We start from the raw sequence: 112893 nt of genomic DNA on the forward strand, positions 1-112893 counted from the left end.
AGGTTCTAAGTAAGGCACCGATTGGTAAAAATGGGAAATTAAAATTCAAAGATGAAAATGGGACCGAGCAGTCCAGCAAAAGTACATGTACGACAAATTCAGAGAAACAATTATAGCCTGGGTTAGAGTAAAAAAAATGTTTTATGTTCATGAACTGTAAAGCTAGGGTAATAGGTGTAAGGGAACTTGCACATAATTTATATATGATAATTAGGGGCCCATAACTATGAAGGATCTTTGTAAGTGAATCAGAATGGACAGAGGAAAGATGAATTAGGAAAAATAAGTTTTCTGAAGAAGGGGAAACTAAGAAGAGAAGGAGAAGAACGGAAAGAAAGCGAATTGGAAAGCTTATGTAATGGAAAGAGAAATCACAGAAATAATGGGAAGCTTCAAAAAAGACTAGTCTTGAAACTAAAGAACAGCAAGCTGCAGCTAAAGTCATGACCATGCCTTCTAAAAAGAAAAAGTCTCCACAGAAACTAGAAAGCGGTCCGGAGCCAAAGCCTTTTCACTTGTTCGTGAAATGCCAATGTGCACTTTAACAGGTCCAGAAGGAACTCCAGCATATGTACATTGACATTGGTCTCCTAGTGAATTATTTGCATTAGTTAAGTCTTTTCCTAAATTGCCTGATGACCGTAAAGAATTTCGAAGAAAGGCAAGCCTTGTTCTTGATTGTCTTAAGCCTAATTACAGTGACATAACCTTGTTGCTAGATTATATTGTTCCTAAAGGTTTACAACGTCCTCTAAAAAGGAGGAGGCAGATTGGCGGATATGTAACCCAAATGATGAAGAAGTATCCATCTAAATTAAACCACACGGACATGGAGAGGAAAAGTTAGGCGGCCGCTTCTAAAAAGAGGTAAGGACTCCTCTTTTCTAAAAAGTCCCTTGTCCTCTCCATGTTGCTGTGGTGCTGAAGCAAGTACAACAGAAAAATGAGTTAATGGTGTATGTGTTTTTAGATGCCTGTTTTGTGAAGGTGGGGTAGAAAAAAAGGGATTGCTGAAGGAATAGCGTCTCGCCCTGCCCGTGCGAAACAATCCAGGTGTTGCATCCTGGTACACGACTGCAGTATGGCTGAAGGTAGTAACTAGAACTGTACTCACAGAAGAGCCGAAAATGGTAACTCGATTCAACTGTGTGTTTAAAGCCAGGATTTGGAACCTGGTCCGTGTTCCTGAATTGTGATAGTTCGTCAGTTTGTCTCGACTGGGGGGTTCCGCGGGGCGCGTGGGAGAAGTGAAAATGGTTTGGTGTGAAGAAAAAAAAAAGTTTGATTAATCCAAAGTGAAACAAAGAAATATGTCGGACGGAATTTAGGCTGAACAGGAATGTAGAAAAGTGTATGAACATTTGGATAAAAATAAACAATATTTAGAGGAATATTTGAGAATTCAACAGAATATCATAGATGAGACACAAAAATCTCTGATGGAAAAGCTAAAAGCAATGGCTGAACGAAACAAAGTTATATATGCAGAAAAAGAAACAGCAAAAGAAGAAATAGAACGCCTTAAGAGAGAATCTAGGAGAAGGGTGGGAATTAGTGTGGAGATTTTTGAAAGAGCATTACCCACCGAAAACTGATTAGACAGCATGTCAGCAGAAGTAAGTGAGGATGTTTCAGATTTTACAGAAAGGTTTATAGCTTTATGGATATTATACTCGGGGTTAGCCGATGAGAAGGAAGTGAATGAAGATACTTCCACAGTAATAAAACAAATTTACTTGAGTGGGTTGATGTTGCTGATGATAAAACCTGATGTTGCCAAGAATGTACAACTATGCTTTCCTGATATTACGGACAGCGGAGACAGATTTGATTTAATAACTCGTGAAGCATGCATGCAGAAGTGCGAGCGCTGCAAATGGGGTAAAAAGACTCCCAAGGAGGAGAAAAGGGAGCCGCCAGTTTGTTGAAATTATTGTGCGACTTTAATGTTATACCGAGATATAAAACCCCAAAGACAAAACTACTAATAAGCTGGTGTACAGTTACTAAAAAAAAGGTGTTTTTTGGAGAAATTGTAAGAAAGAGGCTTGATTTCACAATTAAAGAACATGTCAGAAGCTGAAACGAGAGCCGTGCGTGAACTAACAGTTTTAATCTAGTAAACCCCTCTGTAGCCTTCCTAAATTTATCTCAGGATTTAAATAAAAGTGAAATAATCTTACAGTGTGCAGTAACTGGGGGACACAGGAGCACAGCTGTCCTGGTTTTAGACTAAAACAGCATAAAAATGTGATATAAAGTTTTCTAACGGGTAACAGGAGGCTACAGGAGAAGGGGTGCAAGGGTTGTGTTTAAAGCAAATATAAGCTGTCACAGTCTGCTTGGGAAAAGATGTACATTTTCAACTACTGATGTGGGTGGGGGACACCCCAGACCTATTTTAGGCCCAGACCGCAGCATTTTATAAGGAATTACTGCATGAAATAGCATTTATGTAAACTAACTCAATAGAGTTATGTGATATTGTGATTGTTTTACCTAATTACGGAATCCATAAGGCCGGGCTACTCCAAGTATTGGATCTAAAGAGGAAAAAAAGGAGTATAAAACCAACTACATGATAAAGCCAGGGTGAATGCCTTCTCAGAACGAGCTTGTCCAGTGACGTATTGGTTTAAGGGGGGTAGTGCAGTCTAAAGACAAAATTGCCTTGACCCCTGCAGCACAAACTGTTTTTGATGTTTTGAAACAAGCTTTCTTGCAGACACTGGCCCTGGACTGTATTCCCTCAGACTGATCATCTGCATGTAATCTGTCTGTAAGTGAAAGAAATGGGTTGTGAGCCGTTGTGCTGGTGCAGGAGCATGGAGATAGGCATCGTCTGGTGGGTTATTATTATTCAGGACCCCTTGATGCGGTGGCCAAGGGGCCGTGTTTATGTGTTGTGCAGGCTACCTGCCTGGCTGTATAAACTGTGAATAATCTGGTGTAGAACTAGCAGACCGAATGAAAATATTTAATTGAAACTTGTAAATATGCTAAATGGAAAATTGTAGCAATTTATATAGACTGTATATATACATTTGGTGTATGCCACAATTTTGGATGGCAGTGAAGGAATAGGGATTTCCCCAACATGGCAGGGACTCCAGTTAAGAATGCTGGGTTTGTCTCTGAACTGTTAGAAGCTTTGCAGCTACTGACTGAAGTAGCTGTGGTAAAGTATAAATCACATAATGAAGAAATGTTTCCAGTAACTCGAGGGAACAACTTTGCAGATGTAGCTGTCAGGTGCACAGTCCTGGTAGAACAGGAGTCTGAGACCCCTGTGAGACCTCTGTTGGTGAAAAGGGGACAGCTACAGGATATTCAGGCTGAGGCCTCTAAAGCAGAGAAAAGGACATGGTTAGAAAAGAGTGTGGTGCTGCCAGCACACTGGACGCTCTGCATGCCCTCACAGCCTAATGCCCTTTATAGCTCGACAAATGCACTCTGTCGGACACCTGGGTGGGGACCGTGTTTGACGCAGTAGCCACTTATGTGGTATCTCAATGTGATGCTTATCAAAGGAACTCAACTACAGTTCAGGTGCAGGTGCTACAGCTCATACGGCCTGCTCCTGAGAAACCTTTCATGCAGTAGCAAATATTTACAATTTACATTTGTAAAGGGAAACCTTGGCTCTTATAATCTGTTTTCCCAGTGGGTTGCTGTCACTGCCTCTGTGTCTACCAAACACTTGATGATGGAGATAAGCCCTCGGTGGGCACTGACCTACCGCTTGTATTATGATCAAGGGACAGGCTGTGGCTGGATTATTCGGGGTGAGATGGACTGAGATCACCCTCAGTCTGCTGGAACAGTGGAATGAAGGAACAGAACTCTAAAAGATCGACTAGACATCAGACTGAAGGAGCGCCATGGGATGCGGGCTGGATCAAACAGAACTGTGTAATAGAGCCTGTTTGATATCATCACAGGCCAATCAACGAAACTTCCTAGAGGGATGAATTTGGCTAATGGATTGTTGAATTTGCTAATTCTCTATTGCAGTATTGTAGGTTGTTAATTGAAGTGGTGCATGGGGCTGGTGAACAGGTGCTGGACACTTGGAGACCTCCAGTAGAGGGAAGACACGACCTGATACCTGGCGAGTGGGTGTGGTGAGGAAGATATACCCTGCCAGATGTTGCAACCCTGCTGGGAAGGACCATATCAAGTGCAACTGACTACCGACTCTGCCATCTGAGTGACAGGATGAGATCGCTGGATCTACGCATTGCGCCGACACCGAACCACTGCACCAGAGACTGAGTGAACATTAATTATTATATTGTCACTGTTTCTGTGTTTGTTGAGCTTCCTGAGGGGGGGCGACAGTGTACCTGTTAAGTGTAAGGAGCTTTACTTTACATAAAATGGGGATATGGAATCAATACTTTATCAGTCAGCCACAAATAATAACCAGAGCTCATGTTGGGATTGTATTGCTATAAAAGATGCTCATGGGAGTAATCCCTTTTGATAGAGGTGATTATTTAGGTTTATTGGCATGGGTAAATAGCCCTGCTTTCAGTCTGAGTGTAACTCAGATGTATTAGAATGGAAATAACTGTATGCTCCTCGCTATAATCACAGTTTTAGGCCATTCTCTATTAGGGTGATAGACAGCTGTTTAGGTGACCCAGCTGTTGACCAATCTTGTAAAAAAAAAACCCTAAGAAAAATGCTGGGCTCCAGCCCACAGGGATTTACCTGTGCTGTAGGAACTAATGCATGAATAAGGAGACTGGATTCTGGTGAAAGACAGGAAAAAGAGGTGGTGTTCGCTCAGGTGGAGGGGGCCGTGCCAGGTGTCCTGAATTCATGCTTCCCACTGTAAAAAGGTCACAAACGAACTGAGCAAATAGCAGGAGTGATGTCTCCACAGGGATAGATGGGGATCACATGCTTGGGACTGATGTGCACAGCCTTTTTCCTTTTTATGTGGAAGCCTGTCACCCAGAAGCCCAGAAAGACGAGGAATCTAAATGCAAAGCCTCTTTGTATACAAACTGGCCGAATGAAACTGATAATGAGGGGGATATGAGTAATTTGTGGTACAAATTTATAAATCATACTGTAAAGTTAAAGAAATTTAATGCATCTTGTTATGTATGTGCTTTAATGCCTCATTCTACAGCCTCACCCATTTCTCTCCTGGTTAGAATCACTGTTTGGGCCAGGGGGAATGTTTTTCTTTAAGTTAGTAACACCGACTATAGGGGCTGTGATACTTGTCTTTCTGTTTTTGTGTTGCTGTACAAAATATATTATTCCAATGCTTTGAAATATGGTAATGAATATGTTTGCGCATCAGTATGTTCTGATAAGAACGCAAGAATCCGAAGTATGGGAGCCTCCTGGGAGTCCATATGAAGAATCTAACTTTTAATCATTTTCAAGAATAAAAAGAAGGGAATTGAAGTGGAAATCTAATAAGTAAATTGATTCTTAAAAATGTAGAGAGCTTTGAAAAAATATATTGGTGCTTTTAGATAATGTATTTCAAGGATGTAAATGCTGTGCTACAGTGCGTGCAGAATTTTAGAAAACAGTTCGTCAACAAAGTACACTGTTTAGGTTAGTTTAGAAGACAATGTACCAAAACAATATATGCTGTCTGGGTCATTAGAATTAGCTGAAAGTAACTGATTAGCTTTGAATAACAAATCTAGTTTTTCTTCTCTCGCTCTATGATGTAATCTGTTTTCTCTTAGAGAAAGGGGAAGTTTTAGAAGGGCTCCCAATATTGCAATATTGAAATAAAGACCTTACTCAGGTGAGAACTCTCTTTTGTGGCTTCCTTGATAGTTATATTTCCATGACAGAACACACAGCTTCATTACCGAATACATATGCAGGACAACTAGAGAAGACGTTTTACAGAGGAAGGATTTTTAGAAACATCCCATCAGTGACATCACTGAAGTCAACTCCTAGGTACTGTAACTGTCGTGTGGATAGTTTCACAAGAATCAGACAAAGGTTTAAGCATCGCTTGTTCTAGATAAAACTGCAAAAAAAAACAACAACCCATAATGTACTTCTTTGCGGCTCTGTTTGCCCAAATCATATATTCACAACGTGAAATTTAGAAAATCATATTACGTAACCAAAATCCGCAATATGGAAACAGAACCTGTGTAATTGTTGATAGATGATGTACTCGTAACATTGTTACAAGACGAACTACAACATTTAAAAAATGACTTGTATGTACTTGATATCTCTAATCAATCCACGGCGACATTGTTAAAGCAGAGTCCCAGTAAAAATAAACTAAAACGCCCTGGGCATACCGTTTCGCACTTCTTATTAGTTGCTCAAAAGTAATTTGACCGTATGAAATGCATAATATAAACCTAGAAACATATACGTGAGCAGTATTTACATACTGTAGTATCGGTGTTAAGACATACCTCTCAAATACTGTAAATCAAGTTAAAAATATCTCAAGACCGATTCTGGTCATAATGAAACCAATGTTTCGTGTATGTTTTCTTTAAAGTACCGAGACCAGCCATATACTGTATGTTTATGTTCCAAAATTAATATCGTTTATGCCCTTCACACGCGTTGCAGTATGCTCCTATTCTTTTTATGCTCAGCTACTAAGATTTCCCTTCAGTGGTAAAATTAGATATGAATATTCAATACTTAAACGGGCACAGTTAAGACATTAAATATACATATACATACTGTATACAGTACAGTTTTCATACAGTAATATGTTTATGTTCCTAAATCAATCTCTTTTATGAGCATGTGAAAGGCATGGTGAATCGATTCTCAAAAATTACTGTACTTTGCATGATTGGAAACAAATGCGTGATTGCAAAATGCTGTGGTGTTACTTTTACAAAGACGGTCAATGAAAAAAAGAATGTTGACCAGGGCAATACTTTGAGTTTACACTTACAGCTTGTCCAAGGTCATTCATTATTAATACTTTTAGTAATATCTTCGTTTTTTAAATAACTGAGTTTATTAGCTCCACCTTGCCGAAATTCCGGATACTATTATTTTGCTTGTCATATTATAGGAGAATTTACGGTAACTAGCGGTATTTACCAGTAACTCGCGGTATTTAATGGTAACTTGCGGTAGACTGCGTACAGCGTACCGGAAAATAATGCGGTATCGCCCACGCATTTTGAATGGCTGCATCTGTATGTCCCCCAGCTCTGAGCCCATTGGGCCTGCTGGTGTGACCAGAGCTGCAGCGTCGCCATGCTGGTGGGGGTCAGTTCGGCTTTTCTGTTGGAATGAACAGGGGGGTTACATGATGGTGCTGTCTGTGGTCTGGCTGTCCTGCTGGTCTGGATGAGGGGTGCGTAGTGTGGTGAGGTTCTTGTCCCATCCTGCTCTTGATCCAGGTTGGAGGGTTGCACCGATTCTGAGTCTTGTTAGCTGGTATGGATGGGTTTGGGGGTGTTGATACCAGAGTGGTCCGGGGGGGGGGGTGCAGGTGTCTCGGGGGCATTCTTGTTTTTCTGTGAGTTCAGGTTGATTCTGTTGGTTTTGCCACGAATCTCCCTCACGCAGGCAAGCGCTCCCGCATTCCTACGAGCTCTCCCCGTACCAAACGTGCACGTGTCAATCAGTCCTCTGCTTAAACCCTCATCTGCCCCCCGGTCATTGCTCACGATTGAGATTCTCTCCCGGAGTTTACGTACTAACTACACCTTTGCCTTACTACGACTTCTCCCCTGGACCTTAACCCCGCTTTTCTGACTACCGCTTTAGCCACTCGATTTTGTACCTTCGCCTGTTTTACGCTTTCTCGGATCCTGACCCCAGCCTGTCTCTTCGTTTACGCCTCTGCCTTCTGAATCCACACCGACGCAACTTCTACACCTTCCCTGACTCCAAACCCCTGCCAGTCCCTCAACTACACTTTCGCCTGTCGATTCTGTGCCTACGCCTGTGCTACATGTGGAAGACTGAGTCAAAAGGTCAGGACAGTGACTACGCGTGGGAAAGGTTTTCTGTTCGCACCTAAGACCACTGTCTTAGGTGCAAACTAAAGCCTGTGATTCCTCACACCCATTCAACCAGAGAAAATTGAAACAGATTGTAGGATGTCAAATGGCACCCCCCTGTCCTGTTTGTTTGACTTCTGACACTGCCCCTTTCCCTGTATGTTCCTTTGATATGTTAAAGTATTGCCTACTTTTAATGTATAAAAAAGGAAAGTATAACTTCAGTATAAAGTATGAAGTCCAGTGAGCATGTCTTGAGTGCTAGGGGAAACCCTTTCTCTGTGATATGCTCCCCTTCAGCTGATTGTATTAAAGATCTCTGTTGACAATCTCCCAACCTGAGTGAAGACTGAGTTTTCTTCGACATACGACTTCCCGGACTCGGACCCCTGCCTGTTTACTCGGACTACGCCTGCGTCTCGCACCAACCATACCAAGGGCACCGCATTGGATCTCTATTCTCAGCAGTCAGCCCCTGCGTGACAGGTTCTGAGTGTCTTGGTTACATCCGTTTGTGTGTATAGATGAAAAAGCTATTGAAGAGCACCCCAACACCCCCCACCCATCTCGGTGGAAGTTGCCATGTTCAAAAAATCCTAAAAAGATAATTAAAGTTTCACACAACAAAGCATGACTTTGAAAAGTCAGGAGGCCTGGCCAAATTTCCCCATTGGCCCTTACCAATCATGGCCTCCTAGTAATCCCCCTCTTTGAATTGGCTACATTTCTCTTCTCTCCTCCTCACTGATAGTGGTGAGTGTTCTGGCGCACTATGACTGCCGTCGCATCATCCAGGTGGATGCTGCACATTGGTGGTGGTGGAGGGGAGTCCCCATTACCTGTAAAGCGCTTTGAGTGGAGTGTCCAGAAAAGCGCTATATAAGTGTAAGCAATTATTATTATTATTATTATTATTATTATTATTATTAATGAGCACAACACTTGATTACAGTAAAAAAATCATTAAAAAATAAAGAAATGTTCCACAACTCAAAGCAAGGTTGTATAAGGTTAGGGGACCTGTCTGATGTGTAAAACACCTGGTTGCAGCACTGTGGCTGTTGTGCTTGAAGAGCTATTGACTCGTGAATAGCACCCTCCTATCACCATGTACCGCCTGTCTAATGGTGCCATATTGAAAACATCATACAAAAATAAAGAAAAGGGACACAGCCACAGCAAGATTGTATAAGGTTAGGGGGCCTGTCTGGTGTGTAAAACACATGGTTGCAGCACTGTGGCTGTTGTGCTTGAAGAGCTATTGACTCGTGAATACCACCCCCCTATCCCCATGTACCGGCTGTCTAATGGTGCCATAATGAAAAAATCATTACAAAATAAATAAAGGGGCCACAGCCACAGCAAGGTTGTATAAGGTTAGGGGGCCTGTCTGGTGTGTAAAACATATGGTTTAAGCAGTGTGGCTGTTGTATTTGAATTGCTATTGTAGCGGCAATGCTTGTTAATAAGACAGAATTAAGCGTTGGTATGCTGTCCTAAAGGAGGCCCCATCTCACCTTCCATCTCTGTGGTGCAGCCACAGAGAAAGTATTCATGCAGGCTGATTTAAGATGTTTTCTTTTGATAAGGAACAAGCTCCCAGACGGGGATGCACTTAGCTAAGCCTGGCTATCATGATCAATGGTCATCCATTGGCGCCTATCAGTCTAGAGAGTGCCGAATGGACATCTGGACTGCATTCCTAAGTGTCAAGAGTAAGTGAATATCTCATCTTGATCAACCAATCAGGGACTGGCAGGGCGTGGTAATACCATGTGGGTCTCCAATGCCCGCCAAACTCTCAACCAATCAGCACACATCTGGGTCTTGGTCAAAAAGGGAGCGCAAGCTCAGATCGGGGCCTCCCTTGGCCATTTTCGTGCATCCTCAGAGACAATCACGTGACAACTGCTGTTGTCTGCAAAAGGACTTGGACTTTGTTCTAAGCGCAAGGCCGAGGATCCCGTACGTACTCAGAATTCTACCAACGTGAATGCTCTGCTTGATCAACTGCAGCCTACAGTTGGACTCTCGTTGACAACCTGAATAGCTTATTCAGAAGCAGCGCTGGACCGGGAACAAACCAGCTTCTTCCCAGGCAAAAGAGTGACTTGTGAGGACTTGCGGTCACACTCTGTGCATAGAGACTTTCTACTAGCCAGCCGGACTGCTGGTAGATCCCCTCGGAGCAACGACTGCCCTGTGCGCCGCAGTCAGATTTCTCCGCCCGTCCTACTCCGAGCTGCACCTTGACTGGTTGGCCGGTAGCCAGAGAACGCCGACACAACGCCCATTGGACAACCGCTGCAACAGAGGCTGCAACAGAGCCTGTCAGCTGGTTTGGTGTTCGTGCCGGGAGATTCCAAATCCATACACAGTGGATAAGTAAACCCCATGTTCTACATTGCGTCTCGAGAATTCAATTGTACCTCAACACAAGTTGTTATCAATTTAATTCATGAGTAATGTATTTACTTCCGAGTTTAGAGTAACAGTGGGTAATAACACTGATTAGCGATTTGATAACCGAACGATATATATTGACATATATTCTCTGTTGTGTATCTCTTTGTGTTTGCATCTCTTCGAGATTATATACCTTGTATATTGATAACCCTCACAGTAAGGTCTGCCGCTCGTATCCAGGCAGACTAGTATATCTTTGGTGCACAATTTATATTAATAAATGTATCTCGTGTATTGAACCCGTGTGTGTGCGTTGTTAGTTGTTCTGACGATTGATTTTCTAAAAGCCCCAACGAACAACCTCGTGATTACTGCTACAATTAATAATTGTCTCAGGAAACCCATCAAACCACTACATTTAATGGCGTCCCTGGGTGGGCGGAGTTTAGAATGAAATGAGAATCAATGGCACAGAATAACTGATATTGCTGTGAGTTCAAGTTCAGCACAGCACCGCGGCTTCTATACGCGAATACCGGGTGTGCTGATAACTGCGCAAAGAAATCCCCCTGTTTTCTAGCGTTTAGTGTAACGTGTGCTGATTGGAAATCCATCTGCTCGGGTGTTTAAATTCCATACTGTATTTTAGTAAAAGGAGAAAAAAAAGTAATACTCTTAACGTTTCTCTGACGTAATGACAATGGCTGCTAAAATGTCTGAAGTGGAGTCGCTTATAAGTACTATTTCTAGCGACGACAATCCTGGTTACTGGAGCGGTATCGAAAAGTTGAACTTTGATGATATTGAGAAGCTGCAAGTAGATTTAGTAGCCAAGGTAGCGAACCAGCTTAACACAGGAGGGTCCGTGAACGCAGTTCAGGTCCTATCGAGTTTCGCCTTAAATCTAGCTAAACAGCTGGAACTGTCTTTGTCCGAGCTGACAAAGTTTCAAAAGCTTCAGGGAAAGCTAGAAAGATATAAGGCGGAGCGAGTTGAGTTGCTGGATATAATCAGAGAAAAGAGAGTGAAAAATGAGGAAAGTGAAGACAGACTCAGGGAAGTTTTAGGTAAATTAGATGACCTGTCTGCTAGAGAAACTGCGGCTGAGGTAGCTAGGAGAGACCTGGAAGCGAGCTTGAAAGAAAAAGAAAAAGAAATTGAGAGTTTAAATGAACTCAGCCAGGAAAGGCAAAAGGAGTTAGATGCTTTCGTACTGGAAGCAAAACAGGCTAGATCCCACTTGCGTGCCAGCCCACCTAGCAGCCCGGAGCGCTCACCCAGCGCGCCGGGAGGAGGTTTCTCCCGGCCAGGGTCTGTGGTTGGATCGGCATGGGGGAGATCGCCGAGTCCTGCGCGAGACGCAAGGGCGATGCAATTCAGGCAGAGACCCCCTGCTCCTGATCACGGCCGTCCCCCTGCCCGCGGAGAAACCGTAAAAATTAATCTCCACTCCCTGAGGCAGTTAGCCAAAGATGTAGAAAGGTTTGACCCGTCAGTGTCAGGGAATAATGTGGAAACCTACATCGATGAGCTGAGACATACTTTGCAGTTTATGCCCGGAGCGTCCGAACAGGAAAAGGCTATGTTAGTAAGGAAAACTACTAGCCGAGCGGTACATGAGTGGATGTCCAGACAAGGACCGGAGGTCTGTAATAGCTTTGAGGAGCTGTGTCAGGCAATGATCGGAGAATTTTCGGCTTTTATCGATCCCATAGCTGCCGTGGCCGCTGCGCACCATATTAAGCACGAAAAAGCTGAAGCCCCTCGCGACTACTATGAGAGGCTTAGGCGCACTTTTTGCAGGGCGGAATGAAGAGGGTTGCGAAGAGAACGTGAATTTCAAAGGTTTATTCATTGCTAATCTGCATCCCTCAGTCAGAAAAATGATTGTGATGCACACACTCAAAAAGCCTGGGGAGCTGAAGTCTCTGCTTCCTCAGAGCGAAAACCTGCTAAAACGGCCGTGTTCACCACTAAAGCCAGCAGGGTTGACGACTCGCCTCAGCTTGAGGGAGCTGAGGTTCCTGAGCCCGCTAAGCCCCGGCGCAAAATAGGCAGGCAGGACCGCACTAAGCGTCAGAGCCGCCGTGAGCGCTACGGGGAAGGCAAGGGCTCAGGCAGAGCCTATCATAAGGCTGGACGAAGGGAGTCGACTGCAGCCCGCTTGGCCCGGCTTGAACAAGCCCTGTGTCATGATATTAGTCCCCCCTCCTTAAGGGTGCTCCAGCCCTTTCACTTAAGACTTTATTCTCTGCACCTGTTTCCCATTCCCAGCCCACCTTAAAAGCCAGGCGCTGACGCTCATCCGGTCTCTGCATCTGATTTCCATATCGTGCGAGTCCGGGACCTGGAAGCGCCTGGTCCCGTTAAGGTTTTAACCTCCGTTCCCTTTCCCGTTCCTGTTCCAGTTCCCCGTCCGCCGGTTCCGACCCGGCCTTCGTGGCTTTTAATTCCTTCTTCTGATGGATCTTCTGGTTTTGGACTTACCCTTGTGTTTTGGATATTCCCAAAGGACTACTCTCTCGGATTGTTCGCCTCGGCCACACCTTCCCCGTGCACCAGCGCACCTTGGACACGCCCCCCTGTCTTCAGCCCCGTATTCCTGCATGATGTTTCCCTAGTGTTTCCCCACTCCGTCGGACTGTGTCGTCCGCATAGGGTCCGGAAAGAACTGTTCGTTACACCCTGCTTGAGAGATCAGGACAGGGTAAACCTTCCGCACCGAATGCCGGAAGCGTGAATAAGCTGAGGGGGGCCACGCCCCTTCTCACTGGAGGAGGCGGGGATCCACCCAAACCCCTCCCTCAGTCTATCTGATTGGGTGGGAGGGTTCCTGCCTGGAAGAAGGCTGTGACTCTGAGTTGGGCGCTGACCCCGCCCCTGAAGTCAAAGAAAAGACAGGCTTCCAACAATTCTTAGGGAATCTCAGCCAGAAAGGCAAAGCAAGGCGTATTTATATCAAGGTTTCTCTTGAAAACATCTTAGATAGAGAAGCACTGATTGACACTGGGGCTGAAATTAGTTTGATGTCAGCCGATCTACTCAGCGAGCTCAAACGAGTAGCGAAAGGAAAAGGCATCAGACTTAAGGTAGAACCGTGTAAGATAGATATTTCCAGCTATACCCAGGATCATGCCAGGATCACACACCGAGTGTGGGTGGCACTTAGGTTCGGGCCAATGAACGTGGTGCATCCTGTTTATATCTCTAGGTTTAAAACAGAGCCACTACTCATTGGCCAAGACCTGCTTGACAGGCTGGAGCCTCTGGTGGACTGCCAGCGTGGAAAATTGTGGGCTCAGGTCAAAAACCCTAAGCCTGTCGCAAAGCAAAAAGGGGGGTTCAGTGGTTATGCTGTGATCACACAGTGCCCACTGAACACTATAGCTGAGTTGGAGGTTCCTCCTGGTTCCTCTGGACGAGAAATAAATGTCTCTTCTTGCTTTCCAAAACTACAGGGAAGTCGTGCCCTGGCCAAGGTCCCAACAGCCTCCATGCCACAGGAGCGGTGCTCCGAGCAGCCGCCTGATCCACCAGGTAAAGCAAACCCCTTTCACATCCCTAAAAAGGAGCGGATCTCCCCACTTGGTGATGAAAAGGAGCTTTCCCTGTGCACCCTGGCACCCAAGAGGGGTCAGGACCACCACCCCACAGGGGTGGAAAGGATCCAGATGGCAAGAGAGCAGGTTGGTGAAGTAGCCCTCACCCTTAGCTCTGAGAGGTCCTCTATTAGTGAGGATCTGCTTGAGCAGCTGTCACAGGGCCACCGCCAGGTGCCCCTGGTGCAACATTCACAGGTTAGACAGGAAGGAGGTCCAGCTGGACACTGGGACTACTGCGCTGTGGACACATCTGATTCCAGATGCCGATTCCCTCTGCTGTGATCCAGGGAACCTGCAGTCAGGTAACATTATTTCTCACAACTACCAGGTAGTGAGAGAGACCGACCTGATTGTTCCTGCCTCAACGGCAGGGTTTCCAACACACCCAGTCCCCAAGAAGGGACAGGGAATGAAAGCCGAGCCGGTTTTCTTACAGCCACCAGCTCAGTCTGTCAGTCTGAGTCTGACCAACAGTGGTTCAGCCATACTGGAGCTGGATGCTCAAGCCACCCGCCTGCCAGCGCAGGACATCGCAAAGAGGGGTGTCAGAATCCCCGCCTGCACTGACATGGGCCTGGTGGGTGATAGCGAGTTCAAAGACAGTGAACTAGCTATCCCAGTGCTGGGGCAGCTCCCTGAACCCCTAGCGAGGGAAGGGGGGAGCGAGCAGGTGTCCTACACCCACACCCAGTGAACGATTGTAAACATGCCGATAGAGGGATTCCTCAATCAGGAGGGGTGCAGGGTGGACCTGAACAGTGAGAATGGGGTAACAATCCCAGATCACTCAGGTGCTCCAGATGACCACTCAGCCGAGGGTCAGGCATGCTCCACCGCTGCACCGCCCCCTGCAGGGTTCCTAGAGCACAGGCATGAACAAATCAAAAAAGCAGATGCCCTGGAAATGGAGGAGCAGCATCAGCAGCTGCGTCAGATCTCCCCAGATTTCCAGGATGTTGGTGCCCAGGATGCCACATGGCATACTGAGAAAGACACCATGTACACGCTGCGCCAGCTTAGAAAGGCGACAGTCACTCAGAAGGAGATGACTGGGATCAGCCACCCTTAAAAACTTTTGGGAGGACTGATTGCTGCCGCCACTGTTGTGCATTTGCTCTTTTTGGTAGGTTTGTTTGTTACCGGCACTCTCACCCTGACTGCCCCAAGAAGGCAGGTGTCAGAAATGCCAGAGGGTAGTGAAAGACTGTATCAACAGAAGCAGCGGCTGGAAAGCCTAGTGAAAACCTTACAGGGCACAATATTAGCAGTAAACCTTCATGCAGCAGTGTTAAATAACACCCTCCACACCGTGGGCAGGATTGTCGACGTGTTACAGTAGGATTATGCTTACGTGCAACAGGTCAGAATGCTGATGCAGGATTTGCTTAGGGAGCTTAGTGCCACGGTAACTAGCCTAGCCATGGGACAGATTCCAACCTACTTGGTTCCACTGTCCTTGGTAGAAGAAGTACTGAGGACCACCACTTCTGAGATGGTGCAGCCAGTGCAAGTACATCTTGCATACAGTCTAGGCAGTGCCATTCCCATACATGTCAACCCCGAAGCCAAGGAAATAGGTTTCCTGTTGAACCTTCCCATCGTGAGTAGCAAGGATATCTATAGACTCAAGTCTATATCGAACGTTGGCTTCTGGAGGGGGGACATGCATGTGAAGTTGACCACCCCACCGCTCGTAGCTTACCAGGAGGATGATCCAAATTTGTACCTTGTTCCAAACCTGGAACTGTGTATGTCAACCAAGGATATCCACTGGGTATGCCCAAGTAAGCCATTCCTTAGGGACACAACTCAGAGGTTGTGTGGTATCAGAAAGGGGGCTGCCACTGAAAAGTGTAAAGCCACAGTGACGAGCAAAAGTGAGGTTAACGAACCCCAGGTTGAGCAGGTGGGAAAGATATGGCTGGTCAGCACACCACAGTTAACTGTTACAAGAACCTATGACAGACATGACACAGCTACCGAAGTGCAGCTACCCAACCAAACAGTTTTTCTACAAGTTTCTGAAGGAGCTATAGTGCATCTCAACGATTTAGCACAATATCATCTGGAGTCAGAACTGTATGAAACGGAACTCGAGATTGTGGACGCTTTCAGAGGACACAGCATTGACTTGGATGAGAGAATCCAAGAGACAGTAAGCCTTGAGGGTGTACAGTTACTCGAATTTGTTCTCAACGACACAAACTTAAAAACTACGCTGGTAGGTCCCAAGCACAGTCGTTGTGGATCCCCTGGGGCGCTGGGAACAGTAAACGTGGTCATCTTGACACTGCTGCTGGGTAGCTGGATCATGGCTGGGGTAATGTGTTGGATGCTGTTCTCTTGTATCAAAGCCTTGCGGGGTAGTTTGAATGAGACAAAAGGAGCAATGGTGTATCACCGAAATCAGGTAACCACTCCCAAACGTCTGCCTGCTGCAGAGCTATCCGATACTGATAGCGAACTGCCGGAAGTTTAAGGTCTAGGGCTAATGATGATGCCCGATGCCTCATTTCTATGTACCTTATAACTGAGAGCAGGTATACGCAATGTTCTTTCCAACACTATTTCCTGTACAAATTCTCGAGAGGTAATGTGAATATTGGGTGGTAGAATCCACCGTGGTACAACAGACATCACTTAACTCTGTTTTTGTTTTGAAGGCAACAACGCCTCAGGACCTCGTGACCTTCAAAAAGGGGGGATATGTAGCAGCAATGCTTGTTAATAAGACAGCATTAAGCGTTGGTATGCTGTCCTAAAGGAGGCCCCATCTCACCCTCCATCTCTGTGGTGCTGCCACAGAGAAAGTATTTATGCAGGCTGATTTAAGATGTTTTCTTTTGATAAGGAACAAGTTCCCAGACGGGGATGCACTTAGCTAAGCCTGGCTATCATGATCAATGGTCATTCATTGGCGCCTATCAGTCTAGGGAGTGCCGAATGGACATCTGGACTGCATTCCTAAGTGTCAAGAGTAAGTGACTTATATCTCATCTTGACCAACCAATCAGGGACTGGCAGGGCGTGGTAATACCACGTGGGTCTCCAATGCCCGCCAAACTCTCAACCAATCAGCACACATCTGGGTCTTGGTCAAAAAGGGAGCGCAAGCTCAGATCGGGGCTCTCCTTGGCCATTTTCGCGCATCCTCAGAGACAATCACGTGACAACTGCTGTTGTCTGCAAAAGGACTTGGACTTTGTTCTAAGCGCGAGGCCGAGGATCCCGTACGTACTCAGAATTCTACCAACGTGAATGCTCCGCTTGATCAACGCCAGCCTACAGTTGGACCCTCGTCGACAACCTGAATAGCTTATTCAGAAGCAGCGCTGGACCGGGAACAAACCAGCTTCTTCCCAGGCAAAGGGGTGACTTGTGAGGACTCGCGGTCACACTCTGTGCATAGAGACTTTCTACTAGCCAGCAGGACTCCTGGTAGATCCCCTAGGAGCAATGACTTTCCTGTGCGCCGCAGACAGATTCCTCCGCCCGTCCTACTCCGAGCTGCACCTTGACTGGTTGGCCGGTAGCCAGAGGACGCCGACACAACGCCCATTGGACAACCGCTGCAACAGAGGCTGCAACAGAGCCTGTCAGCTGGTTTGGTGTTCGTGCCGGGAGATTCCAAATCCATACACAGTGGATAAGTAAACCCCATGTTCTACATTGCGTCTCGAGAATTCAATTGTACCTCAACACAAGTTGTTATCAATTTAATTCATGAGTAATGTATTTACTTCCGAGTTTAGAGTAACAGTGGGTAATAACACTGATTAGCGATTTGATAACCGAACGATATATATTGACATATATTCTCTGTTGTGTATCTCTTTGTGTTTGCATCTCTTCGAGATTATATACCTTGTATATTGATAACCCTCACAGTAAGGTCTGCCGCTCGTATCCAGGCAGACTAGTATATCTTTGGTGCACAATTTATATTAATAAATGTATCTCGTGTATTGAACCCGTGTGTGTGCGTTGTTAGTTGTTCTGACGATTGATTTTCTAAAAGCTACAACGAACAACCTCGTGATTACTGTTACAATTAATAATTGTCTCAGTAAACCCATCAAACCACTACACTATTGAGCCATGAAGAAGACCCACCTGTCCCAGTGTATTATTACCTGTTGTGTTACTTTCAGAAAATCATAAAAAAATAAAGAAAGAGGCCACAGCCACAGCAATGTTGTATGAGGTTAGGGGCCCTGTCTGGTGTGTAAAACATATGGTTTCAGCAGTGTGGCTGTTGTATTTGAATTACTATTGAGCCATGAAAAAGACCCTTCTATCCCAGTGTATACCTGTAGTGTTATCTTCAGAAATTCATAAAAAATAAAGGTTCCACAACCCAAAACAAAGCTGGGAAAAGTCAGAAGACCTGCTTAGTGTGCAAAACACTTACTTGCAGCATTGTGGGTGCTGTGATTTAAATGCTATTGGTTTGTGAACAGAATACCCCTATCCCAGTGCATTGTGCCATATTAAATAAAAGCATGAGAAAAACAGATTCAGAACGCAAAGCTGTGTCAGTGTTCTGTGTAAAAAATCGGTTTGAACATCATGGGAGCTGTTTTTAATGAGCTGCTGAGTAAAGAATATTTTAATCTTCCTGCTGTCAGTAGTATTGTCAATATAGTTGACCCTTACCTGAATGAAAACAGGGCGTAAAGGAAGGGTTTCAGAAATCAAACAAAGCTTTATTCCTGTGCTTACAGTCTGGGTAATTGGAGACTGCGCTGTTCTGCTTCCTATGGTCATATACGGGTTATTCGCACAAAGCCGTATTGAACAGTATTTCTCGCGTTGTGAACGTCTGTACACAGCGGTCCTCCGGGTTCCAGTAAGTGCGTAATTACGCATTGATGAAAAACCGGAGGTTTAAAAAAAGATAATTAGCCCACTGATAGTTTGATGTAGAGGCTGTGGAAATATCCACAAGTCTCGGTCTTTAAAATGCATTTGGTTTGACGGCGTTCTGTGCTTCCATTGTGAAGATATGGACAAAAGAATATTCGTGCTCGGTCAAAAAAATGTCATAAAAACGAAAAAGTAAAGGCTGAGAAAGCATTCACAATGTATTTTATACACAAAGGAAGTATTCTCGCTACTCTAAGAGGTTTCGTGGTTTATATTTTTTTTAATTGTTGAATCATATTTAAATGTTAAACAACTGAAGAGCCGATCGCTATAGACCAGGATGGCCGAGTGGTTAAGGCGTTGGACTTAAGATCCAATGGACAAATGTCCACGTGGGTTCAATCCCCACTCCTGGTAGTGTTGTAATAAGTTTTAAGTGACAGAACACTTTGATGATTTACACTCTATTTAAATATGAATTTACTAAATTTCAGTTCAGTTCTCTTCACTCCCACTCCCTGGCATAACTGAGCTCTCACTATCGCATACTGAAGGCTTTACATGCATTAGCTGTGATACAGCTCCCAATAAAGACGGAATCAAACAGTTTGTTCTGTCTCTCATGGTGATCCTCTTCTCGATCCAAATGAAATGTTTAATATGATGCCTCGAGAAAAAAAAGGAGTGAATTTCCGCCTGTAATTATTGATGCCCCATCAAATATTTTGTAACATCCCCGGAAGATTATACAGTAGAATCCTGGTATGTGGCTTAAATTCAAGGTAAACAAGACTAAAGAAACGAGTTGGAAACTTGATGTCGAACTGGAATTTAAGTACCCGGAATATTTCACTACATTGGGCAATATGTGCCAGAGAGGACCACTTGAAATCCCTTCGATAGCTCAGTTGGTAGCGCGGTTGACTGTATTAGAAACAGTTAGGAATCCTTAAGTCGCTGTTTTGACTACAGCTCGAAGAAAGGTGCTTTTGTGAACTTTAATTAAATAGTTAAAATAGCGAATCTTTTTCACTCAGACGTTGATCAAAAGCTCAATAAACGATGAAGCAGAGGCTCTTGTTCCGAATTCAGCTTTGAATTAAGGGACTACGCTGTCCGATTTGTAATTCAAAAGTAGATACAAATGTCACTGTTTTCAAAGGATATGTACTTAATTGGCTTTATGATTTGGTATTGATTTTGTATCATTATATTATTACGTTTGTGCTTTCTGTGTTTTTTATCGTATTGTGAACTTATTTTTTAAACAAATGCTTACAAAGGCAAACACAGCACACATCTGTTTATACCAGCGGTTAATTGTACATTTTTATTTAGTACAATCTACTGTATTTTTAGAAATAAATGGCATACTGTGCACGATATGTTGCAGAAACACAACCTGATATTTTCATAATTATTATTTTAATCATTTGACAAGTATGAGGTCCCGGATCCAAATCTTCAGTTCTGATTTTTTTTAAAGTGATATCTTCTCTTCCTCTCGTGGAAATCACAAGATGTGAGCAAATGTTTTTTGTTCTTTTTTTTTTCACGTTGCGATCCAAAGAGCCTCAGACGCACAGTCTGATAGTAACCAAACCAGAATGGATTCTGCTGGGAGCCGGACTGAGCTCATTCTCACTCCCTGTGCTGAAAACAGAATTATCTCTTCCCCGAACATCGTCTACAGCTGCTAGATATTGCTCTCTGTCCTACTGCTCCAGCAATTCCTTTGACCAAAGACAGATCACTTGTGCGCTTTTAAACTTCTTATCACTACAGGCTCTTTGATGGCTCATGCTGATCGTCCTGTGGATCCAAAAGAAAATATTAAAGCTGATACTGATATTTTTGATTGTAATTTGCATCTAGCTACAACGTCCCTGGAAAAGATAATTTATTAGTTGCGTGCAATCGGAATCTTTTACTTTACGTATGGTAGTGGAAATAGTTTTAAAAATGTTTTCTAAAGAAGATTGTATTGCCAGGACCTGCCTTTAGCGCTCAGTAGCGATGACGCTGTTGATATAGATGGAGAAGAAATGTAAGATGAATTGATGATCTAAGCTAAAATAGCCCTAACACGCCTGCTGTAACAGTGTTTGTATTCATAGCAAGTAATATTCTTTTTCAAACCCAAACGTTGCTTTTGCATTAAGTGTTATGTAACCATTAGCGGTTTCTGTAGCTTCTGAAGAGCGCACTTTTCCAAACTGAAGCCTATAAGAACATTATTCAAGATGCACCATGGCCCAGAATCGTGCATCGGGACAAGGATTAACATCAATTGAAAGTACTCCCAAATAAAAGATTTGACCGAAAAATTAAAAGAGTAGGCAAGTATTAAAACAAAACCATAACTTCTTGACTTCCAATCTCTTTCCATGTAAAATGACATATTCAGTGGACTCATGCCGAGGTTGTGAGTTTAAGCCTCACCTGCAGCAGCCTGGTTTTCTGTCTTGACAGGTAAACAGAGTTTTGTGTTATTTGCTAAATGGAGAGAGGATTCTGTGTTAATTGTGCTCCTCCTGGGAGAGGTCAAGATGTGACGTTCACGAGGCTGGTGGTAAATATCCTGTCCAGGAATATACGGGGCTGTAGGGGGTCAGATCTATAGATGTAGTAAACACATTAGTGGAGACGGTGTGTCTGCTCTCCGTGAGAGAGCCGGGCGGAAAGAATAATCTGTGGTCTGGGGAGAAGAGGCCCTCGTTGGAAGAGCGGCGCTCCTCACAGGAGAGAATGAAAACAATCTTTTTCAGGGACGCTGATTTTTCTCTTTGGGTGAATTAAAAGCACTTGTCCCAAGTGACCTCGTGGCGCAACGGTAGCGCGTCTGACTCCAGATCAGAAGGTTGCGTGTTCAAATCACGTCGAGGTCAGCTGATGAGTTTGCAGGTGCTGCTGGTGCCGAACCCGGAATTTACACCATGCAGTCGGATTTTAGCTGTACACCACCTAGGTAATCCGAACGAAGTAACAGAACAGTACAGAACACCCAGTCAGGAGTTTATGCAGCATTTAATCTTGAACACGACAAGAGAAAAGGCACACTGCACATCCGCATAACATCGCGTCCTACTTTAGAGACAGTGACATCAGAGAATGGAAGTTTCAAACCCCTTTTCTGTTACAGGTTCAAGCAAACCTGAAAGTTAGGGAGTGTTTGGTCATTTTTGTATGAAAAAGTGTCTGAAGCCTGTAATTATAATTTGCCCTTCTTTTAATTGTGGTTGAAATCCACTCCCATGTACCAGGACCTTACAGTATATTCATGTTTTCTTAAATGACTAACTATTGGACTATTGGACATTAGTTGGTGTTTTTTTTTTTTGTAACGATTTGCTATTTCATGCAGGAAAGAAAGGAACCCAGACCCAACGTTTGCTTTCAGGTGGGGTTCATTTACATAACAGACATCTATTTCTGAGGAGCCTGATTTGAATCACACAACCCCGGTAGAAGTCGGATCGACAATCTTATAAACCGAAATCAGACGCGTTATCCATTAAACCACTAGCCCGTCACATAAATTAATTGCACCATGGTGAGTTCAGTGCCGCTACTAGTAATACCCCACCCCCATCTTAAATTTCTAAGTGAGAAACGTGTTTTCTACATTTTTTTTTAGTTTTAAAAAATCATCACTTTTAAGCAGACAAAGCCTTTATGTGTCGCTCTGAATTTCTAATTGATTTAGAATTCCAAGACAAAAGCGTTTCGTTCCACAACGGCGTGAAATGATCACGTCTTTCACTCTACTTCTCTCTAGTAGTGTACGAAGTAAATTACTTTCGCAGTAATTAATTTATTTATTATATTTATTAATAAAAAAATTAAAATAAATTTACTTCGTACACTATGCAGAGTGCCGTATACTCCTAGTTGCGGCACACACGATATATGCAGTAAAAAGCCTCAGGCACTGTGTTAGATGTGTTTTCGACGTTATATATGCGTTTATTAATGTCGTCGATTTTACGGTTGCAATTCGACATTGATTATACGTCGTATAGCCGTATTTTCGCCGTGAATATACGTATATTCGACGAATCACTGCCCACTGCAAAGGAACAAGTGATACTGTAGGTTTATTCCATGCTGAAAAGAGAAGAGAAGAGAAGAGAGAAAACATAACGTTTCAGCTGTGAAACCTTCTTCAGGTTTGTTTTCTCTCTTCTCTTTTCAGCATGCAATAAACCTACAGTATCACTTGTTCCTTTGCAGATACGAATGCTGACGTAGCTACATACCTGAATATATTAACCCCTGCCTTTACACTGTTTCAGTCCTGTTGTGCTCGCTGACAATCACAGTACGAGGGAAACGGAGAAATTGCTTAGCAAAAACATAACGGACAGAAAAAAGCTTCGAAAACACGTGAATGTGATTAGCAGCAGTAAGGTGTGCTTCAAATGTTTAAGGCTAATTTATAAAAGCAGCAGAAGAAAGGTGCAGCCTTTGTGAGAATTCGCGGGTTTTTATGCTGCTTGGACTTCTTTCAAGCCTATGAAGTGACCCCCGTTTTATTTTCATTTTCAAACTTCAGAACCGAATAACAAAAAGGTTTAATGTGTGACAGCATTCCGTTGCAAATACCGGTTCTATGATGTATTCAGCGACGGGAATGAAATATTTTAGCGCTGGCTCAAATGTGAGGAATTTCAGAAAAACCTGGAAAAGCAATGCTTGCTGTAAATGACAAATTTAAAGCGTGTAGTCAGCATGAACAGAACAACACAATGCTCTGTAAAATATGATCTGAATCCGCAATTACTCTTTTATCTCAGGCAGTTAATTCCGATACGATGTTTCCGCAGAATAAATGAAATGCCGAACTCCAAACATGTTGTTGCCATTATTGTTGTCACGACTATAGTCCCCCCCCTCCTTAAGGGTGCTCCAGCCCTTTCACTAAAGACTTCATTCCATGCACCTGCGCCCTATTCCCTGCCCACCTTAAAAGCCAGGCGCTGACGCTCTTCCGGTCTCTGCTCTGATTTCCATATCGTGCGAGTCCGGGACCAGGAAGCGCCTGGTCCCGTTAAGGTTTTAACCTCCGTTCCCGTTCCTGTTCCCCGTCCGCCGGTTCCGACCCGGCCTTCGTGGTTTTTTAAGTCCGAGTTCTGATGGATCTCCTGGTTTTGGACTTACCTTCGTGTTTTGGATACTCTATGGATTACTCTTTGGGATTGTTCGCCTCGGCCACACCTCCCCCGTGCACCAGCGCACCTTGGACACGCCCCCCTGTCTTCAGCCCCGTTTTCCTGCATGACGTTTCCCCAGTGTTCCCCCACTCCGTCGGACTGTGTCGTCCGCATAGGGTCCGGAAAGAACTGTTCGTTACAATTGTTACTCCTGCTGCTGTAGTTTTAAGCTTTGATCAGTGGGTATGTAATGTTGTAAACGGGCTGGACTACTTTGTTCAGTCCAAATTCCATTATGTGAATTTATGCTTTTTTAATATAAGCATTAACAATACAATGCGTGCTCAAAAACCGTTACTTAAGAAGCGGCAGTGTTTTGACAAAGTGTGGTATTCGAACAGAAAATGCTTAAGTGTTTAATACTTGCTTGTGAGCAGATCTCCCTCGATTTAGACAAATTCTTGTTCGGCCGATGATTTCAGATCAAAATCTGAATCAAGTGGAAAGAAAGCTGAATTACGCTGGGTACTGGGTATCACTGTTACGCCATCAGGTCATGCTAGGAGGATTGGGGGATCAAATTGACACAGAGGGACCCAATGTGGGGGCTGAACCCACAGTTCTGAGATTAAGAGATTCTTGCTCTATGGACTGTGCCTATACAGTATAACTCTTGTGCTACAGCAGTAATGTTTCTGGGTGTGGATGAACATGACATAATAGACTGACAGCAGGAACACGTGGCCCACAGGCAGTGACAGTATCGCTATATTTGGCTGCAGTATATTGTGTTGAGAGCAGCAATAACTTTCCTGCAGAGATGGGAGTGCCTTTAGTACAGCTCTTTCAATCAGACAGAGTAACAGGAACTGACCTAAAGTTTCGGCTGTGGATCCATCTCCACATAGGGGAAGGAGACAGTAAAATAGAGATGAAGAAACAAAAAGATTTGTGCTCGCTGCAAAGTAGCAAAGAGGTGGTCAGACACATAAAATAGCTTGGTGATAATTTGCAGCGACAGTTTTATGTTATTTAGTACACAGATTTCTCTTCATGTTCCTTAAGATGTGTAATTTGTATGTTGGTTGTAAGATTTTTTTTTTTGAGGGTACAGAAAATTGTATTGTACGGCCAAATGTAAGGTTACGTTAAGAAAGCATTATTGTTACCTTTTGCAACGTTATTTATTTAAGACGGTTCTTCAGAATAGTGTCCCTTACGTATCTGTGACTGTGGTCCAACAATAACGGTGCTGAAATAGCCGGAATGTGTGGGAAGAAGATGGAGATGGAACAGGAGGCTTATTCAGTCGATAGAAAGGTTGTGTAGGACTGAACACACTACGGTTATGGTACTGGGTTTAAGAGCATTACGATCCTACAGTCTCCTGATCCGTAATCAGATGCGTTATCCAATGCACCACTGGCCCTTGTACCGCATTCCTCAAGTGCACCACTGTCAGCTTGCGCCGCTACAATAATAAATCGCCCCAGTCCAAATTTTCTCAATTAGGTGTACGTTTTCTATGTGTATTTAGTTAAACAGTCTTTCATTTTGTCTGTTTTAAAAATTGCATCTCTTTAAAACAGACAAACGAGTTTATGTGTCGCGCTGAAATTGACACATGAGGGAATTCAAACGAAAGAAATCACAGAAAAGATATCGCGCTTAAAAAGAAATCCAGAGTGGAGATGCTGGTGATAGAAAACGATGCATGAGATGCTTTACCTCTGAACTAAACTCGGCTCTTTAATTGTGTTAGGAAGAGTGAATAGCCAACAGTGTACATTTTAAAAATCAAAGCAAGACAATGAGACACAAAGAGAATTCGGAACACGAGCCTCTCCTTCATTGTTTAATGAGCTTTTAATGAACGCCTAAGTGAAAGACAAATTCACTATTTTCACTTTGTGATTAAAAAACACTTTTATCACGTTAAGCACTCCTGATGGTGTCGAATAGTTCTCTTTTCTACCTTCATCATTTGAGGATCCCCAGCTAAAATATCTTTTTAAACTACAACAAAATTGCAATATTTTGAATACTATTTAAGTTTACATAGTCACATTCCCGTGCTATTGACTTGGGCGCTCAACTATTAACTTCTTGTAGTTTGACTTGTGCCAAAAGTTTGAAATCTCTGCAACTATCAGGATGCTTAAGGACATCCAAAGAAACCCCATCACATTTAGGGGAGACGGTGTTGAGGTCGGATTAATTTGAAATGCGTCTCTGGGGACTTTTGATTTACCAACGTTATGTTTAACTGAAGGATACGCTGACTGACTGTGCCATAGAAACTAACGCACATCACCTTTTTCTACATTCACAGGTTTTTGGCTAAAGACAAAAAAATCTTTTTCGTTTCCTTGCCAGCTGGCAGTAATTCCTCTGCACTGACAAAACAGATGAGTATTTTATCTTTTGCAATTTGTATGGATTTTTTTAAAAACAAGTTGCTCCAAAAATTAAATGAACACTTCCATTAAATTTACTGTAGAAGCATGTTGCTGTCCATAATGATAAACTGTGTGGCAAGACAGGCACCACTGGGACTCAACCCCAGGATCTCCTGTTTACTAGGCAGGTGCTTTAACCAACTAAGCCACAGCATTCTCGCGTCCTAGTGTTAATCCTGCATCAGCAGGGTCAGCTTGTCAGCACGCCCGTCTCCATTTGGTGGTTTGAGCTGACGTTGCCATGACGTTGCCATTAAATGCGACCGAGAATAATCCAAACAGAGAACTAAGCCATGGCATTGGCATCAGATATCCCTTTTACAGCCACTTGGACACATCTCAATTGCTCTGAGACACCTGCATTCAGTGTGCGCTGAGCCTGCTCGCTGAGCAAGTGACAAGAAATGGCTTATGTCAAAGGAGTTCAATATGCTTTTTATGTTCAATGGGCTGTCCACTACAGCTAACACTGAAGCGCAGCACAGGCTCTGTGGTTTGACATCTCACAAGGTAAATGTTGAAATTGTAGGTGGAAGAGGAAAATTACCCTTGAGTATGGGGAAAGAGGCCAACTCATGTCCGGAGGGGGATAAAGCGTGTATGGCGGTGGCCTAGTGGTTAAAGCACTCTCCTCTTAGTACATGATACTCTGCACAAGTAGGTTCGAACCCCATCCTCCTCGAGGAAGGGCTTTGACACATTTTGACCTTTTTAAACTTGGTGTGCTTTCGTTTCGTTTCTTCGCTCCTGTACTACAGCAATAATATTTCTATAGGTGTATGATCATGGTAGCCTGACAGCAGGAACATGTGGCCCACAAACAGTGACAATATCAGAGGTGTCTGCAGTGTGTTGGTTTGTGAGCAATGATAAAATAACTTGACATGGAAGCAGGTGTGCCTGCATTAATACAGCTCCATTGAGAGGAAAAAGTAACACAAGAACCAACTTAAATTCAACAGCACGTTTCTGCAGCTGAAAACGGAACCTACTCCACGTGATGATTGAGCTCACAACCTTGGTATGACTCCACTACAAAAGCACCACAACCTGACCAATTGCGCTACTGGAGCAGCACAGCACAGTAGCACATTTTCCTCAGTGCACTCAAACAGTGCTTCTTCCCTAGCCTACCAGCTTCAAGACTTTTTTAAATCGATCAAAGATTCATTGGAAAAGGTTTGTAGATGGGTCAGGTGGGAATCACACCCAGATTCACTGCTTGCAAGGCAGCTATGTTCATCATTATACCCAGGACTGGCGCCAGGGGAATGATCTGTAGGGGGGGGTCTGAAATCCTGAGGGGGGCAGTGATATTTTGGTTTAAACGGAGCCGTTGCAACCATCCAAGTGAATTCTCGTAAGCAAGCCACTGATTAGTATTTCATGTTAGAAGATAACGACAAGCAATCTGGTATTTAGTGATAAAGAACAGTTCCATGTTCATCAGAACTCACGTGATTATTTTTGCCTGGAGCATCAACCATATGTGTTCATTTTTTCAACAACATCAACAGTAACGAGGATCTGAATCATTAAGAAATCATTGTAAAACTAACAGAAAGTACAAACTTCTATAACTACAGTCCTAGTTATATAACGATTGTAAGTATAAGGATAAACTACTGCAAGCCATTGGTCCACCTGAGCAAATAAGGTCATAATAATGTTGACACCCCAAAACATAGACACTATGTAACGTGCTGTTCCTGGATGGATAGCCCCCTGCACATCAAACAGTCTGATGTAGTAACTGTGAATTCGGGGTTAGTATAGTTATCTGACCATTGACAAAGTACAACTATTTTTTACGGCTCAAGTTAAGTAAGTGAAAGTGTTCAAAAACTTTTTATCCAAACCTTTTATCCAAAACTGAGGGGGGTGGAACTGTTCAGTTGAGGGGGCGATTTTGACATGCCAGTAATATTTTCACAAAATGTCCAAGAGTTACGAAAACACTTACTTTGTGTATAAAGTACATTGTGTACACACTGTAAGTTCACAACGCGAGAAATACTGCTCAATATGGGATCCTGTCCAGGAATATCAGGGCTGTAAGGGGGTCAGATCTATAGATGTAGTAAACACATTAGTGGAGACAGTGTGTCTGTTCTCTGTATGAGAGCCGGACAGGAAGAATAATCTGTGGTCTGGGAAGGAGAGACCCTCGTTGGAAGAGCGACGCTTCTCACAGGAGAGAATGAAAAAAAATCTTTGGGGGAATTAAAAGCACTTATGGGGAGTGACCTTGTGGTGCAACGGTAGTGCATCTGATACCACATCAGAAGGCTGTGTGTTCAAATCATGTCGAGATTGGCTGATGTATGTTCAGGTTCAGCTGGTGCCGAACCCGGAAATTATACCATGCAGTTTGGTTTTATCTGTACACCACATAGATAATCTAAATGAAATAACAGAGCAGTACAGAACACGCATTCAGGAAATTACACAGCAAGTCATTTTGAACATGACAAGAGAAAAGGCACACTGCACATCCGTGAAACATCACGTCCGACTTTAGAGACAGTTACATCACAGAATGGAAGTTTCAGGCCCCTTTTTCATTACAGGTTCAAACTAACCTGAAAGTTACAGAGTTTTAGGTAACTTTTGTATTAAAAAGTGTCTGAAGCCTGTAAATATAATTTGCCCTTTTTTAAATTGTGGATGAAATCCAATCCCATGTACCAAGACCTTACAGTATATTCATGTGAATTAAAATGACTAACGCTATTGGACATTAGCTGGTGCTTTTTGTAACGATTTGCTATTTCATGCTGGAAAGAAGGAAACCCGACCAACGTTTGCTTTCAGGTGTGGTTCATTCACATAATGGACATCTATTTCTGAGTAGCCTGATTTAAAAACACACGAACCCGGTAGAAGTCGAACCTACAATCTCATGATGCAAAATCAGACGCGTTATCCATTAAACCACTGGCCAATCATGTAACTGAATTGCACCATGGTAAGTTCAGCGCTGCAACTAGTAATACACCATCCCATCTAAAATTTCTAAGTGAGAAACGTGTTTTCTACATTTTTATCAGTTTTAAAATATCATCTCTTTAATACAGACAAAGGGTTTGTGTGTCACTTTGAAATTCTGATTGATTTAGAATTCAAAGAAAAAGATGTTTTCTTGAACAACGCAGTGAAATTATGACATCTTTCACTCTACTTCTCTCTTGTAGTAAAGCAGACCTTGCAGTGTGAGCATTTACTCCAGTAAATTAGGTCATGTATCATGTTAAATCACTTCTTCAAAACAAAACATTTCCTGGTGCACGTTTTCTCCATGAAAAAAAATACATTTTTCCCTTACATGATTTCTCGTTTTTTTTTTTCCATCAGAGTACAGAAAGAAGAAAAAAGGGAAAAGCAGTGTCGCAAAAAAACTCCATCGCCCTTGGGAGATGTCAAGCTCATCGGATATGAAAAGTGCCCAATAAAAGCAATTTCTCTTCATTTATCTTAGCTTCAGGGCTGCTTTTGTGTGTAGAGGAGGCAACTTGCTCAGCCAGCAGACTCAGCGCTTACTGAATACAGGTATGTTTTGAGTGTCATGCTGATCGTCTTATAAATGCAAAAGAAACTTTTAAAGCTGATAAAGTAATTTGCATGTGGCTACAACATCCCTGGAAGAGAGATTTTATCAGTTGCACATAATCGATATTTTTTACTTTTTGTTCAGCACTGGAAATCTATTTTTTTAAGTTTTCTTAAGAAGATCTCATGAAGTATTGCCAGGACCTACCTTTAGCACTCAATAGCGATATTAATGGAGTAGAAATGTAAGATAAATTGATGATCTGAGCTAAAATAGTCCTTACGCGCCTCCTGTAACAGTGTTCGTATTCATAGCAAGTAATATTCTTTTTCAACCCCAAACGTTGCTATTGCATTAAGCTTTGTGCGACCATTGGAGGTTTCGGTAGCTTCTGGAGAGCGCCCTTTTCCAAACTGAAACCTATAAGAACATTATTCAAGGTACACCATGTCCCAGAATCGTTCATCGGGACTAGGATTAATATCAATGGAAAGTACTTCAAGATTTAACTGAAATATTAAAAGAGTAGGAAAGCATTTAAAATAGAAAAAATCAGTTCAGATGATATTTAATTTTTGAGAAATGGGCACATACTGTACATCAGCTCAGTGAGCAGTGCGAGGTGCTCTCCTGGAGATGATGTTAAATTAGTTAAAATCATGTGATAGTTGAAAAAGCTTAATACTTAGTGAAACAGCCAGCACAAATGGTTGCGTTTGTGATTATGTCACTTCTCTACTATAGCAGCGTTGATAAAAGACCCTCTGAAAGCAGTAAAGCACTGCACAACTGAATTCGTTGCTATTTGGAGAAATCCACAAACTCGTGTTTTTCATGTGCTTTAAAAGACAGCCATACTCACCGACAAAATAACGACACTGCAGCTGATTTTTTCCGAAGCACAGTTGACCTTTCTGAGCCAAATGATGAAGCTCACCCAGTGAATACTATAGCAGAAGGTGGAGGAAAGTGCAACTTTGTAACTACTGCAACCACAGGGACAACTGCAATAAGCAGAATCAACTTCCCATCGAATGGTGTTGTTGTCTGAGGTACGCGATGTGAACGTGTGCAGAGAATCCCACAATCTCTTCAAAACTTGGACAAAGTATTTCTGATGGAGTGCTGTGCGCAAAGATTGAATAAGCTTTGCTCCTGCCGATGATTCTGCATGAAAAAGCACAGCATTCAAGTTTCACAGAAAAATGCACCTTGCCTACAAAACCAATTTAAAAAACAATTGCGGCACACTACGATTCACACTGACTCAAAAGTGATCACGGCAGATGTTGTTCCCTGCATAATGCTGAAGGGACCAAAGAGCATTGCTGTTGGGAATACAAAATGAGGCTTTTTTATGCCTTGATGTTAAGCTGACAAAGACTATCTTGAAACACCTAGTTCAGTCTCTCGACAGACTGTCAAGCAAAGCTTTTACCCATTGAAGTCGCAATAGAAGGAAGGTCTTAACCCACCAACACTTAGCAGCGGCAAGATTCAAACCTAACCCAGCGAAGAAAATGGAGCACAAACCCAGCACTTAGACCACCCAGCCACACTCCCAACACCTTACTCTTTTGGAGAACGTCGGGTGGGTTCAGCTCTTGTTGTGCGATGCTTGGAAATGACTGCACCTTCGTTTTCCGAGATGTTTCCTATCACTTCTTTGTCAGCTCTGAATATAGTGCTTCTTTGGAGCAGGCTTCAGACCTTTTATTTTATTTATAAAGGAGGGCGCATTCAGAAACGTGTAATTCCTGTTTTAGAAATACTTTGGGCAATGTGTTTTATATAACGCACAAACAGTATTCTGATTGTATACTGTAGACCTGTGTAGCAATCATACTGGACGTGACTGGGATTCTGAAATGTTTCTTGAAAAGGTATTCAGGGCTGCTTGAATCTATAATAAAAAAGTGACCCGAAACTTCCTACCTTCCAATCACTGATGTAGCTCTCCCTAAACCTGTACGTGATGTTTTGCAGATGTGCAATGTGCCTTTACTCCTGTATTAAAACTGACCTCTGTTGTTGGGCGGAGTTGAAGGAGAACTAACTGCACAGAAAAAGTACGTAACAATAAAATGTTTCTACACTTCAAAATGTCCCTTTAAATCCCTGCTCACACACGTCGGTGTGGGGAGCGGGCAGGTAGAGAGCTTTTACAGATGCTCATGATGTTTCTCATGAGGTGTTACCTGCAGTAGCATCTCTCTCCACGCCTTTGGAAAGAAAAGAGTGGCTCCAGTGCAAGGTATGGTCAGAACAGCTGGTCTGATTGTCTTAGAAAACAAGAAATTAAAATCAACAGGGAAATTGAACAATACAGAAATCAGTGCAGTATACAATAGGAAGCAATCAAACAAAATGCTCAGCAAAAATCGTAGTTGAGTAAATTGGTGGAAAAAAATATTTGTAAGCAAAGGAGAGCCCGCGCTGCGCGTGAAACACATCAATCGTTCAGCATTTCAGAAACATTTCATTGAATTGACAAAGAAGAGCCTTTAATGAACTATTCTTTACCCCTCTGTTCCTACTGTATTTAATACCACCATCTATTGTCTCCTCTAACTGTGTATTCTCATCCTGCTTATCTTGTGTATTTTTTTAACTTTATTGGTTTCATTCTGTAAAGCGCTTTGGAAAGCCACCTTTAAAGGCACTATATAATGTAAAGATTATTATTATTATGATTAATAATAATGAACAGTGCATTTAACACTGAGCACATGCGGTCCTTCTTTGCAAAGGATTGCAAAGGTTGGGAATTAGCCTTTCACTCGTGTTGTTGAAGACCGTATCCTGGCTTTGTTGCAGGAAATGTCTGGATGCCATCACCGGATCAAGGAGAGGATCAGGGTTTTGGGAAGTCTTTTTGATGCCTGACACTGTGTGTTGTAACGGGTGTCATTCTGGACCTAAACAACAGAGAACACTGTTGAAATCGCTGAACTGCCTAGCGGACACTTTGTCGCCTTCTTCTGACCTGTATTTAATGCGATTCTCTGAAAACTTGGCACGTTATATCTGCTACCTTTATGGAGGGCACACTCATAAGAATCATAGATTCGATCACAAGCATCTAAAAATGAGCATGAGAAAATGACATCACGCTATAAGCCTGAATGGCACAAATTCTCCTGTTACTTCTGCAGCAAATGTGTGTTTTTTGCTTCTTAACACTGAGATAGTTGGAGATATTTGGCAGCAGTGGGATTCCAACTCACACCCCCAAAGAGACTAGAGCTTTAATCCAGCTCTAAATTAAAAACTGGGTGACTTGTAAGGGCTGGTAGGAGAGGAAAGGTATAAATGCTTCTTTTTTTGGACAAAGTCTTTATCTTTACTAAAAGAAGGAAAGAAATATTTGATTATTATTTTTTCACCAGTTGTTCTGATCAAATTATTGTAACGCAGTGCCATATTAAGGTATAATATGTACATGAACGTCATGTCTGAGTCGATGATGGCAGCTGAGTATCACTGGAGGACAGTTCATCATGAGTGGGTAAGCCTGCATAATGAGGGAGAAGAGATCGGCCTCTCTGACGCAGTGTCCAGTGACACTAACCTTCTGTCCTACTGTTCTCTACTTATGTAGAGGGTGAATGTTTATGTAGGTGAATGTTAGGTTTCATTCTTGTAAAATATTTCCGAGCACTTTTTTTGTTGCTGAAAATTAAACTTGTGCATTAGAATTAATTCCGATATTGTCACCTAATTCTATACATTGTTTCATCAGACTAGAACATTTAGAGGAGCTCAATTGCATTTATGAATTGCATAGTGATATTATTTCTTTCCATTTAAATACTTCAGTCAAAAATGTAGAGAAGGTGCTCCTGTTTTCACCATTATAAGAACTGTGATGCACCAGTAATATTTACTCTCACAAAAGTATTGTAATTGTATTGTTCTGTTCTGTAACAATCTTGAGTGACACAAACCTTCTGTTTTACTGCACTACACTTCTCCAGAGGCCAGTTCAGCACACAAGGATCCTCAGTCAAACAAACACTGCAATCGCTTGATAAACGCCATTTCTCATCCTTTCTCTTAGTGTCGGTGCTACTATTGTATGCAAAGGAGGCGACTTGACAATTAAATCTTAAAGAGAGTCTTCATGGAGGTGTGCGTCGGCAAGCTGGGCAATTGACTGGGCTTGTGAAGAAACCAATCTCATTCAACAACCATACAAATTGCACAGCTTAAGGCACATGAAGCGAAATCTGTGAGCTGATTGACACAAAACAATGTCACTTCACATTATTTGCAAAGTTGTTTTGCTTGTCTGACCACCTCTTCCTACTTCACAGTGAGCACATATATTTCAGTTTCTTTCCCCCATGTGGAGATGTATCCACTGCCAAAACTGCTGTCTGATTATTTAAATTATCTGTAAAACTGTTACATGACTTCATCTAATTGTAAATTTATAAGACGGTCTATGAGACATTTGTTAGAGTAGCTGAATCCCAGGGCTCGTATGGAATCACACACAGACGGGTCTTCTGTGTGATCTGAGTCCCACTGCCCAGAGCTACAGACTGGTCAAATGGTCACTATTGTAGACACGACCATCGGACCATCGGCTACAAATAATCAATATACTGATCATAGTGTCACTACTGGTGTTTATTACATAAATACTATATATAAATAATAAGATAATTCCACACTCATATGTGTTATAAAACATTTATAAACATTTTGGGAGGCTGACATACAGTAAAGAAAGTAATACTGAAGGGCTGGAAGTCCTGGAAAGCGTTAATAGAACCTTCTTGCTTTCAACCTGGAACAGAGCCCACAACTGCCAGATCAGTGACCCCTGAGCCCAGTTCACAGAGAGGAGAACCAGGAGCTCTTTTATGTCTCTAAGAGGGCTGGGAGGAAGGAAAAAAGGGGGAAATGTGACATGAGTCCAGGCTGTTCTGTCTGATATTGTTCATGTAGCAGCACTGATTGTCTGAATATCTTCTAGTTCTGGATTGTGAGGATAGAGAGCAGTACAGAGTTGAGCTTCTGTCTGAGTGTGAGTCTGAGCTGTGAATCTGACTAAGAGAATAATGATTTTTTATTCTGCCTGAGAATTTTTCCTGATAATTTTTCTTCTTTTCCAAGTGGTGTTACATCCCCTTCAGATACTCTACACAGACTGCCAGAGAGAAGAGGAGAGAGAGATGGACAGATAAGAGCACATACAGCAAGAGACACATACGTCACATACACATACGTTACTTTGAAGCAAGTGTTCATTTCTTTTCTGGAACAAGTTGTTTCTGAACTTCAAGAAATTCATACAACTTCTGAAAGATAAAATACAAATCTTGCTTCTCAGGACAGAAGAAATGCTGCAAAAAAATGCCAGTGATTTGTGAAAAGCAATGGGAATGTGTCCCTGTGCAGCTGTTAAACAAAGGGCTGCTGGGTCAAACGCACTCAGGGACGTGCTTCAGATTGTGATGATGTAAACATAATCTCCGCTAAAAATTGAAGGGATTTGTTCGCAAACCCTCTTGAATGTTGCAGGAAATCTTCGTGTTTTACTCGTGTGCAACTACAACAAGTAAACAATTAAGTACCTAAGTCAATGTCCAAGAAACCATCCTCACGTGTGGAATTTTTCTTTAACTGGCTGTTGGGAGAATTCATTTATACACCCGTTGTATCCTTAGCAAAAATATTTTAAAATTAGAACACAGATTTGTTGGAGAACTTGACAATCCTTGACAATCATTATTAAATGAGCATTATACAAATGTGCGTTGATATTTTTAATATGTACCTTAATTGTAATGTATATATATAATTGCTTTGATATGGATGTTCATTTGAAGGAATTGAGGAAACTATGAAGGATCGCAGAACAACCAAAGATACATTTGGGCATCTGCTATTGGTAAAGATTAACGAATACAGTAAGTGTGAAGCTTGCACACACACGAGAGAAAAAAATCAGTTTAAATTCACTTCATTATACTGACGGTGTGTATAGCAGAGGATGGTTTCGATCCATCGACCTCTGGGTTATGGGCCCAGCACACTTCCGCTGCGCCACTCTGCTGACAGCTGTCATAGGGTGATTCAACACAACTGCTCTATCTTTGCTTTCTAAAAGTGCGCCCGAGATGAAAAGTCTAAACGGTAAACGCAGACGTCATTTTGAGCACTTGGTCTTTTATAGTACAAATATCACACGCTGCACTACATGGGCGTGTCTTCAAGATCGTTGAGAACCAAACCTTCTGCTTTCCCAAGCAACTGATTTTTCCTCCTTAATTCACAAATCTTCAATGAGAATCAGTGAAACGAAAACCAAACACATGTCCACACTCGCGTCCTAGTGTGAAAGAAAAATGATGGAAGCATTTGAGAAATAAGAAGAGTAGTCTGAACAGCTCCAGTCTATCAACTGCTCTACAAAGTGATCGCTACTTCCACACCCAGTTTATAACACTGACAATGATTCAGGAAGCACAGCAAAGTTCTAAAAGCAGTGGTTGAAAAGCGTCTAGATACATAAAATGACAGTTTCTCAAAAGTAAAATCTTCAGCTTTTAAATATTGTCATCCACATATTTTCGTTTTTCTCTTTTTTACATAACACGCTTTCGAGAAATAGACTGTCTTGTAATGAAGGCTGCATTAGAAAATGTGTATCTAAATTAAAATCAGGTTTATGACTTCTGCGTTTTTCAGCTTTCTTAGCGCTTGGGTCTTGATTCAGATATTGCAATGAAAGCAACAGGGGAGTAAGTTTTCCTTTTCTAAATCAAAGGTGATCTGCTCACAAGGAAGTATAAAAACTTCAGCGTTTACTTTTTGAAGACCGCAAATTGTCGAAACACTATTGCTTCATAAGCTAATAAGTAACGTTTCTGAGCACGCATTGTATTACTAATGAACAAGTAATAGGTTTATTCCATGCTGAAAAAAAAAAGAAGAAAGAGAACACAACGTTTCGGCCGTGGAGCCTTCTTCAGGTGTGAGAGAGACAGGGCAGTAGGCAAAGGTAAAGTAGCGGGAGAACAAAGGTTGGGAGTGAGAGGCGGGAGCAGGGGACAGAAAGAGAGGCCAATCAAGAGGTGTGAAGTCAGAATGGGTGCAGAGAGGTGTGAAATGAAACTTCCAATGAATGGAGAAAATTTAAAAGAACAGTAATCTGTCGTTAAGGGAAGGGAGAATGTGTGATCCTAACTGCAGAATAATTTTAGTTTCGGTGGTCTTTCTGATGTATGAGTTCGGAAAACCGTCTTTGAGAACACAGACGGAGAGATTAGTGTGGTCGTGGCCGTCAGAGGTGAAATGAGAAACAATGGGCTTGGAGAGATCTTTAATCTTCACAACCCTGACGTGTTCTCTGAAGCGGTCTCCGAGTCTCCTTCCTGTTTCTCCAATGTAGATGGCTGGGCATTTACTGCAAGAGATACAGTAAATAAGGTTGCTGGAGGTACAAGATGCTGTCTGGGTGATCCGGAATTGTCCTGAGGGGCCTTGAATGAGTGTGGTGGTGGCTGTTTACTTGCAGGTGATACAGCGAGCTCTGTTGCAAGGGAAAGTGCCTGGTGTGGATGGTTGTTGAGGGCGGTCAAGGGAGCTGTGAACAAGGAGGTTACGCAGATTAGGTGGTCGGCGATATGAGATGATAGGGCGATCAGAAAAGAGGGCCCCAACGGAGGGATCATCCTGTAGGATGGAAAAGTTCTGGTTAATGGTCCTGGGGATAGGAAGTGTGTTAGGGTGGTAAGGAAGCACCAAGGGAATGCGGTTGTTACGGCGGGAGTTCCTGATCGGGTTGATGGTCCGGGGGGTGTTTTTGGCTCGGGCAAGGGCCCTGTCAATCACACTGCTGGGATATCCTCTGTTGATAAAAAATGAGTACATTTCGAGGGCTTGGTTCTCGAAGTCGATGTCGTCGCTGCATAGTCGTCGTAACCTAAGGAACTGTGAAAAAGGAAGAGAGTTTTTAGTGTGGTTGGGGTGAAATGAGCTGTACAGGAGGTAGCTGTGTGAATCCGTGGGTTTGTAATAAACTGAAGTGGACAGTCGGGGGTAGTTGATGGAAGATGGAAGAAGGTGGAAGAAGCTACCCACTTGTATTACTAATGCTGTTATTAATAAAAAAAAGCTTAAATTCACATAATGGAATTTGGACGGCTCAAAGTAGTCTATTCCTTGTACAACTAACTTGCCCGCTGAGTAGAGTTTTAAGCAACGGCAGCAGATATAGCAGTAATAGCAACAGCGTAGAGTGTCACAACACTCTATGAGAGAATTGCGGCTTCAGATCGTTTTGTTCTGTTGAAGCTGCCTACAGGCTCTGAATTGTTGACATTGGCTGTGATCTTCTTTTTTCAGGTTTCATGAAATTCTTCACATATTTGAAATATTTCATTCGGGTTCGCCCAATACACGGTGCAAACCGTACCTGCAGCAGAATGCTGTGGCACATGAAGCCCTATTGTTTGCCGGTTGTAAGGATTGAGGTGCGTACTACAAATCGAGCAAGCGAAAAGAAAATTAAACAGGAGTCACTTTTTGGATTGCTAATTCATTGTGCTCTGCTCGTCTAGGTTCAAATCCCATCCTTGTCATGGTTAAGGCCTGAGACGTGTATGTTTTTTCTAAACGGTGTTTGCATTTGTTTCCTCTTTTACTCCTGTAAACTCAGGATTTTATTTCCTTGGTGGCAACAATACGCTTCTGTACAGTAAATGGTAGATTCTGCTTTCAAATTAGCTGCACCAGGCATTCGGGTACAGAAAAACACAGGGATTTAAAATTCAGGAATATGAATGGCCAATTGCTTACAGCTAGGGTTTTTACGTTTTCTTATTTAGCGATTTGTGTATCAATCTTTTAACAATTCATTAAAATGCTAACAATATGTAAAATCAAAACAACAGCACCGTTAAATGCTGGGGAGACAGGTAGTTGTTTTTTTCAATCAGATGCCAATCTCTAATGCTGTGTGTGAGAGCTTATGTATCTTTCCTTTTCTCACATTTTCTGACAACTATTCCAAAGGGGCACCCTGTCAGCTCCTAATACTTTTTAAAAGTCTGCCTGCATGTTTGATTATTGTCGTTTTATTTAGAAAAAGTTCAATATTGATCAAAACTAAAGAAAATTAGGATCACGAATTAAAACAGGGCTGAAGATACGAGTCGCTCTTGAATCAGAGCTGGGCGACATGGGCTTCTGTTCTGATATGATTGTACGAGAAGCAGGAGGAATCTCTTCTCTCCTATGGAGCATGAGCTGAATCAGGAGTGAGACATTTCGTATGCTCGTGCATATGTTAACGCATGCATATGTTAACGCATGACCTACATCGTAAAACTAAATTAAAAAATAACATTAAGTTGTCAAAGACATTCATTTATATACAAACAAGAGACAGACATAGTAATGATTCTACATTAACTTGTCCTGCACTGATCAGACTAATTGAAATGTATGAAAGCCCGTTTCCGCCAGGGAGTTACAAAAAAACGCGCTATGGTATCGCAGAATTCCGACTAAGTAACTCAGAATTGCGACTTAGTAACTCACAACTCCGACTTTATATCTCACATTTGCAACTTCGAAATAGCCCATATTTCATTGTCTGTCCTTTTGTTATTGTAACGGATTATATATCCGGGTCTCTGTGTGTAATTGATTACGTTGATTGAGCGGCAGTATGACCAGGTGTGCGGTAGCAGGTCCTGCCAGTATAAAAACCTAGTCACAGCGTTCACACTTTATGCTTTCTTGCTTCAACACAGTTTGGTGGTTTACTTATTTTACTCCTGTAGCAATTGAGCGGGACGTTAATTTGGCGATGCGCTCGTTTCTCTTTGTGCTGTGCCTGTGCGCAGGGGCCGGGCTCCCCACACTGATCTCCGCCGGGCCGGCTGGCTGGGACTCTCGGGAATTGGCGCTCCAGGCCGACCTCCCGGCTCCTGAAGACGCAGCCCAGTTGGAGGACTTGAACCTGGCAGATGCGCCCTCCGAAGACCTGTCTGCAAGCGAGAACGACTCGCAGTCCTTGGCTCCCGACTTTCGCCGCCTTCCCGTGTCCAGAGACGCGTACTCGCCCTACTTCGACAAGGAGAAGATGAAGCCCGAAGCCGGCAGCCGCCCCTTACCCGCCTACATCAAGAGCGTCCTGTTTCCTCCCCAGGGAGGGCGGCAGCCGGCTCGCCCGGCCATCGGGGGCACCCGAGGAGTGGCCGTGTGGTGCGACTCCAGCAGGATGTACGTGAGGGTCAGTCGGCTCCTGTTCGGCTTCAGCTGTCGGCCATCGGAGGTGACCTTGGGTAACTGCAGCGTCAGCCGAACCACACGCCGTTACTTCTACTTCATCTACGGGCTTCACGAGTGCGGCACGGAGCGATCGGTAAGCGGGTCTTCATCTACAGGCAGTGTATCGATGTGAGCTGTAGGGCCAGTGTCAGGGTTGCCTTTCCTGGGAATATCCCTTCCTCTGTGACCCTGCAGGTTGTCCAGGGCCGCCTGGTGTACTCCAACACTCTCCGCTATGCGCCGCCCTCCTCCAGTGCGCCTGTGCATCGCTTCATTCCCTTCTCTGTGCCGGTCAAGTGCTCCTACAACAGGTAGGCAGGGCTCTGCTGCTGCTGAGAAGCTGCTGGGAAAGTTTCCAGAAGCCCCTCATCCCCTCTGTCCTGCAGGTTCCACTAGTCCTACAAGGTTGGCTATGTCCCCACATGGGCCAGGAGAAGGACCTTCTTCAAGGACCTGATGAACAAGCACAGCTTTGTCCTGCTCACCACCAACTGTAAGCTCCTTGAGCGAGTGGCTCCTCCTGCCTGCAGGGGGCGCTGTGTGCAGGTGTTATGCTGCCTCTCTCTCTCTCTCCAGCCCACTGGGTCCGGCTCTCTCCTAAGGATGAGTACTTCCTGGGTCAGCCCATGTACTTCCAGGCCACTGCCTACTTTGCCACAGCAGAGCAGAGGCTGTACATTCACTCGTGTTACGTAACGGAGAAACCAGACCAGCATTCCCAGCCCCATTTCCCCGTGATCGACAACTTGGGGTACGGCCTCTTCTGGGAGGAGAGGTGGGCAGGAGCCCCGAAAGCCTGCAGGGGTTCATCCTTGTCCTTGTCCCCAGGTGCATGGTGGACAGCAAGGCAGATGGCTGCCTGTCCAGGTTTGTCCCCTCCAAGCAGAAGGATGTGCTCCGCTTCACAATTGATGCCTTCCTCTTCCAGAAGAAGCTGTCCAGGAAGGTACTACTCTCAAAGGCTGCTCAGCCTTCCTGCTCTACTGATCCATTGTCTGCTTTTCCATCCATGATCTAGATGTGAACCAGACTGTGGCAGCTGTAGTGCCTAGAGCTGCCAGCTTGCCTTCACTGATGGCAGAAGGTCCTTCTCTGTCCCTCTATTGGCCTTGATCCCTTAATGCTGTGACTTTCCCTCTTGCAGCATGAAGTGACTGAGCTGTACATGCACTGTGTCATGGCTGTGGCTCCTTCTAAAGCAACACCAGGGACCAAGTCCTGCAACTACAACAGGGAGGCTAAGAGGTACTTCTGCAAGGAGCTCTGGGACATGCCAGGTGGAGGCCTCACCTGTCCTCCTCTCCTCCAGGTGGGAGGAGCTGTATGGTGACCATGAGGTCTGTGCCTGCTGTGAGTCCAGGTGTGCTGGCAGTCGGAATGAAGGTGGGTCTGGTTCTCTATCCCTTGTGGATGCATCTCTGCTCAAGAGACAACCATGCTTGGACAACTGAGGAATGATCCCATGCTGGACAAAGGGACTGTTTAGATGAGTAGCATCACTGTGGGTCTCTGGGTATAGCAGATCCCTCACTCCTGGGTGCTGCTTGTCCACAGGTACCAGGAGCCTGGTGACCAGCAGTCGGGTGGCTGTGGCACCAGTAGAAGCTCCTCTGGATGTGGGAGCTGACTGGACTGAGGATGAGGAGGGAGACCCTCAGAGCTCTAGTGAAGATGCTGAGAGCACCAGTGAGGATGTGGAGGGAGCAGAGGACTTTGGAGATGTTGGCCAGTGGACAGGTAGGGTCTGGCAGGAGGAGCTCCTGTAGGGGTGGGTGTCCTGCAGTTCAGCTGGATTGTTCTTCTTCCTCCCCAGGTGCCTGAAAGAAGGCTCCAGCCTCGCCCTTGTGACTCTCCTGCCTCCACTCGCCTTGTAATGGCAACATTTCAATAAAGCTGTGAAAGACCCTTCTGCCTGCCCTTGTTTCTTTATGGTTTATAGGTTTGAATGGGGTGGAGGAATTCAAGGGAAGTGAGACCCATTAATCAATGGAAGTACTGTATTTGTGGGGGTTCCCCTTTCAAGAATGCTTCCCGTATTGCTGCCAATGAGGACTGAAAATGGCTGGAGTAATAAAGCATCGTACTGGGGGAAGATGGCCACACTATTCCTTGGGCAGGTCATTGTGACTTTTTTTTTTACTGGGGTAGAGACGGAGGTGTTCAATATACTGGAAATCCTCCTGTTTCCGAGAGGGGTAGTGCTTATGGAGTGTGAGTTGCTACTGTAGTGCCCAGTAAGAGTGAGATCTGGTGTCCTATTCTAGGCTGCACAAACTGACTAAAAGAAACACAAGGAAGGAATTGTCAACAGGGGCTTGGTGTAAAGTAGGACTTCCCTTCCTTAGCAGAGGAACAATACTGGTGCGCAAACATCAGTGAATAATGGTACAGTTAAAATCTCGGAGGTCTTGTCTTATGGGTGTTGGTTTCGTGGTAGTGGACAGTCATGAGAAGTATTAGGCTTGAGACTGGAGATCCCAGTGCTTGACTGGGAAGACAGGTGTTCACAACCATCTCTACCAGCAGCACAGACTGTGTAGATTGAGACTGAATGCTTACTACACAAAGCCTCTCCACTGTTTCAGTGTCCCATGTCATGGATTTCAAGTGAATCCTAGTCTCCCTTTGTGACTACCTATAATTTGCACAAATCATGATGGCCCACTAAGGCTGTCAATTTTTAGCCCTACTGCAGTGCCCTATTAAAGTTTCAAGGATTTAGAATAAACTATTTTATATAATGGTTCCGAAGGTGGCTTCTCAAAGCACTTGACAGAATTACAATAAGAATACACAGGATAAAACAATTTCAACAGATTGAGGAGAAAAGTAGAAGCAGAGGGGTAAAGAATGGAACCAGTTCAGTAAAGGCTCTTCTACAGAACAAGGTGTTGAGTCTGAATTTGAAGGAGTTTAGGGGAGGTGACTCTGGTATCCTTGGGGAGAGAGTTCCAGAGCTTGGGGGCATAACAGCAGAAGGCCCTGCCACCCATACAGTGTAGACGGGCGTGGGGGACAGTTAGGAGACCAGAATTAGAAGAGTGAAGGTTATGAAGTGGGGAGTAGGGTGATAATAGATCAAACTGCTACTGAGAAGCAACTGAAATGTGATGGCATGTTCTACAATTTATGCAAGACAAGTAATGTTAGGATTTTATGGAACAGTGGTAATGGCAGCACTTTTGAGGATTGTTGGTACAACGGCAATGCTCAAGGATTCATTTCTAATATTGAGGACAATGGGTTATATACCCATCGTTCTTACCAAAGGATCAGAGACCTTTTGCTATATAAAAAGACTCCTTTCCACCACTAATTTATACAGGTTTGGTTCATTTGGGTTTTATCAGTTAAACATTTAATATTGTATTTGTCAGTTTGTTGATGCCTGTATATCACAGTGATCTGCACACACATCTTTGACTGAATATGGGCTGCCAAACCTCTCCACCAAACTTATGTATCACGGTAGGTACACAAGAAGTTTCTTTGTAATAACAGGGTTGGTGCCAGTAGTCAGATTGGGTCAATTGCAAGGTAAGAACAGCATCGCATTAACTGGAGATGATCCAGAGATTAGCATGCAGCTCTGTACGCCAGATAACTACCGATTTGCAACGCGCTCGTCTGCTGACTTTAGTCCCCTGCTCAGTAATCACAATGTTCCCAATTGCACTGAGCCCAAGGAAACAGCTGCTGCCCTCTAGAGGACACTACAGGACAGGAGTAAGTACAATTCCTGCAATAGACTAAGCAGTTTAGTGCCAAACTAATGGAACAGTGATTCCTATGGGACAGTTCCGAATGTAGTAACAGCTTAATACTGAAATAATATAAACACCTCGTGATCTTAAGAATCTGTCGCTGTTAAAAAGTATTGTAATAATAAGCTAAAACTGTACTGCAGCCACAACACAGTAGACCTGATCATACAGAAAGATGTCACCACTATGTAGTATGCTCTCTGAAGGCACCAGTTCTGTAGGGTTTGGGCATTTACTGGGACAATTATTAATTGTAGCAGTAAATCACAAAATGATTCTTTTAATGGCTTTAGAATCCAGCCATGTGATATAACTCAAACAATGCACACACACAGGTACTAATACACGAGGATACATTTATTAATACATAGAATATGCATATAAACCTAACAGATCTTATCGAGAGGGTTATCGGAATACAAAGGGTATATATTCAGTTACCAAGAGTTACATATATCAAGAGGACATACGTTCAGTATATCATTCATTTAGACCATTGTAATTGAACTTGGTTACAACTTCTACATTAGATACTCAAAACAAGTACATAACTCTTAGGAATTAAATTGATATCAACTGGTTGGGATAACAATTGAATTCTCGAGCTGTAATGCATTGAAGTTGAATACTCATCCAATCTCTGGGGATTCAGATCTCCTGCGGGCACAAAGAAACAGTTGCAGGCTGTTGCTGTCCAATCCGCGCTCTCTGGCTCGGTGCCAGGCTGTGCTGTGCGGCTTGCGACGGTGCGCTGCTGATGCTCACTGACCGGCTAGTTAGTGTTGGCTTTAACTAGCAAAGTTTGTGCACAGGAGAAAAGATGACTGTGGGTCCCAGCAAGTCAGGAAGAGGACCGGTTCGTTCCTAATGAAGAGCTAGTTCTGAATAGTGATTCAGCTGTCCACAGTTCTGACCTGTTCACGAGGCTTGCTGCTGGGCTAACCTCGGGTGGATCCTCTGGTTACTCTCTGGCAACCTCCGCTCTAGACTCTTAGAACAAAGGAAAGTTCTGGCACTCGGACACACTGACCGTTCCGTGGTTATCCGGGCTGAGTCTCAGGATGGTCAGGAGGCGCGCTGCGAAAATGTCCTGCCCTTGGGAGCCTTCTGCTCCTGGGCCGTCCTGCCCTGGAATTCTCCTTTGAATTCCCTTTAGAAAAGTCCACAGAATTCTTCTCAGGCTCTCTGTGTTGCCTGTTTTTACCTGGAGAAACTTTAGCTCGTTGATTGGCTGAAAGTTCCATGGGCATCAGAGTCCCGCGTGGGTTACTCGGCCCTACCAGTCCCTGATTGGTTGATCAAGGTGATATATGAGTCACTTACTCCTGACACTTATCTGGCACTCCCTAGACAGATAGGCGCCAATGGATGACCATTGATCATGATAGCCAGGCTTAGCTAAGTGCATCTCCCTTTGGGAGCTGTCCCTTATCAAAAGAAAACATCTTTAAATCAGCCTGCATGAATAGTTGCTGCACCACAGAGATGAAGGGAGAGATGAGGCCTCAGTTGGGAAAGCACAGCAACACTTAATTCTGTCTTATTAACAAGCATTGCCGCTACACCCCCAATATACTGCCCTGACTCTCCTCATCACCCCTGCAGTCTGTCACGCCCCACACTCTCCCTCGCAAACGACGTTACATTCCCGGAACCTCTGCTTCCCAATCTCATCCCTGATTGAACCCAGCACATTCTCACATGCATCAGATTCCTCAAATTCTCACTCCCTAACCAATCATCCAATCACACCCCTTTCCTTTCAGTATTTAAACCCCCTTCGCACACCTTCCCACGCTCACTATTGAGAAGCCTTTCTTAGTATTCTCCAGTGCGCGTTTCCAAACCTTTTGACTGATCTCCCGTTACGAATCTTCTGCTTCCGCCTCTTGACCTCGCCTTCTGGATTTTGCCTTTGAATTGTTTTGGATTTCTCTCGTTACCGGACCCTCTGCCTCCCTTAGCGACCCAGCCTTTGGATTTCGTCTTTTGGTTTGTCCCTTTGCTACTCTGTGCCCTGTGGGATTCCGGTCACGCATAAGGATCCTTCTATTCCACGTATCGGTTTCGTGACACAGTCTGTGTCCATTGGAGACAACAGGATCAGAGTGTCCGTCTCCTGTCTCCTCAGTCACCTGGACACCAGGGACCTGAGGACAGACTCCATTCTGACTACCAGTTTCTGGTTGATCTGCTGGAGGACTGATCGCTGAGCTGCTGTCATTCGGGGCATCATCTCTCCTTGTCAGTTCATAGGTCCCGTCATTCCTGATCGTCGTCCTTGATCTCCTCATCCCGACCCATACTCCCAGGATTGCCAGGATGACTCCAGCAACACCAACACCAGTGACACCAGCAATCACTCCGACAGACCTGTGACGAAGAGGGTCTGATGTAGGAAACACAGAGGAGACAAAACACAGCTCGTCACACCTTCAAGAAGACATGAGGAGTCTCTTCCGATAGAGATACTGACCAGCAGACCTCTGATCTCTCTCCACAGGATCAAGAACTGGAGAAACTCTTTACACTCGAGAATGTCCTGCGGTTAAAAACCTCAAACTGAGAACAAGAAGTTAAGGGTTACAAGATTTGAGGAGTTCTCCTGCACCTCAGTCTAGTCTTACCCTCCACAGTAAGAGAGACAGTGCTGACGGCCTTCTGGATGTGTGAGAGCAAAACTGTATAGATCCCCTCATCAGACGCCCTCAGGTCCTGCAGTCTCAACTCCTGATTCTCCACCGACACTCTGTCTCTGTACTGGGGGACACAGCTGGCTGTGCTGTTCTGGACAGAGCACACTGAGGTCCAGTTTCCACCTCCTACAGGATCAAACAGCACCTCCACTGGCTCTCCAGTGAGCAGAGGGACAGACAGAGAGGCTCCAGGCTGCAGGGTGACAGTGACTCTGTGAGCTGAAAGACAATCAGGATAAAGGATGATATAAGAACACACTCTATCAAGAATATAGAGCCCTCTAGTGACCCTACTGTAGATCTGCTCACCTCCCACAGTGACTGTCACAGTGCTGATGGTGTTTCCCTGAAGGTCCCTCACTGTGTAGCTCCCCTGATCAGCTGGAGTGAGGGAGCGCAGTGTCAGAGAGCTGTTCTGCACTGACACTCTGTGTTCATACCCGGGGTCAGGGGGCCCTGAGCTGCTCAGTAAGACTCTGGAAGACTGGGTAGATCCTGCAGGATCAAACAGCACCTCCACTGGACCAGTAGTATGGAGAGGGAGAGACAGAGAGGCTCCAGACTGATGGGTGACATTTTCTTCATGAGCTGAAAGTAGAGAGATGAACATCAGAATGTCAGCTGGGTTTGGATTATTTTAGTTTGCAGACTTTGAAAAGAACATTGAAAACAGCCTTGGAGTCTAATAAAGATGGACAGTGTAAGAACTGGGGACAAGATTATCCAGATGTGAACATTATCAGACACCTCCCACAGTGGGCTCAGCTGGACGCTGTTAAAACCGAGACTCGTGAGCTGTTACCTGTGACAGTGAGATAAGTGTCCTCCAGGAACTGCAGGTGGTCTCGCTCGGCTTCCCGATAGCACTCATACAGGCCCGTGTCGGAGAACGTCACAGCAGCGATGGTCAGGGAGTAATTTCCCAGTCTGGCCTTGTCTCCGGACATCTGGGCTCTGTGCTCGAACCCGGGTCCAGAATGAGGTCTTCCACCTTCGACATACAGCACAGGTCTTCCTGTAGACAACACCCATTTTACAGCAGGCTGGTCCACAGGGGCTGGATCCTTGGAGATGCAGGGCAGTGTAGCCGAGTCCAAAAATCTCACAGTGACAGGGCCAGCACAGGACTCTGGGAAACAACAGACGTGGTTTCAGACAGGCCTGGGGATCACCAAGGGGAGACATGCTACCCCCCTCCTCCCCCCCACCTGCTGTCAGCTCCAAGAAGTTACACACGCACACTGAAACCCTCCGCGTTTACGGTGAGTTACACTAACGGATGGTGTAATTTCAGTGTCTTCCGGTGAGGATATTATCAATTAGCCATCTCATTTGAATACCGGTATTTCTGGGCTTTTATTGTGACCAGTCAAAATAATTGTCTCCTTATTCACAGTGTAACCACAAGAGCTGCCAATGGAACCACAACTGCACTGTTAAAATAGCATTAATTGGCAGGTCCGAACTTGGTAGCTGTGAGTTGTCTTTTTTTTTTTAAGAAAACTGAAATAAAGTTTCAAATAGTTCAAATAAAGAGACAAGGGAGTCTCTCATTCTCATTTTGAATAAGCAGTTCGAGAATGTTTAAAAACATCAAACCAGCCTTCGAGCCACGTATTTATAAAGAATAAAGAATAAGAAACTGCTTCGCATTAAAAAACAAACTACTATTTTAAAAGCAAATGGAATAAACATGGAAAGTACACAGAGAACTGGATTCAACAGGATGTTTTGCTTTGATAACCATGTACTAAGCTGCCCTAAGTGGTTTAATAACATATCAACAAAACACTGGACACTCACCCATCCAGCCCCCACCTGGATGATGCAATGGCAGGCATAGTGCACCAGTCCTCTCCCCACAAACCAGCTCTCAGTGGGGAGGAGAGCAGAGTGGTGAAGCCAGTTCAGAGATGGGGTTTATTAGGAGGCCATGATGGGTAAAGACCAGGGGGGGAATTTGGCCAGGACGCCAGGGTTACACCCCTACTCTTTCCGAGAAATGCCCTGGGATTGTTAATGGCCACAGAGAGTCAGACCTCGGTTTTACATCTCATCCAAAGGACAGCACTTTTTTACAGTCCAGTGTCCCAGTCATTATACCAGGGCATCAGGACCCACACAGACCGCAGGGTGAGCGCCCCCTGCTGGCCCCACTAACACCTCTTCCAGCAGCAGCCTCAGCTTTCCCAGGAGTCTCCCCTCCAGGTACTGGCCAGGCTCACACTATCTGAGTTTCAGTGGGGGGTGGGGGGGGGCTGCCAGCTGGGAGCTGCAGGGTGATACACCTGCCGGCTAAATGTAAGAACTGTTCCGGCGCCTCCGGGATCGTGTCGCGACGGTGGAGGAAACTGAACTCCAGCTGGAATCTGAAGGGAACTTGAATCGAAAGCCCGGAGCGTCACCCACCCGTGGTCCAGAGCACCAGTAAAAAGGCAGCAGGGATTGTCGGGAGCGCCATCCTGCCAGGAGGATCCCAGACGAGAGTCGACTCTCCCAATCTGCAGCTGAAGCGACACTGAACGGTCGCTGCAAAGACCGCGCTGGTCTGTAAGGGGAGATAAGAGATGTTTCAGCAAGAAAATTGGCATTGCCCCCTCCTGCCATAAGTGAATATAAACTGGGTAGAGAATACAAATGGAAAGACAGATTAACAGCTTGGATTCCCCCCCAAGGCAAAAACAAAAATCGTGACTGGGCAGAAGGTAACATCTCAGATAAACAATGAAACACTACAACGCTGGTTCCACCCGCTCAGAAGACAAAAACAAATCAGTTGAGTTTGTGTCTTTTGCAGGAGGCTATGCCACAGAGCCATGGGTCTCCTGAAAAAAAGGAAAGCGACCTGAAACTGCTCGGGAGCAACTTGCAACGGCACGAACCGGCACACACGCAGAGCCGACGAGCGCGGTGGGTTTCACCGTGTGTAGGACGGGGGGCGACTTCACGGATTTCAACCTGTTCTCAGCAGCAACCGAGTGTTTCCGGGGATCCGGGGCCTGGTGGCCCACAAACACACGCCTGGTGGTTTTGGGGTCCAGTCGAGCGCTCGGCTACATGGACGTCATAAGGAGAGGGGACGGGTAAAGGTTTATTCCGCGCTGAAAAAAAAAGAAAAGAGACAACACTTCGGCCTCGACTGCTGGAAGGGGAAACAAAATCTCACACGTGTATCTTTAAAACGGAGATTTAAAACGGAGTTACGTCGACAGAAAAAGACTATCGGAGGTGAAGGGCTCCGTTATGCTTGATAGAGTTCACGAGCCCTCTTCATCAACCTATTTTAACACCCTCCTGTCAGAACAAGGAAGAACAAAACCCTTTTATTTGTGCCGAGGTACAGTAGGTCATCCGCAGATCCGCAAAACACGAAAACTCCGGCATTTCTACTCCACTTGAAGCACTTTCCCTTTACAAAACCCGACGCGTTTTAAACTTTTAACCAAAGAGAGACGCGTATTTAAACAGAAAAGGACTAGTCCAAAAAGATTCTAAGCGAATGACGAGACGGCTAAAAAAAACAACCACGCACTTTCTAGTCGCCAAATACATGTGTGCATTTTCTATCTAAAACTAGCAGGGGGACTGAGCATTTGGTTAACAGCAATCGAAAAAAGGAGAGCTGCTCGCCTCCTTTCTAAATCCACTCCCTTCTGTCTGGAATGATGCAGCTCGCAGCGGTTAAAATCGAGCTCTTCCCACCTGAGGATCAGTCGCACCTCCGCGCTGAGGAAGGTGCCGGGATCAGCACACAGCTCTGTCCTGCAGCAACACGCTCGCCAAGAGAGATTTCAGACTCATCCCGGCTGATATGCTATTTGCCCCCCCAGCAGTGATGTCTGAGGTCCTCGCACACTCACCTGCGCGTCCAGTCCGCCGGCTCTGTACTGCGTATCAGCTATTCTGCCATCCCGGCTTGTCTGCCGAGTTTCCGACAGTTTATATGCACATTACAGCGATACCAGTACCGCCTACTACGTGAGAATAAGATCAGAACAGCGAGGCTTTAGCTTCTACCCATAACTCCGCCCATTGCCACACCGATATCCGCGGGGATACCTGCGAAACTCTTTTAAATAGCAGACCCGTGACGAATTATACATATGGCAAATCCGTTGGCTTTGGGCCTAATCAGAAACCTGATTTGCACGGGTCAGGGTGGCGAATGTGCCGTCGCCTCAGAGTGTCTCCGTGACTTTTCTTAGAACGAGCGACTACAGGATAGTTTAAGGCCATGCTTTAAAAATAATCAGATCCCGTCAATGAATGAGTGAAATAAACTGGCAGAATCCTGTTAGGTAATCTGCAGAAAAATGAAATACCCCCACGCGGGATACGACGAACACACGAGTCTCCCCCCCTGTCAGTTGCTAAGAAGTTGCGTTTTGGCCTGCAGTTCTGCGCTAAACTTGAGTTGAAGTTCCTACGTTACTGCCCAGGGGTCTCTCCCACCTGTGAGCTTAATAAACCACGAGCAGACCCTGCTGCAGGAATCCGGTAAAACCGCTCGTCTACCGAGCTGGAAACTGAACAGGGGTTCGGAATCTCTGAATTATCCTGACCGGTTCACTGATATGCGGGCCACTATCGATGTGCATTAATTAATCTGTCCAATGCACGTGATAATGTTGGGTTTTTGAGACAACTGCGTGTGGGCGCTGTATTTTTCCTTGATCAAACCACACTTAAATCATACGGAGATACTTCAGACGCGTTAAGTGAATACATCGGTAATTTATTCATTTTGTTTTTTTAAAGACAGGCTGCATTTATGTGCACGAGCTAAATAAATACACGTAAATGTAAGCCTGATGCACCTGCATGAGCTAAGTGCGTTAGTTCTTTTGGGCGGGTTTTCTCATTTCAACGGCTAATGTTTTAGCGTTCTCTAGAAGATATAAACTTGGGGTTTCTTCGCAAGTTCAGAACAATTTTTAGTGCGGAGTTGGGAGACAACTTTCTGCAGGCAAGTTCATTGCAGTGCTTATGAACCTCTGGTACATTATTAACCAGCTACTAGTCCGTTATTTCTCCTAATTGCAATGGCACATTTAGGACACAAACAACCTACCCAGTAACACAAAAAGCAAAAGTCAGCGAAGGGACTGAAAGTCTCGTTTAGTAGCAGTGTCGAAGTCATTCTCGTGTCACGCCGTCGCCTCTGACCTGCGACGTGGGTTTAACGCGAGTGGGCACACGGGGTATCGCGTTGTCCGGTCGGGCGCACATTCTGTCATTTTTTAAAATACTGCCCCATCCTCGAGTCTGACTGGTCTCTCCGGTCCGCTCTTGGAAAAAAGAAACGAGAGGCAAAACAGCGACCCCAAGCTCAAGCGCCGGCAGAGAACACTTCTTGAACCTCGTACGAAGGGGGAGGGGGGGAGAACGACATTAAATGTCTTCGACAGTCCGAAGAAACTGGGTATGATTCATGTTGTGTAAAAATGCTGCCCCGCTTTGTTTCAATACGTTCAACCGCGTTTGAAACGAAAGAACAACAACAGAAAAACAGAAACTCCCCCAAAGCAGAGTCCTTTGAACTAAGAATAGCGGGGGGAAATGTGTCACCGCCCCCACGAGGGCTAAAAACTAAAAATAGCAACATTGCAAATCCTGGAGATTTCAGGGCGGCGCCGAGAACGAACAGAAACTCTCTCCCGAGACGCCTTCCAGCGATCCGGCAGCAGAGTGGGCGTCTCCGTCATCTGCTCTGTCAGGCCGAGGGAACACGCAGACAACTGCAGCCGAGGGACAAGTTCGAGTTTTCTCGGGGCGAGCTGGAGGTGAACGAAGCGAGTATCGGAGAACAACTTAAGCCGAGGGTCGTTGCGGGTCCGGACCGGCCGGCTTCAAAGCGGGTGAAACTCTTCTTCTGCCGTCATCGCCATCGTCATCATCAGCAGCAGCAGCAGAAGGGGGTGAGTGACGAGCTCCGAGACAGAAGGGTTTTACAGATTCGGGGTCGATTTCTGGAGCTGAGAAAAGTGGGGGGATAGCGGGTGAGAACTGAGGCGTTAAAGAGTGGCCCGCGGAAGGGGGTCAAACCGGCAGTTTGCTGATGTGCGAAACGCCGGCAGGAAAACACAACACAGCAAAACAGAAACGCCGAGTTGTATCGTGACGCACCTGTCACCTGTCCCGCAGCAGGTTGCAACCTGTTGGACAGCGGTATCGCCGAGACCTGTTGGAAGCCGCAGAAGATGGCTCATCTCCAACCCGACACGAGCAAAAACCGAGCGATCAGCCGGAGATAACCCAATCCCAAATGAGATGCGTCAAGGTAATGAACAACACTCATAGAACTCGCATTTTTAAAATGACTGGCGTTATATAATAATATTAGTAATAACACTGTATTTTATATAGCGCCTTTAAAGGCGGCCTCTCAAAGCGCTTTACAGAATAACAACAGCAACAATAATAGGCTTATTAGTAAATCTGTATACATAGTATGTACGAAACATGATTTTAATTGAGATTTTAATAATAAAAAATGCATTGTACATAGCGACTGTAAAAACGGCACAACTGATGCGGGAGTGTAGATCATTTCCTTCGGGACGAAGCATTTGTAGGACATTTTGGTGACACGACCTAGCAGAAAAAAAAGATGTCGGACGAAAGGGGCAACTAATTGTAACAGTCAACTAAAATTGCGAACGAACCACAACACCACGGATCCCGTGTTCTAATGAGAGAGAAAGGTGACGTCAGAACCACACCTACAGGTGCTCATTAACGCCGGGGCTGTAGTCCTGCGATGGTGATGTCTGAGATCGACTATTGAGAGAAATATCCCAGGGAGGATAGCGAGCTGAAGTCTAGGCACAGATCACTCGCGCTATCGCTGCCAAATCCAGTTCTCACTCGTTAAAACCCCAATGAAGAGCCCAGAGAATCATGCCGAACCCATCTCCAGTCCAGTGACGACCTGGCCCGCCGAGACCCACACGGAACCGGTCTCTCCAGACAGCCTCTCCCGAACCAGAGCCCCCCCCCCCAAATTGGACAGCACCGGAGCTCAGGCCCAGCTGAGCCGGGCCGATCCGAACTGAACCGAACCGGCCCACCTCACACGCCTGCAGGCCCCGGGACAGTAGCACAGCTCCGGTAATCCGGTCATTGTATCAATTCATTAGTTTACTTAATAAATCGGGGCAGTTTTATTGCTAACGAACATCACCGCAGTCCGGCGGGTCTCAGACGTCACGCAGCGGCGAGCGGAACCCGACCGGGAGAATAACGGCGCTGCCAGCCCCCGCCACCAGACGGCGCTGTCCCTGAAACCCAGCCCTCAGTTAGTTAACAGCAGCCCTGCAACTCACAACAGGCAACCCACTGAAGCTAAGGGGGTGTGAGCCTGGTCAGTACCTGGATGAGAGACCTCCTGGGAAAAACTAAAGTTGCTGCTGGAAGAGGTGTTAGTGAGGCCAGCAGGGGGTGCTCACCCTGCAGTCCGTGTGGGTCCTAATGCCCCAGTATAGTGACGGGGACACTGGACTGTAAACAGGTGCCGTCCTTCGGATGAGATGTAAAACCGAGGTCCTGACTCTCTGTGGTCATTAAAAATCCCAGGGCGCTTCTCGAAAAAGAGTAGGGGTGTAACCCCGGCGTCCTGGCCAAATTTCCCATTGGCCCTTACCAATCATGACCTCCTAATCACCCCCCTCTCTGAACTGGCTTCATCACTCTGCTCTCCTCCCCACTGAGAGCTGATGTCTGGTGAGCGTTCTGGCGCACTATGGCTGCAGTCGCATCATCCAGGTGGATGCTGCACATTGGTGGTGGTGGAGGGGAGTCCCCATGACCTGTAAAGCGCTTTGAGTGGAGTGTCCAGAAAAGCGCTATATAAGTGTAAGCAATTATTATTATTATTATTATTATTATTATTATTATTAACAGTATTGATACCGCACAGCCGAGCTTCGCCATCTCAAATCAAGAGCGGCCGAAACTCGGCGTGGGAAGCGTAAGTTCACCAAATTACCCACAAGAGGGCGCCAGAGCTACATGTTTGAAGACCACAATCATGCCAGATATCCATTTAGCACTTCGAATTGAGAAATAACGTCTTTGCAGTAAGAAAGACCATTTTCGTACTTACATTAAGTGTTTATTTATAAATTATAGAATAGACAGAGAAAAGTGACAATTAAAGGCACTTACAACACTACATATAACATGTTTACAACACAATTTAAGAGTACTTTGAAATTATTGTGCTCTAGAATACAAACTGCACTTAAACCACAAATAAATACATGCATGCATCCACCTAATAATAAACTTCCAGAAAAAGATTCCAAGTCAATTTTTTCATGATATCAGCATTTGTATTTTTTGTGCTCCAAGAACGCTTACAAATAAGGAATGTGGGCCGTTTGGCACTTCATACCAAATTCACTCAACAATCTCATTTTGAACCCAGATTCCAGTCCAGTTTTTGAAAAATCTTTGAATCTGTGGATAGAAGATCAAAGCAGCTCAATTTGTAGTACAAAATCAAGCTTATAAAGTCTGTCTACATTTTGAAAAACAGTTGCAGCTCTCAAAGCCACGCAGAGAGCTCTGTAAGACAGCAAAGCTGATACTGCTCTGTAAAATACTGATCTACAGCACTGCCTTCAGACTGGACGGTTCAGTTCCTGGACACCAGAGGTTGTGCTTCCTTTCCACCAGCGATTCCTGGAGGCCAGGAGCCCAGAGATCAGAGCTAAGAAGAGCAGCAGGAAGGGAGGGATCAGCTGGAGGAAAAGAATTGGAGAATTCCCTCCACCGTCAGGATCTGCAATAATAGAGAGATTGTATTAATCCATCCATTTTCAATCATCATCTAAAGGTCATGGGGAAGCCCCAGATCTCTCCATCTCACACTGTCCCCGCATGTTGGACACACCTCTGATCGCTGCCTCTCACACTGTCCCTGCACACTGGACACTCACACTCACGCAATATTCAGAAACAAGTTTATGTTTCCATTACCACACATACCATTTTGACAAGAGCAGTGCACCTTTATAATGTTACAGAGAACTGAAATTGTCAGGAAACCTCTTACCTCCCACAGTGACTGTCACAGTGCTGATGGTGTTTCCCTGAAGGTCCCTCACTGTGTAGCTCCCCTGATCAGCTGGAGTGAGGGGAGCGTAGTTTCAGAGAGCCGTCCCACACTGACACTCTGTCTCTCTAATGGGGGACACAGCTGGTTGTGCTGTTCTGGATAGAACACACTCAGGTCGAGTCTTCAGCTCCTGCAGGGTCAAACAGCACCTCCACTGGCTCTCCGGTGAACAGAGGGACAGACAGAGAGGCTCCAGGCTGCAGGGTGAGGACTTCTGAGTAAGCTGGGAAGAAAAAACAATCCAACTCAATCTTTCTGAAACAGGTGATGAGATTGAAAGATTTCTTTAGAATGACAAAAAAAATTGGGTGGCACTGTGGCACAGTGTTTAGCATCGCTGCCTCACAGCACTAAGGCCCTTGGGCAAGTTCCTGGGGTGCTGTCTCTGTGGAGGTTGCATGTTCATGTGGGTTTCCTCCCACAGTCCAAAGACATGCTGGTGGGTTAACTGGCTTCTGGGAAAATTGGCCCTGGTGTGAGTGTCCTGTATGTGTCCTGTGTGATGGACATGTCCAGGGTATGTGTGTCCTGTGTGTGTTCTGCCCAGGGTGAACCCTGCTTTATGCCCACTGATTGACAGAACAGGCTCCAGCTCCCAAAATAAAAACAGTTTATAAACAGATAAAACAGTTTCGTGTTAACCTTTACAAACAAAATGTTGCCATTCATGCTGAAGCAGGATCAATATTCACACTGCACATTTCCAGCTCTGCAATATCACTACCAAAACATACTGCAGAAGTCCGAGTGAGATCCCCAAGATCTGCTAACAAAGGCTATCTCAACATATGCGTTAGAGCATACAAAAGTGACTTGTACCAACGGCTGCAACAACACATGCCCCGCTACATGTGTTAAAAGGGATAATAATAATGATGATGATGATAATTAAAATAATTGCCTACACTTATATAGTGCTTTTCTGGACACTCCACTCAAAGCGCTTTACAGGTAATGGGGAATCCCACTACCACCACCACTGTGCAGCCCCACCTGGATGATGCTCCAGTCCGCTCACCACACACCAGCTCTCAGTGGGGAGGAGAGCAGAGTGATGAAGCCAGTTCATAGATGGTGATTATTAGTAGGCCATGATTGGTAAGGGCCAATGGGAAATTTGGCCAGGACACCAGGGTTACACCCCTACATGGACATGTAACAAAATGCAATTTGACATGTTAAAAGTATGAAATATGACTTTTGTTTCTGGGCCTGTGTGCTGTATATAAGAATTCGGTACCCCTTGCATTGAGCGTGTCTGTTCTGCAGGACAGACCCAGCACATGTTGCTTTCCTTATTAATCTCAATAAACACTGAATCTGCACAAGACTGCGTCCTACTCCTCTGATGAAGAATTTTCCCACAGGACATGCTAATGACAAATGTAATGTTTTCCAGATTTTTCACTATCATTTCTTTAACAGCCTCTGTTAGGGATCTGGTCTATTATTGTGGGTCTGGAACTGGAGTCTCCCCCCGTCACACCTGTAAGGACTCTAGCAGCCAAGAGAGGGGAAAAGCGACCTGTCGCTGGAAGACGTGCAGGTAAATGTTCTTGGCACGATAACAAAGGTTGCAAAAGACATCGACACAGAGGTAACTGAAAGCTGTGCAGAGCAACAAAATGAAGACATCGTTGCTAAAGTGCTGCCAGTCCAGGAGGAGGATTTCGTCTACTGACAGAGTCCAACGCGTCAGGAGAGCCAACATGTGGACTTGCAAAGCCCAGAGCCATCATTATAGGATTCATCAGAAGGATGACGAGGGACATGCTGTGGCGAGCGGCCAGAGAGAACAAGTCTCTGAAGGCCAAAGACCTGAGGATTGCAGAGGATCTGTCTGCCGAGGACAGGCACACCAGGGACCAGCTGTGGGAAAGAGATCCGTGGCCAGTGACTGTCCAGCCCAAGAGATCTCCCTGTAGCGGTTATGAACGCGGTTAATGCTGAACACGGTGGTGTTGTTATCACTTTTAAGGGTTTGAAACTCGCAGTTCAGTAGCTTTCCCCCCCCCCCAAGTAGAGTTTTTTCTATATTGTTTGTGTCTTTTTCTATTTCCTCTATTAACCCCAGAGGTATTAGGAATATAGTTAAAAGAAAGGCGATTTTTCCATTTTGAAAAAAGAAGAGAGCAGACTTTTATTTTTATTTTTTTTTACAAGAAACTACTTGTCACCAAAAGATCAGCCTGATTTTCAGTTTTGGAAAAGTCAATGGGGGGATGACATTTGGATTTCTAGTGGTACTAATCATTCAGCCGGCGTTGCCATCTTAAAGGGGCACTTTAAAGGGAAAATTCTTTATTATAAGATAGTTTGGATGCAGTCCGATGGCAAATCAGTTCAATGTCCGGGCTACAGGAATATGTCCAGGATTACACCATGTGTTGTGAACAAGCACCGCGAGACCCCCCTCCTTTCCTCTCGGTGGCGTTTCTGTCTGCCTTCGAGTCCAGAATACAGTATGTTCCTGCAGCCACATCTCAGTCAAACACACGATACTGCATTCCCTATACTCCCTCCGCCTCCTCACCAGTGCTCCCAGCACATCCATCTTATAAGATAAGATCACTTTATTAGCCCAATTAACAATTTCTTGCATTACGGATTTATCTTTTCACAGACCCCAGCTTGCTCTCCATGAGACACACAGACAGGGAGAGAGAAGCTGGGGGTCAGAGCGCAGGGTCAGCTATTTATACAGCGTCCCTGGAGCCGTTGGGGTTCAGGGCCTTGCTCAGGGGCCCAAAGGAGTAGGATTCCTCTGCCAGCCGCGGGATTTGAACAAGCAACCTTCTAGCCGCAGATCCTGAGCCACAGAGCCACCGCACCGCCCTATTATTCACTAAGGACCTCACATTTCCCATAATGATCGAAGGAAGATAGGGCTTAAATCTCCTTCTCTTCGTGTCGCACCGGGCCCTGCAGCCTCGGCGTTTCCTCCTCAGCTCCTCTGGGACTGATGGCTTCTCCCCGGTTAGTAGAGCCGGACTGTGTTGGGGATGAGCCTTGACCCCATGGAGGTGGTGGCTGAAAGGAGAATGCTGACCAAGCTCACAGCCATCATGAACAACACCTCTCATCCGCTTCATGGGACTGTTACTGGGCAGCGGAGCACATTTAGCAATAGACTGCTCCAGCAACGGTGTTCAAGGGAACGTTTCCACAGGTCTTTCCTCCCGGCGGCTGTCAGGGTGTATAACGCTGCCCTAGGCTAGGACTGTTAGCCCTTCATTTGCTCCTCTATGGACAGCATGTTTACTCCATTGTACTTTTTGGACAATCAGTCTGTGTAAACCTATGCACATTTTGCACAGATTTTATTATTTTTACAGTGACTATGATCAGCACATTTTCCACACACCTATGTTTTTATTTATTTTTAATTATTTTGTTTGTCTTTTGTTTCATAACTATTCTGATGACTGTTTTGCTTGTCTTGGGCTGGACTGCTGTAACACATCAATTTCCCTACGGGATTAATAAAGTATTATCTATCTATCTGTTCCTGCAGCCACATCTCAGTTAAACACACGATACTGCATGCTCTACACTCCCTCCGCCTCCTCACCAGTGCTCCCAGCGCGTCACGTGTGTAAACACTTACTCTGCAGCTATCTGCATTACAACCGGAAGCAAACAGTGGTCCGAGTAACAGCCAAAAAGTAGTATCTCGACTCCCTAGTATCCATCTTGTTGTGTGATCGCAAATCGACCCGCCGGCAAAGAAAAGAAAGAAAAACACTAACACCAACCGAAAGAAAAGAAAAGACGACAAAAAAGACACAGAGGTGCTGTAACAGGCAGGATGCCACCAGCAAGCCTCCATCTCGAAAGAAATAAAAAAAAATACTCTTCGGATTATGGTCATCTTCCTTAGATAAAAGGACCGTTAACCTGCTGCTTGTCACTTCATGTGAGCTGCTTGCAACAATCGTCCGTCTTGCTAATAAAACCATTCTACCATCTTGTGCGTCTTGGGCTGGATAGTAACACGCCACACACACCCAGGGATCATAAAATCGGCGATCGGCCTCACAAAACGTTGATCGGTCCCTCCCTATAATGCTCCGAGCTCTTACATCTATTATTAAGTAACCTTATTTTTTTAACTTTAATTTTGTGACTTGATCACATAATTTACTTCATTACGTCTGGCGGTTAAATGTTTTGTTTTTTTTTCCTCTTGTACCCGTTTCTGATCCTCTGGTTGTATTTGTAAATTATTTATAATTTAATTGTTTAATATAAAAAAAGGATACGAGCGCCACCTTACAAGTAAACGTTGCTCTGTTCGTCATAAAATCATGCCGTCGACCTGGACTCCCGTGTTATGCGCAAGAACAACGGAAGAGATATCTCGGAAGCCACTGCAGCGTTCACCCATCTTTTTGCAACATTTCGGAGTGCAAGTGCCTGGGGCCTACGCACCCTGACCAAATCCAAGAAAAGGAAAGGTGACCTACCTGCCCCGAGGGGACAGTTTCTCCAGTGTTAAAACATCACAAGATGTGTAAAGGCCCCAGATGAAGGGCCCCAGAAGCACTCAGACGAGTGAGAGACACCCCGGCAGGCTGGTTTGTGCAGCTCCCGAACTCTTTGCATCTCTGCGGCTTGGCATCTGTTCCTGAGCCCCGTCGTTCGTTTCCCTTTCTTCATATTCTCTCTTTTTTCCCCTCACTCCGCTGTGAAGCAGTTCCTTCTTGGGTGTTTTCTAGAAACCCAGTGAGGAGTCGGGGAACCTCCACCGTCTCAATCAGCAATGGCGCACGTCTCCACTGCGCAGGCGCCGCAGCCCCACTGCATGCCAACAGGGCGTGACCGCTCTTCTATTTTTACAATACGTTTCTATACGCTAGAGCAGAGGTTCCCAACCTATTACAGCCATAAAAACTTACGCGGCCAACACAAGGACCAGCCCGTCCTCACCGTTTTGAAACGGGCTAGCTCTAAACCTCACCAGTAGCCTAATCGACACCAGTAATCAGAGAAAATACGCATATACAAGCTACAAACATGGCTTTACAAAGACCGTTTATTGATTACAGAAGGAGTCCTGTCAGCACCTCACAAATAAATAACATAAAAAAATATTTAAAAACTAAGGCACCAGTACAGCTCTTTTTTGATGATATCTAATAATGGTATGATGAAACGTTAGCCTTGTCAAAAACAAAACAACATTTTTTCCAGAAGTGCGAGGTAGCCGGTTTGTGCCAATGAACATATTGTAACGCTTATGGCCGACAGGCGCTGTGTAAGAGCCGGCGTACCAGAGCGGGTGACGTCACCGCCCTTCCCTGTGATAGCAGGACCACAGCTACTGGGCTGTGGAGAGATCTCTCTTTGGCTCACGGGGCTAGGTCGCTGCAGAGAGACGCGGAAGTCCCGGGTTCGAGCCTCCAGTAGGGATGGGGCCGACCAGATGCGGCAAGGGCGCCCGCCTGAGCCCCCGTTGCGTTACATTGGTGTCAGAAGCGGGGCGGGATAGCCCTTCGCCGGGGACGGCGATTTAAGCGGGGGAGAGTGTAACGCTAACGGCCGACAAGCAGTGTGTGTAAGAGCCGGCGTACCAGAGCGGGTGACGTCACCGCCCTTCCCTGTGATAGCAGGACCACAGCTACTGGGCTGTGGAGAGATCTCTCTTTGGCTCACGGGGCTAGGTCGCTGCAGAGAGACGCGGAAGTCCATTAGTAAACCTAATGCGGCAAGGGCGCCCGCTTGAGCCCCCGTTGCGTTACAATATGAAGACGTTGAGAGAAAAATATGCACCATAACTATCAGAACAATTACTCAAGAGCGCCTTCTTACTGGCTAGTTTAGTGAGGGGGCTGGTGCTCTCTGACAGATAACAAATGGTGGAGGTCGGGCGCCAGAGAGAAAAGCTGCAAGCAGAGGTCTGGCTCAATATTAAGCTACTGTATTCGGTCTTTAGTGCCACCAGCGCAGAAACTCCAGTTTCACAAAGATATGTTGTCGGAAACGGCATCAAAAATGTCACTGCTGTCTGAAAGACCAGGACACTCCGAAGTAACATGAAGCCAAAACTTGGTTAAGCATTTCTTTGAAAAAATCAATTTTAAAGCACTGTCACAGGATAGACTGTCTTCCTTTGTGCTCAAACTTGCGAGGGGCACTTCGCATAAACTCACAAAAGGATTTTCAATCGAGCTGAACCGAACATCTGGAGCCGGGAAGTAGTCGCGCAGTTGGGTCGTCAAACTTTGCAGGTGCTCTGTAATTAACTCTGTGGCAGAGGCTGGTAGCTGCATTTGTTCTTTTGTAAGAAAATCTGACACATTTTCGCACGAGTCGTAGTTTGACCGATCGACACGTTTGGCCGCATTTCCAATTTCTTTATTGTGGATACTATTTTAATTCGGACGTGACAAATCGTCACTGCTTTACCTTGAAGACCAAGGATGAGTCCATTTAAGTGACTGAAAATCTCCGCAAGATAAGCCAATTTAGCGAGCCGCTCGAAATCATTGAAACGATTTGAGAGCTCAAATTCTGAGTCGGATAAAAGAAATTCTTACTTCATCACGCAACTCAAAAAGCCGAGTAAGCACCTTGCCCCGAGAAAGCCATCGAACCTCGGTGTGCAAAAGAAGCTGAACATGATCACTACCCATTTCTTCACATAGCACTCGAAGTAAGTGTGACTGTACAGGCCTGCTCTTTATGAAGTTGACTATTTTAACTGCCTCATCCAAAACACTCTTAAGATCTGCTGACATTATTTTGGCAGCCAACGCTTCTAGTGACTGGAGACAAAAAAAGGAGACAGAATTTTAAAATAGAAATAGACACTTGACAGCCAGAAGAATTCCCAATTGTAAAAGCTAAAACATGATACTTTTTACGTACATATTTCCATCATATGTCTCCCCTTTTGATTCTTTAAATTTCTAATAGAATTTAAATTAAAAAAAGGAATTCAACTTTAAAAGCATGAATAGAGGGGGCAGTATTAGACCATTGACCTCTGTGGAAAATACCATTTTGCAAATCTATCCCAAACAGTTTTGTTTATCTGCAGTTAAGAAAGAAAGGTAACAAAGATTCATTCTCATTATTACAAAATACAGATAACACACAATTGGGCCACTAGCCAGATTTTGTTATCATACCAAATCGGAATAAAAATGCTTTTATTTTGATACCCTCTATCTTTATGATTCCAAATACAATATGTATATGGTGAAAAGTTATGCTTATATATTAAAACCAAAAACAATAGAACTTGTTTAAGAAAGTTAGATAATTTAAGAGGAATTCTACTAATGTCAAAGTGACATTTTAACAAAAATTCCATATCACGTTTATATGGAAAAACCAACTTGGGAGGGAAATTCCATATACTCATTTTTTTTTCTAGTACAATTTCTAATCTCCATGAGCAGAGAGAGAGAGCGAGTTCAAGGTTACTAAATGTTCGTGTTGGGGCTTGTCTGGATTCATCCAATCACAACGGCGGAGGTGTAGGGCTTCTCTAGATTTATCCAATCACAATGGCATAAATCTGCACCTCGCTGCTGTCAGACAACATGATAGAAACTAGCGTGGAAGTTGAGTGCATCTTGGAGGAGTTGGATGTCTGACCAAAAACTTCCTTTAGTTTGGGTTGTGGGCTTCAGACAGGATGAATAGTTACTTTCTTCCTTGCGGCTTCAGGCAGCCCGTGCACGGAGGTTTAAAACTGGTGAAAAGTAGCGCGGTGACATTTAAAGCAACAGAGCAGAAGTAATGAGTAAGATAGAGCCGGTGTTGAGCGCTGGAGACCTGCAGCCGGGCGGGGAGGTGAGGCAAAGCGACGTCTGTCGTTCTGTAGTTTATACTGACACAGAAAAGTGGACCAGTGGAGTCATTTGCCAGATTTGTCAATGACAGAGTGTAGATATTTTACCAACCAGTCTCCTTACTTTGACAAATACGACGGTCTCTGTTTTAGACTCCAGTTTGTGGCGTCTGAATTCAACGTTCTGCTGTTAAAATACGATAAACTCGTTGCATTCTTAGGGAGAGATGAGAATTCATTAAAGGCGTCGCTCCTGGAAATCTCACAACATGGTGGTCACAGAACGGTTTAACATCGCGACGTGTTTGATAAAATAAGCTTTAAGAATGAAATAATGCATAGATTCCTTCATAACCGAATCTCCAGGTGTGTTGCAGCAGAGCACAGATTTACAGAGAATTCAGACGGGATGGCTGTGTGGTCAGGCTCTGAGTGGGGATCTCTTATTTTCTGAGAAATCAAGAATATGCATTTGGAGGGTCTCCAGGGGGTTTCTTGGAATGGCACAGGACCTGAGTACTGCATCTGGTAGCGGGGGACACCTGTGTTACACCTAGATTACCAGGCTACATTAAAGAGGAACTGCAGTCCCAGGTTCTCAGACCGGTTATTAAATCTCTGACAAAATAAATTAATTGTAGGTATAGAAACATTGTACAAATTTCAAAATACGGCACAGAATCGTGAATTTTGTGAAAGTACTGTAGGTCGCTATGTTCTGGCAAACCCCTGGTCTCGCCATGGGCACGACTGAGAATCCCAACAAATTGTGATGCGGCCCTTCCTGCTCACTAGTCCCTGTGATGACAGATGTACGGATGTGCGAGCGAATACGTCCAGGTTGTGCAGCAGACGTTTCACATAGAATTGTTCCAGCATGATCTGCAGGCTGAATTAAGAATGAAACATATTGGTGGGCAAATCCATTTGGAAGTCAAGAGCAGGATTTCTACTGGATTAAAAGAGACAGATCCACAAGCCTGAGTGGACAGTGTCACAGGGCCGCTCCACCTCACTGGCAGTTGTGTTTCCCTCGATTCATTCTGAATCACAGAACACTGCGGCGATTCAGTGTAAGTCAGGAAATTAGAGGTTTTATATGTTCCTGTTTTACATCAGCAAACAGTATCTTTCTAACCCTGATATATAAAAAAACATGGTAGTTCCCTCTTTAAGGTCCCTTGTCTCTTTCCCCAGGGTGAATCTTACGATGCGACTTCCTGTGTTGGTTTTCTTTCTTTTGCTTGCACTGACAGAGGGTGAGTATCAATTTCCATTCACAAATTTATATTTCCTGTTGATTTTCACTCTCAACAATTCACAAATCCCCTCTTGGCACACCTGACCTGTACTGACCAGAGGAGCCCCAGATCACAGAATCTCACACTGGACACCTCTGATCTCTCCCTCTCACACTGTCCCTGCACGCTGACCAAACCTCTGATCTCTCCCTCTCACACTGTCCCTGCACGCTGGACACACCTCTGATCTCTCCCTCTCACACTGTCCCTGCACGCTGGACACACCTCCGATCTCTCCCTCTCACACTGTCCCTGCACGCTGGACACAACTCCGATCTCTCCCTCTCACACTGTCCCTGCACGCTGGACATGCCTCTGATCTCTCCCTCTCACACTGTCCCTGCATGATGGACACACCTCTGATCTCTCACTCAGACTGGGCACTCTTTATTTTCCATAATCTCTTACAAAATAAGAATTGAACCTGTGAAAATATACATTTAATATTTAATAAGGTTTGGGGATAAATTCAGAATAATTTGTGTGCGAGAGGTGTATTTTTCAGCAGTGTATCGGTTTTAAAGTTTTTTTTTCTAAAAAATATTTATCCAGTTGGATTTGTGCTGCAGATAAAAATGTTTAGGGGATATCTGCATGTTTTAAAACCCTAAATGGTGTTGTGTAGAAGTTAATAGGATAGTAAATGAAATCACACATCTCATTTCTCATGATATTAAATAAGTGACCATTAATATGACAATTATTAACTAAGAACTCCTTGAGAATCGGCTAATCAAACTTCACATTTGTTTTTGGTTGGTGAATATAAGTTTTTACAAAGATTTATCAGTATTCTTATTCTTATTGAAATAAATGAAATAATGTTGTTGACTATTGCCAGATACACTGGAGGTGTGTTTGGGTTTGCCTTGATCTACACTGTTTCATCTTCTGAAAGAGACTGAGCAGCAAAAACTGAAAATTGACACAAGTGCCTAGTCCAGCTTATCATAGATGCAACCGCTTCTGATATCCAGGGTTAGAAGAGATGGTAGTTCCCCAACATGGGGCAATATTATTGCACATACAGTACAATGAAATGCACAGTGTTAATATAGGAGGTGACATTGGTCACAAATTAACTATTGTGTTTAAACTGAATAACTTTCTCGTATAAATGAGTTAATTTTTTTTCCTCTGTGGCGCCAATAAGCTTCCATAGGAAACAAGACCCTGAATGAATTAATCCTAGTTTCATTCAAGAATTTTTCCAGTCGGTTAGAAATGGAGGTGAACAGTGTACCAGTTTCCCCTGATCTGTCTGATCACACTCTTTTAAACTGGAGTAAAAATGTGTTGTCTCACATGTGTCTCACTGTGTAAGCTTTGCCTGGAGTCTCTGGTGTTTAGCATGATCACACCCTTTTAAATTGGAGTCAAAAGGCATAGTTTCTCGTGAATAGTGTACAGGAGTGTCTCGCTGTGTTTCCTATGATCACACTCTTTCAAACTGGATTGAAGGACCTTTGTCTCTCGTTGATGTTGCTCCGTCCTCATTGTCTCCCAGCATCGTCTGCAGATGCGGATGTGTCTGTGAGAGTCGGCGACGAGGTCACTCTCCACTGTGATGGGACCCCTGCATCCGGAATCCCCCCAGAGCAGCTCCTTTTCTTCTGGAAAGCGGATGGGCGCTATGTCAGAGCACAACCTCAATAAATTACATTCAACTGAACTAATTTTTATTTATTAAATGTAAAAAAATATATCTCAGGGCAGATTTCTATCGAAACACAATATGATCGTTTACATTATATTTTTGGAAGAATGGGACTCTTCATAAGCAGCTAGAGATGTTTTTTTTTTTTTTTGTCCTTCAGAGATCCTGGCAGGCAAGAGCCTACCAACCATGAAGCTCTGAGTAAATGAACACAAGATTGGACTGGAATCGGGGTTAAAAATAAGACTCTTGGATCAATTAGCTACAAACTGCCAAGCGGCCCATATTCCTGATCTAATTTGTTTCCATTCTTGTAGCACTAAGAACAATTGTTGATAAGGATCGCGAAAATATCCGGACCTCCGATGTTTTTATGGAACGTTATTAGTCAAATGTGCACAATTTGTACTTGAGAGTAAATAATTTCCCTCTTGAAAGTGTCTCATGCTGTATATGCCTTTATCCTGACTTTTTCCATTCCCGACTGTTATTTTTTAATGAATTTGTGTTTTGAAAAAAGTTGTATCTTTCTGGGCTGCACATATAAAAACGTCTTTGAGATAGAAAATGCAGTAATTGGGAAAACTAGTCTGCTTTTGCACCTGTGGCGCGCTCTTGTGGTTTAATGCGAAAGGTTTCCTAGACTGAGCTTGATCTTATTTATTTCGCGAAGAGCGGCTGTGTATTAACACTGTAAACAGTGACTCAGGGCAGAATTCCGGGATAGTGTCATTGGAGTTATTCTCCTAAACCCGCTCGTTCACCTGAGTCAGTCCCGCAAGCCGCTTCGTAACGTCAGTCCGGTCTGAAACCCGCAGAAGCTCATTATCTGAGCCGTCACGGCCGTAATAGGACCCAGTTCGGCACAGGCTGTCTGGAGAGACCGGTTCCGTCTGGGTCTCGGCGGTACCAGTCAGTCGTCACTGGACTGGTAATGGGTTTTGCATGATTCTCTGGGCTCCTCATTGCGTTTTTAACGCCTGATAACTAGGTCTCGATCTAGAATGTTATTTTTTTTAATTAAATCTGGCGCGTCGAGGTTGGACAGCATATTATCTACATGTGAACATTTGTAGGAGCAGAGCTCAACTCCTCTCTGGCTGCTGGAGAACTGACGTCACAAGAGCAGCGCTCTGAGGGGGGTGTGGCTGCGGGGGGCTGACCGACTCTCCTATTGGTCCATTTCTTTTATTTAAATAGGGGCGGTTACCCGTCCTGTGTGGGTGAAGTGACTGAGCCATCCAATAAGAAAAGCGGGTATAAGTAGCCACGCGAGTTCGTCCAATCAGAACGCCTCGTTCGCGAAACCGAGTCCCTCCTCCTGTGCCGCGGGTCAGTGGCCTCTCTCCTGTCAGGTGTCGGAGGACGGCAGTCGCCGGTAGCAAGCGGCGCTGGGCAGCACGGAGAAAACTTCCGACAACAGAAGACACGAGGGTTGTGACCGCAGGAGAGATTTAGGATGAAAACGATAAAGAGGAGCGGGGCGGTGTGAGTTGCACCAAGCTCAAGCAAGACGGCGCTGGACATGGGTCTGTCGTTGCTCAAGGCGAACACACACGTCGATTTGAGTTAGTCTGCCCCCCCGATATTCAGCCACATAACCGCTGCAGAATAAAAGAAGAGATATAAGAGAGATATTTAATACAAGTGACGGCTGACAGTTGGATAGGAGACCAAGAAGACATTGGGGCTCATTGGGAAGAGCTCTTGACTTGTAGCCCGGGAGCTGTGGGTTCCAGTCCTTGGTAATAGAGGAGGTTTATTTTCCATTCTTACTTGACATTCACACATGAGTCAATAAAGGTCGGGTGCTTTGTTTGCTGTCCTATAGAGTAGTGCATAGGGAGGGATCTATACTCTTAGCTGATGCATCAGGGGTTCAAACGCTGGGAGTTATGTGAGCTTTGCTTTCAAGCTCAGGTGTACTACCACGTTGATCAATAAAGCGATAGGTGATCAGGGTGCATGGCCCTATAGAGTAATGCCTAAGGTTCTGGACCTATGGCTGGATTGTTCTGGGTTTGAATCATGGGTGGATTTTGGTTTTTGTTTAATGTGTCCTGACATGAACACACTGATAAATAAAAAGAGGGGACTGGGATGCACGTGGCCCTATAGTGTTGTGGTTAAAACTCCATGCTGCTAGCTAAAAGGGTGGAGGTTTGAATACCATGTGTTTCTTTTCACTTCAATTCTCTCAGACATCAACACACTGATAAATAAAATGATTGGGGGTAGTAGCTGTGCAGCCCTTTAAGATAGTGGTTACGGCCCCAAGCTCAGGGAAGGGTGGTTGTGGGTTGAAATCCTGTCTGTGACTCCTGCTTTAGTTCCATTTTAATCATTACTTAAATTTCTTGTGGCTGTGTGACTCTATAGAAGAGTCTCTAGGCTCATGACTTGTGGGTTTGAATCCTATGGGGGCCTTAATGATTCTTTCCAATTCCATTCGAGTGGGTTAATGGTTGTCTGGCCCTGTGGTGTGGTGGTGAAGAGTGTGAGGCTGCTTTCAAGGGTTGTGGGTTCAAGTCCTGCTTTGCACCCCTGGTTTCCTTTTCAGTTATAGTCTCACAGAGAAGGACACATTGATAAGGAAAGAGATTGGGGATGGGACAGTGTGGTGCTATAGAGGGTCGGTAAAGGCTGTAGGTCTGTAACTCTGGGAGTGTGGGTTCAAATCCTGCCTCAAGCCAGGTGTTTATTTTTAATTACATTCTTTATAAGAATAACACACTGATAAGGAAAGAGAGTGGGTCTATGTCTGGGTGCCTTTGTAGAGTAGAGGCTAAGACTGAGCTTATGGCTGATTGGTTGTGGGTTCAAACCCTCTCTGAGACCTGTGGTCTGTTTTCAGTTTAAGTCTTCCTGAAATGTCAACACACTGATAAGTGTGAAGAGAGTGGCGCTGTGAGTGTGTGCCTCCATAGTGTGAAGGTTGAGGCTATGGGCTCACAGTCTGGTGGTTGTGGGTTACAATCTTGCTGAAACAGGTCTGCTTGTAGTTTAGTCCTTCTTGACAGAAAGGTGTTGATAAGTCAGGGGAACTATAAGGGTAGGTGGGGGGATCAATAGAAGAGAAGGTAAAAGACTGTTCTCCCAGGTTCAAGACCAGGCTGGGTGCTGAGCTCAGGAGTGAGCAGTGACAGTGGCAGGGGCAGGTAACTGGGTAAGGAGGAGAGAGAGAGCAGAGTAACTGGATGAGCCCAGGGTGAGGGGTTCTGGGGTTTACCTTCTACTGAAAATTTTCAAAAACTATCAACATATTCAGTAGAATGTGAACCCCAGAGCCCCTCACCCTGGGCTAATCTAGATACTCTGCTCTGTCCCTGCTACCCACTCACTCTCTCCTCCTTACAACCAGTCAGCCACAAGCCCAGACTCCTAACCTCTGAGCCTAAAAGCTCAACCCCTATCTGTTCACTTAGCAGTGTGTTACTGTTGCTAAGAATTATACTGACAAACAACATGCAATTATTGCCAGGATTTGAGCCCACACCCACACAACCACAAGCCCAGAGTCCTAACCCCTACTCTACAAAGACATACACTCACAGACCCATTCTCTTTACTTATCAACGTGTTACTCTTATTAAGAGTGTAATTGAAAAGAAACCCCTGGTCCTGAGGCAGGATTTGAACCAACACTCCCAGAGTTACAAGCCCACAGCCTTTACTAACTAAAGGGCCAAACCAGGTCATCTCCAATCTCTTTCCTTATCAATGTGCCCCTCTCTGGGAGACTGTAACTGAAAATGACACTTGGAGGTGTATTTGAACCCACAACCTGCCAAACATGAGTGCAAAGCCTTCACCCCTACTCTACAGAAATTGAAAGTCAGAAATTGAAAAGAAAGCTCCCTTTCTAACCAGGATTTGAGCCCACACCTTAACACCTATGAGCACAGAGCATTAAACTCCAAACCACAGCACCATGTTCCCCTGACCTCAGTGTCATTATTTATGAAGGTTCTGATATTTAAGTAAGAATTAAAGTGAAGATCAGGGCTTAAATTGGATTTGAACCCACCACCCACTCCCAAATCTAGGGATGTAACCACTATGCTACAAGCCTGCCCACATACAAGAGATCAATCTCTTTATTTATCAATGTGTTGATGTCAGTAAGAATGAACTTGAAAACAGACAGGCTGCAGCATGCAAGACCAGAACCCCATATTTTAATCTCTCCTCTACAGACCCACCCTGACATAGACCCCCCTTTTGTTTATGTATGAACATGTCTTAACCCCCAACCCTATAGGCCCATATCACCACAGCACTAAACTCTTTACTTATCAATGTGTTACTATTAGTAAGAATTTGCTTGAAATGAAATCACAGGTCTCAGGTAGGATTTGAGGCTGCAACCACACATCTAGGAGATGCACAGTCTAAACCTATACTCTATAAAGGCACACACACAGAAAGTCTAATCTCTTTATTTATCAACCTTTTAATATCAGCAGGACTTGACAACAAACCTGCAGACTCAGGCAGGACTTGAACCCCCCACCAGCTGGGTGCAAGGCTCAAACCTACACCACCCATGCCACAAACCCCATCTCTTCACTTACCAATCCGTTTCTGTCAGTAAGAATAAACCAGAATCTTCCGATGACGTGTCTATCGGCTTAACTTCTACTCTACAGGATCACACATGCACACACACACCTACCATCCCCATCTATCTATCGATGTGGAGATTTCAGTCAGCATTCAATTGAGGAAAAAAAATAGATACTGCTATCACTCAGAATCGGAGTCCACAGAGTGAGCACACCTCTGGCTAATGAAGATGAGAGAGAGAGAGAGAGAGATCAGGCAGGAGCAGCTCAGTATTTAGAGATATGGAGAAGATAGGTGATTAAACCACTCATGTGGCTGCACACTAACTCAGCCCCTCGGTAGTCCAGCGAAGCAAAAAGCAGAGGATGGGACAGCAGAGGACATTGGTGCCCTGCGAAGCTTCTGTCAGAGTCAGGGAGACAGACACACACACAGGTGGGGCTGGACAACACAGGATGTTAAAGCTGCCCGTTCCCCACCCCCGCCAAACTTTGTGTAAAGAAGCGCCTTCTCTGTCCTGTCCTGACTGGAGGATCTTATCCAGCTGTGTCTTGACGGGCACCAGGCGATCCTCTTTAACACCCCGGCTGGGCAGCTTGTTCCCCACCCCCACCACCCTTTGTGTAAAGTAGCGCCACTCGTTCTCCTTTCCAAAACGCACACCCTCTGAGCGTCCACTCCTGCCCCCTGATCCCCGTTTCACTGCTGTTTCTGGAGAACGACTAGCGAATCTCCATCATGGGGCAGTGTACACACACACACAAACCCGTTTCATGTACATGACCAGATCTTAATATTCGTCTAATTTCCCCCCCACGTATTCCTCTGCTGCAGGCGGCGAGGAATGCAACAACCTCGGTCTTTCTATGACGGCAACTTCCTGTTCACAGATGCCCCGGTACAGTGCAGAAATGTGCGTTCATACACAAGGGTACCTGCTGCAAAAAACAAAACCACGCAATGTTCCACTTGCACGCCGCCATAGTCCACACCTTGGTGAGAATGCCACATATGATTTTACTCAAAAAGACATCGCTGCTCTGGGACCACATAGGATACATTTCTGTGCTGAAAAGAAGGGATAAGTAACTGGATCTCTTTATTCTCAAACAGAGGTGAATGGGAGGAATGTGATACAAATTTTCTAAATCCTTAAAGGTCACTGGCCACATCAGTCCAGCTGGCTTCTTCAGATTGAATACTGAATCATGGACAAGAGGGCACAAAGGAAGTGCATTTCAGACAGAGAGCAGGTGGTGCTACTTTGCACAAAGGGAGGTGGAGGTGGGGAACAAGCTGCCCAGCCCCGTGGTTGAAGCCGATACCCTGGCTTCTCTCCAGACACAGATGGGACAGGAGGCACATCTTTACACAGAGGGTGGTGGGGGTGTGGAACAAGCTGCCCAGCCCTGTGGTTGAAGCCCATACCCGGGCTTCTCTCAAGACACAGCTGGATGAGCCCCTGGAACCAATCAACCACTCACGACCCAACAAGACAGACAGGAGTGATTTGTTGTTTGAGGTTCAGTCCTATTGTATTTCCGCGTGATAAGCGTGAAAGCAGGGGCGGTTTTGTTTTGGTACACGTCCAAACTACCCGTTTTCATCCACAGATGAACACAGATAAACACGTGCTCCTTTTTCATATGACATCTTGCACCGGCTCAAAAGTAACAAGAGGTAACGATTCTCTGGGGGGGAACTGATTTTTTTTTCCGACGTCAAAAAGTAAGAAACAGGAAGGAGTCCACAACAAGCGAGAACAATTACTGCAGACCCCCTGGAACGGCGCTTTAAAAACCGCAGAGTAGCATCCTGACTGCTTAGACCATGACAAAGCTCTTCTGCAGAGCGAAAGTCACCTACAGGCGGGTATTCTTTTTTGTTTTAAACAGAACTAAAGCCCGTCTTTCCTGCAGCCGAGCCTGTCGCGACATGGGGTGTTTCATTTCACATGGAAGGAGCGCGTAGAATCAATAGAAAATGCAGGAATCTTAGTAGTAGCACGTAATTGTGTTAAAAATAATCCCCCCCCTTTCCACCTAGCCCCAGAGCCCAGCGCAATAAAAGGCTCGTGTTCAGATCCTTCTTTTTGGTTTTGCATTAAAAAAAGAAAGAAAACAGGTTCGCCGCTAGCGGCCCTCACTCTTACTCTGACATGCTCTCGACTTCCAGTCAGCTCTCTGGTAAAGAAGAGGCATTTCCGGTGGGTGTGTGTGTGTGTGCAGCGGCGGGCATGAGGAGGGATACCGCGCTGACCTGCAGCTCTGCGGGTTTGTGCAAGGGCGGATTATATTGTAGAGGGTCCGGTGTGCCGTGTTCTGTTGGGGGGTAGTTCAGGTCGTCTCAGGAAAAACAAATATCGACTGCCGAAGCTGGGATTCTCCCTCATGCCTTTTAGGTTTGTCGTCCGCATTTTGCTGAAAAGACACAAACAGAAATAAAATGACTTATTTTTTTCGGTGTGGGGAGATTAAGACCTCCCTTTCACTTCGAGTTAACGTCTCTTTAAGTCTATACACAGAAGCGGGACCAAGCCAAACCACAAGCAGTGTGCCATGCAGCACGTCTTTACACAAAGGCTTGTGGGGGTGGGGAACAGGCTGCTCAGCCATGTTGTTAAAGCCAATACCCTGGCTTCTCTCCAGACACAGGTGGATGAGCTCCTCCAGTCAGGACAGGAGTTGCTTCTGTACACAAAGGGTGGTGGGGGTGTGGAACAAGCTGCTCAGCCATGTTGTTAAAGCCAGTACCCTGGTTTCTCTCAGGGCACAGCTGGGCGAGATCCTCCAGTCAGGACACGAGGCACTTCTGTACAAAAAGGGGGGTGGGAGGGGGGAACAAGCCGCTGAGCCATGTTTTTAAAGCCGATACCCTGGCTTCTCTCCAGACACAGCTGGGCGAGATCCTGACCTTAACAGGGCAGACACAAAATGAAAAAAACGTTGCCTACCCCCTCTGTGGAAGACGTAGAAGACGCAGACCGAGGAGAGGAGGGCAGACAGGATCAGCAGGCAGGGGAGCTGCAAGCCCGCCCTTCGCTCTGCACCGCTGCCTCTGAGCAAGAAAAACAGTAATATATGACCCAGCTTCATCTTCATTAGCCGTCGCAATTCATCTTTTAAATAGCATCATTTTATTAACTCTTTACAATTTCTCGCATTAGGAAATTATCTCTTTAACATACCCCAGCTAGCTCTCCATGATACATAGACACACGGACAGGGAGAGGAGCTTGGGGTCAGAGCACAGGGTCAGCCATTGTACAGTGCCCCTGGAGCAGTTGGGGTTAAGGGTCTTGCTCAGGGGCCCAACAGAGTAGGATTCCTCCACTGGCCATGGGATTTGAACCAGCAACCTTCCAGTCACAGACGCAGATCCTCAGCCACAGAGACACCGCTCAGCCCGAATGAAATGTCTGTCCTCTTTTTTTTTTTAAATGAGCACAGATCCGCATTGGACATCGAAAACCTTCGGTCACTCAAGGTAAAAAGATCAATGACACCAGCGTATGCGGTGCTAATAGGAAATAAAAAAAACATCGACTGTCGAGCGCAGGCATAGACGGTGGGCCTGTCTTCCCAATCAGAGACATCGACACCAGAGGGCCGCAGTGGAAACTACAGAGAAGAGTGTTGAAAACCGCAAACTCGAGGCTCTCCTTTACACAAAGGGTGGTGGGGGTGTGGAACAAGCTGCTCACACAGTTTGTTAAAGCCAATACCCTGGCTTCTCTCCAGACACAGCTCGGTGAGCTCCTTCTAGTTAGGACAGGAGGCGCTTCTTTACACAGAGGGTTGTAGCCTGGCTCCTCTCCCGATGCGAAACCGCCCCTTGTCTCTGTCGGCGCAGTAGTACAGGCCCTGGTCTGCCGGGGTGACCCGCTCGATGGTCAGGCTGGCGGCGCGGTCGGCCGAGGCGCTCGGCGCCAGCGCGTACCGCGGGTCCCGCCTCTCGACGTAGTGGAAGCCCTGGTGGTCGGGCCTCCTGCTGGCAGACACGGCCAGGGCCAGCGCGTCGCGCCGCTGGACGAACCACAGCGTCTCGTAGCGAGGCTCCAGGTCGCAGGGCAGGGCGGCGGCGGCGGCGGTGGCCCCGCCCGTGCAGGGGACCAGTGTGGGCACCGCGGGCCCCCCGTCTCCGCCGCCTCTGGCCTCTCGGAACGCGTCGCCTACAGCCGGGAGATGGGAGGAAGAGCTGAGGTAATGACTATGGCGAAATAACTTCCTCCACAATAGTCAAGGGTCCCAGCACTGCTCCCTCTATTCATGCTTTTTAGGTAGGATTCCTTTATTTAAAAAAAAAATGACCCTGTTAGAAATGTAAAGGATCAAAAGGCAGGGCCTACGATGTAAGATAGGTGAAAAAAACTGATTTTCAGCTTTTATCATTGCGAACTGTCTCCTTTTTTTTGTATTTCTGGTGTAAAAATAATAAACTTTTTTTTAAAGAGTCACTAAAGGAGTTTTTTTTTAAAAAAAAAACTTTATTAAACTTTTACTGGATATCACCTAACATGAACCTATGAAGCATTCAATTAAATCCGGTGTTAACACCGGTGTCCTGGCCAAATTCCCCCCCGGTCTTTATCCATCATGGCCTCCTAATAACCCCCGTCTCTGAACTGGCTTCATCACTCTGCTCTCCTGAGAGCTGCTGTGTGGGGAGAGGACTGGAGCATCATCCAGGTGGGGCTGCACACTGGTGGGGGTGGAGGGGATCCCCATGACCTGTGAAGAGCTCTGAGTGGAGTGTTCAGAAAAGCGCTACAGATGTGTAAGGATTATTGACTATTCTTGTTGTCATTTCAATACAAAACAAAACAGAAAAAGTGTGTCAAAAAATTATAAGCGCACACACAAAACAACAACATACAACACAATACGCCACCAGAGGTTGTTATTATTATAACAAATCCGAAAACCATAAGTTACAATGCTCTTTTTCGTTTGCCTAATGTTTATTTTTTAATGGGGTTGAAATAATATTGCATTTCCACCTCATCCACATGAAAGGACGGAGTAGCCGTGCACTATTTCGTTGTGTGAACGCGACATGTATCCACACGGGAGAAACAAATATAACATATGAATATAAACTATATAAACAAATCCTCTTTCTTTCCCACATTACGAAGTCTGCTCGCGAGTTATAACGTGATATCAAGCTCCTTAAATCGAACACATTCACCTGCTTGAAGGTAAAGGTTTGCAAAACAGCGTTTGTAAATGTTTCTGTTTTCGGCTCCACGGCCGAAAAGCTGTCTCTCTACTCTTTTCAATAATAATTGCTTACAATTATATAGCTCTTTTCTGGACACTCCACTCAAAGCGCTTTACAGGTAATGGGGTCTCTCCTCCACCACCACCAATGTACAGCCCCCACCTGGATGATGCGACAGCAGCCATAGTACGCCAGAACGCTCCCCACACAGCAGCGATCAGTGGGGAGGAGAGCAGAGTAATGAAGCCAATTCATAGATTAAGCGCACGAACGGTTAACACGGCAGCTCGGCGACCAACGCACGTCGTTTCCTCTGTCTGGACCGCAGAGGAAACCGCAGTCTTTTTTGTAAAGAGGCGCGACTGAGCGTAAGTCAGGTTACAAAAGAATATCGACGCCTCGGAACACAGTCATTGAACGGCCTGGAGATACGCTTCGTGAAGCTGAAAGCGCTCTGGCGCAGTGAACCCCTCAATACCGTGAGTACTCCCGAATCAAACCGTGACCTACCTCATACGTGCTGGAGGTTCACCATATATGCGAGTCCCATCGGCAAAGAAACGACCCCGGGGACTGGTAAATCGGCCATGTTTAAAACAATAACGACTGCGAAAGAGCAGTACTGGTGGTCATGAGTGGCGCTTTGAGTGGGGTGTCCAGAAAAGCGCTATATAAGTGTAAGCAATTATTATTATTATTATTATTATTATTATTATTATTATTATTATTACTTAACCAATAACCTGGATGACCAACTGTTCATTCCCTACCAGTGCTTTTAAAAGGGCAGATGGTCGACAAGGTCCAACGTCCGACTGTGGAAGATGAGTTCAGATCTTCCCCTTTCAGAATCTGTCAGAAAGGCGTCTCGAGTTTCTTTTATTTTTTAACTTTTTATTGTAACTGCAGCCCGGAAAGTCCGTCCCGGCTGCGCCCAGCGCTTCATAGGAATGATTTCCTCGCGGGTGTGTATGAATTTGGGTTGACGGATCTCGGATCGTTTTCTTTGCCATTTACTGTTTTTCATCAAAATAAAACAAAACTGCACCCAGCACGGTGATTCTGGGCTTTGAACCGCTGGGTCTAACTCGCTCACTGCGTGTGTTTAGGCCGCTCCGCGCTGGACACACACATCCCGCCGCAAGCCGTGTTCGTGGGACCCCCCAGCAGGGATGGAGGTGCTGAAGACGGGGGTCGCCGTGCTGTGGCTGCTCTGTGAGTTTGACGCCGTCTCCCGTGTCCCCCCTGGCGAGCAGGACACCCAGTTCCACCGGGGGTCAGAGTTCGAGCTGGCCCGCCTAGCCGCGAGGGAAAAGAAAAGACTAAAATAATCATAATAATAATCGATACCGCTGCGCTGATCAGTCCGCTCCCAGTCGCTCGGGTGGGGAAAGCGAATAAGCCCAACAAAGAGAGAACGAACACGTTTCTGCACTTTGTTTTTTCACACCTTTTTTTAACAATCGAGAGACTTTCTGTCCGTAAGAATTCCATTGCACCAGTACAGGTACCAGGTTACCTGTGGCCAGAAAGTGCCAGTTCCAGTTCACGAGGCGTGACGAGGAGCTGGGACTCGCTGCACTCCGGAACTCTGGTTGACGACGCGACGGACGGCGCTTGGCCCCGTGGCGAGGCAGGGGGTGGAAATGTGAGGGCACGCAGGGGCGCGGAGCTGCGTGTTGTAACACGCGGTAAGAGCAGCAGGAGAGCGGGTCAGGAAGGGGGTGGGCGCGTCATTTCCAAGAAGCAGATCGGCTTTTCCGTCACCGCTGCCGGAGCCCCTGGCCGCCGAGCGCACCGAGCGCCGCTTGTCGATAGATCACTGCAGGGACTTTTCGTGTTTGAACGTCGGGCTTCAAGTGTTGACACTTTTCAGAAGAGATTTTCCGGAGTGGTCGGCTCGCACCGGCGCGGGAAGATAATGCGCTTACGCGTCGACACGCTTTCATTGGCGGCCCGCCTGGGAGAGCGGGGTCGAGTCGCAGACGGAGACGGTGTGGCGTGTCACCAGGGGGTGTTACGGCCGCCACCCGTTTTCACTTCTCCGAGTGGTCGAGTACTGGGCGGCGATCCTTCTGTGTGGAGTCTGTAGTTGAGTCGAACCTGAAGTAGGCTCCACGGTCGAAACGTTGTGTTTTCTTTCTTCTCTTTTCAGCAGGGAATATAAACCTGTTACGTGATAATAGATAGATACTTTATTGATCCCGTGAGCGAAATTGCACTGCGACAGCAGCACTGTCAACACAGCGACAGTGCAACGAAATGATACAACAATACAACAACACAATCCAATCAGTCTTGTCAGTGAGAAGTGCACTAAGAAGAGTCGCTCACAAGTCCAGAATATACAAAGAACAAACCAGAACAGTACACAAAAAAGTTGTATTGCACGTTATAAATATATTGCACAAGTCCCTGGCATCTGTTGCACAAAAAAACAGTTGTAAACGGGGAAAAAAAAGAAAAGAAAAGAAAAAACAGATGTAAGAATAGAGTTTACTGTTTAATCCAAAAACTAAACCAGGCGGTGCCATAGGCATCATCGTGTATTTTTACCAGCGTGCGAATGTGTTCGCACCAGCGACCTGTTCAACCCTCCGGCCCCGTTAACGAGCTCGACCTCGGGATCCAGCGCCGACCCCTGTCGTCCTTTTCCTCGTTCACGGATTGCATCTCCTCAAACCTGGCCAGCTTTCTGGATGAATGCGTGAGCAAGGTGACGTCTGTGCGCTCTGTTCGGCTGGACAAGAGCACCGGCGCTGTCTGTGTATACTGTATATACATACAAAGTTCAAGCAAGGAGCTGCGTCCGAGGAAGAAGTAGAGGTTGATTCCTGTGCTGAAAAGAGAAGAGACACACAGCTTTTCGGTCGTGGAGCCGAAAACAGAAACATTTACAACGCTGTTTTGCAAACCTTTACCTTCAAGCAGGTAAATGTGTTTGATTTAAGGAGTTTGATATCACGTTATACCTCGCAATACTTCGTAATGTGGGAAAGAAAGAGGATTTGTTTATATAGTTTATATTTATATGTTATATTTGTTTCTCCCGTGTGGATACATGTCGCGTTCACACAACGAAATAGTGCACCGCTACTCCGTCCTTTCATGTGGATGAGGTGGAAATGCAATATTATTTAAACCCCATTAAAAAACAAACATTAGGCAAACGAAAAACAACATTGTAACTTATGGTTTTCGGATTTGTAATAATAATAACAACCTCTGGTGGCGTATTGTGTTGTTGTTTTGTGTGTGCGCTTCTACTTTTTGACATACTTTTTCTGTTTTGTTTTGTATTGAAATGACAACAAGAATAGTCAATAATCCTTACACGTCTGTAGCGCTTTTCTGAACACTCCACTCAGAGCTCTTCACAGGTCATGGGGATCCCCTCCACCCCCACCAGTGTACAGCCCCACCTGGAAGATGCTCCAGTCCTCTCCCCACACAGCAGCTCTCAAGAGAGCAAAGTGATGAAGCCAGTTCAGAGACGGGGGTTATTAGGAGGCCATGATGGATAAAGACCGGGGGGGGATTTGGCCAGGACACCGGTGTTAACACCGGATTTAATTGAATGCTTCATAGGTTCATGTGAGGTGATATCCAGTAAAAGTTTTAATTTAAAAAAAAAAAAACTCCTTTTGCGACTCTTTAAAAAAAAGTTTTTTTTTATTTTAACACCAGAAATACAAAAAAAAGGAGACAGTTCGCAACGATAAAAGCTGAAAATCAGTTTTTTTCACCTATCTTACATCGTAGGCCCTGCCTTTTGATCCTTTACATTTCTAAGAGGGTCATTTTTTTTTTAAATAAAGGAATCCTACCTAAAAAGCATGAATAGAGGGAGCAGTGCTGGGACCCTTGACTCTTGTGGAGGAAGTTATTTCGCCAAAATCGTGACCTCAGACCTCCCTCCCATCTCCCGGCTGTAGGCGACGCGTTCCGAGAGGCCAGAGGCGGCGGAGACGGGGGGCCCGCGGTGCCCACACGGGTCCCCTGTACGGGCGGGGCCGCCGCCGCCGCCCTGCCCTGCGACCTGGAGCCGCGCTACGAGACGCTGTGGTTCTTCCAGCGGCGCGACGCGCTGGCCCTGGCCGTGTCGGCCAGCAGGAGGCCCGACCGCCAGGGCTTCCACTACGTCGAGAGGCGGGACCCGCGGTACGCGCTGGCGCCGAGCGCCTCGGCCGACCGCGCCGCCAGCCTGACCATCGAGCGGGTCACCCCGGCAGACCAGGGCCTCTACTACTGCGCCGACAGAGACAAGGGGCGGTTTCGCATCGGGAGAGGAGCCAGGCTCGTCTGCGTGGGTGAGAAAAGCTCTTATTTATCGAAAGGGGGGACAGCGTTGCGTGGTGGAGAGGGTGCTGAGAGCCTGCTGAGGTTTGCTCCATGCTCCTACAATCCTCTGTGTAAAGAAGCGCCTCCTGTCCTAACTAGAAGGAGCTCACCCAGCTGTGTCTGGAGAGAAGCCAAAGTATCGGCTTCAACCGCATGGACTGGGCAACTTGTTCCACACCCCCACCCCCCTCTGTTTAAAGAAGAGCCTCCTGTGCTGACTGGAGGAGCTCATCCAGCTGTGCCTGGAGAGAAGCCGGGGTTTCGGTTTCAACCACATGGACTGGGAAGCTTGTTCCCCACCCCCACCACCCTTCGTGTAAAGGAGAGCCTCGGGTTAGCGGTTTTCAACACTCTTCTCTGTAGTTTCCACTGCAGCCCTCTGGTGTCGATGTCTCTGATTGGGAAGACAGGCCCACCGTCTATGCCTGCGCCCGACAGTCGATGTTTTTTTTTATTTCCTATTAGTACCGCAGACGCTGGCGTCATTGATCTTTTTAGCTTGAGCGACCGAAGGTTTTCGATTTCCAACGCGGATTTGTGCGCGTTTTTTTTTAAAAAGAGGACAGACATTTCATTTAAAAGACGAGTTGAGACGGCTAATGAAGACGAAGCCAGGTCATATTTTACTGTTTTCCTTGCTCAGAGGCAGCGGCGCCGAGCGAAGGGCGAGGAGAAGCCGGCAACGCGACCCGACCCGGCGCCCCGCTTCCCCCGGGCCTGCAGCTTCCCTGCCTGCTGATCCTGCTGACGGCTCCTCCTCTGTCTGCCCTCCTCTCCTCAGTCTGCGTCTTCTGCGTCTTCCTCAGAGGGGGTGGGCAACGTTTTTTTCGTTTTGTGTCTGCCCCATTCAGGTGACGCCCTGCGGATTATCAGCCAATGGGGGGCTTCAGTAGGTCAGGATCTTGCCCAGCTGTGCCCTAAAAACAACATGGCTGAGCAGCTTGTTCCACACCCCCACCACTCTTTATGTACAGACAGGTCTTCTGTCCTGACTGGAAGAGCTCATCCAGCTGTGTCTGGAGAGAAGCCAAGGTGTCGGCTTCAAACACATGGCTGGGCAGCCTGTTCCCCACCCCCACCACCCTTTGTGTAAAGACGTGCTGCATGGCACACTGCTTGTGGTTTGGCTTGGTCCCGCTTCTGTGTATAGACTTAAAGAGACGTTAACTCGAAGTGAAAGGGAGGTCTTAATCTCCCCACACCGAAAAAAATAAGTCATTTTATTTCTGTTTGTGTCTTTTCAGCAAAATGCGGACGACAAACCTAAAAGGCATGAGGGAGAATCCCAGCTTCGGCAGTCGATATTTGTTTTTCCTGAGACGACCCGAACTACCCCCCAACGCCCCCGATCCCCGGACAGAACTCGGCACACCGGACCCTCTACGATATAATCCGCCCTGGCACAAACCCGCAGAGCTGCGGGTCAGCATGATATCCCCCCATGCCTGCTGGCTGACTGACACACACACCCCCACCGGAAATGCCTCTTCTTTACCAGCGAGCTGACTGGAAGTCGAGAGCATGTAAGAGAAAGGGCTGGCGGCTAACCTGTTTTCTTTCTTTTTTTAATGCAAAACCAAAAAGAAGGATCTGAACACGAGCCGTTTATTGCGCTGGCCTCTGCGGCTGGGTGGAAAAGGGTGGGGCGGGGGGGTTATTATTTTTAATACAATTACGTGCTACTACTAAGATTCCTGTATTTTCTATTGATTCTACGCGCTCCTTCCGTGTGAAATGAAACACCCCATGTCGCGACAGGCTCGGCTGCAGGAGAGACGGGCTTTAGTTCTGTTTAAAACAAAACAAAAAAAAAAATACCCGCCTGTAGGTGACTTTCGCTCTGCGGAAGAGCTTTGTCGTGGTCTAAGCAGTCAGGAAGTCAGGATGCTACTCTGCGGTTTTTAAGACGCTGTTCCAGGGAGTCTGCAGTTATTGTTCTCGCTTGTTGTGGGCTCCTTCCTTTTTCTTACTTTTTGACGTAGGGAAAAAAAAAACAATTCCCGGTGGCAAGATGTCATATGAAAAAAAGGAGCACGTGTTTATCTGTGTTCATCTGTGGCTGAAAACGGGTAGTTCGGACGTGTACAAAACAAAACCGCCCCTGCTTTAACGCTTATCACGCGAAAATGCAATAGGACTGAACCTCCAATTAAAACGTGAAAAATAAACATGACCGATGACTGTAAAAACAAAGGGTTTTCTTGTGCGCAGAAAACAAACAACAAATCACTCCTGTCTGTCTTGTTGGGTCGTGAGTGGTTAATTGGGTCCAGGGGCTCTCCCAGCTGTGTCTTGAGAGAGGCTTCAACCACAGGGCTGGGCAGCTTGTTCCACACCCCCACCACCCTCTGTGTAAAGAAGCTCCTCCTGTTCTGACTGGAGGAGCTCATCTTAAGCCAGGGTATGGGCTTCAGCCACAGGGCTGGGCAGCTTGTTCCACACCCCCACCACCCTCTGTGTAAAGATGTGCCCCCTGTCCTGACTGGAGGGTCTCATCCAACTGTGTCTGAAGAGAAGCCAGGGTATCGGCTTCAACCACAGGGCTGGGCAGCTTGTTCCACACCCCCACCACCCTCTGTGTAAAGATGTGCCTCCTGTCCTGACTGGAGGGTCTCATCCATCTGTGTCTGGAGTGAAGCCAGGGTATCGGCTTCAACCACAGGGCTGGGCAGCTTGTTCCCCACCTCCACCTCCCTTTGTGCAAAGTAGCACCACCTGCTCTCTGTCTGAAATGCACTTCCTTTGTGCCCTCTTGTCCATGATTCAGTATTCAATCTGAAGAATACAGCTGGACTGACGTGGCCAGTGACCTTTAAGGATTTAGAAAATTGTATCACATTCCCCCCATTCTCCTCTGTTTGAGAATAAAGAGATCCAGTAACTTATCCCTTCTTATCAGCACAGAAATGTATCCTATGTGGTCCCAGAGCAGCTATGTCTTTTGGAGTAAAATCGTATGTGGCATTCTCACCAAGGTGTGGACTATGGCGGCGTGCAAGTGGAACATTGCGTGGTTTTGTTTTTTGCAGCAGGTACCCTTGTGTATAAACGCACATTTCTGCACTGTACCGGGGCATCTCTGAACAGGATGTTGCCGTCATAGAAAGACCGAGGTTGTTGCAGTCCTCGCCGCCTGACGCAGAGGAATACGTGGGGGGGAAATTAGACGAATATTAAGATCTGGTCATGTACATGAAACGGGTTTGTGTGTGTTCACTGCCCCATGATGGAGATTCGCTAGTTGTTCTCCAGAAACAGCAGTGAAACGGGGATCAGGGGGCAGGAGTGGACACTCAGAGGGTGTGCGTTTTGGAAAGGAGAACGAGTGGCGCTACTTTACACAAAGGGTGGTGGGGGTGGGGAACAAGCTGCCAGCCGGGGTGTTAAAGAGGATCGCCTGGTGCCCGTCAAGACACAGCTGGATAAGATCCTCCAGTCAGGACAGGACAGGGAAGGCACTTCTTTACACAAAGTGTGGCGGGGATGGGGAACGGGCAGCTTTAACATCCTGTGTTGTCCAGCCCCACCTGTGTGTGTGTCTGTCTCCCTGACTCTGACAGAAGCTTCGCAGGGCACCAATGTCCTCTGCTGTCCCATCCTCTGCTTTTTGCTTCGCTGGACTACTGAGGGGCTGAGTTAGTGTGCAGCCACATGAGTGGTTTAATCACCTCTCTCCTCCATATCTCTAAATACTGAGCTGCTCCTGCCTGATCTCTCTCTCTCTCTTTCTCTCTCTCTCTCCTCTCTCATTTTCATCAGCCGGAGGTGTGCTCACTCTGTGAACTCCAATTCTGAGTGATAGCAGTATCTATTTTTTTCCTCAATTGAATGCTGACTGAAATCTCCACGTCGATAGATAGATGGGGATGGTAGGTGTGTGTGTGCATGTGTGATCCTGTGGAGTAGGAGTTAAGCCGATAGACACATCATCAGAAGATTCTGGTTTATTCTTACTGACAGAAACGGATTGGCAAGTGAAGAGATGGGGTTTGTGGCATGGGTGGTGTAGGTTTGAGCCTTGCACCCAGCTGGTGGGGGGTTCAAGTCCTGCCTGTGTCTGAAGGTTTGTTGTCAAGTCCTGCTGATATTAAAAGGTTGATAAATAAAGAGATTAGTCTTTCTGTGTGTGTGCCTTTATAGAGTATAGGTTTAGACTGTGCATCTCCTAGATGTGTGGTTGCAGCCTCGAATCCTACCTGAGACCTGTGATTTCATTTCAAGCAAATTCTTACTAATAGTAACACATTGATAAGTAAAGAGTTTAGTGCTGTGGTGATATGGGCCTATAGGGTTGGGGGTTAAGACATGTTCATACATAAACAAAAGGGGGGTCTGTGTCAAGGTGGGTCTGTAGAGGAGAGATTAAGATATGGGGTTCTGGTCTTGCATGCTGCAGCATTACTCTATAGGGCCATGCACCCTGATCACCTATCGCTTTATTGATCAACGTGGTAGTACACCTGAGCTTGAAAGCAAAGCTCACATAACTCCCAGCCTTTGAACCCCTGATGCATCAGCTAAGAGTGTAGATCCCTCCCTACACACTACTCTATAGGATAGCAAACAAAGCACCCGACCTTTATTGACTCATGTGTGAATGTCAAGTAAGAATGGAAAATAAACCTCCTCTATTACCAAGGACTGGAACCCACAGCTCCCGGGCTACAAGTCAAGAGCTCTTCCCAATGAGCCCCAGTGTCTTCTTGGTCTCCTATCCAGCTGTCAGCGGTCACTTGTATTAAATATCTCTCTTATATCTCTTCTTTTATTCTGCGGCGGTTATGTGGCTGAATATCGGGGGTATAATTCTAACATTAATAAAGGAATCCTTGATGGATCTGTAAGCCATCGACGACAGACTAACTCAAATCGACGTGTGTGTTCGCCTTGAGCAACGACAGACCATCTCCAGCGCCGTCTTGCTTGAGCTCGGTGCGACTCACACCGCCCCGCTCCTCTTTATCGTTTTCATCCTAAATCTCTCCTGCGGTCACAACCCTCGTGTCTTCTGTTGTCGGAAGTTTTCTCCGTGCTGCCCGGCGCCGCTTGCTACCGGCGACTGGCGCCCTGCGACACCTGACAGGAGAGAGGCCACTGACCCGCGGCACAGGAGGAAGGACTCGGTTTCGCGAACGAGGCGTTCTGATTGGACGAACTCGCGTGGCTAATTATACCCGCTTTTCTTATTGGATGGCTCAGTCACTTCACCCACACAGGACGGGTAACCGCCCCTATTTAAATAAAAGAAATGGACCAATAGGAGAGTCGGTCAGCCCCCCGCAGCCACACCCCCCTCAGAGCGCTGCTCTTGTAACGTCAGTTCTCCAGCAGCCAGAGAGGAGTTGAGCTCTGCTCCTACAAATGTTCACATGCAGATAATTTGCTGTCCAACCTCGACGCGCCAGATTTAATTAAAAAAAATAACATTCTAGATCGAGACTTAGTGATCAGGCGTTAAAAACGCAATGAGGAGCCCAGAGAATCATGCAAAACCCATTACCAGTCCAGTGACGACTGACTGGTACCGCCGAGACCCAGACGGAACCGGTCTCTCCAGACAGCCTGTCCCGAACTGGGTCCTCTTATGGCCGTGACGGCTCAGAAAATGAGCTTCTGCGGGTTTCAGACCGGACTGACGTCACGAAGCGGCTGACTCAGGTGAACGAGCGGGTTTAGGAGAATAACTGCAATGACACTATCCCGGAATTCTGCCCTGAGTCACTGTTTACAGTGTTAATACACAGCCGCTCTTCGCGAAATAAATAAGATATAACTCAGTCTAGGAAACTTTTCGCATTAAACCACAAGAGTGCGCCAATGTGCAAAAGCAGACTAGTTTTCAAAACACAAATTAATTAAAAAATAACAGTCGGGAATGGAAAAAGTCAGGATAAAGGCATATACAGCATGAGACACTTTCAAGAGTGAAATTATTTACTCTCAAGTACAAATTGTGCACATTTGACTAATAAAGTTCCATAAAAACATCGGAGGTCCGGGTATTTTCGCGATCCTTATCGACAATTGTTCTTAGTGCTACAAGAATGGATACAAATTAGATCAGGAATATGGGCCGCTTGGCAGTTTGTAGCTACTTGATCCAAGAGTCTTATTTTTAACCCCGATTCCAGTCCAATCTTGTGTTCATTTACTCAAAGCTTCATGGTTGGTAGGCTCATGCATGCCTGGATCTCTGATGGACAAAAAAAAAAAACATCTCTAGCTGCTTATGAAGAGTCCCATTCTTCCAAAAATATAATGTAAATGATCATATTGTGTTTCGATAGAAATCTGCCCTGAGATATATTTTTTTACATTTAATAAATAAAAATTAGTTCAACTGAATGTAATTTATTGAGGTTGTGCTCTGACATAGCGCCCATCCGCTTTCCAGATGAAAAGGAGCTGCTCTGGGGGGATTCCGGATGCAGGGGTCCCATCACAGTGGAGAGTGACCTCGTCACCGACTCTCACAGACACATCCGCATCTGCAGACGATGCTGGGAGACAATGAGGACGGAGCAACATCAACGAGAGACAAAGGTCCTTCAATCCAGTTTGAAAGAGTGTGATCATAGGAAACACAGCGAGACACTCCTGTACACTATTCACAAGAAACTATGTCTTTTGACTCCAATTTAAAAGGGTGTGATCATGCTAAACACCAGAGACTCCAGGCAAAGCTTACACAGTGAGACACATGTGAGACAACACATTTTTACTCCAGTTTAAAAGAGTCTGATCAGACAGATCAGGGGAAACTGGTACACTGTTCACCTCCATTTCTAACCGACTGGAAAAATTCTTGAATGAAACTAGGATTAATTCATTCAGGGTCTTGTTTCCTATGGAAGCTTATTGGCGCCACAGAGGAAAAAAAATTAACTCATTTATACGAGAAAGTTATTAAGTTTAAACACAATAGTTAATTTGTGACCAATGTCACCTCCTATATTAATACTGTGTATTTCATTGTACTGTATGTGCAATAATATTGCCCCATGTTGGGGAACTACCATCTCTTCTAACCCTGGATATCAGAAGCGGTTGCATCTATGATAAGCTGGACTAGGCACTTGTGTCAATTTTCAGTTTTTGCTGCTCAGTCTCTTTCAGAAGATGAAACAGTGTAGATCAAGGCAAACCCAAACACACCTCCAGTGTATCTGGCAATAGTCAACAACATTATTTCATTTATTTCAACAAGAAAAAGAATACTGATAAATCTTTGTAAAAACTTATATTCACCAACCAAAAACATCATGAGAAATGAGATGTGTGATTTCATTTACTATCCTATTAACTTCTACACAACACCATTTAGGGTTTTAAAACATGCTGATATCCCCTAAACATTTTTATCTGCGGCACAAATCCAACTGGATAAATATTTTTTAGAAAAAAAAAACTTTAAAACCGATACACTGCTGAAGAATACACCTCTCGCACACAAATTTTTCTGAATTTATCCCCAAACCTTATTAAATATTAAATGTATATTTTCACAGGTTCAATTTTTATTTTGTAAGAGATTATGGAAAATAAAGAGTGCCCAGTCTGAGTGAGAGATCAGAGGTGTGTCCATCGTGCAGGGACAGTGTGAGAGGGAGAGATCAGAGGCATGTCCAGCGTGCTGGGACAGTGTGAGAGGGAGAGATCAGAGGTGTGTCCAGCATGCAGGGACAGTGTGAGAGGGAGAGATCAGAGTTGTGTCCAGCATGCAGGGACAGTGTGAGAGGGAGGAAATATAAATTTGTGAATGGAAATTGATACTCACCCTCTGTCAGTGCAAGCAAAAGAAAGAAAACCAACACAGGAAGTCGCATCGCAAGATTCACCCTGGGGAAAGAGACAAGGGACCTTAAAGAGGGAACTACCGTGTTTTTTCATATATCAGGGTTAGAAAGATACTGTTTGCTGATGTAAAACAGGAACATATAAAACCTCTAATTTCCTGACTTACACTGAATCGCCGCAGTGTTCTGTGATTCAGAATGAATCGAGGGAAACACAACTGCCAGTGAGGTGGAGCGGCCCTGTGACACTGTCCACTCAGGCTTGTGGATCTGTCTCTTTTAGTCCAGTAGAAATCCTGCTCTTGACTTCCAAATGGATTTGCCCACCAATATGTTTCATTCTTAATTCAGCCTGCAGATCATGCTGGAACAATTCTGTGTGAAACGTCTGCTGCACAACCTGGACGTATTCGCTCGTACATCCGTACATCTGTCATCACAGGGACTAGTGAGCAGGAAGGGCCGCATCACAAGTTGTTGGGATTCTCAATCGTGCCCACGGCGAGACCAGGGGTTTGCCACAACATAGCGACCTACAGTACTTTCACAAAGTTCACGATTCTGTGCCGTATTTTGAAATTTGTACAATGTTTCTATACCTACAATTAATTTATGTTGTCAGAGATTTAATAACCGGTCTGAGAACCTGGGACTGCAGTTCCTCTTTAATGTAGCCTGGTAATCTAGGTGTAACACAGGTGTCCCCCGCTACCAGACACAGTACTCAGGTCCTGTGCCATCCCAAGAAACCCCCTGGAGACCCTCCGAATGCATATTCTTGATTTCTCAGAAAATAAGAGATCCCCACTCAGAGCCTGACCACACAGCCATCCCGTCTGAATTCTCTGTAAATCTGTGCTCTGCTGCAACACACCTGGAGATTCGGTTATGAAGGAATCTATGCATTATTTCATTCTTAAAGCTTATTTTATCAAACACGTCGCGATGTAAAACCGTTCTGTGACCACCATGTTGTGAGATTTCCAGGAGCGACACCTTTAATGAATTCTCGTCTCTCCCTAAGAATGCAACGAGTTTATCGTATTTTAACAGCAGAACGTTGAATTCAGACGCAACAAACTGGAGTCTAAAACAGACACAGTCGTATTTGTCAAAGTAAGGAGACTGGTTGGTAAAATAACTACACTCTGTCATTGACAAATCTGGCAAATGACTCCACTGGTCCACTTTTCCGTGTCAGTATAAACTACAGAACGACAGGTGTCGCTTTGCCTCACCTCCCCGCCCGGCTGCAGGTCTCCAGCGCTCAACACCGGCTCTATCTTACTAATTACTTCTGCTCTGTTGCTTTAAATGTCACCGCGCTACTTTTCACCAGTTTAAACCTCCGTGCACGGGCTGTCTGAAGCCGCAAGGAGGAAAGTAACTATTCATCCTGTCTGAAGCCCACAACCCAATCTAAAGGAAGTTTTTGGTCGGACATCCGACTCCTCCAAGATGCACTCAACTTCCACGCTAGTTTCTATCATGTTGTCGAAGGAAAAAAAAATCACGAACGTAAGTACGATGTATTTAAAAATTAAACTGGTAAAAGTTCGTTTTCATTAAATTAAAAAGTAAAATATATTATTGTAATCGACACTATGTTTTATTTTTAAGTTCAATTCCATCTGATCACGTTCAGTCTCATCCCCCCCCAAACCTCCGGTGAAGACGCCGGGACGGATCAATAATACTCACCTGTGTGACGACAGAAACAGGAACTTTGCAACTGAAAGAGTGAAATAGCAACGAGTTTAGACGATAAAGACGATGTATCTCACGCCTGACAGCAGCGAGGTGCCGGTGGATCAGTCCCCGACAGAGAGAAGCAAAGCTCGCGGCAGGTTTGAAGAAGCTACAGTAACTACGCGCACTAGCTACAGTCTGTGGGCAGGACTTCGACCTCCGCCGCATTGTGATCGGATAAATACAGAGAAGCCCTACACCTCCGCCGCATTGTGATTGGATAAATCCAGACAAGCCCCAACACGAACATTTAGTAACCTTGAACTCGCTCTCTCTCTCTGCTCACGGAGATTAGAAATTGTACTAGAAAAAAATGAATATATGGAATTTCCCTCCCAAGTTGGTTTTTCCATATTAACGTGATATGGAATTTGTGTTAAAATGTCACTTTGACATTAATAGAATTCCTCTTAAATTATCGAACTTTCTTAAACAAGTTCTATTGTGTTTGGATTTAATATATAAGCATAACTTTTCACCATATACATATTGTATTTGGATATAAAGATAGATGGTATCAAAATAAAAGCATATTTTTTACAACTTGGTATGATAACAAAATCTGGCTAGTGGCCCAATTGTGTGTTATCTGTATTTTGTAATAATGAGAAGGAATCTTTGTTACCTTTCTTTCTTAACTGCAGATATACAAAACTGTTTGGGATAGATTTGCAAAATGGTATTTTCCACAGAGGTCAATGGTCTAATACTGCCCCCTCTATTCATGCTTTTAAACTTGAATTCCTTTTTTTAATTTAAATTCTATTAGAAATTTAACGAATCAAAAGGGGAGACATACGATGCAAATATGTACGTAAAAAGTATCATGTTTTAGCTTTTACAATTGGGAATTCTTCTGGCTGTCAAGTGTCTATTTCTATTTTAAAATTCTGTCTCCTTTTTTTGTCTCCAGTCACTAGAAGCGTTGGCTGCCAAAATAATGTCAGCAGATCTTAAGAGTGTTTTGGATGAGGCAGTTAAAATAGTCAACTTCATAAAGAGTAGGCCTGTACAGTCACACCTCGAGTGCTATGTGAAGAAATGGGTAGTGATCATGTTCAGCTTCTTTTGCACACCGAGGTTCGATGGCTTTCTCGGGCCAAGGTGCTTACTTGGCTTTTTGAGTTGCGTGATGAAGTAAGAATTTATTTTATCCGACTCAGAATTTGAGCTCTAAAATCGTTTCAATGATTGCGAGCGGCTCGCTAAATTGGCTTATCTTGCGGAGATTTTCAGTCACTTAAATGGACTCATCCTTGGTCTTCAAGGTAAAGCAGTGACGATTTGTCACGTCCGAAGTAAAATAGAAGCCACAATAAAGAAACTGGAAATGCGGGCCAAACGTGTCGATCGGTCAAACTACGACTCGTGTGAAAATGTGTCAGATTTTCTTACAAAAGAACAAATGCAGCTACCAGCCTCTGCCACAGAGTTAATTACAGAGCACCTGCAAAGTTTGAGGACCCAACTGCGCGACTACTTCCCGGCTCCAGATGTTCGGTTCAGCTGGATTGAAAATCCTTTTGTGAGTTTATGCGAAGTGCCCCTCGCAAGTTTGAGCACAAAGGAAGACAGTCTATCCTGTGACAGTGCGTTAAAATTGATTTTTTCAAAGAAATGCTTAACCAGGTTTTGGCTTCATGTTACTTCGGAGTATCCTGGTCTTTCAGACAAAGCAGTGACATTTTTGATGCCGTTTCCGACAACATATCTTTGTGAAACTGGAGTTTCTGCGCTGGTGGCACTAAAGACCGAATACAGTAGCTTAATGTTGAGCCAGACCTCTGCTTGCAGCTTTTCTCTCTAGGTTACTGGTGAGGTATAGAGCTAGCCCGTTTCAAAACGGTGAGGACGGGCTGGTCCTTGTGTTGGCCGCGTAAGTTTTTATGGCTGTAATAGGCTGGGAACCTCTGCTCTAGCGTATAGAAACATATTGTAAAAATAGAAGAGCGGACTCGCCCTGTTGGCATGCAGTGGGGCTGCAGCGCCTGCGCAGTGGAGACGGGGGAGGTTCCCCGACTCCTCACTGGGTTTCTAGAACACACCCAAGAAGGAACTGCTTCACAGCGGAGTGAGTGGAAAAAAAGAGAGAATATGAAGAAAGGGAAACGATCGACGGGGCTCAGGAACAGATGCCAAGCCGCAGAGATGCAAAGAGTTCGGGAGCTGCACAAATCAGCCTGCCGTGGTGTCTCTCACTCGTCTGAGTGTTTCTGGGGCCCTTCGTAACGGCCTTTACACATCTTGTGATGTTTTAACATTGGAGAAACTCCGTCCCCTCGGGGCAGGTAGGTCACCTTTCCTTTTCTTGGATTTGGTCAGGGTGCGAAGGCCCCAGGCACTTGCACTCCGAAATGTTGCAAAAAGAGGGATGAACGCTGCAGTGGCTTCCGAGATATCTCTTCCGTTGTTCTTGCGCATAACACGGGAGTCCAGGTCGACGGCATGATTTTATGACGAACAGAGCAACGTTTACTTGTAAGGTGGTGCTTGTATCCTTTATTTTTAAATATTAAACAATTAAATTATAAATAATTTACAAATACAACCAGAGGATCAGAAACAGGTACAAGAGGAAAAAAACAAACAAACATTTAACCGCCAGACGTAATGAAGAAAATTATGTGATCAAGTCACAAAATTAAAGTTAGAAAAATAAGGTTACTTAATAATAGATGTAAGAGCTCTGAGCATTATAGAGAGGGACCGATCAACGTTTTGTGAGGCCGATCGCCGATTTTATGATCCCTGGGTGTATGTGGCGTGTTACTATCCAGCCCAAGGTGCACAAGATGGCAAAATGGTTTTATTAACAAGAGGGACAACGATTGTTGCAAGCAGCTCACATGAAGTGACAAGCAGCAGGTTAACGGTCCTTTTATCTAAGGAAGATGACCATAATCCGAAGAGTATTTTTTTTATTTCTTTCGAGATGGAGGCGTGCTGGTGGCATCCTGCCTGTTGCAGCACCTCTGTGTCTTTTTTGTCGTCTTTTCTTTTCTTTCGGTTGGTGTTAGTGTTTTTCTTTTCTTTGCCGGCGGGTCGATTTGCGATCACACAACAAGATGGATACTAGGGAGTCGAGATATTACTTTTTGGCTGTTACTCGGACCACTGTTTGCTTCCGGTTGTAATGCAGATAGCTGCAGAGTAAGTGTTGACACACGTGACGCGCTGGGAGCACTGGTGAGGAGGCGGAGGGAGTGTAGAGCACGCAGTATCGTGTGTTTAACTGAGATGTGGCTGCAGGAACAGATAGATAGATAATACTTTATTAATCCCGCAGGGAAATTGATGTGTTACAGCAGTCCAGCCCAAGACAAGCAAAACAGACATCAGAATAGTTATAAAACAAAAGATAAACAAAATAATTAAAAATAAATACATAGGTGTGTGGAAAATGTGCTGATCATAGTCACTGTAAAAACAATAAAATATGTGCAAAATGTGCATAGGTTCACACAGACTGATTGTCCAAAAAGTACAATGGAGTAAACATGCTGTCCATAGAGGAGCAGATGAAGGGCTAACAGTCCTAGCCTAGGGCAGCGTTATACACCCTGACAGCCGCTGGGAGGAAAGACCTGTGGAAACGTTCCCCTTGAACACCGTTGCTGGAGCAGTCTATTGCTAAATATACTCCGCTGCCCAGTAACAGTCCCATGAAGCGGATGAGAGGTGTTGTTTATGATGGCTGTGAGCTTGGTCAGCATTCTCCTCTCAGCCACCACCTCCATGGGGTCAAGGCTCATCTCCAACACAGTCTGGCTCTACTAACCGGGGAGAAGCCATCAGTCCCGGAGGAGCTGAGAAGGAAACGCCGAGGCTGCAGGGCCCGGTGCGACGCGAAGAGAAGGAGATTTAAGTCCTGTCTTCCTTCGATCATTATGGGAAATGTGAGGTCCTTAGCGAATAATAGGGCGGTGCGGTGGGTCTGTGGCTCAGGATCTGCGGCTAGAAGGTTGCTGGTTCAAATCCCGCGGCTGGCAGAGGAATCCTACTCCTTTGGGCCCCTGAGCAAGGCCCTGAACCCCAACGGCTCCAGGGACGCTGTATAAATAGCTGACCCTGGGCTCTGACCCCCAGCTTCTCTCTCCCTGTCTGTGTGTCTCATGGAGAGGAAGCTGGGGTCTGTGAAAAGATGAATCCATAATGCAAGAACTTGTATAGGGCTAATAAAGTGATCTTATCTTATAAGATGGACGCGCTGGGAGCACTGGTGAGGAGGCGGAGGGAGTATAGGGAATGCAGTATCGTGTGTTTGACTGAGATGTGGCTGCAGGAACATACTGTATTCTGGACTCGAAGGCAGACAGAAACGCCACCGAGAGGAAAGGAGGGGGGTCTCGCGGTGCTTGTTCACAACACATGGTGTAATCCTGGACATATTCCTGTAGCCCGGACATTGAACTGATTTGCCATCGGACTGCATCCAAACTATCTTATAATAAAGAATTTTCCCTTTAAAGTGCCCCTTTAAGATGGCAACGCCGGCTGAATGATTAGTACCACTAGAGATCCAAATGTCATCCCCCCATTGATTTTTCCAAAACTGAAAATCAGGCTGATCTTTTGGTGACAAGGCGTTTCTTGTAAAAAAATAAAAATAAAAGTCTGCTCTCTTCTTTTTTCAAAATGGAAAAATCGCCTTTCTTTTAACTATATTCCTAATACCTCTGGGGTTAATAGAGAAAATAGAAAAAGACACAAACAATATAGAAAAAACTCTTTGGGGGGGGAAAAGCTACTGAACTGCGAGTTTCAAACCCTTAAAAGTGATAACAACACCACCGTGTTCAGCATTAACCGCGTTCATAACCGCTACAGGGAGATCTCTTGGGCTGGACAGTCACTGGCCACGGATCTCTTTCCCACAGCTGGTCCCTGGTGTGCCTGTCCTCGGCAGACAGATCCTCTGCAATCCTCAGGTCTTTGGCCTTCAGAGACTTGTTCTCTCTGGCCGCTCGCCACAGCATGTCCCTCGTCATCCTTCTGATGACTCCTATAATGATGGCTCTGGGCTTTGCAAGTCCACATGTTGGCTCTCCTGACACGTTGGACTCTGTCAGTAGACGAAATCCTCCTCCTGGACTGGCAGCACTTTAGCAACAATGTCTTCATTTTGTTGCTCTGCACAGCTTTCAGTTACCTCTGTGTCGATGTCTTTTGCAACCTTTGTTATCGTGCCAAGAACATTTACCTGCACGTCTTCCAGCGACAGGTCGCTTTTCCCCTCTCTTGGCTGCTAGAGTCCTTACAGGTGTGACGGGGGGAGACTCCAGTTCCAGCCCCACAATAATAGACCAGATCCCTAACAGACGCTGTTGAAGAAATGATAGTGAAAAACCTGGAAAACATTACATTTGTCATTAGCATGTCCTGTGGGAAAATTCTTCATCAGAGGAGTAGGACGCAGTCTTGTGCAGATTCAGTGTTTATTGAGATTAATAAGGAAGGCAACATGTGCTGGGTCTGTCCTGCAGAACGGACACGCTCAATGCAAGGGGTACCGAGTTCTTATATACAGCATACAGGCCCAGAAACAAAAGTCATATTTCATACTTTTAACATGTCAAATCGCATTTTGTTACATGTCCATGTAGGGGTGTAACCCTGACGTCCTGGCCAAATTTCATATTGACCCTTACCAATCATGACCTCCTAATAATCCCCATCTATGAACTGGCTTCATCACTCTGCTCTCCTCCCCACTGAGAGCTGGTGTGTGGTGAGCGGACTAGAGCATCATCCAGGTGGGGCTGCACATTGGTGGTGGAGTGGGATTCCCCATTACCTGTAAAGCGCTTTGAGTGGAGTGTCCAGAAAAGCTCTATATAAGTGTAAGCAATTATTTTTATTATTATTATTTTTATTATCATCATCATTATTATTATCCCTTTTAACACATGTAGAGGGGCATGTGTTGTTGCAGCCATTGGTACAAGTCACTTTTGTATGCTCTAACACATATGTTGAGATAGCCTTTGTTAGCAGATCTTGGGGATCTCACTCGGACTTCTGCAGTATGTTTCGGTAGTGATATTGCAGAGCTGGAAATGTGCAGTGTGAATATCGATCCTGCTTCAGCATGAATGTCAACATTTTGTTTGTAAAGGTTAACACGAAACTGTTTTATCTGTTTATAAACTGTTTTTATTTTGGGAGCTGGAGCCTGTTCTGTCAATCAGTGGGCATAAAGCAGGGTTCACCCTGGACAGAACACACACAGGACACACATACCCTGGACAGGTCCATCACACAGGACACATACAGGACACTCACACCAGGGCCAATTTTCCCAGAAGCCAGTTAACCCACCAGCATGTCTTTGGACTGTGGGAGGAAACCCACATGAACATGCAAACTCCACAGAGACAGCACCCCAGGAACTTGCCCCAGGGCCTTAGTGCTGTGAGGCAGCGATGCTAAACACTGTGCCACAGTGCCACCCAATTTTTTTTTGTCATTCTAAAGAAATCTTTCAATCTCAGCACCTGTTTCAGAAAGATTGAGTTTGATTGTTTTTTCTTCCCAGCTTACTCAGAAGTCCTCACCCTGCAGCCTGGAGCCTCTCTGTCTGTCCCTCTGTTCACTGGAGAGCCAGTGGAGGTGCTGTTTGATCCTGCAGGAGCTGGAGACTCGACCTGAGTGTGTTCTATCCAGAACAGCACAGCCAGCTGTGTCCCCCAGTAGAGAGACAGAGTGTCGGTGTGGGACGGCTCTCTGAAACTGCGCTCCCTCACTCCAGCTGATCAGGGGAGCTACACAGTGAGGGACCTTCAGGGAAACACCATCAGCACTGTGACAGTCACTGTGGGAGGTAAGAGGTTTCCTGACAATTTCAGTTCTCTGTAACATTATAAAGGTGCACTGCTCTTGTCAAAATGGTATGTGTGGTAATGGAAAAATAAACTTGTTTCTGAATATTGCGTGAGTGTGAGTGTCCAGTGTGCAGGGCAGTGTGAGAGGGAGCGATCGGAGGTGTGTCCAGCATGCAGGGACAGTGTGAGAGGGAGAGAACAGAGGTGTGTCCAACATGCGGGGACAGTGTGAGATGGAGAGATCTGGGGCTTCCCCATGACCTTTAGATGATGATTGAAAATGGATAGATTAATACAATCTCTCTATTATTGCAGATCCTGACGGTGGAGGGAATTCTCCAATTCTTTTCCTCCAGCTGATCCCTCCCTTCCTGCTGCTCTTCTTAGCTCTGATCTCTGGGCTCCTGGGCTCCAGGAATCGCTGGTGGAAAGGAAACACAACCTCTGGTGTCCAGGAACTGAGCCGTCCAGTCTGAAGGCAGTGCTGTAGATCAGTATTTTACAGAGCAGTATCAGCTTTGCTGTCTTGCAGAGCTCTCTGCGTGGCTTTGAGAGCTGCAGCTGTTTTTCAAAATGTAGACAGACTTTATAAGCTTGATTTTGTACTACAAATTGAGCTGCTTTGATCTTCTATCCACAGATTCAAAGATTTTTCAAAAACTGGACTGGAATCTGGGTTCAAAATGAGATTGTTGAGTGAATTTGGTATGAAGTGCCAAACGGCCCACATTCCTTATTTGTAAGCGTTCTTGGAGCACAAAAAATACAAATGCTGATATCATGAAAAAATGGACTTGGAATCTTTTTCTGGAAGTTTATTATTAGGTGGATGCATGCATGTATTTATTTGTGGTTTAAGTGCAGTTTGTATTCTAGAGCACAATAATTTCAAAGTACTCTTAAATTGTGTTGTAAACATGTTATATGTAGTGTTGTAAGTGCCTTTAATTGTCACTTTTCTCTGTCTATTCTATAATTTATAAATAAACACTTAATGTAAGTACGAAAATTGTCTTTCTTACTGCAAAGACGTTATTTCTCAATTCGAAGTGCTAAATGGATATCTGGCCTGATTGTGGTCTTCAAACATGTAGCTCTGGCGCCCTCTTGTGGGTAATTTGGTGAACTTACGCTTCCCACGCCAAGTTTCGGCCGCTCTTGATTTGAGATGGCGAAGCTCGGCTGTGCGGTATCAATACTGTTAATAATAATAATAATAATAATAATAATAATAATAGCTTACACTTATATAGCGCTTTTCTGGACACTCCACTCAAAGCGCTTTACAGGTCATGGGGACTCCCCTCCACCACCACCAATGTGCAGCATCCACCTGGATGATGCGACGGCAGCCATAGTGCGCCAGAACGCTCACCACACATCAGCTCTCAGTGGGGAGGAGAGCAGAGTGATGAAGCCAGTTCAGAGAGGGGGGTGATTAGGAGGCCATGATTGGTAAGGGCCAATGGGAAATTTGGCCAGGACGCCGGGGTTACACCCCTACTCTTTTTCGAGAAGCGCCCTGGGATTTTTAATGACCACAGAGAGTCAGGACCTCGGTTTTACGTCTCATCCGAAGGACGGCACCTGTTTACAGTCCAGTGTCCCCGTCACTATACTGGGGCATTAGGACCCACACGGACTGCAGGGTGAGCACCCCCTGCTGGCCTCACTAACACCTCTTCCAGCAGCAACTTTAGTTTTTCCCAGGAGGTCTCCCATCCAGGTACTGACCAGGCTCACACCCCCTTAGCTTCAGTGGGTTGCCTGTTGTGAGTTGCAGGGCTGCTGTTAACTAACTGAGGGCTGGGTTTCGGGGACAGCGCCGTCTGGTGGCAGGGGCTGGCAGCGCCGTTATTCTCCCGGTCGGGTTCCGCTCGCCGCTGCGTGACGTCTGAGACCCGCCGGACTGCGGTGATGTTCGTTAGCAATAAAACTGCCCCGATTTATTAAGTAAACTAGTGAATTGATACAATGACCGGATTACCGGAGCTGTGCTACTGTCCCGGGGCCTGCAGGCGTGTGAGGTGGGCCGGTTCGGTTCAGTTCGGATCGGCCCGGCTCAGCTGGGCCTGAGCTCCGGTGCTGTCCGATTTGGGGGGGGGGGGGGGGGGCTCTGGTTCGGGAGAGGCTGTCTGGAGAGACCGGTTCCGTGTGGGTCTCGGCGGGCCAGGTCGTCACTGGACTGGAGATGGGTTCGGCATGATTCTCTGGGCTCTTCATTGGGGTTTTAACGAGTGAGAACTGGATTTGGCAGCGATAGCGCGAGTGATCTGTGCCTAGACTTCAGCTCGCTATCCTCCCTGGGATATTTCTCTCAATAGTCGATCTCAGACATCACCATCGCAGGACTACAGGCCCTGCGTTAATGAGCACCTGTAGGTGTGGTTCTGACGTCACCTTTCTCTCTCATTAGAACACGGGATCCGTGGTGTTGTGGTTCGTTCGCAATTTTAGTTGACTGTTACAATTAGTTGCCCCTTTCGTCCGACATCTTTTTTTTCTGCTAGGTCGTGTCACCAAAATGTCCTACAAATGCTTCGTCCCGAAGGAAATGATCTACACTCCCGCATCAGTTGTGCCGTTTTTACAGTCGCTATGTACAATGCATTTTTTATTATTAAAATCTCAATTAAAATCATGTTTCGTACATACTATGTATACAGATTTACTAATAAGCCTATTATTGTTGCTGTTGTTATTCTGTAAAGCGCTTTGAGAGGCCGCCTTTAAAGGCGCTATATAAAATACAGTGTTATTACTAATATTATTATATACAGTACATTATTATATACTCAAATATACAGTTCACATATCTTCCACCACTCTTCCGTTTCTAGACATCCACTTGTCTATCAACTACCCCCGACTGTCCACTTCAGTTTATTACAAACCCACGGATTCACACAGCTACCTCCTGTACAGCTCATTTCACCCCAACCACACTAAAAACTCTCTTCCTTTTTCACAGTTCCTTAGGTTACGACGACTATGCAGCGACGACATCGACTTCGAGAACCAAGCCCTCGAAATGTACTCATTTTTTATCAACAGAGGATATCCCAGCAGTGTGATTGACAGGGCCCTTGCCCAAACCAAAAACACCCCCCGGACCATCAACCCGATCAGGAACTCCCGCCGTAACAACCGCATTCCCTTGGTGCTTCCTTACCACCCTAACACACTTCCTATCCCCAGGACCATTAACCAGAATTTTTCCATCCTACAGGATGATCCCTCCATTGGGGCCCTCTTTTCTGATCGCCCTATCATCTCATATCGCCGACCACCTAATCTGCGTAACCTCCTTGTTCACAGCTCCCTTGACCGCCCTCAACAACCATCCACACCAGGCACTTTCCCTTGCAACAGAGCTCGCTGTATCACCTGCAAGTACACAGCCACCACCACACTCATTCAAGGCCCCTCAGGACAATTCCGGATCACCCAGACAGCATCTTGTACCTCCAGCAACCTTATTTACTGTATCTCTTGCAGTAAATGCCCAGCCATCTACATTGGAGAAACAGGAAGGAGACTCGGAGACCGCTTCAGAGAACACGTCAGGGCTGTGAAGATTAAAGATCTCTCCAAGCCCATTGTTTCTCATTTCACCTCTGACGGCCACGACCACACTAATCTCTCCGTCTGTGTTCTCAAAGACGGTTTTCCGAACTCATACATCAGAAAGACCACCGAAACTAAAATTATTCTGCAGTTAGGATCACACATTCTCCCTTCCCTTAACGACAGATTACTGTTCTTTTAAATTTTCTCCATTCATTGGAAGTTTCATTTCACACCTCTCTGCACCCATTCTGACTTCACACCTCTTGATTGGCTTCTCTTTCTGTCCCCTGCTCCCGCCTCTCACTCCTCCTCCCTCCCAACCTTTGTTCTCCCGCTACTTTACCTTTGCCTACTGCCCTGTCTCTCTCACACCTGAAGAAGGCTCCATGGCAGAAACGTTGTGTTCTCTTTCTTCTTTTTTTCAGCATGGAATAAACCTATTACTTGTTCCTTTGCAGCCTACGCATGCTGACGCAGCTACCCACCTGAACTACAACCACCTACAGCTGCTGCGACCCACTATGCCTTCCTCCAAATCTTTTTCTAGATCTCTTCGTCATACCTTCTCTTCCTCCCTGGGCCACTTGCCCGCTTCTCTCACTAAACCAGCATTCCGTCTCTTCACAGCTATCTGTTCCAAGACCAGGCTTTCTAACCACCTTCTATTCCTTTACAGATGTCGTCGACATAATATCATCCCTAAAGGATTTCGCCTTAAATTTAATACCTTTTCTTTTGACTCTGATACTACCCAGAGTAACACTCAGAGACTTCTAAAACAATTTTCTAGGAAACTAATGCTCTCTACCATTTTCTCCCTCAAAAAACAGATTATCCTTTCCGACAACAACATCAAAGAGGCTAAGGAATTTCTACGGCTGACAGCTCCACATCATCTTCCCTTCATAACTAACCTCATTAGATCTCTCAACTCTAAACTCTACCAGTTTCTCACTACAGAGAAGGACAAAAAACTCAGTCATCTTCTACAGAAGAAAACCATCAACACCCTGGACACCCTCACCAACCCTAACCTTGTTGTCACCATACCTTCTGACCTTTCCCTTTCACAGGACGAGCGATCCCTCCTCAGCAAAGGGCTCAGTTTTGTACCAGTTCCCAGGAAGCTGGACATCCCCCAGACCAATGTCGACCTTAACCGCTTTTACCGCAGGATCCGTCTCAGAGCACATTTTGCCGACAATTCCTCTTCACAGGCAGCTGATAACAACCCGGTTATTGATGTCATTAACAACATTAATCCCAAACAGAGCTGTTGGACTCCCTCCTCTGGCCGTTTTCCACCAGTTGATTATTTCATTAACCAATGCACTAATCAAGCTCCCAAGGCACTCTCTATACCCAGTAAACATAGGTCTAACCTCACCCAAGGAGAAAATCAGGCGCTCCAGTCTCTCCGCAACAGGGATGATATCATCATCAAACCAGCGGACAAAGGAGGTGCTGTTGTGGTGTGGCGTAAGGATCTATATATCTTTGAAGCCTCTAGACAACTAACTGACACTTCTGCCTACCTCCCTCTCCAACAGGACCCTACCACTGACTACCAAAAGGAAGTGGTATCCACCATTTCCCTTCTTATCAGCAGTAACGAGCTCCCCCACGAGGCGAACCGGCTCATCATGGAACATCCACAGGTATCTCAATTTTACCTCCTCCCCAAAATCCACAAACCGGACACCCCTGGACGCCCCATCGTATCAGCATGTAACTGTCCAACTACTTACATCTCAGCCTTTCTCGACAGCCTCATGAGACCGCTGGTTGAAGATCTTCCCTCATACATCAAAGACACCAACCACGCGCTCCAACTTTTCAATGATTTCCAATTTCAGGGTACCGAATGCCACATTTTTACCATGGACATCACATCTCTGTACACCGTCATTCCCCATAATGACGGCCTTACAGCACTCAAGCACACGCTGGACAAATGCACAGTGCTTGATCCACCCACCCACACCCTGGTACGCCTTGCAGAATTGGTCCTCACACTGAACGCATTCTCTTTCAATAATCTTTTTTACCAACAGGTCAGTGGAGTTGCCATGGGCACCAGAATGGGACCCAGCTATGCCAACATTTTTGTCGGCTGGGTAGAAGAACGCTTCTTCGCCTCCTACACTGGCTATGTCCCTGACCTCTACAAACGATATATTGATGACTGCGTCGGTGCCGCCACATGCTCCAACGATCAGCTCGAGTTCTTCCTGCACCATTTCACCAACTTCCACCCGTCCCTCAAATATACAGTTCACATATCTTCCACCACTCTTCCGTTTCTAGACATCCACTTGTCTATCAACTACCCCAGACTGTCCACTTCAGTTTATTACAAACCCACGGATTCACACAGCTACCTCCTGTACAGCTCATTTCACCCCAACCACACTAAAAACTCTCTTCCTTTTTCACAGTTCCTTAGGTTACGACGACTATGCAGCGACGACATCGACTTCGAGAACCAAGCCCTCGAAATGTACTCATTTTTTATCAACAGAGGATATCCCAGCAGTGTGATTGACAGGGCCCTTGCCCGAGCCAAAAACACCCCCCGGACCATCAACCCGATCAGGAACTCCCGCCGTAACAACCGCATTCCCTTGGTGCTTCCTTACCACCCTAACACACTTCCTATCCCCAGGACCATTAACCAGAATTTTTCCATCCTACAGGATGATCCCTCCATTGGGGCCCTCTTTTCTGATCGCCCTATCATCTCATATCGCCGACCACCTAATCTGCGTAACCTCCTTGTTCACAGCTCCCTTGACCGCCCTCAACAACCATCCACACCAGGCACTTTCCCTTGCAACAGAGCTCGCTGTATCACCTGCAAGTACACAGCCACCACCACACTCATTCAAGGCCCCTCAGGACAATTCCGGATCACCCAGACAGCATCTTGTACCTCCAGCAACCTTATTTACTGTATCTCTTGCAGTAAATGCCCAGCCATCTACATTGGAGAAACAGGAAGGAGACTCAGAGACCGCTTCAGAGAACACGTCAGGGCTGTGAAGATTAAAGATCTCTCCAAGCCCATTGTTTCTCATTTCACCTCTGACGGCCATGACCACACTAATCTCTCCGTCTGTGTTCTCAAAGACGGTTTTCCGAACTCATACATCAGAAAGACCACCGAAACTAAAATTATTCTGCAGTTAGGATCACACATTCTCCCTTCCCTTAACGACAGATTACTGTTCTTTTAAATTTTCTCCATTCATTGGAAGTTTCATTTCACACTTCTCTGCACCCATTCTGACTTCACACCTCTTGATTGGCTTCTCTTTCTGTCCCCTGCTCCCGCCTCTCACTCCTCCTCCCTCCCAACCTTTGTTCTCCCGCTACTTTACCTTTGCCTACTGCCCTGTCTCTCTCACACCTGAAGAAGGCTCCACGGCCGAAACGCTGTGTTCTCTTTCTTCTTTTTTTCAGCATGGAATAAACCTATTACTTGTTCCTTATTATATAACGCCAGTCATTTTAAAAATGCGAGTTCTATGAGTGTTGTTCATTACCTTGACGCATCTCATTTGGGATTGGGTTATCTCCGGCTGATCGCTCGGTTTTTGCTCGTGTCGGGGTGGAGATGAGCCATCTTCTGCGGCTTCCAACAGGTCTCGGCGATACCGCTGTCCAACAGGTTGCAACCTGCTGCGGGACAGGTGACAGGTGCGTCACGATACAACTCGGCTTTTCTGTTTTGTTGGGTTGTGTTTTCCTGCCGGCGTTTCGCACATCAGCAAACTGCCGGTTTGACCCCCTTCCGCGGGCCACTCTTTAACGCGTCAGTTCTCACCCGCTATCCCCCCACTTTTCTCAGCTCCAGAAATCGACCCCGAATCTGTAAAACCCTTCTGTCTCGGAGCTCGTCACTCACCCCCTTCCTGCTGCTGCTGCTGCTGATGACGACGGCGATGACGGCAGAAGAAGAGTTTCACCCGCTTTGAAGCCGGCCGGTCCGGACCCGCAACGACCCTCGGCTTAAGTTGTTCTCCGATACTCACTTCGTTCACCTCCAGCTCGCCCCGTGTTACTGGGTAGGTTGTTTGTGTCCTAAATGTGCCATTGCAATTAGGAGAAATAACGGACTAGTAGCTGGTTAATAATGTACCCGAGGTTCATAAGCACTGCAATGAACTTGCCCGCAGAAATTCGTCTCCCAACTCCGCACTAAAAATTGTTCTGAACTTGCGAAGAAACCCCAAGTTTATATCTTCTAGAGAACGCTAAAATATTAGCCGTTGAAATGAGAAAACCCGCCCAAAAGAACTAACGCACTTAGCTCATGCAGGTGCATCAGGCTTACATTTACGTGTATTTATTTAGCTCGTGCACATAAATGCAGCCTGTCTTTAAAAAAAACAAAATGAATAAATTACCGATGTATTCTCTTAACGCGTCTGAAGTATCTCCGTATGATTTAAGTGTGGTTTGATCAAGGAAAAATACAGCGCCCACACGCAGTTGTCTCAAAAACCCAACATTATCACGTGCATTGGACAGATTAATAAATGCACATCGATAGTGGCCCGCAGATCAGTGAACCGGTCAGGATAATTCAGAGATTCCGAACCCCTGTTCAGTTTCCAGCTCGGTAGACGAGCGGTTTTACCGGATTCCTGCAGCAGGGTCTGCTCGTGGTTTATTAAGCTCACAGGTGGGAGAGACCCCTGGGCAGTAACGTAGGAACTTCAACTCAAGTTTAGCGCAGAACTGCAGGCCAAAACGCAACTTCTTAGCAACTGACAGGGGGGGAGACTCGTGTGTTCGTCGTATCCCGCGTGTGGGTATTTCATTTTTCTGCAGATTACTTAACAGGATTCTGCCAGTTTATTTCACTCATTCATTTACGGGATCTGATTATTTTTAAAGCATGGCCTTAAACTATCCTGTAGTCGCTCGTTCTAAGAAAAGTCACGGAGACACTCTGAGGCGACGGCACATTCGCCACCCTGACCCGTGCAAATCAGGTTTCTGATTAGGCCCAAAGCCAACGGATTTGCCATATGTATAATTCGTCACGGGTCTGCTATTTAAAAGAGTTTCGCAGGTATCCCCCCGGATATCGGTGTGGCAATGGGCGGAGTTATGGGTAGAAGCTAAAGCCTCGCTGTTCTGATCTTATTCTCACGTAGTAGGCGGTACTTGTATCGCTGTAATGTGCATATAAACTGTCGGAAACTCGGCAGACAAGCCGGGATGGCAGAATAGCTGATACGGTACAGAGCCGGCGGACTGGACGCGCAGGTGAGTGTGCGAGGACCTCAGACATCACTGCTGGGGGGGGGCAAATAGCATATCAGCCGGGATGAGTCTGAAATCTCTCGGGCGAGCGTGTTGCTGCAGGACAGAGCTGTGTGCTGATCCCGGCACCTTCCTCAGCGCGGAGGTGCGACTGATCCTCAGGTGGGAAGAGCTCGATTTTAACCGCTGCGAGCTGCATCATTCCAGACAGAAGGGAGTGGATTTAGAAAGGAGGCGAGCAGCTCTCCTTTTATCGATTTCTGTGAACCAAAATGCTCAGTCCCCCTGCTAGTTTTAGATAGAAAATGCACACACGTATTTGGCGACTAGAAAGTGCGTGGTTGTTTTTTTTAGCCATCTCGTCATTCGCTTAGAATCTTTTTGGACTAGTCCTTTTCTGTTTAAATACGCGTCTCTCTTTGCTTAAAAGTTTAAAACGCGTCGGGTTTTGTAAAGGGAAAGTGCTTCAAGTGGAGTAGAAATGCCGGAGTTTTCGTGTTTTGCGGATCTGCGGATGTGCTACTGTACCTCGGCACAAATAAAAGGGTTTTGTTCTTCCTTGTTCTGACAGGAGGGTGTTAAAATAGGTTGATGAAGAGGGCTCGTGAACTCTATCAAGCCTAACGTAGCCCTTCACCTCCGATAGTCTTTTTCTGTCGACGTAACTCCGTTTTAAATCTTTTTAAGCACACTAAACTGCTGACTTTCAGTTCATAAACCACCAAGCGGAAATAAAGCTTTCTTGCCAGCTGAAAGCATCTTCTAACAACCTCCCGAGACCAAGCAGGCTACACTCGTACACTCCCTCGTACACCTGGAAATATTCTAGATTCGTATGGGTTTTTTAATGAGTTAAAAATCCCCGAAAGGTTTCAGTTGGACCAAACTCACAGAATTGTGCCCGAGCGTATTCACACGCGTCATCTCGCATTTCTGAGAGGTATTAAAATTCAGCATCTAAATGCGAAAGTCTGGCGTCGGTATAAACTAGGAGTTAATAAATATTCCATCCTAATAGGACTTTGACCTTTTTAAAAATATTCAAGAACAACGGGGTGTATGGAATGTGAAAGATGGCGGGGAAAGGCTCTTTTCCCCCACCCGCTTGGTCAAACCGGGGATCCCCAGCGCTGGACCTGGTGACCTCCCCAGACCTGGTTTTCACTCCCTAAGGGACCCTAAGAAGTCGCTTCGCGGCGATATTTGCGATAGTTTCTAGATACACGTGTGAGATTTTGTTTCCCCTTCCAGCAGTCGAGGCCGAAGTGTTGTCTCTTTTCTTTTTTTTTCAGCGCGGAATAAACCTTTACCCGTCCCCTCTCCTTATGACGTCCATGTAGCCGAGCGCTCGACTGGACCCCAAAACCACCAGGCGTGTGTTTGTGGGCCACCAGGCTCCAGATCCCCGGAAACACTCGGTTGCTGCTGAGAACAGGTTGAAATCCGTGAAGTCGCCCCCCGTCCTACACACGGTGAAACCCACCGCGCTCGTCGGCTCTGCGTGTGTGCCAGTTCGTGCCGTTGGAAGTTGCTCCCGAGCAGTTTCGGGTCGCTTTCCTTTTTTTCAGGAGACCCATGGCTCTGTGGCGTAGCCTCCTGCAAAAGACACAAACTCAGCTGATTTTTTTTTTGTCTTCTGAGCGGGTGGAACCAGCGTTGTAGTGTTTCATTGTTTATCTGAGATGTTACCTTCTGCCCAGTCACGATTTTTGTTTTTGCCTTGGGGGGGAATCCAAGCTGTTAATCTGTCTTTCCATTTGTATTCTCTACCCAGTTTATATTCACTTATGGCCGGAGGGGGCAATGCCAATTTTCTTGCTGAAACATCTCTTATCTCCCCCTTACAGACCAGCGCGGTCTTTGCAGCGACCGTTCAGTGTCGCTTCAGCTGCAGATTGGGAGAGTCGACTCTCGTCTGGGATCCTCCTGGCAGGATGGCGCTCCCGATAATCCCTGCTGCCTTTTTACTGGTGCTCTGGACCACGGGTGGGTGACGCTCCGGGCTTTCGATTCAAGTTCCCTTCAGATTCCAGCTGTTCAGTTTCCTCCACCGTCGCGACACGATCCCGGAGGCGCCGGAACAGTTCTTACATTTAGCCGGCAGGTGTATCACCCTGCAGCTCCCAGCTGGCAGCCCCCCCCCCCTGAAACTCAGATAGTGTGAGCCTGGCCAGTACCTGGAGGGGAGACTCCTGGGAAAGCTGGGGGAAAGTGGGGCCAGCAGGGGGCGCTCACCCTGCGGTCTGTGTGGGTCCTGATGCCCTGGTATAATGACTGGGACACTGGACTGTAAAAAAGTGCTGTCCTTTGGATGAGATGTAAAACCGAGGTCCTGACTCTCTGTGGCCATTAACAATCCCAGGGCTTTTCTCGGAAAGAGTAGGGGTGTAACCCCGGCGTCCTGGCCAAATTCCCCCCCTGGTCTTTACCCATCATGGCCTCTTAATAACCCCCCCTCTCTGAACTGGCTTCACCACTCTGCTCTCCTCCCCACTGAGAGTTGGTTTGTGGGGAGAGGACTGGTGCACTATGCCTGCCATTGCATCATCCAGGTGGGGGCTGGATGGGTGAGTGTCCAGTGTTTTGTTGATATGTTATTAAACCACTTAGGGCAGCTTAGTACATGGTTATCAAAGCAAAACATCCTGTTGAATCCAGTTCTCTGTGTACTTTCCATGTTTATTCCATTTGCTTTTAAAATAGTACAGTTTGTTTTTTAATGCGAAGCAGTTTCTTATTCTTTATTCTTTATAAATACGTGGCTCGAAGGCTGGTTTGATGTTTTTAAACATTCTCGAACTGCTTATTCAAAATGAGAATGAGAGACTCCCTTGTCTCTTTATTTGAACTATTTGAAACTTTATTTCAGTTTTCTTAAAAAAAAAGACAACTCACAGCTACCAAGTTTGGACCTGCCAATTAATGCTATTTTAACAGTGCAGTTGTGGTTCCATTGGCAGCTCTTGTGGTTACACTGTGAATAAGGAGACAATTATTTTGACTGGTCACAATAAAAGCCCAGAAATACCGGTATTCAAATGAGATGGCTAATTGATAATATCCTCACCGGAAGACACTGAAATTACACCATCCGTTAGTGTAACTCACCGTAAACGCGGAGGGTTTCAGTGTGCGTGTGTAACTTCTTGGAGCTGACAGCAGGTGGGGGGGAGGAGGGGGGTAGCATGTCTCCCCTTGGTGATCCCCAGGCCTGTCTGAAACCACGTCTGTTGTTTCCCAGAGTCCTGTGCTGGCCCTGTCACTGTGAGATTTTTGGACTCGGCTACACTGCCCTGCATCTCCAAGGATCCAGCCCCTGTGGACCAGCCTGCTGTAAAATGGGTGTTGTCTACAGGAAGACCTGTGCTGTATGTCGAAGGTGGAAGACCTCATTCTGGACCCGGGTTCAAGCACAGAGCCCAGATGTCCGGAGACAAGGCCAGACTGGGAAATTACTCCCTGACCATCGCTGCTGTGACGTTCTCCGACACGGGCCTGTATGAGTGCTATCGGGAAGCCAAGCGAGACCACCTGCAGTTCCTGGAGGACACTTATCTCACTGTCACAGGTAACAGCTCACGAGTCTCGGTTTTAACAGCGTCCAGCTGAGCCCACTGTGGGAGGTGTCTGATAATGTTCACATCTGGATAATCTTGTCCCCAGTTCTTACACTGTTCATCTTTATTAGACTCCAAGGCTGTTTTCAATGTTCTTTTCAAAGTCTGCAAACTAAAATAATCCAAACCCAGCTGACATTCTGATGTTCATCTCTCTGCTTTCAGCTCATGAAGAAAATGTCACCCATCAGTCTGGAGCCTCTCTGTCTCTCCCTCTCCATACTACTGGTCCAGTGGAGGTGCTGTTTGATCCTGCAGGATCCACCCAGTCTTCCAGAGTCTTACTGAGCAGCGCAGGGCCCCCTGACCCCGGGTATGAACACAGAGTGTCAGTGCAGAACAGCTCTCTGACACTGCGCTCCCTCACTCCAGCTGATCAGGGGAGCTACACAGTGAGGGACCTTCAGGGAAACACCATCAGCACTGTGACAGTCACTGTGGGAGGTGAGCAGATCTACAGTAGGGTCACTAGAGGGCTCTATATTCTTGATAGAGTGTGTTCTTATATCATCCTTTATCCTGATTGTCTTTCAGCTCACAGAATCACTGTCACCCTGCAGCCTGGAGCCTCTCTGTCTGTCCCTCTGCTCACTGGAGAGCCAGTGGAGGTGCTGTTTGATCCTGCAGGAGGTGGAAACTGGACCTCAGTGTGCTCTGTCCAGAACAGCACAGCCAGCTGTGTCCCCCAGTACAGAGACAGAGTGTCGGTGGAGAATCAGGAGTTGAGACTGCAGGACCTGAGGGCGTCTGATGAGGGGATCTATACAGTTTTGCTCTCACACATCCAGAAGGCCGTCAGCACTGTCTCTCTCACTGTGGAGGGTAAGACTAGACTGAGGTGCAGGAGAACTCCTCAAATCTTGTAACCCTTAACTTCTTGTTCTCAGTTTGAGGTTTTTAACCGCAGGACATTCTCGAGTGTAAAGAGTTTCTCCAGTTCTTGATCCTGTGGAGAGAGATCAGAGGTCTGCTGGTCAGTATCTCTGTCGGAAGAGACTCCTCATGTCTTCTTGAAGGTGTGACGAGCTGTGTTTTGTCTCCTCTGTGTTTCCTACATCAGACCCTCTTCGTCACAGGTCTGTCGGAGTGATTGCTGGTGTCACTGGTGTTGGTGTTGCTGGAGTCATCCTGGCAATCCTGGGAGTATGGGTCGGGATGAGGAGATCAAGGACAACGATCAGGAATGACGGGACCTATGAACTGACAAGGAGAGATGATGCCCCGAATGACAGCAGCTCAGCGATCAGTCCTCCAGCAGATCAACCAGAAACTGGTAGTCAGAATGGAATCTGTCCTCAGGTCCCTGGTGTCCAGGTGACTGAGGAGACAGGAGACGGACACTCTGATCCTGTTGTCTCCAATGGACACAGACTGCAGGGGTGATGAGGAGAGTCAGGGCAGTATATTGGGGGTGTAGCGGCAATGCTTGTTAATAAGACAGAATTAAGTGTTGCTGTGCTTTCCCAACTGAGGCCTCATCTCTCCCTTCATCTCTGTGGTGCAGCCACAGAGAAACTATTCATGAAGGCTGATTTAAAGATGTTTTCTTTTGATAAGGGACAGCTCCCAAAGGGGGATGCACTTAGCTAAGCCTGGCTATCATGATCAATGGTCATCCATTGGCGCCTATCTGTCTAGGGAGTGCCAGATAAGTGTCAGGAGTAAGTGACTCATATATCACCTTGATCAACCAATCAGGGACTGGTAGGGCTGAGTAACCCACGCGGGACTCTTATGCCCATGGAACTTTCAGCCAATCAACGAGCTGAAGTTCCTCCAGGTAAAAACACGCAACACAGAGAGCCTGAGAAGAATTCTGTGGACTTTTCTAAAGGGAATTCAAAGGAGAATTCCAGGGCAGGACGGCCCAGGAGCAGAAGGCTCCCAAGGGCAGGACATTCTCGCAGCGCGCCTCCTGACCATCCTGAGACTCAGCCCGGACAACCACGGAACAGCCAGTGTGTCCGAGTGCCAGAACTTTCCTTTGTTCTAAGAGTCTAGAGCGGAGGTTGCCAGAGAGTAACCAGAGGATCCACCCGAGGTTAGCACCAGCAGCAGGCCTCGTGAACAGGTCAGAACTGTGGACAGCTGAATCACTATTCAGAACTAGCTCTTCATCAGGAACGAACCGGTCCTCTTCCTGACTTGCTGGGACCCACAGTCATCTTTTCTCCTGTGCGCAAACTTTGCTAGTTAAAGCCAACACTAACTAGCCGGTCAGTGAGCATCAGCACAGCCTGGCACCGAGCCAGAGAGCGCGGATTGGACAGCAACAGCCTGAAACTGTTTCTTTGTGCCCGCAGGAGAAACGGTCTAAATGAATGATATACTGAACGTATGTCCTCTTGATATATGTAACACTTCGTAACTGACTGAATATATATCTTTTGTATTCTGATAACCCTCTCGATAAGATCTGTTAGGTTTATATGCATATTATATGTATTAATACATGTATCCTCGTGTATTAGTACCTGTGTGTGTGCGTTGTTTGAGTTAAATCGCATGGTTGGATTCTAAAGCCATCAAAAGAATCAATTTTGTGATTTACTGCTACAATTAATAATTGTCCCAGTAAATGCCCAAACCCTACAGAACTGGTGCCTTCAGAGAGCACACTACAGGGGTCAGAACAGGACTGAGCAGTTTGTGTTATTTTGATTTCTACTCTTTTGGACTTTCAAAATGCATTTTGCGGTTCAGTCTTTATCCTGACCTGAAGGAATCCAACAACTGAATTTCAAATTCTCTAAGACTGAAGGAATTCAGTCACAATTCTGTGATACCATAGCGCGTTTTTTTTTTACTCCCTGGCGGAAATGGGCTTCCATAGGTTCTCAGTCCTGCGAAGGAAAAGCAATCTCTGAAAAATCAGACAAATTATTATCAGATCATGTCAAAAGCTGATCAGTATTTCTTTACTGGGAAGCAAAGAAATGCTTGTATTACACATTTTAATATGACATGGAATTACACGTGAAAAATAGTAAAATTATTTTCATTGCGGTACATGTTGATAGAACAGCCCCCACGATAAAGGAAAGTGTGGACGGACGTGTCGCATGTTCCGTACTCTGTCTGACAGCGAGTTTAACACACTGTCCTCGGAAAATAGAAACTAATTGAACAATAAATTCATCTGAGCCAAATCTACACGTGTGGGTGATTTAATTCTGTCTAAATTGCATGGAACTCCTCCGCTGAGCTCAGATACACACGGGAAAGTGTTCAGGCGGCTTCACGGAGTCCCGCCTCAGACTGGAAGCAGGCTCTAATTAGACG

The 112893-nt window shown here is 45.7% G+C and overlaps 4 protein-coding genes, 5 long non-coding RNA genes and 2 other non-coding genes across 12 annotated transcripts; 8 read left to right on the forward strand and 3 right to left on the reverse strand.

The window, feature by feature from the left end:
- Window positions 1–19193: 19193 nt before the first annotated feature.
- trnal-uaa (transfer RNA leucine (anticodon UAA)) lies at window positions 19194–19276 on the forward strand. The gene has a single exon. It is a non-coding gene; the product is annotated as a tRNA-Leu (tRNA).
- Window positions 19277–21675: 2399 nt separating this feature from the next.
- On the forward strand, window positions 21676–21747 carry trnaw-cca (transfer RNA tryptophan (anticodon CCA)). Its single transcript has one exon. It is a non-coding gene; the product is annotated as a tRNA-Trp (tRNA).
- Window positions 21748–41031: 19284 nt separating this feature from the next.
- On the forward strand, window positions 41032–46471 carry LOC138242661 (zona pellucida sperm-binding protein 3-like). Its single transcript, XM_069198214.1, has 6 exons — window positions 41032–41065; window positions 41143–41260; window positions 41459–41559; window positions 41624–41697; window positions 41869–41930; window positions 46391–46471. The coding sequence occupies exons 2-6, from the start codon at window positions 41147–41149 to the stop codon at window positions 46469–46471; spliced, it is 432 nt and encodes a 143-aa protein (XP_069054315.1). The 5' UTR covers window positions 41032–41065; window positions 41143–41146.
- Window positions 46472–46635: 164 nt separating this feature from the next.
- LOC138242662 (uncharacterized) lies at window positions 46636–50701 on the reverse strand. The gene is made up of 4 exons (XM_069198216.1): window positions 49184–50701; window positions 47577–47903; window positions 47084–47362; window positions 46636–46640 (listed from the first exon to the last, which is right to left on the reverse strand). Exons 1-4 carry the CDS (start codon window positions 49233–49235, stop codon window positions 46636–46638), a joined length of 663 nt encoding a protein of 220 aa, XP_069054317.1. The 5' UTR covers window positions 49236–50701.
- A 1674-nt stretch (window positions 50702–52375) lies between these two features.
- On the forward strand, window positions 52376–59294 carry LOC138243116 (uncharacterized). Its single transcript, XR_011191978.1, has 3 exons — window positions 52376–52692; window positions 52919–53054; window positions 57321–59294. It is a non-coding gene; the product is annotated as an uncharacterized lncRNA (long non-coding RNA).
- Window positions 54877–60682, reverse strand: LOC138243115 (uncharacterized). The gene is made up of 3 exons (XR_011191977.1): window positions 60362–60682; window positions 55833–56118; window positions 54877–55559 (listed from the first exon to the last, which is right to left on the reverse strand). It is a non-coding gene; the product is annotated as an uncharacterized lncRNA (long non-coding RNA).
- A 2762-nt stretch (window positions 60683–63444) lies between these two features.
- LOC138242724 (uncharacterized) lies at window positions 63445–67091 on the forward strand. 2 transcript variants are annotated; one of them, XR_011191681.1, is made up of 3 exons: window positions 63445–63698; window positions 64894–64955; window positions 66505–67091. It is a non-coding gene; the product is annotated as an uncharacterized lncRNA (long non-coding RNA). The 2 variants fall into 2 exon arrangements; XR_011191682.1 differs by lacking the exon at window positions 63445–63698 and adding an exon at window positions 63954–64769.
- A 9577-nt stretch (window positions 67092–76668) lies between these two features.
- On the forward strand, window positions 76669–82400 carry LOC107076370 (uncharacterized). The gene is made up of 5 exons (XM_069198501.1): window positions 76669–76922; window positions 77553–77658; window positions 80379–80753; window positions 81428–81595; window positions 82029–82400. The coding sequence occupies exons 2-5, from the start codon at window positions 77616–77618 to the stop codon at window positions 82049–82051; spliced, it is 609 nt and encodes a 202-aa protein (XP_069054602.1). The 5' UTR covers window positions 76669–76922; window positions 77553–77615; the 3' UTR covers window positions 82052–82400.
- Window positions 82401–86700: 4300 nt separating this feature from the next.
- Window positions 86701–90370, reverse strand: LOC138242742 (uncharacterized). The gene is made up of 3 exons (XR_011191695.1): window positions 90282–90370; window positions 88562–88623; window positions 86701–87284 (listed from the first exon to the last, which is right to left on the reverse strand). It is a non-coding gene; the product is annotated as an uncharacterized lncRNA (long non-coding RNA).
- A 1969-nt stretch (window positions 90371–92339) lies between these two features.
- Window positions 92340–98160, forward strand: LOC138243118 (uncharacterized). The gene is made up of 3 exons (XR_011191980.1): window positions 92340–92617; window positions 96865–97149; window positions 97466–98160. It is a non-coding gene; the product is annotated as an uncharacterized lncRNA (long non-coding RNA).
- A 9712-nt stretch (window positions 98161–107872) lies between these two features.
- LOC138242663 (uncharacterized) lies at window positions 107873–110134 on the forward strand. Its single transcript, XM_069198217.1, has 4 exons — window positions 107873–107980; window positions 109236–109562; window positions 109777–110048; window positions 110105–110134. The coding sequence occupies exons 1-4, from the start codon at window positions 107929–107931 to the stop codon at window positions 110132–110134; spliced, it is 681 nt and encodes a 226-aa protein (XP_069054318.1). The 5' UTR covers window positions 107873–107928.
- The last annotated feature ends 2759 nt before the right edge of the window (window positions 110135–112893 follow it).

The sequence above is a fragment of the Lepisosteus oculatus genome, chromosome 14, assembly GCF_040954835.1.
Source record: "Lepisosteus oculatus isolate fLepOcu1 chromosome 14, fLepOcu1.hap2, whole genome shotgun sequence".
NCBI lineage: Eukaryota > Metazoa > Chordata > Actinopteri > Semionotiformes > Lepisosteidae > Lepisosteus > Lepisosteus oculatus.

What these genes read in the sequence shown, in the direction of transcription:
- LOC138242661 (XM_069198214.1), top strand. Translation starts at nt 41,147, where the DNA reads ATGGTGGACAGCAAGGCAGATGGCTGCCTGTCCAGGTTTGTCCCCTCC. An exon ending in TACAACAGGGAGGCTAAGAG is followed by an intron (nt 41,560 to 41,623) that starts GTACTTCTGCAA and finishes CCTCTCCTCCAG; the next exon opens with GTGGGAGGAGCTGTATGGTG. An exon ending in CAGTAGAAGCTCCTCTGGAT is followed by an intron (nt 41,931 to 46,390) that starts GTGGGAGCTGAC and finishes CCATACTCCCAG; the next exon opens with GATTGCCAGGATGACTCCAG.
- LOC107076370 (XM_069198501.1), top strand. Translation starts at nt 77,616, where the DNA reads ATGGAGGTGCTGAAGACGGGGGTCGCCGTGCTGTGGCTGCTCT. An exon ending in CGCCGTGCTGTGGCTGCTCT is followed by an intron (nt 77,659 to 80,378) that starts GTGAGTTTGACG and finishes TCCCGGCTGTAG; the next exon opens with GCGACGCGTTCCGAGAGGCC. An exon ending in CTGCGTCTTCCTCAGAGGGG is followed by an intron (nt 81,596 to 82,028) that starts GTGGGCAACGTT and finishes GTGTCTTTTCAG; the next exon opens with CAAAATGCGGACGACAAACC.
- LOC138242662 (XM_069198216.1), bottom strand. Translation starts at nt 49,235, where the DNA reads ATGGCGCTCCCGACAATCCCTGCTGCCTTTTTACTGGTGCTCTGGACC. An exon ending in ACTGGTGCTCTGGACCACGG is followed by an intron (nt 47,904 to 49,183) that starts GTGGGTGACGCT and finishes GTTGTTTCCCAG; the next exon opens with AGTCCTGTGCTGGCCCTGTC. An exon ending in CACTTATCTCACTGTCACAG is followed by an intron (nt 47,363 to 47,576) that starts GTAACAGCTCAC and finishes CTCTACTTTCAG; the next exon opens with CTCATGAAGAAAATGTCACC.
- LOC138242663 (XM_069198217.1), top strand. Translation starts at nt 107,929, where the DNA reads ATGGCGCTCCCGATAATCCCTGCTGCCTTTTTACTGGTGCTCTGGACC. An exon ending in ACTGGTGCTCTGGACCACGG is followed by an intron (nt 107,981 to 109,235) that starts GTGGGTGACGCT and finishes GTTGTTTCCCAG; the next exon opens with AGTCCTGTGCTGGCCCTGTC. An exon ending in CACTTATCTCACTGTCACAG is followed by an intron (nt 109,563 to 109,776) that starts GTAACAGCTCAC and finishes CTCTGCTTTCAG; the next exon opens with CTCATGAAGAAAATGTCACC.